The sequence below is a fragment of the Oncorhynchus keta genome, chromosome 23 (assembly GCF_023373465.1).
Source record: "Oncorhynchus keta strain PuntledgeMale-10-30-2019 chromosome 23, Oket_V2, whole genome shotgun sequence".
In the NCBI taxonomy this organism is placed as follows: domain Eukaryota; kingdom Metazoa; phylum Chordata; class Actinopteri; order Salmoniformes; family Salmonidae; genus Oncorhynchus; species Oncorhynchus keta.
In genome coordinates, this window is record NC_068443.1 from 4,485,141 (window position 1) to 4,623,409 (window position 138,269).

Here is a 138,269-nt window from a genome sequence, read left to right on the forward strand (position 1 = left end):
CCCTTGACACTCCCCTTGCTACTCCCCTTGTCACTCCCCTTGCTACTCCCCTTGCCACTCCCCTTGCTACTCCCCTTGCTACTCCCCTTGTCACTCCAATTGTCACTCCCCTTGCTACTCCCTTGTCACTCCCCTTGCTACTCCCCTTGTCAATCCCCTTGCTACTCCCCTTGCTACTCCCCTTGTCAATCCCCTTGCTACTCCCCTTGTCACTCCCTTGTCACTCCCCTTGCTACTCCCCTTGCTACTCCCCTTGCTACTCCCCTTGTCAATCCCCTTGCTACTCCCCTTGCTACTCCCCTTGTCAATCCCCTTGCTACTCCCCTTGTCACTCCCCTTGTCACTCCCCTTGCTACTCCTTGTCACTCCCCTTGCTACTCCCTTGCCACTCCCCTTGTCACTCCCCTTGTCACTCCCCTTGCTACTCACCTTGTCACTCCCCTTGTCACTCCCCTTGTCACTCCCCTTGTCACTCCCCTTGCCACTCCCCTTGCTACTCCCCTTGTCACTCCCCTTGCTACTCCCCTTGTCACTCCCCTTGCTACTCCCCTTGCTACTCCCCTTGCCACTCCCCTTGCCACTCCCCTTGTCACTCCCCTTGCTACTCCCCTTGCTACTCCCCTTGCTACTCCCCTTGTCAATCCCCTTGCTACTCCCCTTGCTACTCCCCTTGTCAATCCCCTTGCTACTCCCCTTGCTACTCGCCTTGTCACTCCCCTTGCTACTCCCTTGTCACTCCCCTTGCTACTCCCCTTGCCACTCCCCTTGTCACTCCCCTTGTCACTCCCCTTGTCACTCCCGTTGCCACTCCCCTTGCCACTCCCCTTGTCACTCCCCTTGCTACTCCCTTGTCACTCCCCTTGCTACTCCCCTTGCCACTCCCCTTGTCACTCCCCTTGTTACTCCCCTTGTCACTCCCCTTGCTACTCCCCTTGTCACTCCCCTTGCTACTCCCCTTGTTACTCCCCTTGTCACTCCCCTTGTCACTCCCCTTGCTACTCCCCTTGCCACTCCCCTTGTCACTCCCCTTGTCACTCCCCTTGCCACTCCCCTTGTCACTCCCCTTGTCACTCCCCTTGTCACTCCCCTTGCTACTCCCCTTGCCACTCCCCTTGTCACTCCCCTTGTCACTCCCCTTGTCACTCCCCTTGCCACTCCCCTTGTCACTCCCCTTGCCACTCCCCTTGCCACTCCCCTTGCCACTCCCCTTGTCACTCCCCTTGTCACTCCCCTTGTCACTCCCCTTGCTACTCCCCTTGTCACTCCCCTTGTCACTCCCCTTGTCACTCCCCTTGCCACTCCCCTTGTCACTCCCCTTGTCACTCCCCTTGTCACTCCCCTTGTCACTCCCCTTGCCACTCCCCTTGTCACTCCCCTTGCCACTCCCCTTGTCACTCCCCTTGTCACTCCCCTTGTCACTCCCCTTGCCACTCCCCTTGTCACTCCCCTTGTCACTCCCCTTGCCACTCCCCTTGCCACTCCCCTTGACACTCCCCTTGCTACTGATATTCTGATGTTCTGTAGTGATAACTCTGCCCCTGTCATCTGTCTCCTGTCCTCCTCAGTTAAGACAGAGCCTGTTAAAGTGAGACTGACTACCGCAGAAGGCAGCACCGGACAGCCATGCAGGCGAAGGAAACACCACAACACAGTTTCAACTTCTCATTTCTCCCTTTAAACCGGAGCCGAACACACATGCTTCACTGTCAGATGTTGGTGTTGTACCAGCCATATTAAAACCAACTCTCACCATGTTTACCATTGCAGACATCTGTTTCACTTCACACCCATACACACCAATACACACCAATACACACCGATACACACCGATACACACCGATGCACACCAATAAACACCGATACACACCAATACACACCAATACACACCGATACACACCGATACACACCAATACACACCAATACACACCGATACACACCGATACACACCGATACACACCGATACACACCAATAAACACCGATACACACCAATACACACCAATACACACCGATACACACCGATACACACCGATTACACCGATACACACCAATACACACCAATACACACCGATACACACCAATACACACCGAACACACCAATACACACCAATACACACCAATACACACCAATACACACCAATACACACCAATACACACCAATACACACCGATACACACCAATAAACACTGATACACACCAATACACACCAATACACACCAATACACACCAATACACACCAATACACACCAATACACACCAATACACACCAATTCACCAATACACACCGATACACACCAATAAACACCGATACACACCAATACACACCAATACACACCGATGTTAACACCGATACACACGATACACACCAATACACACCAATACACACCAATACACACCGATACACACCATACACACCGAGGACACACCAATACACACCAATTCACCAATACACACCAATACACACCGATACACACCGATACACACCGAACACACCAATAAACACCGATACACACCAATAAACACCGATACACACCAATACACACCAATACACACCAATACACACCAATACACACCAATACACACCAATACACACCGATACACACCGATACACACCAATACACACCAATACACACCAATACACACCAATACACACCAATACACACCAATACACACCAATACACACCAATACACACCGATACACACCGATACACACCGATGCACACCAATAAACACCGATACACACCAATACACACCAATACACACCGATACACACCGATACACACCAATACACACCGATACACACCGATACACACCAATACACACCGATACACACCAATACACACCGATACACACCAATACACACCGATACACATACGCTATTCACGTGATGTCATCGTTATTCTCACTCTTGTCACAAAATATGCTTTTACCATATTTATTCAAAATCTACATCAAATGATATTTTATGCAGTGCTGGTGAAATGGACAATCCAACACATCAGCTGTTGCTTCATGGGATAATGACATCGCCATGCAACCTTATATCTTGTGTAATTTGTCCATTCTTTTGAAAGAATGTGAATTGTCCTACATGAAATTCTCTGAAAGATGAGGAAGGAACCCAGCAGGTGTTCCTACAGGAAAATGGCCGCCCTGGAAATCTTGTGGAATTACCTGGAGGATTCTTACCCGCAGGATATCCCACAGGATGTGGGGGCCATTTTGGTGTAGGAAATTTCCTGCAGCTAGTCATTCAGGAAACAATCCTGCAAGATTTATTTGAGGTCTACCTGCAAGATTCCTACATGATTCTGCAGGATTCCTGCAGGAATTGTCCGACTGGAAAGTGGCCACGATAATCCGGTGATATATTCTGCAGGACTTCCTGTATGACTTTTTTGTTAAGGTAAGAACAAACAGAGAGGAGAGTTGGCAGCGGTATGTCTTTGTTACCTTTCCAAAGTCCCGGACATCAAACAGATCGAAGGCCTCGAACAGATCAGTCTTCTTCATCCCAAACACCTCACAGCAGGATGTCAGGAAGGTCCGGATATTCTTCAAGCAGAGGAACTGGGAACAGAAGAACAAAAATAGTTCAAAATAGAACACTAAGACATATTGGTTAGTGTTCTATAACTAATACGTCAGCACAGGTGACAAAGTTAAACGTCAGTATTTAGACATATTCTAATGAGACCGGTTTGCACAATAAGACATTCATAACACATTCATAAGACATACATTAGATGTTAATAAGACATTCATAAGACATACATTAGATGTTAATAAGACATTCATAACACATTCATAAGACATACATTAGATGTTAATAAGACATTCATAACACATTCATAAGACATACATTAGATGTTAATAAGACATTCATAACACATTCATAAGACATACATTAGATGTTAATAAGACATTCATAACACATTCATAAGACATACATTAGATGTTAAGACATTCATAACACATTCATAAGACATACATTAGATGTTAATAAGACATTCATAACACATTCATAAGACATACATTAGATGTTAATAAGACATTCATAACACATTCATAAGACATACATTAGATGTTAAGACATTCATAACACATTCATAAGACATACATTAGATGTTAATAAGACATTCATAACACATTCATAAGACATACATTAGATGTTAATAAGACATTCATAACACATTCATAAGACATACATTAGATGTTAATAAGACATTCATAACACATTCATAAGACATACATTAGATGTTAATAAGACATTCATAACACATTCATAAGACATACATTAGATGTTAATAAGACATTCATAACACATTCATAAGACATACATTAGATGTTAATAAGACATTTATAACACATTCATAAGACATACATTAGATGTTAATAAGACATTCATAAGACATACATTAGATGTTAATAAGACATTCATAACACATTCATAAGACATACATTAGATGTTAATAAGACATTCATAACACATTCATAAGACATACATTAGATGTTAATAAGACATTCATAAGACATACATTAGATGTTAATACATTTATAACACATAATACAGTACATTAATAACCTCCTGGTGAACTCTAACATTTATCTCTGTTCCTATTTCTGAAAATTCATCAAATTTATCAAACAGACTCAAAGAACACACACTGTACTTCAAAGCTTTTGAGGGACTTTTAAGTTCCTACATACTCTTTCTTGAACATTAATGACTGAGAGATGATGACATTAACCATCAATATTTGATTGCTGGAGAAGGTTAAACCTTTAGCAAAGTGGAGTTTTCCAACAAATCTATTCCATTAGGATAAATCAGGACACATCACACTTGTGAACACCAGTCTGAGGGCCAGTCCAGGACAACATCAACACTTGATTTTATGGTTTTTATGACTTTTTAACTTTCAGCTTTCCATTTATTTATTTTAATGTTTTAAAAAAAAAAGATATACTGTAATGGGATTTAATATATACATGTATTCAATCATGGCAATGTGATTGACCGGATAAGAAATGTGGGACTACAGGGGGGGTTATTTGGTTGGGCTTTATACATTTTCACCAATTATCACGCTCAGTTGGGGGTCAGGATATCCAGTCTTATTACAGTGTGGCAGGAAGTTGGAACAGAAATACTACACAATATTCATTCTCAACATGCCCAGAGCTGCTCAGAGCTGGTGACACAGTACAACTAGACATTTAGTTAATAAAGCCCTTTGTGAGTTAAATAGCTGTGACTTTGACTGTTGGGCAGCGCTCTTCCACTTCCTCCACCGACAGAGAGCTAGAGAGAGAGAGAGAGAGAGAGAGAGAGAGAGAGAGAGAGAGAGAGAGAGAGAGAGAGAGAGAGAGAGAGAGAGAGAGAGAGAGAGAGAGAGAGAGAGAGAGAGAGAGAGAGAGAGAGAGAGAGAGAGAGAGAGAGAGAGAGAGAGGGCCCCTGGGGTTAGAGGATAAATCACAGGTATCTTTGTGATCAACTGTTATGATAAGGAGACCCAGGAGGAGACTAGCGACACGTCCTCAGATGTAGAATACGCCAAGACTCTGCCATGTAACAACACTGGGGGGGAATCGATATGTAGGCCTAATCAATTTAGGTACTGTAGACACACTATATTTTTTATTATATTGTACTGTTTTAAAGTGTGTCTGCCTAAAGGTCTCGGTTTTACTCCACAGGATCAATCTGAACGTCACAGCGCAAAGTAATCCACTTTCTCCCTCTCTTCTTTCTTCTTCTCTTTCAAGTCATTCATTTATTTTTCTCGGTCTCTGATTCTCTCGCTCTCTGTATGAATACACTGTTTTTGGTTGAAGAATCAGCTCTGTCAAAGACATGTCTCAACTACTGTGAGTATTCCACATTTAAATGTCAAATATATCAAAATGGTACAATATAGGTTGGCACCAACGTTGATAATGCATATCGTCACCCACACATACACATTCCACTGCCTGCTCCACAAAATGCAGATTTTACACTACGTACCCCTAGATGCAGATTTTACACTACCTACCCCTAGATGCAGATTTTACACTACGTACCCCTAGATGCAGATTTTACACTACCTACCCCTAGATGCAGATTTTACACTACCTACCCCTAGATGCAGATTTTACACTACCTACCCCTAGATGCAGATTTTACACTACCTACCCCTAGATGCAGATTTTACACTACCTACCCCTAGATGCAGATTTTACACTACGTACCCCTAGATGCAGATTTTACACTACCTACCCCTAGATGCAGATTTTACACTACCTACCCCTAGATGCAGATTTTACACTACCTACCCCTAGATGCAGATTTTACACTACCTACCCCTAGATGCAGATTTTACACTACCTACCCCTAGCTGCAGATTTTACACTACCTACCCCTAGATGCAGATTTTACACTACCTACCCCTAGATGCAGATTTTACACTAACTACCCCTAGATGCAGATTTTACACTACCTACCCCTAGATGCAGATTTTACACTACCTACCCCTAGATGCAGATTTTACACTACCTACCCCTAGATGCAGATTTTACACTACCTACCCCTTGATGCAGATTTTACACTACCTACCCCTAGATGCAGATTTTACACTACCTACCCCTAGATGCAGATTTTACACTACCTACCCCTAGCTGCAGATTTTACACTACCTACCCCTAGATGCAGATTTTACACTACCTACCCCTAGATGCAGATTTTACACTACCTACCCCTAGATGCAGATTTTACACTACCTACCCCTAGATGCAGATTTTACACTACCTACCCCTAGATGCAGATTTTACACTACCTACCCCTAGATGCAGATTTTACACTAACTACCCCTAGATGCAGATGTTACACTACCTACCCCTAGATGCAGATTTTACACTACCTACCCCTAGATGCAGATTTTACACTAACTACCCCTAGATGCAGATTTTACACTACCTACCCCTAGATGCAGATTTTACACTACCTACCCCTAGATGCAGATTTTACACTACGTACCCCTAGATGCAGATTTTACACTACCTACCCTAGATGCAGATTTTACACTACCTACCCCTAGATGCAGATTTTACACTACGTACCCCTAGATGCAGATTTTACACTACCTACCCCTAGATGCAGATTTTACACTACCTACCCCTAGATGCAGATTTTACACTACGTACCCCTAGATGCAGATTTTACACTACCTACCCCTAGATGCAGATTTTACACTACCTACCCCTAGATGCAGATTTTACACTACCTACCCCTAGATGCAGATTTTACACTACCTACCCCTAGCTGCAGATTTTACACTACCTACCCCTAGATGCAGATTTTACACTACCTACCCCTAGATGCAGATTTTACACTACCTACCCCTAGATGCAGATTTTACACTACCTACCCCTAGATGCAGATTTTACACTACCTACCCCTAGATGCAGATTTTACACTACCTACCCCTAGATGCAGTACTTGGCTAAAAATAGCAGTTCAGTAGGCTATAACTACTTAATCACAGTACACTGCCCGCTTATCCATCTCTCTCTCCCCATTCCTCCCTCTCTCTCTCTCCATCCCTCCCTCCCCCTCTATCTCTCTCCATCCCTCCCTCCCCCTCTCTCTCTCTCCATCCCTCCCTCCCCCTCTCTCTCTCTCCATCCCTCCCTCCCCCTCTATCTCTCCATCCCTCCCTCCCTTCAATCCATTATGATAGACCTCTGCTTGTATTAAACCACATTGTATGGCTAGAACAGTGGTAGCGCACAATGACAAAGCCATTTCCTATCTGGACTTACTACACAGATGACCTACTACACAGATGACCTACTGCATCAGATGACCTACTGCATCAGATGACCTACTGCATCAGATGACCTACTGCATCAGATGACCTACTGCATCAGATGACCTACTGCATCAGATGACCTACTGCTGTAGGCTACAGCTTTCTGCATTGTCCAGTAAGATATGCCTGGACCGGAGCTCTATTCTATTCTATAGTCCAGAATGGATAAACACACAATGGGAAAAGCTTACAAATCCAATACGAATCCACACAGATCCATGAAACAGCCATGTTGCGAGATAATAGACAACACTGATAATAAATGAATTGATTGTCCATTCAGGGGAAAGATGTAAACGTTGACAATGACGTTGTGACATATTACAGAAACGGAAAGATTAAAACACATCCTAATCTATAGTGGGGTGGTCTGACTGTGGGTGTTTCTGCAGAAATTGTCGGTTGCTCAATGCAGTGACACTCTTGAGCGAAACATACACCTTTAATAAAACCCTGTTATGTTATCCTGTTATCCTGTTATCCTGTTATCCTGTTATCCTGTTATCCTGTTATGGCTGTTATCCTGTTATCCTGTTATCCTGTTATCCTGTTATCCTGTTATGTTATCCTGTTATCCTGTTATCCTGTTATCCTGTTATGTTATCCTGTTATCCTGTTATCCTGTTATCCTGTTACCCTGTTATCCTGTTATCCTGTTATGTTATCCTGTTATCCTGTTATCCTGTTATCCTGTTATGTTATCCTGTTATCCTGTTATCCTGTTATCCTGTTATCCTGTTATCCTGTTATCCTGTTATGGCTGTTATCCTGTTATCCTGTTATCCTGTTATCCTGTTATCCTGTTATCCTGTTATCCTGTTATGTTATCCTGTTATCCTGTTATCCTGTTATGTTATCCTGTTATCCTGTTATCCTGTTATCCTGTTATCCTGTTATGGCTGTTATCCTGTTATGGCTGTTATGTTATCCTGTTATCCTGTTATCCTGTTATGGCTGTTATCCTGTTATCCTGTTATGTTATCCTGTTATCCTGTTATCCTGTTATCCTGTTATGTTATCCTGTTATCCTGTTATCCTGTTATCCTGTTATGGCTGTTATCCTGTTATCCTGTTATCCTGTTATCCTGTTACCCTGTTATCCTGTTATCCTGTTATCCTGTTATGGCTGTGATCCAGGTACAGGGATCAACATCAGGGGACATTTCAGAGTGACTAACTAAAAATACAACGTCGAAACATTAAACATTCTTGAAAATGCAAAGTGTCTTACATCCTTCCAAAAGATTAGGATCAGGATACCATTGCTTTTGTTTGAGAAGAGCAAGCTTTCTCTATGACCAAGGCCACAAGCAGGGCCAGATTCACAGCTAAACGTACACTTTTAAAACAGCTTTCTCTATGACCAAGGCCACAAGCAGGGCCAGATACACAGCTAAACGTACACTTTTAAAACAGCTTTCTCTATGACCAAGGCCACAAGCAGGGCCAGATACACAGCTAAACGTACACTTTTAAAACAGCTTTCTCTATGACCAAGGCCACAAGCAGGGCCAGATTCACAGCTAAACGTACACTTTTAAAACAGCTTTCTCTATGACCAAGGCCACAAGCAGGGCCAGATTCACAGCTAAACGTACACTTTTAAAACAGCTTTCTCTATGACCAAGGCCACAAGCAGGGCCAGATACACAGCTAAACGTACACTTTTAAAACAGCTTTCTCTATGACCAAGGCCACAAGCAGGGCCAGATACACAGCTAAACGTACACTTTTAAAACAGCTTTCTCTATGACCAAGGCCACAGGCAGGGCCAGATTCACAGCTAAACGTACACTTTTAAAACAGCTTTCTCTTTGACCAAGGCCACAAGCCTTTGAACGGGGTATGGTAGTAGGTGCCAGGCGCACCGGTTTGGGTCTTTGAATGGGGTATGGTAGTAGGTGCCAGGCGCACCGGTTTGGGTCTTTGAACGGGGTATGGTAGTAGGTGCCAGGCGCACCGGTTTGGGTCTTTCAACGGGGTATGGTAGTAGGTGCCAGGCGCACCGGTTTGGGTCTTTCAACGGGGTATGGTAGTAGGTGCCAGGCGCACCGGTTTGGGTCTTTGAACGGGGTATGGTAGTAGGTGCCAGGCGCACCGGTTTGGGTCTTTGAACGGGGTATGGTAGTAGGTGCCAGGCGCACCGGTTTGGGTCTTTGAACGGGGTATGGTAGTAGGTGCCAGGCGCACCGGTTTGGGTCTTTGAACGGGGTATGGTAGTAGGTGCCAGGCGCACCGGTTTGGGTCTTTGAACGGGGTATGGTAGTAGGTGCCAGGCGCACCGGTTTGGGTCTTTGAACAGGGTATGGTAGTAGGTGCCAGGCGCACCGGTTTGGGTCTTTGAACAGGGTATGGTAGTAGGTGCCAGGCGCACCGGTTTGGGTCTTTGAACAGGGTATGGTAGTAGGTGCCAGGTGCACCGGTTTGAGTGTGTTAAGAACCGCAACACTGCTGAGTTCTTCACACGCAACAGTTTCCTGTGTGTATCTAGAAAGGTCCAAACCAAAGGACATCCAGCCAATCTTTTGTCTTGCCCATTCACCCTCTGAATAGCACACATACGCAATCCATGTCTCAATTGTCTCAAGGTTTAAAAATCCTTCTTTAACCCGTCTCCTCCCTTTCATCTACACTGATTGAAGTGGATTTAACAAGTGACATCATTAAGGGATCATAGCTTTCACCTGGATTTACCTGGTCAGTCCATGTCATGGAAAGAGCAGGTGTCTTTTATGTTTTGTACACTCACTGTAAATCTGCCATTTTGATTTTAAGAGAATCTGTCAAAAAACTACAAGGCCTAGTGGTCATTTCAATAAAGTCTACAACTAGTAAAAGGCTACTGACAGATGTAGTATAAATCATGCAGCCGACACACATCTGTGTGTGTGTGTGTGTGTGTGTGTGTGTGTGTGTGTGTGTGTGTGTGTGTGTGTGTGTGTGTGTGTGTGTGTGTGTGTGTGTGTGTGTGTGTGTGTGTGTGTGTGTGTCTGTAACTAAAGGGTGGATCAAAGCTGGGATGTTATCTGTCCCCTGGAATGAGTGTTGTGGTGGAGAGGATGGAGGATTCTGGGTAGAGAGCGGCGATCTACCCTATGTCCTATGTAGTGCACTACTTTTGACCAGAGCCCCTATGGTAATAGGGTGCCAGTTGGGATGCACACTCTGGACAGCATTCCTGTGTCCCCATGGGGCTGAAGCTTTTTACAAACTTCCTCAACATGATGAGTAGAAGTAGTTAAGAGGAACCCGAGGTTGAAAACCAACAAGGTTTATAAGACTGTTGGCCAATAGAGTCAACATTATTCATTAATAACAGCTAGGAAATACATGTGTGTATTTGAAGTATTAGTTGTAGCTGGGTAGTATAGACCACTTCATTATGTATAACAAACATGTCCATAAGTAAGTTGAGTATACCGACTGTCATTACTAAGAAGAGCGCTGAGGATTTTAGAATAGCAATTAGCAAACCTACTTGGCTTTGTGTCAACATAATAATATTGTTTGACAAGAAACAGAAATCCATGAGATGGTTTACCTCTCACTGACTCAGGCACCAGTTTCACTAGATGAAATAGGCCTATATGTTTAATATAATTATAGTGGCAGTTGGTATTTATCTGTGATGATGAATAAACTAGCCAAACCCGAAATCGCATAAAATAGTTTAAACTAATGACAATTATTTAAAAGGTGTGTATGACATCAAGGACTATCAATTTCAAATCAATCATGAAATAAATTTATGTATTTCATCATTTACACACAAAAAAATGTTGCTCGCACCAAATAATACTTGAATAAAAATAAATGGTTTGGTCGCCATTGAATTTATCACACTTTTAAGACTTGTCCCTGTAGCTAGCCTACTAGGCTACATACCAAGCAAAATAACAGTTGTCTTTACCTGAGACATCTGTGGTCTAAGGTTAATCTCCTTCAGGTTGATGGTGTGTGGTTTCAAGTTGTTGAGCAGCTGACAGAGCAGCACCCCGTCCCGGAGCGTCTGAGCCAAGTCAAATACCTGGGCACTGTCCCCGGTTACCCGATGGTTCGGAGGAAGCACCTTGCAGTTTATCAGCCACAATGCGCACTGCCGCCAGTACTTCATCTCCGCTTTCCAGAGTCGAAACAAAGTAGAAGAATAACTCAAAATAGTTATGTCTATTCAATAAGTGTTTGAAACGACATTGTAAACGAAGAACTGGACGTTTGAAAGCTGTCACTCTGGTTCTGTTCCTTGTGACGATGAAGAAAGTGACGCTACTTTCTGCTCCACTCCAGCAGAATCGCGAGGTGCGCGGTACTGAACTGGTTGCAGTGTGTTTATGGAGCGTGATACTTTTGCACATGACTTCCTCTTCCGTCTACATGTTTTTTGTATTTGTTGAATTCGTATGACAAATACTAAATGCTTCTCTAAAGAAGTGACATATTTGGACATGTCATTCATTCATTTAAAAAAAAAATGGCAATTGACAAATGGCCAAATATTATTGTGGGAAGTTCACTGAAATGCACGGAGCGAGTGGAATTTAATGGATTACCACACCATAATACACTATATGATACATAATCCCCGAATTACTATGACAATCAATGCGAACGTTTATTGGATCCATTAGAGTGATGTCATTCACTGTACAATATCATTAAGGCATACATACAGATTGTGACAACTGTATTTCTAGAAACACTTCATTGCTATATAAAAAAATAAAAGGTAAAGCAGTGAAACATTGAGAAAGAAGGCACAACCTTGTTTTAAAGCAGACATTCCTTCTGGATTACACTGTAAATGGCTTTACATGGTGCCTGTTCACTTTAAAGTAAGGGATTTGGTGAAAGGAACCAGAAATATATTTTTGTTTCATGAAACTACAGTCTGAGACAATAATGGAATAGGCCTGCTATAAAGAAAAATCACACATTTAAGGACCAGACATGAAATGGGTTTAGAATATTTATTGAGGAGATAGAATGGGTGTTTCGAATGAGGATTCAGTGGGAGAATGAGAATGGGCCGGATGAAGCCAAGGGCTGCAGATGAAGGATCCGGAGAAGTTGAAACTCTAGGTTTTGGCCTTTAGTCTCAGATGGCCTGATAGGGATGTCTATGGTAGTTAAGTTTTATCAATAATCTTCTGTGGGGGATTTCCTTCACCACAGCAGCCTAAGTAATCAAATAAAAAAAAATATGAAAAAAAGAGAAAACCGGGGGAGGAGGGATGTGATGCAAAACAGAGAGAATGAATTACTGTTTGGTCAGGGTTAAGTAGGGAGGTGGTAGTGATTCATGAGAGTGAGAACAGGTGTTGAGGCTGATTAGCAGTTAGTAGCAGCTGGAGCCTGTTTGAGGAGTTACATTCAATGTAACTAGTTAAGTGTTGCAAACAGTAGTGGAGGCTGATTGGCAATGGTTAGCAGCCCGGTGCTTGTTGAGTTGCGTTCAATGTAACTAGTTAAGTGTTGCAAACAGTAGTGGAGGCTAAATGGTTAGCAGCCCCGGTGCTTGTTGAGTTGCGTTCAATGTAACTAGTTAAGTGTTGCAAACAGTAGTGGAGGCTGATTGGAAATGGTTAGCAGCCCGGTGCTTGTTGAGTTGCGTTCAATGTAACTAGTTAAGTGTTGCAAACAGTAGTGGAGGCTAAATGGTTAGCAGCCCCGGTGCTTGTTGAGTTGCGTTCAAGTCTGGTGTTACATTCAAGTCTGTTTTTTTATGAATCCATAACATTGGAGTTTAAGGACCAGACAGCAAATACTTTTAGAATATTTATTGAGGAAATGAAATGGATGTGTGAATGAGGATTCAGTGAGGAAATGAGAATGGACGGATGAAGCCAAGGGCCGCAGATGAAGGATCCTGTCACGACTTCCGCCAAAGTTGGTCCCTCTCCTTGTTCGGGCCTGTCGTTCGGCGGTCGAAGTCACCAACCTTCTAGCCATCATTGATCCACTTTTCATTTTCCATTGGTTTTGTCTTGTCTTCCATCACACCTGGTTCCAATTCCATCAATCACATGTTGTGTATTTAACCCTCTGTCCCCCCCCCCCATGTCTTTGCCGGTAATTGTTTCTTGTACAACGGTGTGCTGGTATTGACCGGGTTCTGTTTGACCCGTTTATTTGTATTGTTCTGTTGACGGTGGTTTATGGATATTAAACGACACCGTTGTAAACCAGTTTCCGCTGCCAGTAGCATCGCATTACAGATAAATAGTTATAACTACCTGGAAACTATAGTTATAACTACCGATAACTACCTGGAAACTATAGTTATAACTACCTATAACTACCTTGAAACTATAGTTATAACTACCTATAACTACCTTGAAACTATAGTTATAACTACCTATAACTACCTGGAAACTATAGTTATAACTACCTATAACTACCTGGAAACTATAGTTATAACTACATATACTAATAACCGCTCTCCTGCGCCTGACTTCTCTGCTGCCAGTAGCATCGCATTACAGATCCAGAGGGGTTGACCCCGTAGGGTTTGACTTGGAGTCTCAGGTAGACATCACTGCCAGGCCGTGGAAGTAAGGGTGCTGTGGTCAATGCGATCCCCCTAAAAGATACCGTCAAGTTAGTCAGAACCTGTAGTGGAAGTAAGGGTGCTGTGGTCAATGCGATCCCCCTAAAAGATACCGTCAAGTTAGTCAGAACCTGTAGTGGAAGTAAGGGTGCTGTGGTCAATGCGATCCCCCTAAAACATAACGTCAAGTTAGTCAGAACCTGGAGTGGAAGTTGGAAGGGTTTTCTTCTGGTGAAAGAGAGGCGGACCAAAATGCAGCGTGGTGGTTATTCATGTTTTTAATATTAGACTACTATACATGAACAGACTATACAAAACAAGAAAAGTGAAAACCTAAACAGTCCTATCTGGTGCAAACACAGAGACAGGAACAATCACCCACAAAACCCAACACAAAACAGGCTACCTAAATATGGTCCCCCCCCCCCCCAAGGTGCGGACTCCGAACGCACAACCTAAACCTATAGGGGAGGGTCTGGGTGGGCATCTGTCCGCGGTGGCGGCACTTGCGCTGGACGTGGACCCCACTCCATAATTGTCTTAGTCCACCTCCTTAGTGTCCCTTGAGTGGCGACCCTCGCCGCTAACCTTGGCCTAGGAAACCTAACAATGGGCCCCACTGGACTGAGGTAGCTCGGGACTGAGGGGAAGCTCGGGACTGAGGTAGCTCAGGACTGAGGGGAAGCTCGGGACCGAGGGGAAGCTCGGGACCGGGAAGCTCGGGGAGGGGAAGCTCAGGAGTGAGGGGAAGCTCAGGAGTGAGAGGAAGCTCAGGAGTGAGAGGAAGCTCAGGCAGGTTGATGGATCTACCAGATCCTGGCTGGCTGGTGGTTCCGGCAGATCCTGGCTGACTGGCAGATCCTGGCGGATCCTGGCAGATCCTGGCTGACTGGCACTTCTGGCGGATCCTGGCTGACTGGTGGATCCTGGCAGACTGGCGGATCCTGGCTGAATGGCGGATCTAACTGATCCTGGCTGACTGGCAGATCCTGGCTGACTGGCAGATCCTGGCCGACTGGCAGATCCTGGCCGACTGGAAGATCCTGGCCGACTGGCAGATCCTGGCCGACTGGCAGATCCTGGCCGACTGGCAAATCCTGGCTGACTGGCAGATCCTGGCCGACTGGCAGTTCTGGCGGATCCTGGCTGACTGGCGGATCATGGCAGACTGGCGGATCCTGGCTGAATGGCAGATCTAACTGATCCTGGCTGACTGGCAGATCCTGGCCGACTGGCGGATCCTGGCTGACTGGCAGATCCTGGCCAACTGGCAGATCCTGGCCGACTGGCAGATCCTGGCCGACTGGCAGATCCTGGCTGACTGGCAGTTCTAGCGGATCCTGGCTGACTGGCGGATCCTGGCAGACCCTGGCTGACTGGCAGATCCTGGCCGACTGGCAGTTCTGGCGGATCCTGGCTGACTGGCGGATCCTGGCAGACTGGCGGATCCTGGCTGACTGGTGTATCCTGGCAGACTGGCGGATCCTGGCTGAATGGCGGATCTAACTGATCCTGGCTGACTGGCAGATCCTGGCCGACTGGCAGATCCTGGCTGACTGGCAGATCCTGGCCGACTGGCAGATCCTGGCCGACTGGCAGTTCTGGCAGATCCTGGCTGACTGGCGGATCCTGGCAGACTGGCGGATCCTGGCTGACTGGTGGATCCTGGCAGACTGGCGGATCCTGGCAGACTGGCGGATCCTGGCAGACTGGCGGATACTGGCTGAATGGCGGATTAACTGATCCTGGCTGACTGGCAGATCCTGGCCGACTGGCGGATCCTGGCAGACTGGCAGTTCCTGGCCGACTGGCAGATCCTGGCCGACTGGCAATTCTGGCGGATCCTGGCCGACTGGCAGATCCTGGCCCACTGGCAGTTCTGGCGGATCCTGGCTGACAGGCGGATCCTGGCAGACTGGCGGATCCTGGCTGACTGGTGGATCCTGGCAGACTCGCGGATCCTGGCAGACTGGCGGATCCTGGCTGAATGGCGGATTAACTGATCCTGGCTGACTGGCAGATCCTGGCCGACTGGCGGATCCTGGCCGACTGGCAGATCCTGGCCGACTGGCAGATCCTGGCCGACTGGCAGTTCTGGCGGATCCTGGCCGACTGGCAGATCCTGGCCGACTGGCAGTTCTGGCGGATCCTGGCCGACTGGCAGATCCCTGGCCGACTGGCAGTTCTGGCGGATCCTGGCTGACTGGCGGATCCTGGCAGACTGGCGGATCCTGGCTGACTGGCAGTTCTGGCGGATCCTGGCTGACTGGCAGTTCTGGCAGATCCTGGCCGACTGGCAGTTCTGGCGGATCCTGGCTGACTGGCGGATCCTGGCTGACTGGCAGATCCTGTCCGACTGGCAGATCCTGGCCGACTGGCAGATCCTGGCAGACTGGCGGATCCTGGCAGACTGGCAGATCCTGGCTGACTGGCAGATCCTGGCCGACTGGCAGTTCTGGCAGATCCTGGCTGACTGGCACTTCTGGCGGATCCTGGCTGACTGGTGGATCCTGGCAGACTGGCGGATCCTGGCTGAATGGTGGATCTAACTGATCCTGGCTGACTGGCAGATCCTGGCTGACTGGAGAAAAAGGCTCTGGCAGCGCTGGACTGAGGAGCACTGGTGCCTCTGGAATGAGGGGCTCTGGCGCCTCTGGCATGGAGAGGAGGAAGGCTCCAGCAGCGCTGGACAGGCGGGACGCACTGTAGGCCTGATGCGTGGTGCTGGCAATGGTATGCCGTGCATACTATGCCAAACCAACAGCTTTCTTTCTACTCTGTCCAATACATCCTCCACACTCTCAGACTCAGCACTCTGCTTCGCCGACAGCTCCAATTCCATCCATGGCTCCTTACGGTAAACAGGGGGAGTTGGCTCAGGTCTGACTCCTGACTCTGCCACACTCTCCCTGTGCCTCCCCCCAATAAATGTTTTGGGGTGCCTCTCGGGCTTCCAGCCGCTCTGCCGTGCTAGCTCCTCATAATGCTGCCTTTCTGTGTTCGCTGCCTCCAGCTCGGCTTTGGGGCGGCAATATTCCCCTGGCTCTGTCAAATCGGAGGGCATGTTGTCCGGTCCTCTGGCAGTCTCTATGGGGGTGCCACAGGGTTCAATTCTCGGGCCGACTCTTTTCTCTGTGTATATCAATGATGTTGCTCTTGCTGTGGGCGATTCCCTGATCCACCTCTGCGCAGACGACACCATTCTATACACTTTCGGCCCGTCATTGGACACTGTGCTATCTAACCTCCAATCGAGCTTCAATTCCATACAACACTCTTTCCGTGGCCTCCAACTGCTCTTAAACGCTAGTAAAACCAAATGCATGCTTTTCAACCGATCGCTGCCTGCACCCGCATGCCCGACTAGCATCACCACACTGGATGGTTCCGACCTTGAATATGTGGACACCTATAAGTACCTAGGTGTCTGGCTAGACTGCAAACTCTCCTTCCAGACCCATATCAAACATCTCCAATCGAAAATCAAATCAAGAGTCGGCTTTCTATTCCGCAACAAAGCCTCCTTCACTCACGCTGCCAAGCTTACCCTAGTAAAACTGACTATCCTACCGATCCTCGACTTCGGCGATGTCATCTACAAAACTGCTTCCAACACTCTTCTCAGCAAACTGGATGCAGTTTATCACAGTGCCATCCGTTTTGTCACTAAAGCACCTTATACTACCCACCACTGCGACTTGTATGCTCTAGTTGGCTGGCCCTCGCTACATATTCGTCGCCAGACCCACTGGCTCCAGGTCATCTACAAGGCCATGCTAGGCAAAGCTCCGCCTTATCTCAGCTCACTGGTCACGATGGCAACACCCATCCGTAGCACGCGCTCCAGCAGGTGTATCTCATTGATCATCCCTAAAGCCAACACCTCATTCGGCCACCTTTCGTTCCAGTACTCTGCTGCCTGTGACTGGAAAGAATTGCAAAAATCGCTGAAGTTGGAGACTTTTATCTCCCTCACCAACTTCAAACATCAGCTATCTGAGCAGCTAACCGATCGCTGCAGCTGTACATAATCTATTGGTAAATAGCCCACCCATTTTCACCTACCTCATCCCCACAGTTTTTATTTATTTACTTTTCTGCTCTTTTGCACACCAATATCTCTACCTGTACATGATCATCTGATCATTTATCACTCCAGTGTTAATCTGCAATATTGTAATTATTCGCCTACCTCCTCATGCCTTTTGCACACATTGTATATAGACTCCCCTTTTTTTCTCTGTGTTATTGACTTGTTAATTGTTTACTCCATGTGTAACTCTCTATTGTCTGTTCACACTGCTATGCTTTATCTTGACCAGGTCGCAGTTGCAAATGAGAACCTGTTCTCAACTAGCCTACCTGGTTAAATAAAGGTGAAATAAAAAATAAAAAATAAAAGGGTCCTTTTCCGTCAAGGATCTCCTCCCAAGTCCATTTATCCAAATAGTGCAGCCTCTCCCACTGCTGCTGCTGCCTCTGTTGCTTCTCCTGCTGCTGCCTTTGCTCCTGCTGCTGTTGCTCCTGCTGCTGCCTTTGCTGCTGCTGCTGTTGCTCCTGCTGCACCTGTCGCTTCTCCTGCTGCTGCTGTTGCTGCTGCCTCTGTTTACCACGCCGCTTGGTCCTTGGTTGGTGGGTGATTCTGTAAGGGTTTTCTTCTGGTGAAAGAGAGGCGGACCAAAATGCAGCGTGGTGGTTATTCATGTTTTTAATAAAGACAACTATACATGAACAGACTATACAAAACAAGAAAAGTGAAAACCTAAACAGTCCTATCTGGTGCAAACACAGAGACAGGAACAATCACCCACAAAACCCAACACAAAACAGGCTACCTAAATATGGTTCCCAATCAGAGACAATGACTAACACCTTCCTCTGATTGAGAACCATATCAGGCCAAACATAGAAATAGACAAACCAGACACACAACATAGAATGCCCACCCAGCTCACGTCCTGACCAACACTAAAACAAGGAAAACACATACGAACGATGGACAGAACGTGACAGAAGTAAGCTGTTCTGGACTGCAGATGCTGAATGGTTGACAATATAGTTGACGTAGTACATTCATATGGACTAAATGCCCAAGGAGTAAACCAACCTTAGACCCCAGAGCGAGCAGAAACGACGGTGTCAAGAAGAAGGAAAACTCCCCTGAAGGAAGAAAACCTTCAGAACCGATTGAATCAGCTGGTTGGGTAGGATAACGGTGCGTGAGGTGGATTGGTGTCCGTGAAATGAGGCAGAGGCTGGAAGACTGTGCCTGAGATAATGCAGTTTGAGAGATGAGCATGTTGTAGGCTGTCCGGATGTTGATGTCAGATTGGATGTAGGAATGATAAACTTGAGAGGACCGGCGGCCGAGGAGTTGTATGGTCAAGTCCAGGATGCCAAGGAGGCAGTGCAGATGCGGAAGGAGTCAATCAATTAAATGTATTTATAAAGCCCTTTTTATAATCAGCCAATGTCACAACGTGCTATACAGAAACGCAGCCTAAAACCCCAAACAGCAAGCAATGCAGATGTAGAAGCACGGTGGCTAGGAAAATCTACTTAGAAAGGCAGGAAACTAGGAAGAAACCTAGAGAGGAAACAGGCTCTGAGGGGTGGCCAGTCCTTTTCTGGCTGTGCCGGGTGGTATTGAACATGTTGGCCATGTACTGTTATAAACATTCATAGATGACAAGCAGGCTCAAATAATAATAATCACAGTGGTTGTAGAGGGTGTAACAGGTCAGCACATCAGGAGTAAATGTCAGTTGGCTTTTCATAGCCGATCATTCAGAGTTAGACAGCAGGTGCAGTAGAGAGAGAGAGAGAGTCAAAAACAGCAGGTCCGGGAAAAGGAAGCACGTTCAGTGAACAGGACAGGGTTCCATAGCTGCAGGCAGAACAGTTGAAACTGGAGCAGCAGCACGACCAGGTGGACTGGGGACAGCAAGGAGTCATCAGGCCAGGTAGTCCTGAGGCATGGTCCTAGAGCTCAGGTCCTCCGAGAGAAGAGAGAAAGAGAGAATTAGAGGGAGCATACTTAAAATTCACACAGGACACCGGATAAGAAAGGAGAAATACTCCAGATAACAGACTGACCCTAGAACAGACTGACCCTAGCCCCCCGACACAAACTATTGCAGCATAAATACTGGAGGCTGAGACCGGAGGGGTTGAGAGACACTGGCCCTGTCTGGCGATACCCCCGGACAGGGCCAACCAGGCAGGATATAACCCCACCCACTTTGCCAAAGCACAGACCCCACACCACTAGAGGGATATCTTCGAACCACCAACTTACTATCCTGAGACAAGGCCGAGTATAGCCCACAAAGATCTCCCCACGGCACGAACCCGATGGGGGCGCCAACCCAGACTGGAAGATCACGTCAGTGACTCAACCCACTCAAGTGACGCACTCCAGAGTCTGTGTCTTTCACATGGGTAGGCAGACCATTCCATAAAAATGGTGCTCTATAGGAGAAATCCTGCCTGGTTGCTGGTTGCTTAGAAATGTTAGGGACAATAAGGAGGCCTGAGTCTTTTGACCATAGCGCACGTGTGTACATGAACGGCAGGACCAATTTGGAAAGATAGGTAGGAGCAAGCTCATGTAATGCTTTGTAGGTTAGCAGTAAAACCTTGAAATCAGCCCTTGCTTTGACAGGAAGCCAGTGTAGGGAGGCTAGCACTGGAGTAATATGATCACATTTTTGGGTACTAGTCAGGATTCTAGCAGCCATATTTAGCACTAACTGAAGTTTATTTAGTGCTTTATCCGGGTAGCTGGAAAGGAGAGCATTGCAGTAGTCTAATCTGGAAGTGACAAAAGCGTGGATACATTTTTCTGCATCATGTTTGGACAGAAAGTATCAGATTTTTGCAATGTTACGTAGATGGAAAACAGCTGTCCTTGAAACAGTCTTGATATGTTTGTCAAAAGAGAGATCAGGGTCCAGAGTAACGCAGAGGTCCTTCACAGTTTTATTTAAGATGACTGTACAACCATCAAGATTAATTATCAGCTCCAACAGATCTAGATCTAGAATCTTAACTAGAACCAAACCACATATTACTCTAGTGCTAGCTTCTCTACACTGGCTTCCTGTTAAGGCTAGGGCTGATTTCAAGGTTTTACTGCTAACCTACAAAGCAATAGATTTCATTGTTTCTTGGGGCCTAAAACTAGCATCTGTTTTGTCTGAGTTTAAAAGTAAAACATTTGCCGCCATACACTTCCTTATGTCTGAAACACAGGCTTCCAGGTCGGTAAATTTTGGATCTTCACCTTGTTTCATCGAAATGTACAGCTGTGTATCATTCGCATAGCAATGAAAGTTAACATTGTGTTTCCGAATGACATCACCAAGAGGTAAAATGCAGCTTTTTCAAACATTTGAGAGGAATGGAAGATTTGATATAGGCAGATTAGTTTTTTAAATATTTGCTGGGTCAAGGTTTGGCTTTATTCCTGTCACTTTTCAGTGAGTTTGGTACATATCCGGTGGATAGGGAGCCGTTTATTATGTTCAACATAGGAGGGCCAAGCACAGGAAGCAGCTCTTTCAGTAGTTTAGTTGGACTAGGGTCCAGTATACAGCTTGAAGGTTTAGAGGCCATGACTATGTTCATCAATGTGTTAATAGATATAATATTGAAAAAACTTGAGTGTCTCCCATGATCCTAGGTCCTGGCAGTGTTGTGCAGACTCAGGACAACTGAGCTTTGGAGAAATGTGCAGATTTAAAAGGAATAATTTGCTTTCTGATGATCATCTTTTCGTCATGGAAGTTCATGAATTTATCACTGCTGAAGTGAAAGCCATCCCGTCTTGGGGAATGCTGCTTTTTAGTTAGCTTTGGAGAATTGGTCAGAAAGACTGGTATATCATTGGTCTCAGATGGGAATGGAACCACAGGAGTGAGGCGATGGAACCAAAATCGTGATGAATACTGGATCGGATGGAGAGACATGTTGAGATTGAGCTGCAGGAAGTAGGTGAGTTGTTCGTAAGGGTAGATGGTAGCCGGAACAGGTAGACTGTGGTTCTGCCAAACTGATCGGTTCTGCTGTGTTTGATGGGGAAGATGAAGGTTTCTTTGTCAAGGATGGTGACGTCTGACACGCTGGGAGGAGATCGAAGGATTTTAGATAGCAGACGAGGATGTAAACACTGAACATAGCAGGAATTCCAAAAGAAACATTGATTCTAGTGTGGAAGACACGGCAATGGGGATGTAGCCAGACTGCAGCATCTCCATGCAGGCAGACAAGATGTTGAGTGTGATAGGCTGGCGGTGAGGGACGGGGGGTGGTGGTGGACTTTGGTTCATTGGATGCCCTTGAGTAGAAGGGAGACTTGCGGGTGAGGGGGAGGAGCGTGGAGACCCAAAAAGCAATTTGATAAAGAAGTTAAAGAAGTGCCCCCCGGAGAGAAGCGGCTACGGCGATTGACTACAACTCGAACAGGGCGGAGGACGGGAGCAACAGGAGAGGGAGGCCAAATCAACAACCGCTGTAGAAACCCCCCGTACCCGATGAAAGGGGCAGCGTCGGTGAACAGTTGTATGTTTTCAGGAGAAGAGACACATTCATCATAGAAAAAGGTGATTCCGTTCTAATGACTGAAGAGAAGGTGCCGAAAGCCTGAGCTCCGAGAGGACGTTGAAGACCACGGTGTGAAGCAGGGTAGGCACAGAGGCAGCCAGGGAGAGGTGGGACAAGAAGGAGCGGTCTTGAGGGATGATCCTGATGGCCTAATTCAGGTGGCCCAGCAGTGAAAGCTACTGACGTTTAGTGCAGTGTTGACATTCAGCAAGATCCAAAGGCTCCGGTACTGAATATTCGAGGAGTGCGATTGCATCCAATTGTCAGGCAGACAGAAGTAGTACCACTCCTCCCAGCAGACTCCGAAAACATTCCAGGTGTCAGGATGGAGGGGCAGCACCATTACAGCGGAGATGATGTCGTCCTTGGCAAGGCTCCACAGCCAGCAAGTTTAATGTGAGTGATGGCATGGTTGATTGTGGCATACTGTAAGGAGAAGTCAGGTTTGGGGATTAGGTTGTTAACATTGGAGACTTAAGATTTGTGGGGTGGGGGGGGTTGAGAAATCGATAAGCTTCTTGCCAATTTTAAGCTTCTTGGCAATTTTGAGGTGGGGAATGGCAGGGAGGGGAAGGGGCCAATCATAAACCCCTGCTTCACCTCCTTGGCCAGGAGGATGGCGGAAGTGCAAGGAGTAGAGATGAGGCCGGGAGAAACAACTCAATTCAGGAGTGGTCAGGGTGAAGATCAGGGCATTGGGTGGAGGATGAGCCAGGGTGGTTGTAGAGAGGGAGCGGTGGGCCAGAGGAGGGCTGGTCTGCAGCCGGGGTGGTTGTAGAGAGGGAGCGGTGGGCCGGAGGAGGGCTGGTCTGCAGCCGGGGTGGTTGTAGAGAGGGAGCGGTGGGCCAGAGGAGGGCTGGTCTGCAGCCGGGGTGGTTGTAGAGAGGGAGCGGTGGGCCGGAGGATGGCTGGTCTGCAGCCGGCAGTGAGGACTTGAACAGAGGTAGTCTTTTCACTGAACTGGGACAGGGTCGTAGCTTGGATGGCTGTGGGCCCATAACTGGCTGAGGAGGTGGAGCTGTGAGAGGTCGTTGGTAGATGGGAGGCCAGAGCGGGCAACCAGATGATGAGTTGCAACGCCGGTGGCAACAGAGAGAGGCGGTCGCTAGCAGAGAAAGTGGGTAAGCCACTGCCGAGGCAACGGTTACAGGGCCAGCGAGGCCGGAGGGAGAAGTAGGAGCAAGAGGGAAGGAAGCTGAGGGGCCAGAGCAGGCGTACAAGGAGTGCAGGCACTGCTGGCAGAGACAAGGGCAGGGAGGGAGGGTTAGAGAGTAGGAAAAGCTGACGATAAGGTAGAGAAGTTAGCGGGAACAGACAGAATTTGAAGGCCCTTGGCAGGGGCAGAGGCATGGCGTCCAGGATGTTTACAGGTTGTGGGCCGCATGTGGAGAGGCTGATTGGCCCGGGAGGCCGACCACCGCATTCCGGTTCTTTGTGAGGCCTGGAACGGTGGTGTTACAGGACTCTTAAAGACTCAACTTTGAGGAGACCTTTTTAGCTAACTCAAGGCTTGTCACGCAGCATGCGACACAAAACAGAGAGAAGGAATGACTGTTTGGTCAGGGTAAAGTAGGGTGGTGGTGGTGGTGGTGGTGGTGAGTAATGAGAGTGAGAACAGGTGTTGAGGCTGATTAGCAGTTAGTATCAGCTGGAGCTTGTCGAGTTGCTTGGGAGCTATGTTCAAGGCAACTAGTTAAGGATAATAAGGTTAATAGGTTAATAGATAAGGGTGGTAAAAGTAGTGGAGGCTCATTGGAAATGGTTAGCAGCCCGGTGCTTGTTGAGTTGCGTTCAATGTAACTAGTTAAGTGTTGCAAACAGTAGTGGAGGCTCATTGGAAATGGTTAGCAGCCCGGTGCTTGTTGAGTTGCGTTCAATGTAACTAGTTAAGTGTTGCAAACAGTAGTGGAGGCTCATTGGAAATGGTTAGCAGCCCGGTGCTTGTTGAGTTGCGTTCAATGTAACTAGTTAAGTGTTGCAAACAGTAGTGGAGGCTGATTGGAAATGGTTAGCAGCCCGGTGCTTGTTGAGTTGCGTTCAATGTAACTAGTTAAGTGTTGCAAACAGTAGTGGAGGCTCATTGGAAATGGTTAGCAGCCCGGTGCTTGTTGAGTTGCGTTCAAGACAACTAGTTAATTAAGTGTTGCGTTCAAGTCTGGTCTGTTCTCCTGAATTTTTGTTCATCCTTAACACCAAACACGTGTTGTCTGGGGGTTGCAAATACTTTTCTGTAGAAACAATAAGCTTCATGTGATTTCCAGTATATTGTTATTAAATTCATAGGAACAGACTGGATTGGGGAATCCTAACAAGTGACATCAATAAGGGATCATAGCTTTCATCTGTATTACCCTGGTCAGTCTATCTATGTAACTGAAAGATCAAGTGTTCATAATGTTTTGTAAGCTCAGTTTACTGTACACATACACACACATGCACAAACAGGAGTTTTGAGTCATGAAATAATTTGCAAGAGCAACAAATGACTGAGAGAGAGAAATAATATCAAATAAGAGCTGTCTGAATGGAGTTCTTTACTTTCACCTGTGTGTGTGTGTGTGTGTGTGTGTGTGTGTGTGTGTGTGTGTGTGTGTGTGTGTGTGTGTGTGTGTGTGTGTGTGTGTGTGTGTGTGTGTGTGTGTGTGCGTGTGTTTTGGTTTTCAATTTGCAATGTAATGTATTTGAAACTGATATGTTTTTTATTTTCTGGCAACAGCCTACGTTAAAAAAAAATGTATATATACAATTCTGGGGGGGGCTACACCCTTTGTCTCGCCCGCCTCCTATAATATCTCTGTCCCGCCTCCACACAGCTGACCAATGAAATCGTTTAGCTCACACAGAAGGACCAATCACTGAATAATGTACTCTGGAATCTGGAGCAATGGCGGTGTAATTCGGGTTTCCTTTTCGCTTCACCGGGTCGTTGTTCTGCTGCGTAAATGTATTAATCTACAAATCATCTAGATAGTCAGACACATGATGATGTTATAATTTGGGCTATGAATTTGTTGTATAGATCAATGAAAGTGTATGCGCCATGCGCGCACTTAATGTAAAGTCTGGAGCCGCATGGCGTAAGGAGGAGCGGCTTTTACGCAAATGTAGATTCTCATTGGGTCTGTCCAATGAGAGAACGACTGAAGTTATTATTTTATAACGTCAGACAGCTGCATGGTGTAAATAGGCCCTGTATCTAGAACAATCTGAAGAGGTTTTCCACGGTAAGACATTTAAAATATATATATATATATATTATATGACAATCAGTGTTGTAGCGCGTCTTCAGCAAACCAAAATGTATCCAGCGACTGTAGCCAGTATCTCGTTCTGCCCCCCTGAATCGTCTGTAGACTGTTGCCTGTATCTATTTCTGCCCCATTGAATCGTCTTTAGCCTAATGGTAGATAGGCTATTATAGCACTGTCACTATTCTAGTCACAGTGCTATAGTAGATCTAAAGTAAATGTCCTACAGGCATAGATTCCAGCGTCATATGTCCAATAGACATGAATAACGCCAGATTGGATTGATCCTGGGTTGACGTGTGTGTGTGTGTCCAGATGGCCATGTCTCTGGCTGACAGAGCTCTAGGAGCCATCATTGGATCAGCTGTAGCCGACGCAGCAGGTAAAACTAATACAAATCGTTGGCGTTACTGTATAAATAGGGAGTTTTTCCTGACCAACTCTAGGTGCTATAGTTTCAGCCTGTAAATAGGGCGCAGTTTTTTGTCATTTTTATTTATTTGATTTTTTTTTTACAGATTTTCTATAATGTTGTTGGAATTTGGTTTATAGAGCTCCCATCACATGGTCTCTTCTCAGAGGCAAACATAGATAAGTGCTCACAAGTATGATTTAGAACATAAAATGGCGTCATTGTATTCAGCATCAGTGTGTATTAATAACTGAAATAATGTTGAAAAACCTGCACCATCCCTTCAATTTTCATTTTAAGGATAAAAAAAAAGAGCATACACATAATAAACAGATATTTACTTTGGCCATCAGCTTCCCCTCATGACATGACGTCAATTTGACTGTCAATCCCATCCCAGCCCAGCCCCTGCACTGGGTGTACGACCTGGATAAACTGGATGGCTTCCTGAATGAGGCCCCGACACCTGAGTTCAGGCCCAAGTCAGCCAACCCTTTCTACCGCCGTGACACGGGTAACCAGAGCTGCTACGGGGACCAGGCCTTCGTGTTGCTGGAATCACTGTCTGAATGTGGAGGTATAGTCTGTTCTATTATAGTGTGGCACAGTATGCAACTGTTTTTAAAAACTAACTGTTCTCTTAAGATTAACCTCAAAACTATTGCTTTAGCTACACAGCATCTTCATAGATTCAGACCTCGTTGTTTTTTTTCTCTCCCATTTGTTCAGGTCTGAACGTCAATGATCTGAGAAAGAGGACGTATAACTTCTTTGGGCCCAGGTCTGAGTATGACACCCCTGTCAATGACCCGTACAGGGATAGGAGTGGTAAGAAAACCTGGTGATGAAGGCTGAAAGGAATTAATACACTCCATTCAGGATCACGTAGTGGATCAATATAGTTGCATCTAAAATAAAACAAACATGACAGGACTGTATATATATTTTTTTTAGGCTGTGGATATATACGACCAGCAGATCCCTAGCCTTAAATTTGACTTTACCCTAACCTCACCCCTTCCTCTATGTCAGGGAAACTGGCCCCCGACCATGCATGTTAATGATTGTCAAAAAGCTGAATGTGTTGTATTGTGTGTCGTGTAAGGACCCAGACCCCAGCTGCCCATTGAGGGACCATGGCGACATGGAAGTATAAAGAGCTTCATGAAAAACATGGACGCAGGCCAGGAAGACACAGGTAAACAATAATAAAAACAACATTATGTGTATACTATACGTACGTGATAGATGTCAAATAAAGCCTTACCAGCTCTAATGTTGCGTAATGTCTCTCTGGTCTTCTTCTAGGATGTGAGACGGACTTTCAGCCGGATGGCATAGCGAAGCTGGCTCCGATCGTGGCGTTGTATGCTGGGAAGCCTGACATGTTGGAGAAGGTAGAGGAGGCTGTCCGAGTCACGCAGAACAATGACGCGTGTGTGGCTGAGACACTGGCAGCAGCAAGGTCAGTTACCTGTATGAAGGAAACATACTGTATAGCATGTACAGGTATCAGGACATGGTGATCACAAGAGCTCTGAGTTCAGGCGGGCCTTCGCGCTTCAGTAAATAAAGGAACGGGTGCTCAACAACAATGACAGAAATCATGTGAAGGACTTACCAAGAAAGACTTCCAAACGGACTAGGTAGAGATAGAAAGGAGTTGGAGTACTCCACACAAACAGCCAAACAGACTAGGTAGAGATAGAAAGGAGTTGGAGTACTCCACACAAACAGCCAAACAGACTAGGTAGAGATAGAAAGGAGTTGGAGTACTCCACACAAACAGCCAAACAGACTAGGTAGAGATAGAAAGGAGTTGGAGTACTCCACACAAACAGCCAAACAGACTAGGTAGAGATAGAAAGGAGTTGGAGTACTCCACACAAACAGCCAAACAGACTAGGTAGAGATAGAAAGGAGTTGGAGTACTCCACACAAACAGCCAAACAGACTAGGTAGAGATAGAAAGGAGTTGGAGTACTCCACACAAACAGCCAAACAGACTAGGTAGAGATAGAAAGGAGTTGGAGTACTCACACAAACAGCCAAACAGACTAGGTAGAGATAGAAAGGAGTTGGGAGTACTCCACACAAACAGCCAAACAGACTAGGTAGAGATAGAAAGGAGTTGGAGTACTCCACACAAACAGCCAAACAGACTAGGTAGAGATAGAAAGGAGTTGGAGTACTCCACACAAACAGCCAAACAGACTAGGTAGAGATAGAAAGGAGTTGGAGTACTCCACACAAACAGCCAAACAGACTAGGTAGAGATAGAAAGGAGTTGGAGTACTCCACACAAACAGCCAAACAGACTAGGTAGAGATAGAAAGGAGTTGGAGTACTCCACACAAACAGCCAAACAGACTAGGTAGAGATAGAAAGGAGTTGGAGTACTCACACAAACAGCCAAACAGACTAGGTAGAGATAGAAAGGAGTTGGAGTACTCCACACAAACAGCCAAACAGACTAGGTAGAGATAGAAAGGAGTTGGAGTACTCCACACAAACAGCCAAACAGACTAGGTAGAGATAGAAAGGAGTTGGAGTACTCCACACAAACAGCCAAACAGACTAGGTAGAGATAGAAAGGAGTTGGAGTACTCCACACAAACAGCCAAACAGACTAGGTAGAGATAGAAAGGAGTTGGAGTACCACACAAACAGCCAAACAGACTAGGTAGAGATAGAAAGGAGTTGGAGTACTCCACACAAACAGCCAAACAGACTAGGTAGAGATAGAAAGGAGTTGGAGTACTCCACACAAACAGCCAAACAGACTAGGTAGAGATAGAAAGGAGTTGGAGTACTCCACACAAACAGCCAAACAGACTAGGTAGAGATAGAAAGGAGTTGGAGTACTCCACACAAACAGCCAAACAGACTAGGTAGAGATAGAAAGGAGTTGGAGTACTCCACACAAACAGCCAAACAGACTAGGTAGAGATAGAAAGGAGTTGGGAGTACTCCACACAAACAGCCAAACAGACTAGGTAGAGATAGAAAGGAGTTGGAGTACTCCACACAAACAGCCAAACAGACTAGGTAGAGATAGAAAGGAGTTGGAGTACTCCACACAAACAGCCAAACAGACTAGGTAGAGATAGAAAGGAGTTGGAGTACTCCACACAAACAGCCAAACAGACTAGGTAGAGATAGAAAGGAGTTGGAGTACTCCACACAAACAGCCAAACAGACTAGGTAGAGATAGAAAGGAGTTGGAGTACTCCACACAAACAGCCAAACAGACTAGGTAGAGATAGAAAGGAGTTGGAGTACTCCACACAAACAGCCAAACAGACTAGGTAGAGATAGAAAGGAGTTGGAGTACTCCACACAAACAGCCAAACAGACTAGGTAGAGATAGAAAGGAGTTGGAGTACTCCACACAAACAGCCAAACAGACTAGGTAGAGATAGAAAGGAGTTGGAGTACTCCATACAAACAGCCAAACAGACTAGGTAGAGATAGAAAGGAGTTGAGTACTCCATACAAACAGCCAAACAGACTAGGTAGAGATAGAAAGGAGTTGGAGTACTCCATACAAACAGCCAAACAGACTAGGTAGAGATAGAAAGGAGTTGGAGTACTCCACACAAACAGCCAAACAGACTAGGTAGAGATAGAAAGGAGTTGGAGTACTCCACACAAACAGCCAAACAGACTAGGTAGAGATAGAAAGGAGTTGGAGTACTCCACACAAACAGCCAAACAGACTAGGTAGAGATAGAAAGGAGTTGGAGTACTCCACACAAACAGCCAAACAGACTAGGTAGAGATAGAAAGGAGTTGGAGTACTCCACACAAACAGCCAAACAGACTAGGTAGAGATAGAAAGGAGTTGGAGTACTCCACACAAACAGCCAAACAGACTAGGTAGAGATAGAAAGGAGTTGGAGTACTCCACACAAACAGCCAAACAGACTAGGTAGAGATAGAAAGGAGTTGGAGTACTCCACACAAACAGCCAAACAGACTAGGTAGAGATAGAAAGGAGTTGGAGTACTCCACACAAACAGCCAAACAGACTAGGTAGAGATAGAAAGGAGTTGGAGTACTCCACACAAACAGCCAAACAGACTAGGTAGAGGTAGAAAGGAGTTGGAGTACTCCACACAAACAGCCAAACAGACTAGGTAGAGGTAGAAAGGAGTTGGAGTACTCCACACAAACAGCCAAACAGACTAGGTAGAGGTAGAAAGGAGTTGGAGTACTCCACACAAACAGCCAAACAGACTAGGTAGAGATAGAAAGGAGTTGGAGTACTCCACACAAACAGCCAAACAGACTAGGTAGAGATAGAAAGGAGTTGGAGTACTCCACACAAAACAGCCAAACGGACTAGGTAGAGATAGAAAGGAGTTGGAGTACTCCACACAAACAGCCAAACAGACTAGGTAGAGATAGAAAGGAGTTGGAGTACTCCACACAAACAGCCAAACAGACTAGGTAGAGATAGAAAGGAGTTGGAGTACTCCACACAAACAGCCAAACAGACTAAATGTTTTGCTCACTTTAATCCATTGTACAGGATGCGAACAGATGACTGACGTTTCAACATTGCAAAACACATCATTACAGACCTAATAACTCTGGTTATACACAGAGCAAAACACATCATTACAGACCTAATAACTCTGGTTATACACAGAGGACAACATTATAGACCTAATAACTCTGGTTATACACAGAGCAAAACACATCATTATAGACCTAATAACTGGTTATACACAGAGCAAACACATCATTACAGACCTAATAACTCTGGTTATACACAGAGCAAAACATAACATTATAGACCTAATAACTCTGGTTATACACAGAGCAAAACATAACATTACAGACCTAATAACTCTGGTTACACACAGAGGACAACATTACAGACCTAATAACTCTGGTTATACACAGAGCAAAACACATCATTATAGACCTAATAACTGGTTATACACAGAGGACAACATTATAGACCTAATAACTCTGGTTATACACAGAGGACAACATTATAGACCTAATAACTGGTTATACACAGAGCAAAACATAACATTACAGACCTAATAACTCTGGTTATACACAGAGCAAAACATAACATTATAGACCTAATAACTCTGGTTATACACAGAGCAAAACACATCATTACAGACCTAATAACTCTGGTTATACACAGAGCAAAACATAACATTATAGACCTAATAACTGGTTATACACAGAGCAAAACACAACATTATAGACCTAATAACTCTGGTTATACACAGAGCAAAACACATCATTACAGACCTAATAACTCTGGTTATACACAGAGGACAACATTATAGACCTAATAACTCTGGTTATACACAGAGCAAAACATAACATTATAGACCTAATAACTCTGGTTATACACAGAGGACAACGTTATAGACCTAATAACTGGTTATACACAGAGCAAAACATAACATTATAGACCTAATAACTCTGGTTATACACAGAGCAAAACACATCATTACAGACCTAATAACTGGTTATACACAGAGCAAAACACATCATTACAGACCTAATAACTCTGGTTATACACAGAGGACAACACATCATTACAGACCTAATAACTCTGGTTATACACAGAGCAAACACATCATTACAGACCTAATAACTCTGGTTATACACAGAGCAAAACATAACATTATAGACCTAATAACTCTGGTTATACACAGAGCAAAACACATCATTATAGACCTAATAACTGGTTATACACAGAGGACAACATTATAGACCTAATAACTGGTTATACACAGAGCAAAACACATCATTACAGACCTAATAACTCTGGTTATACACAGAGCAAAACACATCATTATAGACCTAATAACTGGTTATACACAGAGGACAACATTATAGACCTAATAACTGGTTATACACAGAGCAAAACACATCATTACAGACCTAATAACTCTGGTTATACACAGAGCAAAACACATCATTACAGACCTAATAACTGGTTATACACAGAGCAAAACACATCATTACAGACCTAATAACTCTGGTTATACACAGAGCAAAACATAACATTATAGACCTAATAACTGGTTATACACAGAGCAAAACACAACATTATAGACCTAATAACTCTGGTTATACACAGAGCAAAACACATCATTACAGACCTAATAACTCTGGTTATACACAGAGCAAAACACATCATTATAGACCTAATAACTCTGGTTATACACAGAGCAAAACACATCATTACAGACCTAATAACTCTGGTTATACACAGAGGACAACATTATAGACCTAATAACTCTGGTTATACACAGAGCAAAACATAACATTATAGACCTAATAACTCTGGTTATACACAGAGGACAACATTATAGACCTAATAACTCTGGTTATACACAGAGCAAAACATAACATTATAGACCTAATAACTCTGGTTATCCACAGAGGACAACATTATAGACCTAATAACTGGTTATACACAGAGCAAAACATAACATTATAGACCTAATAACTCTGGTTATACACAGAGCAAAACACATCATTATAGACCTAATAACTGGTTATACACAGAGGACAACACATCATTACAGACCTAATAACTCTAGTTATACACAGAGCAAAACATAACATTATAGACCTAATAACTGGTTATACACAGAGCAAAACACAACATTATAGACCTAATAACTCTGGTTATACACAGAGCAAAACACATCATTACAGACCTAATAACTCTGGCTATACACAGAGCAAAACACATCATTACAGACCTAATAACTCTGGTTATACACAGAGCAAAACATAACATTATAGACCTAATAACTGGTTATACACAGAGGACAACATTATAGACCTAATAACTCTGGTTATACACAGAGCAAAACACATCATTACAGACCTAATAACTCTGGTTATACACAGAGGACAACATTATAGACCTAATAACTCTGGTTATACACAGAGCAAAACGCATCATTACAGACCTAATAACTGGCTATACACAGAGCAAAACACATCATTACAGACCTAATAACTCTGGTTATACACAGAGCAAAACACATCATTATAGACCTAATAACTCTGGTTATACACAGAGCAAAACACAACATTATAGACCTAATAACTGGCTATACACAGAGCAAAACACATCATTATAGACCTAATAACTCTGGTTATACACAGAGCAAAACACAACATTATAGACCTAATAACTGGTTATACACAGAGCAAAACACAACATTATAGACCTAATAACTCTGGTTATACACAGAGCAAAACACATCATTATAGACCTAATAACTGGCTATACCACAGAGCAAAACACAACATTATAGACCTAATAACTCTGGTTATACACAGAGCAAAACACAACATTATAGACCTAATAACTGGCTATACACAGAGCAAAAAAACGCATCATTATAGACCTAATAACTCTGGTTATACACAGAGCAAAACACATCATTACAGACCTAATAACTCTGGTTATACACAGAGGACAACATTATAGACCTAATAACTGGCTATACACAGAGCAAAACATAACATTACAGACCTAATAACTCTGGTTATACACAGAGCAAAACACAACATTATAGACCTAATAACTCTGGTTATACACAGAGCAAAACACATCATTACAGACCTAATAACTCTGGTTATACACAGAGGACAACATTATAGACCTAATAACTCTGGTTATACACAGAGCAAAACACATCATTATAGACCTAATAACTGGTTATACACAGAGGATAACATTATAGACCTAATAACTGGTTATACACAGAGCAAAACACATCATTACAGACCTAATAACTCTGGTTATACACAGAGCAAAACACATCATTACAGACCTAATAACTCTGGTTATACACAGAGGACAACATTATAGACCTAATAACTCTGGTTATACACAGAGCAAAACACATCATTATAGACCTAATAACTGGTTATACACAGAGGACAACATTATAGACCTAATAACTCTGGTTATACACAGAGGACAACATTATAGACCTAATAACTCTGGTTATACACAGAGGACAACATTATAGACCTAATAACTCTGGTTATACACAGAGCAAAACACATCATTATAGACCTAATAACTGGTTATACACAGAGGACAACATTATAGACCTAATAACTCTGGTTATACACAGAGGACAACATTATAGACCTAATAACTCTGGTTATACACAGAGCAAAACACATCATTATAGACCTAATAACTCTGGTTATACACAGAGCAAAACACATCATTACAGACCTAATAACTCTGGTTATACACAGAGGACAACATTACAGACCTAATAACTCTGGTTATACACAGAGGACAACATTATAGACCTAATAACTCTGGTTATACACAGAGGACAACATTATAGACCTAATAACTCTGGTTATACACAGAGCAAAACACATCATTATAGACCTAATAACGCTGGTTATACACAGAGCAAACACATCATTACAGACCTAATAACTCTGGTTATGCACAGAGCAAAACACAACATTATAGACCTAATAACTCTGGTTATACACAGAGCAAAACACATCATTATAGACCTAATAACTCTGGTTATACACAGAGCAAAACACATCATTACAGACCTAATAACTCTGGTTATACACAGAGGACAACATTATAGACCTAATAACTCTGGTTATACACAGAGCAAAACATAACATTATAGACCTAATAACTCTGGTTATACACAGAGGACAACATTATAGACCTAATAACTCTGGTTATACACAGAGCAAAACATAACATTATAGACCTAATAACTCTGGTTATACACAGAGGACAACATTATAGACCTAATAACTGGTTATACACAGAGCAAAACATAACATTATAGACCTAATAACTCTGGTTATACACAGAGCAAAACACATCATTATAGACCTAATAACTGGTTATACACAGAGGACAACACATCATTACAGACCTAATAACTCTAGTTATACACAGAGCAAAACATAACATTATAGACCTAATAACTGGTTATACACAGAGCAAAACACAACATTATAGACCTAATAACTCTGGTTATACACAGAGCAAAACACATCATTACAGACCTAATAACTCTGGCTATACACAGAGCAAAACACATCATTACAGACCTAATAACTCTGGTTATACACAGAGCAAAACATAACATTATAGACCTAATAACTGGTTATACACAGAGGACAACATTATAGACCTAATAACTCTGGTTATACACAGAGCAAAACACATCATTACAGACCTAATAACTCTGGTTATACACAGAGGACAACATTATAGACCTAATAACTCTGGTTATACACAGAGCAAAACACAACATTATAGACCTAATAACTGGCTATACACAGAGCAAAACACATCATTACAGACCTAATAACTCTGGTTATACACAGAGCAAAACACATCATTATAGACCTAATAACTCTGGTTATACACAGAGCAAAACACAACATTATAGACCTAATAACTGGCTATACACAGAGCAAAACACATCATTATAGACCTAATAACTCTGGTTATACACAGAGCAAAACACAACATTATAGACCTAATAACTGGTTATACACAGAGCAAAACACAACATTATAGACCTAATAACTCTGGTTATACACAGAGCAAAACACATCATTATAGACCTAATAACTGGCTATACCACAGAGCAAAACACAACATTATAGACCTAATAACTCTGGTTATACACAGAGCAAAACACAACATTATAGACCTAATAACTGGCTATACACAGAGCAAAACGCATCATTATAGACCTAATAACTCTGGTTATACACAGAGCAAAACACATCATTACAGACCTAATAACTCTGGTTATACACAGAGGACAACATTATAGACCTAATAACTGGCTATACACAGAGCAAAACATAACATTACAGACCTAATAACTCTGGTTATACACAGAGCAAAACACAACATTATAGACCTAATAACTCTGGTTATACACAGAGCAAAACACATCATTACAGACCTAATAACTCTGGTTATACACAGAGGACAACATTATAGACCTAATAACTCTGGTTATACACAGAGCAAAACGCATCATTACAGACCTAATAACTGGCTATACACAGAGCACATCATTATAGACCTAATAACTGGTTATACACAGAGCACATCATTACAGACCTAATAACTCTGGTTATACACAGAGCAAAACACATCATTACAGACCTAATAACTCTGGTTATACACAGAGGACAACATTATAGACCTAATAACTCTGGTTATACACAGAGCAAAACACATCATTATAGACCTAATAACTCTGGTTATACACAGAGGACAACATTATAGACCTAATAACTGGTTATACACAGAGGACAACATTATAGACCTAATAACTCTGGTTATACACAGAGGACAACATTATAGACCTAATAACTCTGGTTATACACAGAGCAAAACACATCATTATAGACCTAATAACTGGTTATACACAGAGGACAACATTATAGACCTAATAACTGGTTATACACAGAGGACAACATTATAGACCTAATAACTCTGGTTATACACAGAGCAAAACACATCATTATAGACCTAATAACTCTGGTTATACACAGAGCAAAACACATCATTACAGACCTAATAACTCTGGTTATACACAGAGGACAACATTACAGACCTAATAACTCTGGTTATACACAGAGGACAACATTATAGACCTAATAACTCTGGTTATACACAGAGGACAACATTATAGACCTAATAACTCTGGTTATACACAGAGCAAAACACATCATTATAGACCTAATAACTGGTTATACACAGAGGACAACATTATAGACCTAATAACTGGTTATACACAGAGCAAAACACATCATTACAGACCTAATAACTCTGGTTATACACAGAGCAAAACACATCATTATAGACCTAATAACTGGTTATACACAGAGGACAACATTATAGACCTAATAACTGGTTATACACAAAGCAAAACACAACACGTTCATTTATTTATTCATTTAAAACCCAAATGCTTTTTCCTTCTTTATGTTCCAGGATCCTAGAGCATTTCATCCTGAATGGTCCTTCTTTCTGTTCCAGGATCCTAGAGCATTTCATCCTGAATGGTCCTTCTTTCTGTTCCAGGATCCTAGAGCATTTCATCCTGAATGGTCCTTCTTTATGTTCCAGGATCCTAGAGCATTTCATCCTGAATGGTCCTTCTTTCTGTTCCAGGATCCTAGAGCATTTCATCCTGAATGGTCCTTCTTTCTGTTCCAGGATCCTAGAGCATTTCATCCTGAATGGTCCTTCTTTCTGTTCCAGGATCCTAGAGCATTTCATCCTGAATGGTCCTTCTTTCTGTTCCAGGATCCTAGAGCATTTCATCCTGAATGGTCCTTCTTTCTGTTCCAGGATCCTAGAGCATTTCATCCTGAATGGTCCTTCTTTCTGTTCCAGGATCCTAGAGCATTTCATCCTGAATGGTCCTTCTTTCTGTTCCAGGATCCTAGAGCATTTCATCCTGAATGGTCCTGATGAGAAGGTCCTGGATTCTGTGCTTGATCAGCTCACTGACCCGAACAGGAAACAGCCACAGGACTTGGACAAAGCTGTGGTTGGTATGTGACTCACTGACTGGGAGGCCCACCCTGGCCTGTGTCCCAATAATCTGTACTTTCTCTTAAAGTGTGCAATATGTAATGGTCTAACACATTTCTTATCAATTCTACTCTGTTTTAGGCCACATTTACCAGGTGAGGGAGAATCTGTCCAAGGCTCACCAGGATCTGATCCCCAGTGTGTTCCCCAACAGCTGTGGTCAGCTATGTCGTTTAACACTCAATCACTTTTAATTTAACCTGTTTGATGTTACTTTTTTGTGGGGATATGAAATATAAACAGAATTAAATTATGGTTGTCCGTCCTCGTCTTGGTCTCAGTCTGTCAGTTGTGTTTGAGTGGGTTTTAAGTATGGTCTCGATCTCTTAGGTTTGCCTGGTTCATTCCAAGCGGCGCTGCATGGGGTCCTGACGGCTAAGGAGTTTGATCAAGCTATCAGGGACACCATGGTGTGCGGAGGATGCACATGCAGCAGGAGCTCATTCATCGGTGCTTGTCTAGGGGCTCAGGTACCATGGACACTTAACACTAGTCTTTTCTTATTTACCACTGACTTTGCTAATAGTTACTTACCGAAGAAAATGCTTAGTTTCTTTTTTAAGATGAATGCCCAACGTGTACGTCGCTCTGGGCAAGAGCATCTGCTAAATGACTACAATGTAAAAATGTATCAGGGCTCTGGTATGGAACACTGCATAACTAGGACCGAACTAGGACCTAACTAGGACCTAACTAGGACCTAACTAGGACCGAACTAGGACCTAACTAGGACCTAACTAGGACCTAACTAGGACCGAACTAGGACCTAACTAGGACCGAACTAGGACCTAACTAGGACCTAACTAGGACCTAACTAGGACCGAACTAGGACCTAACTAGGACCGAACTAGGACCGAACTAGGACCTAACTAGGACCGAACTAGGACCTAACTAGGACCTAACTAGGACCGAACTAGGACCGAACTAGGACCTAACTAGGACCGAACTAGGACCTAACTAGGACGGAACTAGGACCTAACTAGGACTAGGACCTAACGAACTAGGACCGAACTAGGACCGAACTAGGACCTAACTAGGGGACCGAACTAGGACCTAACTAGGACCGAACTAGGACCTAACTAGGACACTATCAAACTAGGACCTAACTAGGACCTAACTAGGGGACCAGGTAACTAGGACCTATCAAACTAGGACCTAACTAGGTCAGGAACTAGGGACACTATCAAACTAGGACCTAACTAGGACGGAACTAGGACCTAACTAGGACCTAACTAGGACCGAACTAACTGTGGATCTCTTCTGGATGTTCTGGTGACTCGGGTAACTATGGACACTATCAAACAGGGCTTTACTTGGTCAGGTAACTATGGACACTATCAAACAGGGCTGTACCTGGTCAGGTAACTATGGACACTATCAAACAGGGCTGTACCTGGTCAGGTAACTATGGACACTATCAAACAGGGCTGTACCTGGTCAGGTAACTATGGACACTATCAAACAGGGCTTTAGCTGGTCAGGTAACTATGGACACTATCAAACAGGGCTGTACCTGGTCAGGTAACTATGGACACTATCAAACAGGGCTGTACCTGGTCAGGTAACTATGGACACTATCAAACAGGGCTGTACCTGGTCAGGTAACTATGGACACTATCAAACAGGGCTTTAGCTGGTCAGGTAACTATGGACACTATCAAACAGGGCTGTACCTGGTCAGGTAACTATGGACACTATCAAACAGGGCTGTACCTGGTCAGGTAACTATGGACACTATCAAACAGGGCTGTACCTGGTCAGGTAACTATGGACACTATCAAACAGGGCTGTACCTGGTCAGGTAACTATGGACACTATCAAACAGGGCTGTAGCTGGTCAGGTAACTATGGACACTATCAAACAGGGCTTTAGCTGGTCAGGTAACTATGGACACTATCAAACAGGGCTGTACCTTGTCAACTCGGGGACATACCTGTAGTGGATCTCTTCTGTATAATCTGATGTTCTAGGGTCAGCAGTTTCCTGGCCATGTTTATGACTTGGCTGGGAAAGACTACTACTAAGGCTGTTCAAGTCACGTATGGTCATGAAAAACTCGGGTCTCCATATTAAATACATATTTCATTATGGTTAGATGTTTTTTTATTTTTTTATTTTATGAACTCAAAAAATAATATTACTAACGTTTTTATTCAATGTTTTTATCCGTACAGATTGGGCTTCAAGGCATCCCTAACTCATGGAAGACCAAGACACTACGGTACAACTCTCTCCTGGAACTCGGCAAAAAAGTGACTGAACGTTATCACCAAATGTAATCCAACTACTTCTGACCGTTTATTATTCACATTCTAGATGACCACGTATGTAATGTAACCTTATTACCACCCGTTCCCACTATCTTCACTGACTGGTGCACTTTGACAGAACATTAAATGAAGGGCCCGGCCTAAACTAGTGGGTTGGAACTGGATGCTCTTGATTCTGTTGACTCGTAGCATGTTGTATGAAGATGTTTCTACTTGTTATTTTCAATGAAGGCATTTCTATAATAAAGCCATCCTTATAAACACTTCCTCTGTGACTTGATGTTTGTAAAGCCCACCATGGCTAGGAGATATGCTCCTGGTGTAATGTGAAGATGACACAGATGCCTAAAGAAAGATCTGGTAAAAGTGGGTTTAACGTGAGGTGAAATGTAGGTTAAAATGCCCCCTCCATTAGATATGCACTGGCCTAAAGCCCAGTCTGTTCAGTCAAGTCTATGACCACAACTTCTTACCACAGGATTACACTGTAGTCTGTCTGAGATTAAACCATGTTCTTTTTCCTAATGTTTAGAGAACATTCCCAGAACATTCCTACATTTCTTGAACAAGAACATATTGGCCAGAACCACCCTTCCTGGACCCTGTCCATTCCAATCTCTGAACTCGTACACACAAGTTGAACTTGCGAACACGCGTGGTTGCACGCACGCTCACACACACACACACACACACACACACACACACACACACACACACACAGCCAAAGGTTAAATAAAAAATATTTAAAATAAAAACACCATTGCAATGATATGAGTTCCCCAATGAACTGCAGAAAGAGTATGGCATGTTCTCATGTCATTTAATGTATTTTATTCAACATGGGATTATATTATTTTTCTCCCGCCGAAGACCCTCTCTGACCACATCTGACACAGAAAAGCGTTTTCATTCATTCATTTTCTCCCCAATCGATTATGGAAATGCAGAATTTAGGGGTCAAATTATAGCTCATCTAAAACCGTGTTCAACAATTCTCCTCGTCTACGAATCCCTAAATGGAATTGAACCTGCCTATCTGTCAGACCTACTCTCCCCCTATGAACCTCCACCCACGCTATGTTCAACTCAGGTCAAACTGCTCCATGGCCCCAGGACCTGGCTCCTCCCACGCACCACACAGTTGGAACTCCCTTCCTGACAAACTCAGGGCTGTTCAGACGGTTGGGGCTTTAAAATAGGCCTTGAGACTCAGGCGGTTGGGGCTTTTAAAGCAGGCCTTGAGACTCAGACGGTTGGGGCTTTTATTAAAGCAGGCCTTGAGACTCAGACGGTTGGGGCTTTTATTAAAGCAGGCCTTGAGACTCAGACGGTTGGGGCTTTTATTAAAGCAGGCCTTGAGACTCAGACGGTTGGGGCTTTTATTAAAGCAGGCCTTGAGACTCAGACGGTTGGGGCTTTTATTAAAGCAGGCCTTGAGACTCAGACGGTTGGGGCTTTTATTAAAGCAGGCCTTGAGACTCAGACGGTTGGGGCTTTTATTAAAGCAGGCCTTGAGACTCAGACGGTTGGGGCTTTTATTAAAGCAGGCCTTGAGACTCAGAGGCCGGACTCAGATGGTTGGGGCTTTTATTAAAGCAGGCCTTGAGACTCAGACGGTTGGGGCTTTTATTAAAGCAGGCCTTGAGACTCAGACGGTTGGGGCTTTTATTAAAGCAGGCCTTGAGACTCAGACGGTTGGGGCTTTTATTAAAGCAGGCCTTGAGACTCAGACGGTTGGGGCTTTTATTAAAGCAGGCCTTGAGACTCAGACGGTTGGGGCTTTTTTAAAGCAGGCCTTGAGACTCAGACGGTTGGGGCTTTTATTAAAGCAGGCCTTGAGAATCAGACGGTTGGGGCTTTTATTAAAGCAGGCCTTGAGACTCAGACGGTTGGGGCTTTTATTAAAGCAGGCCTTGAGACTCAGACGGTTGGGGTTTTTAAAGCAGGATTTTTTGTCAGGCCAACCCTTCCTCCTAGACCTTTATTTTTCTCCTAGATCTTTTATTTTATGCACTTTGAGATTATTCTTGTATAATTAAAAGCACTTTACAAATGTTATTATCTCTGTAATAAGTATGAATTATTGTGACTGATTTGATTTCAGGAAAAGTATTTTGTATTAATTTACCATTTTCTCCCCCGGCAGAACTACAAGGCCACAGTGAAAAGGTAAGTGATCTGCCTCCTGTCTCTCTTGTCTCTCTTTTGAACCCAACCCCCACAGCAGCACTGACTTGACTCTGTGGTTCTGAATCCAAACCCCCACAGCAGCACTGACTTGACTCTGTGGTTCTGAACCCAACCCCCACAGCAGCACTGACTTGACTCTGTGGTTCTGAACCCAACCCCCACAGCAGCACTGACTTGACTCTGTGGTTCTGAACCCAACCCCCACAGCAGCACTGACTTGACTCTGTGGTTCTGAACCCAACCCCCACAGCAGCACTGAACCCCCACAGCAGCACTGACTTGACTCTGTGGTTCTGAACCCAACCCCCACAGCAGCACTGACTTGACCCTGTGGTTCTGAACCCAACCCCCACAGCAGCACTGACTTGACTCTGTGGTTCTGAACCCAACCCCCACAGCAGCACTGACTCCTTAATGTTTTTTTCAGAGCCCATTTCACACTGCCGGATCCACAGCTGGTCTCAGGATTGTGTAATACAGCGAGTCATTTTACTTACAAAGATGAACAATTTCCTTTATTTATCTACTTAACACAACAGTTGTGGCGGTAGTGTAGCCTAGTGGTTAGAGTGTTGGACTAATAACCAGCAGGTAGCCTAGTGGTTAGTGTTGGACTAATAACCACAAGGTTGCAAGTTCAAATCACCCGAGCTGACAAGGTACAAATCTGTCGTTCTGCCCCTGAACAAGGCAGTTAACCCACTGTTCCTAGGCCGTCATTGAAAATAAGAATTTCTTCTTAACTGACTTGCCTAGTAAAATAAAGGTAAAATAAAAATAAATAAAATGTAATTCATGGTAATGAAACAATCGAACACAAAACACTAAAAAAACGTAATTCAATCTTATTCATAACTTTCTCTCTCTCATTATTCTCTCATTTCTTCTCAATTCAGCCATTTTACTGTTTTAAGCCGTCCCCCTTTTGTTGCACGCTGGGAACCTTTTCATGACATCATCTGTGAAGGGCAACCAATAGAAGATAAAGCACACACAGTACCTACTCGTTAACAAAATGAAGGAAGTTTCCGTTAAAATGATTCATACATATTATCCTGCCAATCACTAAATGAAGAAGTTTAAGAAAAATAGCAAACTTAAATTGTGCCTTTTGTAATGACCACCCAGAAACGTGTGTTGCATATTTTTTGGGGCATTGTATTCATGTAAGGAAACTGTGGCAAGACATCAGTAAATGTATAATTAAACACGTTTAGGAGGATTTTACACTATTGTGGAGAGATGTACTGCTTGGATTCTTTACCTATGATAGAAATAAGTTGAACATTTTTTATTTAATTAATTTCATTATTATTTTCCATTATTCTTGCCTAGACTTTCTAAGCAAACAGCTGGAGGCAGGGCTTTCTCCTATAGAGCTCAGTTTTTATGGAATGGTCTGCCTACCCATGTGATAGACGCAGACTCGGTCTGAACCTTTAAGTCTTTATTGAAGACTAATCTCTTCAGTAGGTCCTATGATTGAGTGTAGTCTGGCCCAGGAGTGTGAAGGTGAATGGAAAAGCACTGGAGCAACGAACCGCCCTTGATGTCTCTGCCTGGCCGGTTCCCCTCTCTCCACTGGAATTCTTTGCCTCTAACCCTATTTACAGGGGCTGAGTCACTGGCTTACTGGTGCTCTTCCATGCCGTCCCTAGCAGGGGTGCGTCACTTGAGTGGGTTGAGTCACTGACGTGATCTTCCTGTCGTGGTGGTAGTGTTGGTATGTGATCCACTCCAAACTGGCAATGCATAAATCATGAATCAAAATGGTGTCTATTGCAAGAAAATATTGGCCTTTCACATAACCATACCACAAGGTAGCTACTCTACCTGCTTCATTCATGACGAGAAAACTAACTTGAATAAACTAGCTAGACAACTTAGTTAGCCAAGTTGCTAATTAAGTTAGCAAGCTAGTTTATATCAACCAGTAATACAAAATACGCTTAAAAGTTTTAAAACATTAACTTAGCTGTCACCTTAAGGCTTGATAGCAGGTAAAAACAAAATTACCCTGAAGGGGAAGTCATTTCATTATTTATTAGATAGCTTCTTGATTCTAGATACTAAAATAAATAAAACATCTCAAATTAGCTACTTACTTTAGCGTTAACTTCTTTGAGGTATTTTCAGAACAGATTCTAATTTTGTTGTTTCTCAAGATGTCAGTTCGACCATTTTACACACTCAGTTGGAACGAGGCTAGTCTACCAGTTACAGTGCTTTGAGCTTATGGCCTCTATAACTGATGTCTGACAGAATGATATGAATTTAATATTCTTCAAATGATTGAACATGTCCTCAAAACTCAAATAATTATCTAGCACATCAAAAAGATATATATGTGAAGAGACAGACACACACACAGGCACACATACACACGATAAGACACGCACCCTACACACACGTTCACGTGGATTTTGTATTGTAGATACATGATAGAGTAGTGGCTTAAGGGAACACACCGGATGTGTTGTGAAAATAGTTTTGTGTTGTGAAAAGAATGCCAAGAGTGTGCAAAGCTGTCATCAAGGTCAAAGGTTGGCTATTTATAAAAGAATCTCAAATATAAAATATATCTTGATTTGATTTGATTTTACACTTTTTTGGTTACGACATGATTCCAGATGTGTTATTTATTAGTTTTGATGTCTTCATTGTTACTCTACGATGTAGAAAATAGTACAATAATAAAGAAAAACCCTCGAATTACTAGGTGTTCTAAAACTTTTGACCGGTAGTGTATATATATCTAAAAGACAGTATATGGATATGATGTGTAACGGATGTGAAACGGCTAGCTAGTTAAATAGCGTTTCAATCGGTGACGTCACTTGCTCTGAGACCTTGAAGTAGTGGTTACGCAACTTTTGTGGAGCGATGGGTAACGATGCTTGGTGGGTGACTGTTGTTGATGTGTGCAGAGGGTCCCTGGTTCGTGCCCGGGAATGCGCGAGGGAACGGTCTAAAGTTATACTGTTACAGATGCATATCCACAAAACTCCAAAGATGCATTGGAAATGGTGGGTATAGCCTAAACACTGGTTTAGAATATCAAACACTTGTCATGTAAAGATATCCCCTGATATGGTCCCTTTTCACCCAGAGTGTAGGCTATACAATTTGTTTTATTTTTATAACACCATCCAAAAGGACACTAGGGAGTTAATTTTTTTATTTTTTTTATGATGAAACGAAACGGAATAGAGCTGAGCACAGTCAACATCCTAGAGGAAAACCTGGTTCAGACTGCTTTCCAACACACACTGGGGAGAACAATTCACCTTTCAACAAGACAAGGTCAAATAATACTATACACAAAAATATATATTTACCAAGGTGACAACGGGTATGAATACAAATTGAAGGCGCTGTATATTTCTCTAATATGCGTGGGAATACTTTAGAACATATTTACAACATTAAAATCACGTGGAGCTCATTTGCTGGTGTTTGTACAGTCGTTTATGTCCAACAAATGATTTACTATTGTTTTTTAAATACTTCGTTGGGGAACCCTGTCATGGTCTGCCCACAATATATTATTGTGTGCATAATCTGTAACAAAATGAGCCAGGTTTTCATCCAATTGGCAATACATTTTCATGGTAATATTCAAAAAAATATTCATAAAAACATCATGCGCATTTTCCCACCAGAGATGTTTACATCAAATTGAGTTGTTGCGGTGGGGAAAATATGTGCGTGATGAGGTAGTGCACATAAAAATACCTTTTGCGGTTAAAACATGGGTTTCCCTTGCATTTTCAACCCCGCTGGATGTTCTCTCACAGAAAATGTAGCATTATATAGCGTGTGAACACCTGCGCTCCAGCCAACAGCTCGCAGATACAGTGTGGGTATAGCCTACATCAGTGGTTCCCCGACCTTTTCGGTTACTGTACCACCAGTACCCCGGAAGTGCCTCCTTATGTACATTTTACTGTTAGGCCTATGGTCTCACGAGTCTTCCAAAGTACCCCTGGTTGGGAACCACTGGCCTAAATGATGAGACTAGTATGGACAAAAGAGCGAGATTCTTTGTATTTGTCAAATGGCAGCCAAGCATCGGAAAGGAGCATCAAGCTTCATCACTTTGCACTTTTACCACCCTGTGAATTTTGATCATCATTTATATCATCTGTAGCCTAATAAACTGCACGCTTTCCCGAAAGTTCGCACCACATGTCAACGAGTGATTCCAACATTTCTCGCATAATTAATTTTACTGACACAAAAAGATCCCACCATATCTATCATATTTAGCTTGGTCTACATTTGAAAAAAAAATGTGTTTCCATCCTGCCTTACATGACATTTTCTTATCCGACATGTACTTTACTCGCATAAAAAGGTTGAATGAAATCTGGCCATGGGAAAAATGCAAAAATCCGGTCTGTTGTTTCCTGAGAACTTTGTTCTGAAAATTCTCACATTCTCCAAAGTGTTCCATGTCAATTGCTATCATGGTTATGCATATGTGTAGTGGGTTATTTGCGGTATAACTCAAAGTAAATGATATTCAGGTGATATATTTTCTTATTTTGCTGGTCTGGGTATATTCATTCCTTCACGGTCAGGCGTGTTATGCAGTAGATTGAATTACAATAAGGAGTCAGGACACAAGAGGGCGCTCTTACTATTTTGTTGGACTAGCGATCAAGGCAAATTACTTTTGAACTGTCACTTGATGTAGTTGAATCATTCTCATGTGCTTACTTTTCCCACTGCGTTTCAGGTAAAGATTCCTTTATTTGTCCAAACCGAGAGTGTTGAGAATTTATAAGGAACACGGTGTGACATTCTTTAAGATGTTTATCGGTAACAAATGAATACATTTGACCAGAATGCAATGAAGCTAATAAGCTCTGGAGCTAAGATATCTAGCTATCAAGAGGGACTGCTAGCTAGTTTTAGAGGGGTGCCACCAGTGAATATCGGGTATGCGTGTCCATATTCAAACAACTATTTTGTAATACACATTGCAGTCAATGTATCAGACTGTATAATTGTATAAAAGGGAGAATATGTTATCTCATGTTTTAAAGGGAGATGCAGAATGTAGTTGTGCTGGTTTTACTGTAAATCACTGTCATGGTTCTATTATAAACCCTTTGAACTGGTGTCGTGCTGATTCTGTCGTCATGAAATGAAGGGTCTTTTTATACTAGACTGGAACATTATGTGAATGTTCTTAGTGTGTTCATGGATGAGATTGAAATACTGAATTTAGTTGTATTTGGTAGTGTTTCTGTTATTTAGTGAATATCATTCAGAGATTCATTTCCTATGTATGTAAAGTTATTTCATATATGGGTTGGGGCGATGTCAACCTTTGTCCTATCATGATTATTGTGATATGATGGTATCGCCCCCTATTGGCCAATAATAATAAATAAAAACAGCGAACTAGAACGCTACAGCTGGACGAATCATGACGAAATGTGATGTTGTTAAAAGCCTGGCCAGAGGCTGGGTTCAGGCAAATATTTCTAGTACTCCTATCTGGTGGAGGGGCTTTATGGAACAGAGTTGTGTGTGTGTGCAATGTGTTTTTATTTTAAATATTCTTTGTGTGTGTGTGTGTGTGTGTGTGTGTGTGTGTGTGTGTGTGTGTGTGTGTGTGTGTGTGTGTGTGTGTGTGTGTGTGTGTTGTGTGTGTGTTTGTGTGTATGAGAGGGACGCGAGAAGTATGCCATTGAGATTCTCCCAATGCCTGTGTGGCGTACACACGATGGATCAGTGACAGTGATGAGAAACGGTCTGACAGCAGTGAATAAAAGGACCGCTGCATGGTCAATCTGACATCTCCATTGGCCCGTGCAGGGTAGCCTAGTGGTTAGAGCGTTAGACTTGTAACCAAAAGGTTGCAAGTTCAAGTTCCTGAGCTGACAAGGTACAAATCTGTCATTTTGCCCCTGAACAGGCAGTTAACCCACTGTTCCTAGGCCGTTGTTGAAAATAAGAATTTGTTCTTAACTGACTTGCCTAGTAAAATAAATTTATGGTGATACGGCCTCTGCAGAAGTCAGGACATTCATACATATTGTGCTTCGCGGAGCAACGCAGAGCTGTTGTGAAGGAAGTTGTCAAGGAAGTGTGTTAGTGTTTATACAGGACCTGTCGTCCCAGCTACCGTCAACCAATCACGTCAATGCGGAGCTTTACAGAGCCCTTCTGCATTGTTAAAAAATGTGGGAGTCGCAAGGTGATGCGGTATGGAGCACATTTTGACCTCTGCATACATCCGGAGGCTCTGCAATTGCATCACACCCTCCATATAAGAGCCTCCAACCCCATTTTCTGATCAAGTATAAATTGGCCTTTAGGTTATACAACATGGGCTGGATAGAAGCAGTCTACCGTCCTCAGAGATGGATAATAGCACTTTAGGATAGCACCTAGAACATTTGGGAAGTAAGCTACTGTTCATAACTTTAAATGTTCACTTTACCTTTAAAGGTATTATATGTAACAATTCAACAACAGACCACGTCTTTTTGTCAAATTGACTGGGACCAGCAAATCTGTGGTCAAATTGACTCAAATATGTTGTTGTCAAATTGACTGGGACCAGCAAATCTGTTGTTGTCAAATTGACTGGGACCAGCAAATCTGTTGTTGTCAAATTGACTGGGACCTGCAAATATGTTGTTGTCAAATTGACTGGGACCAGCAAATCTGTTGTTGTCAAATTGACTGGGACCAGCAAATATGTTGTTGTCAAATTGACTGGGACCAGCAAATCTGTTGTCAAATGAACTGGGACCAGCAAATCTGTTGTCAAATGAACTGGGGCCAGCAAATCTGTTGTTGAATGAACTGGGACCAGCAAATCTGTTGTTGAATGAACTGGGACCAGCAAATCTGTTGTTGAATGAACTGGGGCCAGCAAATCTGTTGTCAAATGAACTGGGGCCAGCAAATCTGTTGTTGAATGAACTGGGACCAGCAAATCTGTTGTTGAATGAACTGGGACCAGCAAATCTGTTGTTGAATGAACTGGGACCAGCAAATCTGTTGTTGAATGAACTGGGACCAGCAAATCTGTTGTTGAATGAACTGGGGCCAGCAAATCTGTTGTTGAATGAACTGGGACCAGCAAATCTGTTGTTGAATGAACTGGGGCCAGCAAATCTGTTGTTGAATGAACTGGGGCCAGCAAATCTGTTGTTGAATGAACTGGGACCAGCAAATCTGTTGTTGAATGAACTGGGGCCAGCAAATCTGTTGTTGAATGAGCTGGGGCAGAGCGGTTTTTACATGTTTGATGCTTACCCTTTGCTCACCCCAGTCAATTGGAGAAGTATTTTGTTGACCAATAAGAAGACTGCACCATTAGAATGCAATTTTGTGTGGAAACAAATATTGTGAACCTATCATTCCACTATTACTGTAGATATATTAAGGAACATTTCTGAAATTACAATGCAAAAATATTACATATAACTCCTTTAACTTCTCTTAAAGCTTTTATGATTGGCCTAGTAGGAGGATCGGTTATTGGTTCTCTATCGAATAGAGAGAGAAGGGAATATAGATAGATATACAAGATAGTTAAGGTGTGTCCGTTATGAAAAATATAGTCTAAGGCCCATGCATTCGACAGAGACAGAAACCATGGTTACTACCTGGACATTTAGCTCTGCTTTGGTGGAATTCTCCGGCTCCGTCTGGCCCACATTCCTCTTGCGTTCTGTATTTTACATATTTATTGAAGTAGGCTATAGCAAATAGGAATAGGGAAATTACTCTCACTGTCAAACAATCATTTAGATTTATGGATCGTAAGTCCTTTAATCCATAGCTGTCTATGAATTTGAAAGTGGTTGCATTTCTCCAGCCTCATCCCACAGCTGTTTGCTCCTCTAATTAAAGTACAGTATCGTTATGGTGTGAACAAACTGTGTGCTGCTTTAATTAAAGTACAGTATTGTTATGGTGTGAACAAACTGTGTGCTGCTTTAATTAAAGTACAGTATTGTTATGGTATGAACAAACTGTGTGCTCCTCTAATTAAAGTACAGTATTGTTATGGTATGAACAAACTGTGTGCTGCTTTAATTAAAACAGTATTGTTATGGTGTGAACAAACTGTGTGCTGCTTTAATTAAAGTACAGTATTGTTATGGTGTGAACAAACTGTGTGCTGCTTTAATTAAAGTACAGTATTGTTATGGTGTGAACAAACTGTGTGCTGCTTTAAACAGTATTGTTATGGTATGAACAAACTGTGTGCTGCTTTAATTAAAGTACAGTATCGTTATGGTGTGAACAAACTGTGTGCTGCTTTAATTAAAGTACAGTATTGTTATGGTGTGAACAAACTGTGTGCTGCTTTAATTAAAGTACAGTATTGTTATGGTATGAACAAACTGTGTGCTCCTCTAATTAAAGTACAGTATTGTTATGGTATGAACAAACTGTGTGCTCCTCTAATTAAAGTACAGTATTGTTATGGTGTGAACAAACTGTGTGCTGCTTTAATTAAAGTACAGTATTTTTATGGTATGAACAAACTGTGTGCTGAGTAATAAGTCCAGAGTCACAAGGGGTATGTAGGCCTACATGTTTTTAATCAACGATCATTTTCACCATGGAAATCATATTTTATGCAACACAGGAAAATGATATAAGACTTCGGTCTTGTTTATTCAGCCATTTCTTTTCCCTGTAAGAAGAAAGAAAAGAATGGATCAGTATTAACAATGAACATGCAATATATACTTTATATATTCAAAAGTATGTGGACACATCCATTTCATGAAGCTCACGACGAACAGTTCTTGTTCTGACATTTCTTCCAGAGGCAGTTTGGAACTTGGTAGTGAGTGTTGCAACCCGAAGACAGAATATTTTTTACACGCTACGTGTGAGCTTGTGGCCTACCACTTCGCGGCTGAGCCGTTGTTGCTCTTAGACGTTTCCACTTCACAATAACAGCACTTACAGTTGACCGGGCAGCTCTAGCAGGGCAGACATTTTAGAAATGACTTGTTGGAAAAGTGGCATCCTATGACGGTGCCACGTTGAAAGTCACTGAGCTCCTCAGTTTTGCCAATATTTGTCTATGGAGATTGCATGGCTTTGTGCACGGATTCTATACACCTGGCAGCAACTGGTGTGGCAACTGGTGTGGCTGAATAAACAAATCCACTATTTTGAAGGGGTGTCCACATACTTTTGTGTATATAGTGTATCTTAAATATGTTTTATTGAGTGTAAGAGGATTTATTGACTTCTGTGAAGCCCGAATCATAGGTGGTGTTGATGTGGTCATATCTGAGCATGAGTCAGATGTAGAATTAGTAGCAGCTCTGTACCTTTCCAGTGTCGCGGGTCTTGGCTCTGAGCTTGTTGACTTGAGTCTCAGCGATGTCAGCCCGCTCTTCAGCCTCCTCCAGTTCATGCTGAACCTTCCGGAACTTAGACATGTGGCCGTTGGCTTGTTCCTCCTGTGTGAGGAACAGAGAGGGAGAGCACAACATCAGCATTCAAAGTTTGAAGCTTCAGGTAGCAAATTATAATTATAATATTTTTTTTAAGGTATTTTAATTTTATTTTTATTGACAGATTTAGGGTTGCACTGTATATAGGGAGATAGATGATACAGTAGAGAAAGTGGGTGTCGTAAATGTGCATCCAACCACTGCCTCCAGTGCCTATTGTAAGTATTCGCCCCTCTTCACATTTTGTGTTACAAAGTGGTATTAAAATGGTTTTAAAATTTAAAAATTGTCAACGAGCTACACATAATTGTCTGGAACATATGCAAAACTATATGGAGTATGTTTTTTTTTTCAGTTGAACTGGTAACATTTTGATTTGTTTTCATTATGTGGTATGATTTCTCATTACATTATTTATGGAGAAATATTCTTCAAACTGTCTTGGAAGGGATCATCACGCAAAGTGTTAATCAATTGTACATAAAACTGGCAAATATATGAATTATTGTTGATGATGAACTAAGCAATGTTATCCATTCCAAATGAATGACACAATTGCGTTTTGGGGTATATTTTGTAAATGAACTTGTGATTATATATTTTATTATGTATGTGATGGAACATCTTTTAAGAATTATTGAAAAATAAAACACTATATCTTGACTAGATAAGTATTCCCCACTCCCCTGAGTCAACACATGCTATAAACAAATTAATTTAGCAACAATTACAATTAGTATTTGTTGGCCATCCTAAGTCTATAGGAGCGTTTGCACATCTGAATGGTGCAATACTTGCCTATTATTCTTCAAAAAATTATTCAAGCTCAGTCAATTTGGTTGTTGATCATCGCTAGACAGCCATTTTCTAGTCTCACAATATATGTCTAAGCAATTATATGTCAAAACTGTAACTAGGCCACTCAGGAATGTTTACTGTCTTCTTGGTAAGTGACTGCAGTGTAGATTTGACCTTGCGTTTTAGGTTGTCTTGCTGAAAGGTAAATTCATCTCCCAGTGTCTGGTGGAAAGCAGGACTGAATCAGGTTTTCCCTCTATGATTGTGCCTGTGCTCAGCTCCATTCCATTTTTCCCCCCTGAAAAACTCCCTCGCCCTTGTCGATGACAAGCATACCAGTAACATGATGCAGCCACCATCATGCTTGAAAATATGGAGAGTGGTACTCAGGGATGTGTTGGGTTTGATTTGCCCCAAACCTAACACTTTCTATTCTGGAAAAAACGGTTATTCCTTTGTCACATTTTTTGCAGTTTTACTTTAGTGCCTTTGTTGCAAACAGGATGCATGTTTAGGAATATTCTGTACAGGCTTCCTTCTTTTCACTCTGTCAATTAGATTAGTATTGTGGAGTAACTACAATGTTGTTAATCCATCCTCAGTTTTCTCCTATCACAGCCATTAAACTCTGTAACTGTTTTAAAGTCACCATTGGCCTCATGGTGAAATCCTTGAGCAGTTTCCTTCCTCTCTGGCAACTGAGTTAAGAAGGATGCCTTTATCCTTGTATTGACTGGGTGTATTGATACACCACACAAATTCTATAATAGTTTGTAAGCTTTCCAATGATATCAAACTCAACCGTTTATCTTTTCCAATGAGGAAAATATGGCTGTCTCATGGTAGTGAGGTCAAAATAGGTCAACTTTTAATACCCCTATCTTCATAATGTTTTGACATTCAGTTCCAAAAAGTAACTTTCTGACCACTTCTACCATGGGCAAATATGTATGGCAAGTTATGTTCAAATCAAAAGGTGATTCAAATCAAGTGGAACGACCCAGGAAGAACTGTGCAGATATGAAATGTAACAGATTAAAACCTTTTGGACATTTTACTGTAATTCTCATACCAAACTTTGCATCTGCACAGTTTTTCCAGTAAATGTGTAATTTAAAAATAATAATAATAATTGTGTAAATTGTTAAAAATAGTAATTGTGCATAGAGTTGGTTGCTATGTTAAAATGTATAAATCAATGTTTTTTTGTTTGGCATTTTAAAGTTTAAAAAAAAATCGGGCTCAGCTCAATTACATCTTTTCCTTTCACTTTGACATTATGTAGAGTTTGTGACCTCCCCTAAAAAAAATAACTGTTTCAAATCCCCTAAAAAAAATAACTGTTTCAAATCCCACTTTGTAACACAACAAAATGTGAAAAGAATCCAATGGGTGTGAATTCTTATAGAAGCTGTATGTGATCGACCACTAGACTAGTCCCCCTCCTTCAAGTTGGTCAAATGTAGACATGGGAGTAACTCAAAACATGTATGTGATCCAGCTCGACCACTAGACTAGTCCCCCTCCTTCAAGTTGGTCAAATGTAGACATGGGAGTAACTCAAAACATGTATGTGATCCAGCTCGACCACTAGACTAGTCCCCCTCCTTCAAGTTGGTCAAATGTAGACATGGGAGTAACTCAAAACATGTATGTGATCCAGCTCGACCACTAGACTAGTCCCCCTCCTTCAAGTTGGTCAAATGTAGACATGGGAGTAACTCAAAACATGTATGTGATCCAGCTCGACCACTAGACTAGTCCCCCTCCTTCAAGTTGGTCAAATGTAGACATGGGAGTAACTCAAAACATGTATGTGATCCAGCTCGACCACTAGACTAGTCCCCTCCTTCAAGTTGGTCAAATGTAGACATGGGAGTAACTCAAAACATGTATGTGATCCAGCTCGACCACTAGACTAGTCCCCCTCCTTCAAGTTGGTCAAATGTAGACATGGGAGTAACTCAAAACATGTATGTGATCCAGCTCTAGAGTCCCCCTCCTTCCACTGGGAGACTCCAGTCCCCTCCTTCAAGTTGGTCAAATGTAAACATGGGAGTAACTCAAAACATGTATGTGATCCAGCTCGACCACTAGACTAGTCCCCTCCTTCAAGTTGGTCAAATGTAGACATGGGAGTAGTTGGTCAAATGTAGACATGGAGTACTCAAAACATGTATGTGATCCAGCTCGACCACTAGACTAGTCCCCCTCCTTCAAGTTGGTCAAATGTAAACATGGGAGGAACTCAAAACATGTGCATCATCTCTTCAGCAATTATTTGCACTATCAATTGAGTCATTGGTGGCTGATGTGCAGTAGCAACACTTACTTCAACTTGTAATGTCTCCTAGGGAAGAAATATGTTTTTGAATGTATGCTTTCAGAGTATTTGACTAATGAAGGCTGCTCACCGCTTCCTCAGCCTGTCTCTTGTAGGCCTTCACTTTCATCTGCAGCTTATCTACCAAGTCCTGAAGTCTGCCAACGTTCTTCTTATCCTCCTCAGTCTGTGGGAGAAGATCAAAGAATCAAAGCCCAGTAGATTCATACACAAACCTGTCTGTGTTTGCATCAACCCACTGGGCAAAGGCATCAATTCAACATCTATTTCACATTGGTTCAATGTATTTTCATTGAAATGACGTGGAAACGATGTTGATTTAACCAGTGTGCTCAGTGGGAAGTGTTTGAAGAAGGTGCTTTCTCTTACCTGGTAAGTGAGCTCCTTGACTCTGCGCTCATACTTGCGGACTCCCTTGACTGCGTCTGCACCTCTTCTCTGCTCAGCCTCCACCTCAGTCTCGAGCTCACGAACCTTTGTGAAATAGATGAACGTAGGCATTTGTTTGAGGGGGTGAAATCAGACATAGCAAATCTTTGTTAAACCAATGTATATTCTTCTACTCAGTCAAGGAGGCAAAATTGTTGTCTGTTCCTATATACTTTTGCAATTTTAATTGAAGGGGTCTGTATTGATAAAAGCTTTTCATTATGTAGTTTGGTTATTGACAGAAAAAGTCATTACGCAATGCTCCTGTGTATTGTTACAGTGCATTCAGAAAGTATTCAGACCCTTTCCCCTTTTCCACATTTAGTTACATTACAGCCTTATTTTCTCCTCATCAATCTGACATCACAATACCCCATAATGACATCACAATACCCCATAATGACATCACAATACCCCATAATGACATCACAATACCCCATAATGACATCACAATACCCCATAATGACATCACAATACCCCATAATGACATCACAATACCCCATAATGACATCACAATACCCCATAATGACATCACAATACCCCAAAATGACATCACAATACCCCATAATGACATTACAATACCCCAAAATGACATTACAATACCCCATAATGACATTACAATACCCCATAATGACATTACAATACCCCATAATGACATCACAATACCCCATAATGACATTACAATACCCCATAATGACATCACAATACCCGATAATGACAAAGCGAAAACATTTTTTTTATGTTCGCAAATGTATTATAAAACTAAACACAAATACCTTATTTACATAAGTATTCAGACCCTTTGCTATGAGCTAAGTTGTATCCTCTTTCCATTGATCATCCTTGAGATGTTTCTACATCTTGATTGGAATCCACCTGTGGTAAAATCAATTGATTGGACATGATTTGGAAAGTCATACACCTGTCTATATAAGGTCCCAAAGTTGGCAGTGCCATGAGATTCTCTAGTCTGGAGAAACCAAGATTGAACTCATTGGCCTGAATGCCAAGCGTAACATCTGGAGGAAACCTGGCACCATCCCTACGGTGAAGCATGGTGGTGGAAGCATCATGATGTGGAGAGGTTTTTCAGCTGCAGGGAGACTACTCAGGGAAAGATGAAGGGAGCAAAGTACAGAGAGATCCTTGATGAAAACCTTCTCCAGAGCACTCAGGATTTCCAAAAGGACAACAACCCTAAGCACACAGCCAAGACAATGCAGGAGTGGCTTCGGGACAAGTCTCTGAATGTCCTTGAGTGGCCCAGCCAGAGCACGGACTTGAACCTGATCGAACATCTCTGGAGAGACCTGAAAATAGCTGTGCAGCAATGCTCCCCATCCAACCTGACAGAGCTTGAGAGGATCTGCAGAGAAGAATTTGAGAAACTCCCCAAATACACATTTGCCAAGCTTGTAGCGTCATACCCAAGAAGACTCGAGGCTGTAATTGCTGCCAAAGGTGCTTCAACAAAGTACTGAGTAAAGGTTCTGAATAATTATGTAAATGTGATATTTCAACTTTTTTATTTATAATAAATTAGCAAACATTTCTGAAAACCTGTTTTTTCTTTGTCATTATGGGGTATCGTGTGTAGATTGATGATTATTTTTTTTGTTGAAGTAAAGGGATCTGAAAAACTTTCCCGAATGCACTGTATATAATCAAATACATTTCCAGCAATCAGTCCACCTCATTGAGAACCAGACTTCCTGAATCGGAAGCCTGATGAAAATGGCATGAATTTGCTATAAAGAAAAAGGGTGTAAATCTGGTGTAAATCATTGACGCCTCACAACACACCAAAACAATCAAATGACTTGTTTGGGCAGAGAGTGTCCAAAGGAGTTGTAATGCCTTCATCTGGGGGGGTTCTGGAAATGTAACATCCAATAAAAATGGAGCTTCCAGCGGACCATTCTAGGCGTTTCGGCTAATACAAAATTATCCAGACCTCCAAAGGAGGTGTGGCGACGATGTGATTTCGAAGTATGGACATAGACATAATTCACGCTAACACACCCTGCTGTTAACTCACCCTGGACTCCAGTTTCTGGAGCTGCTTCTTGCCTCCCTTCATGGCCAGATTCTCAGCCTCATCCAGTCGGTGCTGCAGGTCCTTGACTGTGACCTCCAGGTTCTTCTTCATCCTCTCCAGGTGAGAGCTGGTGTCCTGCTCCTTCTTCAGCTCCTCAGCCATCATGGCCGCCTGGAATGGTAGTTTGTTTAATTTATGCACCAATTGGCACCAATCATAACGTCCCTCTGAGATCTTTGTTGTTGTAAACCAGCTCAGCTACCATTGGCCCTTGGTGACAAATCATGTGGATGTAATTCAATAGATCATAAGGACTCACGTCAGTGATGGCCTTCTTGGCCTTCTCCTCTGCGTTCCTGGCCTCCTGGACAATGTCCTCCACCTCTCCCTGCACCTGCACCAGGTCAGTCTCCAGCTTCTTCTTGGTGTTCAGAAGGCTGGTGTTCTGGAAGATGAAACAAAACCATTTGTTTGAATCTCAAGAGAACTTACAAGGCAGAAAAGGTATGCTTGGTTGAGTTTATTGAGAAATGGCTTAGAGCCGCACCTGGGAGTGCAGGAGTCCAACGCGCTCGCTGGCATCTACCAGCTCAGTCTCAGCCACTTTGCGGCCTCTCTCAGTCTGCTCCAGAGCAACTCTCAGCTCCTCAATTTCAGCCACCATCAGACCGTTCCTGCGCTCCACCATGGCTACCTGCTCCTTCATGTCCTCTGAGGCACGGACAGCGTCATCAAGGTGCAATTGGGCATCCTGGGGTTCAAAATGACATAGGTTCATTAGGACTTGTGGAAGTAGAGGCGATAGGATTTGTGATAGAACTGTTCATTGGTAAGAATTTCCCCAATATCCCTACCTTTCTACAGTATATTAGTCAACACAGTCAATTCCTCTGTTCCAATCTTTTCTACAGATTCACAAACAAATCCCTCCCCATGTTCAGATGTTTGAGCCTGATATCCCAGTCCCTTTACCTTGAGCAGTCCCTGGACGTTCCTCAGCTGTTTCTGGGCCTCAGCGGCCTGCCTGTTGGAGTGGCTCAGCTGGATCTCCATCTCATTCAGATCTCCCTCCATCTTCTTCTTCACCCTCAGGGCGTCATTCCTGCTCCTGACCTCAGAGTCTAGGGTGCTCTGCATGGAGTCAACCATCCTCTGGCTGCTCCTCTTGATCTGCTCCATCTCCTCGTCCTTCTCAGCCAGCTTCCTGTCCACCTCACCCTTGATCTGGTTCAGCTCCAGCTGCACACGCAGAATCTTGGATTCCTCGTGCTCCAATGTTCCCTGGATAAGGAGAAGGTCCGGTAAATTGTGTTCAATACATGGATTGGATGTGCATTGGATGTACATTGGATGTGTATAACACAAGGAATTAAATATGTATAACTACAATAAACACAAATACAGGGAGCATTGAACTGTAGCTGGCACTGGCTATTGTTACACTGCTTTTCCCATCAAACAGCTGCAGTTTGTACCTCAGCCTCCTCCAGAGCGGTCTGGATCTCAGACTTCTCTGTCTCCACGGTCTTCTTGGCCTTCTCCAACTCATGGATGCTCTTGCCAGTCTCTCCGATCTGCTCAGTCAGATCAGAGATCTCCTCTGCACACACAAGCACAGGAGCAGTTTAGACTTGGTGGAGATTTTCGGTGGATATCTCCAGTGCACTCAAGTTGACATTGAATCATAATGATTAATTCATTATTTACTCAGTAGTTCATATGGTCTTGCAAATCTAATTGCTCCTGCTTCCTTGGGTTTTTCAAAGGAATTACAAGTTCAAAAAAGGATATTTTATACCGTTCTAAAATGGTGTTATCAAAATGTTAATGGTTACAGTTTTCTCCATCTTCAATACCCCAGTCAAACATGAGCCAAGTAAAACTGCTGTCAAATGCTCACGTTGCAGGTTCTTGTTCTCTCTCTTCAGAGTCTCCAGATGATCCAGAGCCTCCTCGTAGGAGTTCTTCATCTTGAAGAGTTCAGTGCTCATAGAGCGAGCCTCCTTCTGAGCTCCTTCCAGCTCAGCCTGGCTCTCCTCATATTTCTGCTTCCACTCTGCCAGGACCTAGGGCGAATCCATGGGATTTTCAGTAGAAGGGATTGAATGCTACAATTACACTACAATTAATCATATAGCAGAACCTAGGGTAAGTTTATTTATTTTCACCTTGTCAAAGTTCCGCTGCTTCTTGTCCAAGTTGGCGGCCATTGCGTTGGCTCTCTCAACGTCAATCATGAGGTCCTCCACCTCTCCCTGCAGCCTCTGCTTGGTCTTCTCCAGAGAGGCGCACTTGGAGTTGGTCGCCTCAATGGTCTCCTCAGCGTCCTGCAGACGCTGGGCCAGCTTCTTCCTGTTTGACGACAGAAGGTGTAGGAATGTTACAATACATATGGAACCTCACCATCCACACCCTATATTTGAGTTGTTGCTGTTGCGTGTGACTCACTTGGCCTCCTCCAGCTCCTCTGTGCGCTGGATGGCATCAGTTTCATACTTAGTCCTCCACTGAGCCACCTCACTGTTCGCTTTGGACATGCCGCGCTGCAGCTCTGCCTTGGCCTCCTGCTCCTCCTCAAACTGCTCTCTCAGGAGGTCACAGTCATGGCGGGCAGACTGGACACCGTGGGCCAGGGCGTTTTTAGCCTGTGAAAGAGAACGACAAAGAGATATTAGAGAGATAGTACAGCAAATGACAGTAGAAGTCTGAGGATGGCGTCACCATCTATCTATATGAAGATATGGCTATTAACTCTGTGGTCGGTAGTGTCCGTTTTATGTCCCTTACCTTGACCTCCTCCTCAATCTGCCTCTTCAGCTCCTCAACCTGTTGGATGAAGGCCTGTTTTCCTCTGGTCAGCTGAGACACCAGGGCTTCCTTCTCCTCCAGCTGGCGTCCAAACTCACCTGCAGGGATAGAGGGATACCTTGTTAATGGGGTCTCTGACCTCCTAAGATTGAAAATGTATTGTTAGGTATTGTAGGGCATTGTGATGTGGTGAATAGCACACTATAAACTATTGTGGACTGGACTATCAGGATATAGCCCCCAATACATGTTCTTGTGTTTTACTGAAGGAAACCATTTGCTTGTTGTTCATTGTTGATGATGGTACCATTTTCTGTCAGGAGTCTGGCCCTCTGTCCACTGATGTCGTTGATCTGGCGAGAATTCTCATCATTCTTAGTCTTGAGCTCACTCAGCTGGTCCTCAAGAGTACGGCACATCTTCTCCAGATTGCCCTGTTAGTGAAACATGTTCCATCATTACTTTATATATGGGACTCCTGTCAGCTGCAGTTCTCTTGAATGGTAATGTATTTTAACCCTCCTCAACGCTGCTTGATCAAAATATCACTACTCACCTTAGCCTTGGCGACGGCCTCCATGTTGCTGGAGAGGTCATCAATCTCCATCTTGTACTCGCTCTTCTCCTTCTCTAGCTTCTGCTTGACACGCTGCAGGTTGTCGATCTGCTCCCCGAGCTCAGCCACACTGTCGGCCTGCTTCTTGCGCAGAGCGGCGGCTGTGGCCTCATGCTGCAAAGTGGACTCTTCAAGATCACGACGCAGCTTCTGGAACTCAGCCTCACGCTTTTTGTTCATCTCAATCTGAGCAGCAGTGGCGCCACCGGCCTCCTCCAGCCTCTCGCTGATCTCCTCAAGTTCCCTGGAGAGATCGGCCCTCTGCTTCTCAACCTTAGCCCTGGCAGCACGCTCAGCCTCAATTTCCTCCTCCAGCTCCTCAATACGGGCCTAGAACAGGGGCAGGACCAGGAGGAATGAACACTACAATGCAGTTGAAACAATTGAATGTGTTCACACAAAGCCAGTTCCACTAATAATATATAATAATATATAATATATAATAATATATGCCACTAATATATTCTGTAGAAACTTTCCCATGCAGGAACCAAAACCACAATGGTAAAAAGCACCATCTTTACAATGGTAAGAAGGACCAGTAAGAAGCACCATCTTCCATCCTACTGAGCCATCAGAAGCCACCAGGAAAAATGTGTGCTGCCAGATTAATTGTTTTCAGGAAATGAAGGAAATGATTCAGGTGTTGGCTTTCCTGTACTGGAGCTGAGATTCTGTACTGTACCTGGAGTTCCTTGATCTTCTTCTGCAACTGAGCTCCCAGAGACTGTTCATCCTCAACCTTGCTGAGGAGCTGGCTGGTCTCAAACTCCTTTCTAAGAAACACAAACACGTAGATTGCAGAGTTTTGGTTCGATATTGTAAAGAGAGAGTATCATACCATTCAGTTTTCTTTCAAGAATCACATGCAAATGGTAATTCATAATTACAAGGATTAGTCAAGAACAACCATTATTTTGATCATTATGGCAGGTAGGACTGTGTGTTTACTTCTTGATTTTCTCATCGGCTTGCTGCTTGTCATTCTCCAGGTCCATTATGGACTCCTGGGCCAGTTTCAGATCTCCCTCCAGCTTTCTCTTGGCTCTCAAGGTCCATACGGAGCTTCTTCTCTTGCTCCAGAGAACCCTCAAGCTATAAGATATAACCACAATGTTCAAATCTTAACAACTGAAGATTATATCATCTCACATACTATAATGGCCAAAATGTCAAACTCCTCTCACGTCGTCCACTTGCTGTTCCAGCTTGGTCTTGGCCTTGGTCAGAGTGTTGACTTTGTCCTCCTCTGACTGCAGGTCGTCCAGTGTCTGCTGGTGGGCCTCTTGGAGGGCTTTCTTCTCCTTGGTCAGCTTGGCAACACTCTCATCCATAGACGCCATCTCCTCTGTCAGGTTTTTAACCTGAAAACCGCCACAACAAAATTTGTCTTTGATCTCTTCACCATGAAGGGGACATTTACAGTGGTTTGATGTACAGGTAACTGCCCAAAAACACAAAACACCAACATAGTGTGTTTGGCCACCACGAGCTGCCAAATCAGTTTCAATGCTCTTTGACAGATTCTACAAGTGTCTATAAATCTATTGGAGGGATGTAACAACATTCTTCCACAAGAAATTTGGTGTTTTGTTGATGGTTGTGGAAAATGTCTCAGGCGCAGCATCTCCTGTAAGTGTTCTATCCGGTCACTGAGACCCTTTAAAACTCCTTTGAGACTCTTTCAAAGTCACTGAGATCTCCTCTAACCGTGGTAGACAAAATAATTCACTCCTGGTCATTTTTATACATGACACTAAGCATGATGGAATGTTAATTGCTTCATTTTGTTTTCATGAACCAACCGTGTTGAAGCACCTGCTTTCAATAAACTTTTGTATCCCTCATTCACTCAAGTGTTTTATTTAGTTAATTACCTGCATTAGTTTCATTCAGAAATGTCAACAACTACTGTACTTATATATTCAACCGGTGTACAACACCATGCCAGTGTACTGAATGGAACTCATAAAGAAGGGGGGAACGTGCAATGAGTGTGGGAAGTACTCCGCAACTTAAATTCTACTATTTTTTCATTTTTCCTGCACCCACAATGCGACTTTAATTCCATTTCTGTTAAGCTATGTTTTGAGTTGATTATTGTTTGGTGGTTAGACTGTCTCTGGTAAAAACACGAGACCTTGTTTTCAGTGGCGTGCTTCTCCTTCTCCACTTTGGCTAGGGTGAGCTCCAGGTCATCAATGTCCTTCTTCAGCTCAGAGCACTCATCCTCCAGCTTCCTCTTCTTGGCAGTCAACTCAGCATTCATCTCCTCCTCATCCTCCAGCCTCTCAGTCGTCTCTTTGAGTTTGGCCTCCAGCTGGATCTTGCTCTTGATGAGCCCCTCGCACCTTTCCTCAGCATCGTTCAGATTCTCTGATTCCTGTTTTCAGAACAGGAGAAAAAAAATCAGAGGCCTCACTTTGTTTATTAAAATATAGACATAATTTAGTTATAGATCAGAGCAAATTAATATAAATGGATTAAATATATTCATGGGCTATTAAAATGTGTGAGTTAGCCACATACTTCTTTCACAGTGTGTGTGTTTGTAAATGTTCCCTTTGAGGATTGTTGCTCACTCACAGATGTGACTTGGAGTGCCAGGTCATTTTTCTCTTGCAACAGGGACACCATCTTCTCCTCCAACTCCTTCTTCTTGGCCAGAGCCTTGGCCAGGTCTGTCTTCATCTTCTCATAGTTCTCCTTCATGTTGGCCAGCTCCTTCTCAGTCTCAGCACTCTTCAGCAGGGGCTTGATCTTGAAGTACAACTTCATCCATGGCCAGGTTTTCACATTCATGAATGAGCGGATGTTGTACTGGATGGAGAAGATGGCCTCTCTGGTCGACAGAAAGGATAGAGTGGCATTTTGAATGACATGGTGAGTGACATGGTGAGTGACATGCTTAATAAACCTACATTCTGGGAATCAAATAATAACAATTTGGAGCCCTGTCCCACTTTTGGTATACAGTTGTAACCAGGCATGATAATGAAAGGTTTTTCACTTTAAAATATTGACTAAACAAAAACCATTGGTTTCAAAGTTGAACAAACCATACAACTCTATGCACAAGGACACATTTTACAAAAACACTTTCACAGGAAGAACTGTGCAAATACAAAGTTTGTTAACAGTATCAATCGAAAGGAGATTTTACCATAATTCTATTACCGAAATTTCAAAGGCACAGTTTTTCCAGCACATTTGACATTTTATATTTTGTATTTGCTGTATTTACATTCTTGAAAGCATTGTGACATCATTGTGCTTAGATTTGTATGGCTTGTTAAATTTTGAGAACGTTTCTTTGTTTGGCATACATTTTAAAGTGAAAAGTCGGGAGTTTCCGTTTCCATGGAATTGCCCAACCCCCTTCGTAAATTCATAGACAGCGTTCTTGATGCAAGGACTGAAAGGAAAACTGAACAGCTTTCCAAACTTACTTTCTCATTATGATCAACTCACATCATATACAGTATATAATCATGATGAATTACATACAGGTGGTTCACAGAAAGCTTTGCCAAGATGTCTACTCTTCCTCACCTCCTCTCCATCATCTTGGTGAACTCTTTCCTCATGAGGAATCCACGGCTGAGAGCCTGGACCATGCCGACCAGAGCTGCTAGCTTCTCATCTCTCATCTCCTCCAGGACACCCAGCAGACCGGCTTTGAAGAACACCTGACACAGGTTAACATGGTCAATGGAAGCACAGTGGTAACACATAGAAAGGGTTGAATCAAAAGAGGGGAACAACACCAGTAGACTGATTTAGTTTATCTTCTATATTATTAGTAATGTTTGACTTTGAAAAACAAAACAAAAACAGTACAATGTTTTTCCACCTTTATACCCCATTAGTTACATTGTGGTTAACATTTTTGTAGTTGTGTTTTGTTGTCAGCCATGGCTGGGTTGTATTTGACTGACCTTGGTGTGTCCAAATTTATAATCCTCGTGATTTATATCAATGGACCCAAGTAGCTTCTCAGAAGCCTTCTTGTTGTCCATGAACTGGCCCTCGGGGATGACACTGGCATTCAGTACTTTATACCTGAATGAGGAGACATTTTTAACATATGCCAAGTTGCAATAGCTTGGTTAAATTACGTAAAAGGTAAGCCTCAGGGCACTTGTCCGGGGCAAATACATTTTTGGGGGGACAAGCAGATTATAGATTTAAGTTGTCAGAATGGAGAATTTAAAAAGATCACAATATCAAGCATTCAGAAGAATTAGATTGAAGTGTCCTCCGGGTTCTGGATAAGTTGCTAAAAAGTTATGTCAATCCCTGAGCCTATTCTGATGCCGGGAAACCCTTGGAGCAGAAATTCTGTGTGTACATTAGTGTTTATAAGCATGTACCTCTGCTTGAAGTCAGCATAGATGATTCTGCTGGGGAAGCCCTTTCTGCAGATCCTGATACCCTCCAGAACACCATTACACCTGAGCTGGTGGATAACCAGGAAGTTCTCCATCAGACCTGGAAACACAAACCAAGTCTCATTTAATACTCATAAACAGGTTAAAGATTCAGATGGTTAAGGTTAGTGATACTGTACTGATAAGATGTCCTATTTAACTCAATATACACCTGGAGTCTTTGACTCGTTGGGGATCAGGCAGCGCACAAAGTGAGGATGAGTGCTCCTCAAGTTGGTCATCAGCTTGCCCAAGTTCTCCTGTAAGAGGGTTACAAACCATTTTCTCAGAAATAATTTATCATCGTCAAGGCACCTTTTGAAGGACTGAATAGACACATTTCAGAAGCTCACCCTGAACTGGGACGACACAGTCTGCATGGAACCACCCTTCTTCTTGCCTCCTTTCTTGGTTGTATCTGTTCAAATGAGGGGAAAGTAAAAGATAACTATAAACTCGATAAACACTCTTATCTGAATAACCCTGAGAAATAGTGATACATTCAAAGTCAAATCAAATTGTATTTGTCACATGCTTCTTAAACAGCAGTTGTAGACCAACAGTGAACCCTTCCCAACAATGCAGAGAGAAAAATATCGAAAAAAATAGAGTGTAAAAATACACAATGAGTAACAATAACTTGGCTATATACACGGGGTTCCAGTACTGAGTCCATTTGCAGGGGTACAAGGTCATTGAGGTAGATATGCACATATAGTCAGTCAATATAAACGTAATAATACTGAATTCCCCCTCGACCACACCCACAAATTGTGGAGATTTAAAAAAAAAAAAAATCCCATTGATCCCCGGTGTAAAATCTTTTATTATACAGAAATAACAAAACATCCCCAAAAGCTTCCCGTGTTGTAACCAGGTCAAAAATCCAGACCCGGTTCACAATGCTCCCACAGAAGAGAGCATTGTGAACCCTGCAAGAAGAGCCTTGTGGTTTCTGGCTGTACGGAAATGTGGGGACCTGGTGTCCAATCAGGCTACACATAGCATTTATGTGTGGAAAACATTTCATCACCCATAAGACATTTCACTGGTTTAGTAAAGTCTGTTTTGTATTTCTACTCACTACCAGAGGCTGTATAGTCTGTTTGTATTGTTGGTCTAGGTTGATAGCTAACTAGCATCCACTCACTACCAGAGGCTGTATAGTCTGTTTGTATTGTTGGTCTAGGTTGATAGCTAACTAGCATCCACTCACTACCAGAGGCTGTATAGTCTGTTTGTATTGTTGGTCTAGGTTGATAGCTAACTAGCATCCACTCACTACCAGAGGCTGTATAGTCTGTTTGTATTGTTGGTCTAGGTTGATAGCTAACTAGCATCCACTCACTCATGTGGCTGCTAGCAACGTCATGAAAAGGGGCATGAGGGAAGCCCTACAATATTATATTATTTTAAGTAGTGAGAATACTCTGGAGTAGGCAATGTTGAAAATAAATCTTTACACATGTACTTTGCATAAATGTCGTTTTGTAATTGACTATAACAAGCAGACAAAAAGTAAATTTTGTTTGAAAAAGGCCAAGTATTTACTTTGAGCCAATGGGGTAACCTAGGTAACCATATGTTGTTTTCCCCACAGGCGGATAGGGTGGTGGCGTTCTATCTAATACCGTCTGGGTCTATAGTTATGGTGGCTAGGCAGCAGGATAGATAATAAACATAACTAACTTCCTTCTTACTGGACACAGAGACATAGAAATGTTATCCACAAGTTTATCTGACTTTGGGGAAGTATATAAAGGGTATCATTGCCAAAATCCTGAAATATTCCTTTATGGAAAATGTGGGTCTGAGTTTTAACTGGTGCTTAGTTAAATCTTTTGACGTGATGCTAGTCTTACCCTCAGGTGGGGCAGCAGGGTACAGGGCAGCCAACAGTTTGACTGAGGCCTTCCCGTACATCAGAAGAACGGATTCGTTCAGGGGGTCCTTGTTCTTCTCCAGCCAGCCAGTGATGTTGTAGTCCACAGTGCCGGCGTAGTGTACCAGAGAGAAGTGGGCCTCTGCCTTGCCTTTGGCAGGCTTGGGTTTCTCATACGCCTTGGTTTTGCCAAGATGCTGGTCGTTCAACTTGTTCTTGAAGGTAGTGTCTGAAGCCTTGGGGAACATGCACTCCTCTTCAAGGATGGAGAAGATGCCCAATGGCTTTAAGAAAAGAGGTTTAAGAAGCATTTATTCCTTTAGTAAACATGCTATTATAGGATTCAATTATTTTAGGGTCACATATATTGAGACATATTGAGTTCTCAACCGTCAGATACATTGTACCTCTGTGATAATATATCACACATCACTCGCTATGAGCTTTGCTGTTGTGGTCCATTATAATCTTCACAGACAGTTTACCTTCTCAATAAGCTCAATGCAGGCAGCCAAGTCCATGCCGAAGTCAATGAAGGCCCAGACAATTCCCTCCTTCTTGTACTCCTCTTGCTCCAGGACGAACATTGTGTGGTTGAAAAACTGTTGCAGTTTCTCATTGGTGAAGTTGATGCACAGTTGCTCCATACTGTTGTACTGTTGAAGCAATTTCAAAAGGGATCATTTCATTGTACAAGGCTGTAATCCCTCTCAATCACAACTAATTGTCTTGTTATGGTCTAGTACTCACATCAAAGATCTCAAATCCGGCAATGTCGAGCACACCGATATAGAACTGCCTTGGATTCTTGGTGTCCAACATCTCGTTGATACGGATGACCATCCACAAGAACATCCTCTCATAGATGGACTTGGCCAGAGCCATGACTGCATTATAAACCTGCAAAGATAATACCTCAAATGAATACAGGAGATATTGACCATGACTCGTGGTTAAGTGATAAGTGTTTGGAAAAACAAAAGTACTGTAAAACAAAAAAGCTATGCACTCGTCCCCAACAGAATTACGGTGCTCAGAAAGTGTTTGACGCTGGTTTGACCACCTTACCTGAGGCACAGTCTGTCCCTTGGTCACATACTCGTTGCCAACCTTCACTCTGGGGTAGCACAGACATTTCAGCAACTCCGCTGAGTTCAGGCCCAGCAGGTAGCCGATTTTATCAGCCACTGGAGAGAGAACCAACATCAACAGACTCAGGCACTCAAGATCGCTTGTTTCTGATGTTACACTGACAACATAGTTTATCAAACTCTTTTGTGGGATAAGTTTTGAATTTCATCCTCAACCATTGCTTCAAATCATTTGTGGAGGTTGGGATTTAGTCTGCATCGTTTATCTCCTAACTGACTTTCATGTGGTACTGTCTGTCTTACCGTTTCTATTTCCAAATACATTTAAACTCAGTTTTTCACATTTCTGTTTTAGGTCAGTTAGGATCACCACTTTATTTTCAGAATGTGAAATGTCAGAATAATAGTAGAGAGAATTATTTATTTCAGCTCTTAATTCCTTCATCACATTCCCAGTGGGTCAGAAGTTTACATACACTCAATTAGTATTTGGTAGCATTGCCTTTAAATTGTTTAACTTGGGTCAAATGTTTCAGGTAGCCTTCCAAATGCTTCCCACAATAAGTAGCCTAACACAACCTTGGGTGAATTCTGGCCCATTCCTCCTGACAGAGCTGATGTAACTGAGTCAGATTTGTAGGCCTCCTTGCTAGAACATGCTTTTTCAGTTCTGCCAATATATTTTCTATTGGATTGAGGTCAGGGCTTTGTGATGGCCACTCCAATACCTTGACTTCATTGCCCTTAAGCCATTTTGCCACAACTTGGAAGTATGCTTGGGGTCATTGTCCATTTAGAAGACCCATTTGCGACCAAGCTTTAACTTCCTGACTGATGTCTTGAGATGTTGCTTCAATATATCCACATAATTTTCCGTCCTCACGATGCTATCTATTTTGTGAAGTGCACAAGTCCCTCCTGCAGCAAAGCACCCCCACAACATGATGCTGCCACCCCCATGCTTCACAGCTGGGATGGTGTTCTTCGGCTTGCAAGCCTCCCCCTTTTCCTCCAAACATAACGATGGTCATTATGGCCAAACAGTTTTATTTCTGTTTCATCAGACCAGAGGACATTTCTCTAAAAAGTTTGATCTTTGTCCCTATGTGCAGTTGCAAACCGTAGTCTGGCTTTTTTATGGCGGTTTTGGAGCAGTGCCTTCTTCCTTGCTGAGCGGCCTTTCAGGTTATGTCGATATAAGACTTGTTTTACTGTGGATATAGATACTTTTGTACCTGTTTCCTTCAGAATTTTCACAAGGTCATTTGTTATTGTTCTGGGATTGATTTGCACTTTTCGCACCAAAGTACGTTCATCTCTAGGAGACAGAAAGCGTCTCCTTGCTGAGCGGTATGACGGCTACGTGGTCCCATGGTGTTAATACCCGTTATTGTTTGATCAGATGAACGTGGTACCTTCAGGCATTTGGAAATTGCTCCCAAGGATAAACCAGACTTGTGGAGGTCTACATTTTTTTCAGAGGCTTTGGCTGAGTTTGAAGGTAGGCCTTGAAATACATCCACAGGTACAACTCCGATTGACTCAAATTATGTCAATTTGCCAATAAGAAGCTTCTAAAGCCATGACATCATGTTCTGGAATTTTCCAAGCTGTTTAAAGGCACAGTCAACTTAGTGTATGTAAACTTCTGACCCACTGGAATTTAATACAGTGAATTATAAGTGAAATACTCTGTCTCTAAACAATTGTTGGGAAAATGACTTGTGTCATGCACAAAGTAGATGTCCTAACCGACTTGCCAAAACTATAATTTGTTAACAAGAAATGTGTGGATTGGTTGAAAAACAGGTTTTAATGACTCCCCTCCTAAGTGTATGTAAACTTCCAACTTCAACTAATAAAATCAAATCAAACTGTATATCTATGAGTGCGACTCACCCTCTGTGCCGTCTGGCTCGGCCTGCTCCTCACGCTGCTTCTGCTTGAATTTCAAGTTGCCATGATGCATTACAGCACCTGTCAACTTGTAGATGGACATCTTCTCATCATTAGTGAAGCCCAGGATCGTAATGGCATCCTGGAATTAGAGAGGAAGTGCAACAGTGATGAACTCAACAGTAGGTTGGTCTGTTACAGAACACTACAGTTCTGTGTTCAATCCAGAACAAACAGGATGGATAGAATTGACTGGCTTCTCTGTTTCACATGATTACTTTTGGCCAACACTAAGTGTTGGTGAAGTGCGGAGTCATGACAAGTGGTTTGAGACAAATGTCAACTAACTCAAAGGTGCCCATCTGTCACCAAGTTGGAATTGCACAATGTTCCTACCCGTTCCATGTCTAGAGTTTGGTTAGCCCTTTGTATAACTCACGTCTGTGGCATCCAGCTCTTCCTTGTCGTTGATGCTGGCCACAGTGATCTGACCCTGGCTGATCATGGGATAGTCGTAGGGGTTTGTGGTGATGAGCGTCATTTCTGTGCACAACGGAAAACGGTTTCTCAGTTAAATCTCGTAGAATTCCACTGTCCCACCTTTACAGTATCTCACCCTCCTTTAGTCAGTAGATGGACTCAAAGATATATGTTGTATATAATAAATAGCATCAAAAGACTGGACTCAAGCTCCTAGAGTAGTGCATCACAGTCTTTCCCATGAAAGATCTATAAAGACCAGACACGTGTCTAGATGCCTTGTTATCTTGGATGTTCTCATTGTAATAGTATTAATAGATGGACTATGATTATTTTAATACAAATGTCTAAAATATTCATCATCTCAGTATCTTCCTTCCTCATCATCTCAACATAAAATAAAGCATCACCCCAACATCAACAAAAATGAAATTGCCGTGTTTGTTTTGTAGTTAAAAAGGAGGAAGACTAGTGTCTCCGATGACATCATCGATGTGCATCAAGTGATTTGAATCTACTAGTTGGCTACTAATTGGTTGATGATGTCATTGGAAACACGTCCTCTATATTTTTTACTACAAAACACAGAAATGCACCATTTTCACATAATGTTGATGTTGGGGTGATGCTGGAGAAGATTTCCAAGATGGAGATGGTTTCCCCCTAACCTCTACTTTTCCTTACCAACTAGCTCAGGTTTGTGGCCTGTCATCATCTGGTAGAAGATGTGGTAGCCTCTCTCATCGGGCAGCTGGAAGGACACTCTGGACTTCTCCAGCAGGTCTGAGAGACAAAGAGAGAGACAGAGCGCGAGAGAGAGAGAGAGAACATGAGAACATTACATACGATGACATGATCTCCCAAAAATATTCTGTGTGAATTAAAGAAAGCATTGAGAAACAATAAAATCCAACTCACAGGTCTCAATATCAGCTTTAGCCAGTTTGCCTGCTTGGAAGTGAATCCTGATGAATTTACCCTGTAGTAGAGCATGGGGGTTAGAAATAGGTATTTGATAGAACCCCTTGACATGTTAGTTTGTTGGACTGTTATAACTATTAGGAACTACTGACATGTTTTTTTTATTCCAAATATAATGTCACTTCCACAGTATGTCCTTCAAACTTACAAAGCGAGACGAGTTGTCGTTCCTCACTGTCTTGGCATTACCGTAAGACTCCAGCAGAGGGTTAGCTGCAATGATCTGATCCTCAAGAGACCCCTGATTGAGACAAACACACAAGTTGCTTAGAAACTGGTAAACCCTTTCTTGAAACAAGATTCACCGCTGGAGAAAAACGTTTACACCAAACTGAAATGTGTTAAAAAGGCACAACCTACCTGCATTTTGCTGGGGTCGACTTCCTTCTTGGCACCAGATACCGCAATGGTGGCGAAGTACTGGATGACACGCTTAGTGTTGACAGTCTTTCCTGCACCGGATTCTCCACTGGTTAATATGACAGAGAAAGAGGGGTTTTAGTCACAAATTGCGTCAGATTGGCTTTCACTAAGAAATAGCTTTAGAATATACACTGTTGACCTGTTTTCTAACAGAAGTAAATAATTAACAAATATTCCCACTCATTAATGTATTATTGCACATTGATGCACATTGATCCAGGGGTCATTCTTAATGTCATGTATTTTATAAAAACTTACGTAATCAGGACAGACTGGTTCTCCTTATCTGTAACCAAAAAAAAACATTTTGCTTAACATTATGGGTACATTATTGCATTCATAGTAGAGGTCGGCCGATTAATCGGAATGGCTGTTTAATTAGGGCCGATTTCAAGTTTTCATATTAACTGGTAATTGCCATTTTTGGACACCGATTGTGGCAGATTTTTATTTATTCATCATTATTTATTTTGTTTACCTTTATTTAACAAGGCAAGTCAGTTAAGAACAAATTCTTATTTTCAATGTCGGCCTAGGAACAGTGGGTTAACTGCCTTGTTCAGGGGCAGAACGACAGAGTTTTACCTTGTCAGCTCGGGGATTCGATCTTGCAACCTTCCGGCTACTAGTCCAACGCTCTAACCAGCTGCCTTACATTGCACTCCATGAGGAGCCTGCGTGGCAGGCCGACTACCTGTTACGCTAGTGCAGCAAGAATCCAAGGTAAGTTGCTAGCTAGCATAAAACGTATCTTATAAAAAACAATCAACCTTAACATAATCACTAGTAAACTACACACGGTTGATGATATTACTAGTTTATCTAGCGTGACCTGCGTTGCATATAATCGATGGGGTGCTTGTTGATTTCTCATCGAATCACAGCCTACTTCTCGAAAACGGGTGATGATTTAACAACCACGTTCGCGAAATGCACTGTCATTGCACCGATGTGTACCTAACCATAAACATCAATGCCTTTTTTTATTTTTATTATTTTTTAAATTGTACCTTTATTTAACCAGGCAAGTCAGTTAAGAACACATTCTTATTTTCAATGACGGCCTGGGAACAGTGGGTTAACTGCCTGTTCAGGGGCAGAACGACAGATTTGTACCTTGTCGGCTCGGGGGTTTGAACTAGCAACCTTGCGGTTACTAGTCTGCTAAATGGCATATATTATATATATTACTAGTCCAACGCTCTAGCCACTAGGCTACGCTGCCGCCCTTTCTTTAAAATCAATACAGAATATATTTTTAAACCTGTATATTCAGTTAATATTTCCTGCTAACATGACTTTCTTTTAACGAGTGAAATTTTGTCACTTGCGTTCCGTGCAATCAGTATATGTAGCAGTTTGGGCCGCCCGGCTCGTTGCGAACTGTGTGAAGACCATTTCTTCCTAACAAAGACCGTAATTCATTTGCCAGAATTGTACATAATTATGACATAACATTGAAGGTTGTACAATGTAACAGCAATATTTTACAATTGGAGACTAATGAAACTAACATACATGAGAAAACAGTAGATTCCCTCCCTACCCCCATCTGTCCATCCATCCATCCACCCATCCATCCATCCATCCATCCATCCATCCATCCATCCATCCATCCATCCATCCATCCATCCACCCATCCATCCATCCATCCATCCATCCACCCATCCATCCATCCATCCATCCATCCATCCATCCATCCATCCATCCATCCATCCATCCATCCATCCATCCATCCATCCATCCATGAGAGCTCTTACCAATCATCATGAACTGAAAGGCGTTGTCAGAGACGGAGAAGATATGGGGTGGAGCCTCCATCCTCTTCTTCCCTCTGTAGGCGTTGACGACCTCTTCGTCGTACACGGGGAGCCACTTGTAGGGGTTCACCGTGGCACAGAAGAGTCCAGAGTAGGTCTGGATGAAAGGGATTCATTTGAATTCGGGGATTAGTAAATCAGAATTACTTTTACCTGGATTCATGTGAGGATGTGGGTGTACTTTGGTATACTTATGTTGGTCTACTGTATTCTACCATTTAATTTACAGTTCCAAAAGTATTGGGACAGTGACAAATATTTTGTTATTTTGTCTCTGTACTCCAGCACTTTTTGATTTGAAATGATACAAATGACAATGAGGTTAAAGAGCAGACTGTCAATTTATCATACCCCCAAGACATGCTAACCCCTCACCATTACAATAACAGGGGAGGTTAGCATACCCCCAAGACATGCTAACCCCTCACCATTACAATAACAGGGGAGGTTAGCATACCCCCAAGACATGCTAACCCCTCACCATTACAATAACAGGGGAGGTTAGCATACCCCCAAGACATGCTAACCCCTCACCATTACAATAACAGGCGAGGTTAGCATGCCCCCAAGACATGCTAACCCCTCACCATTACAATAACAGGGGAGGTTAGCATACCCCCAAGACATGCTAACCCCTCACCATTACAATAACAGGGGAGGTTAGCATACCCCCAAGACATGCTAACCCCTCACCATTACAATAACAGGGGAGGTTAGCATACCCCCAAGACATGCTAACCCCTCACCATTACAATAACAGGGGAGGTTAGCATACCCCCAAGACATGCTAACCCCTCACCATTACAATAACAGGGGAGATTAGCATACCCCCAAGACATGCTAACCCCTCACCATTACAATAACAGGGGAGGTTAGCATACCCCCAAGACATGCTAACCCCTCACCATTACAATAACAGGGGAGGTTAGCATACCCCAAAGACATGCTAACCCCTCACCATTACAATAACAGGGGAGGTTAGCATACCCCAAAGACATGCTAACCCCTCACCATTACAATAACAGGGGAGGTTAGCATACCCCCAATACATGCTAAACTCTCACCATTACAGTAACAGGGGAGGTTAGCATTTGTTAGGTTTTTTTTTTTTTTTTGGGGGGGGTGATATTTGTTTGTAACTTTCTCACTCATCATTATTCACGATTTATTCAAGATCATCTGTAATTATAGTAGGAGCCACGTTAATGTAGAAGTATTTAGAAACATATTAAAATCTTATTTTCAATAGGTGACTCCAAAATGATTCTTGGGCCACTAAATAATCTGAAACATAACCAAAACAAACAGCAAATGCATCCAACCACAATGTTGATTTAATCATAGCACGCTAAGAATATGGGACCAAAGACTTTAACTTTTTACTACTTTAATATACATAAGTGTCCCAATACTTTTGGTCCACTAAAATGGGACTATGTACATAAAGTGCTGTAATTTCCAAACGGTTCACCCGATATTCATGAAAATACCCTCAGATTAAAGAGGATAGTCTGCACTTTTAACGTCATAGTCATTGTATAATTTCAAATCCCCAAAATCTGTCACTGTCCCAATACTTTTGGAGCTCACTGTATGTGTAGTACTGTGTGTGTATTTCTTATGTTGACGTATGTGTGTGTGTGTGTTTACACCTCTTTAAGGAATACCTAGGATAGGATAAAGTAATCCTTCTCACCCCCCTTAAAAGATTTAGATGCACTATTGTAAAGTGGCTGTTCCACTGGATGTCATAAGGTGAATGCACCAATTTGTAAGTCGCTCTGGATAAGAGCGTCTGCTAAATGACTTAAATGTATTCAGGTTTCTTACATAGATCATCCATGCTGCATAACGCTCTTTGAGGTTATACAACACAGAGGCTTCATTCAGGTAGGTCATCATGGCCATGTCCTCAATCTTGTCGTACTTAGGGGGGTTCATCTGATAGATGTCTGCTTCTTTGAACTCTTTTCCTTCCTGAAACAGTCAGAAATCTACATTACACACAGATCAAACTGGACATGACTGAATGCTTTTTGCTCCTGAATTAGTTAAAAAAAATTAAACTGCCATTTAATCCAACTACTCTGTTGTCACCCGTTGACACATACATGGTTATTCTTGACTAATCAATATCAATAATTCATGCCATTTTTAATTAGCAGTAAGAGAAATGGTGTGCTTGAAGGTTATATTCTGTTTATACCAAAACTAATCTGTCTTTTGTTACTGATTTTTATATTGTTTTTTTTTTTATCATTTTAATGATTTTTTTTCTTCAAGAAATAGAGTAATTGCACAAACTTCAACTTGAATACTTTTCAGATCAGACTTACCTCCTTAGTCCCATCAGGTTTGGTGACTGTCACAGTACACTTGCCATTGGCCCTGGCAGTGACCAAACCCTTTAGGTACAGCTCCTTGACATCTGTCACATAGCAGGCGTTCTTTGAATCAAAAGGTGCGGCTTGTGCCTCCATCCTCTCCCTCTCAGGCTTACGAAGGTACAAGGCAGCCTTGCCGTAGATTTGCATCTCCGCGTCCGTACTCATGGTGACGGATTACTAGGAAAGAGATGAAACAAGGAAACTAGAATGACTCTGTGGTGCTTCCTCCACAGTCAACAGAGTTAGATGAGCGATATCCCTCACAGTATATTTTCATCGTTTTTATATGAAGACTCAAACAATGTCTCACCTTCGTTTTCCCCTCCTACAGATGAAGTTGTACTTCTTGGATGAGCCTGTGAAACATTAGGGTGTTGTGAATTCTGAAGCCTTGTCATTTAGTCCCCCGAAAGGCTAGAAAACAATTTGAATGCCAACATTCAACCCAAATCATTACAGCCATGTCCAATTCAACTACAGGTTCAACTGGTAACTTTTTAATTGATTATTATTATTTTTTTAGCAACTTACGTTACTAGACATTCGGTCAAGAATTTAAATAAATACCTCTGAAAACCCAGTTACATTTGAGACCACCCTCTCAATTTACAAACAAGAGCAGAAGCACCACGTTTGACTGTGAATTAAAGTACCAGATTTTAAGTAAAAACAAATATTTTTTTACATTTTAAATCAATGCCACTTCATTGCATTTTGTCAATATTACAAGAGACAGGCAAAATATTTCTTTATGTAAAACTCAATTCAGACAATGCAGTTAGCTACTACCTCAGACGCTGAGCGCAAAGATGAGACAAATAAACAAATCTTAGGAGGTTGAGAGAGTCTTACCACAGAAGAAGAAGGTATCTGACTTATGGATGCTGGGTCCTCAGCTTCCTTATATCTGGTTGAAAGTGCCAACCAAGCAAAAGTTAATTATGGACCACCCTGGTGAAGGAAATGGATTGGATGAGAGACCTCTGTGTGTCTGTGTTTCACTAGCCCCTCCCACGTCAAGGAGCATCACACTCCTTATTCTTTTACTGTTGATATGTTCTAGGCTATTCTGAGACATACATTAAGGAGCATCAGGTAACCTACTGCAGGAATGTCCACAAATGGCATGTCTTTTTGCGCGCAATTACACTGGTCATTCGAAACGTCTGTAAAGTATCAATAGCCCTCACTTTAGGTTATGCAAAAAATACTTAACTAATGATTAGTAAATTATTTTATAAGGACCTATATTAAACATCTTATGAATCATTATGACATACTGTAAAAGTTAAGTGTTTATAAAAGCGTGAACAAGTAGCTTATTAACATGTACAAATGTGGGAGTAATGATTAATAAATGATGAGTAAACTAGTTATAATCCATTATAAGTGCTTTATTATAAGGTGTTATTGTAAAATGATACCCAATAATGTTATCCACTCATATTGCTGACCTCAAACTTTTATTACACTCATAGCAGCTGAGCTGGCTTCAATAAAAACTGATGTAACATTTATACGGAATAGTTACAATAAAGTCATTTATTCCTATTAATTTACCTTTCATGTCAATTCATCCTTTACTAAAGCCTCTATCCATAGGGTTGGGGTAGTAATGCTAGTCTCCGGTAAGTTTAATTAACACGTTACAATAGCAGCATCAAATTGCTCAGGTGCCTTCCACACCTGGGTTCAAATCGAATTTGCTTGAACCTGCCTTGAGTGTCAGACGGGTTGGGTTTGCACTTTTGGGACTATTCCATTGGTTTTCATTGCGTCTCGAAAGTGAAATCAAGCTAATCTAGCTCAAAAATGTGAAATGTACAATTTAAACCTCGGTCGACCTTGAGCAAGGGATTTAACCCCTGACGTGCTACAGCAGTAAAGCGCTGTGACTGACCCTCTGCTGCTGTACGTACTAAACTTCTACACATATTAATTTACATGAATAGAATACAGAGATTAAGTTTAGAACATGGCCTACCGCTTGTATGTAAATATTAGACTGGGAAGAATTGACATTCGATCTCCCGCTATCAACAAGCGTGGCCAACGGCAATACGTCGTATTGGCATGCAAATTCAACCAAGCGATCATAAACATTAGATTACTGAATTGGCATGAACACCCCTGTTACACTGCCCACTAGCCTTTTGAGTGAACAGTGTGTCAGGGTGCTTAGGGATTGCGACAGTAAAAATACACATTTTCATTGTGAAATTGATAAATATGAATGATGTTGAAAAGGTGTTTTGAATACTGCTGTGAATGGTACTAACAACACTTGTTTAAATTGTTTCACCAAGGTGTTGTCGAAGCTTCATGTGTAACCCTTTCAAATGATACCAAAAGAAACCACCAATCCTGTGGCCAAAACAATTCATTTGTTTTTACAAATTGGAGATCTGAGATTTATCCTTAAGATTTGATATATGTAGTTGTTAAGAGATGTGTTTGTTCATGGTATAATTTTTCTTTTCTTTTTTAAATGTTTAAGTCAATAATTTCACAACTTTTAATATCCAGTGAATATTTTCTGTCAAACTTCTGCAATCAGCTGTTGTTTAATAAAAGGGAGTTATTTCCTTTTTTATTTTTTTTATTAGCTAAATTAATGTGCCATTCTGTTTATGTTAGATGTCTCATCCTATCCCCTACTAGTAAACTGATGTTGTAACAACATTCTCCAAACCTGTGCAACGATGTGACAATGTCATAATGTGACAATGTCACAATGTAACAATGTAACAATGTCACAATGTAACAATGTCACAATGTCACAATGTCACAAAAAAAAGATTTAGATGCAAGTGGCTGTTCCACTGGATGTCATAATGTCACAATGTCACAATTTAACAATGTCACTCTGGATAAGAATGTCACAATGTAAAATGACTTAAATGAAATGTAATAAAGTTGGCAACTCCATTGGGGGCGTTGCAGGAGACAAATGTTGAGTAGGCAAGGCAAACAATCTTTACATTTCTTGGGCTATGCTATTCTCATCTCTGCATTCAAGGCTTATTGTTTAACACCTTTGAAGTGATTATCAGCCAACACTTGCACACAGCTAAGTCTGGCCACTGATGCCACACAGAGACACAACATATTTTCTTGGACTCGTTTGTGGATAGAGAGAGCCTTCGCACTTGAAGATGATTTCAATGGAGTTCATGACATTAAAGATATTTGAATGGGAAGAGATGTAGCATACTTGATGTTTGACACCTGAGGGGCATGTTTCTCTAAGATAAACAGTTGGTTCGAAGCTTCCCTTAATATCAGTTTACCAAATCTTCAATTTAACCATTACAGGTGGAGGGGGATTTACAAAGATCAATGTAAAAGTAATTATATACCTTTCACTCCAAGCCAGAGGGCACACCTGTACAGTAGGCCACAAAGGTCAAAACTGACTTCACAGCCAAGGGAGGACTCTCATCATGGAATGAGCAGTGTAAAGGAGTGTTAAAACGGTACCTGTACAGGAAGGAGTAAAGGTGTGCTGACGATGAATGCCCTGGACAGGAAGGGGTAAAGGTGTGCTGATGATGAATGCCCTGGACAGGAAGGGGTAAAGGTGTGCTGACGATGAATGCTGTGGACTGGAAGGGGTAAAGGTGTGCTGACGATGAATGCTGTGGACAGGAAGGGGTAAAGGTGTGCTGACGATGAATGCCCTGGACAGGAAGGGGTAAAGGTGTGCTGACAATGAATGCTGTGGACAGGAAGGGGTAAAGGTGTGCTGACGATGAATGCTGTGGACAGGAAGGGGTAAAGGTGTGCTGACGATGAATGCTGTCGACTGGAAGGGGTAAAGGTGTGCTGACGATGAATGCCCTGGACAGGAAGAGGTAAAGGTGTGCTGACGATGAATGCTGTGGACTGGAAGGGGTAAAGGTGTGCTGACGATGAATGCCCTGGACAGGAAGGGGTAAAGGTGTGCTGACGATGAATGCTGTGGACAGGAAGGGGTAAAGGTGTGCTGACGATGAATGCTGTGGACAGGAAGGGGTAAAGGTGTGCTGACGATGAATGCTGTGGACTGGAAGGGGTAAAGGTGTGCCGACGATGAATGCCCTGGACAGGAAGGGGTAAAGGTGTGCTGACGATGAATGCTGTGGACAGGAAGGGGTAAAGGTGTGCTGACGATGAATGCTGTGGACCAAAGCCCTGGACAGGAAAGGGAAAGGTGGATACCTAGTCAGCTGTACAACTGAATGCATTCAACTGAAATGTGTCTTCCGCATAAAAAAAAAGAAAGAAGAATTAAATCGGAGAGATGCGGCGGGGGGCTGCCTTAATCGACATCCACGTCATCGTTAACTGCCTTGCTCAGGGGAAGAACAACAGATTTTGACCTTGATTCGATCCACCTGACTGGAGAGCTGCTGTGCACATGCTTTATTAAACCAGACCCAGCATTAACACACCTGACTGGAGAGCTGCTGTGCACATGCTTTATTAAACCAGACCCAGCATTAACACACCTGACTGGAGAGCTGCTGTGCACATGCTTTATTAAACCAGACCCAGCATTAACACACCTGACTGGAGAGCTGCTGTGCACATGCTTTATTAAACCAGACCCAACATTAACACACCTGACTGGAGAGCTGCTGTGCACATGCTTTATTAAACCAGACCCAGCATTAACACACCTGACTGGAGAGCTGCTGTGCACATGCTTTATTAAACCAGACCCAGCATTAACACACCTGGCTCATCTAAATGAAAACTATGAGCTGTGATCAACCCACTATCACAGATTATTGTGAAAAACATCCAAATTATTTATTGGAAATTCGTTTTTTTTTGTGTGTGTGTACAGTACACTAATATACAGTGCATTTCAATCAGATAAAGACAGTAGGTTACTTAAGACAGAAACAATAGGAGGGCGGTGGTCAGGACGGATAACGCAAAGGTCGAGCACATGATTGACAACTTTAGCTAATTAGCAACTGTGCAACTACTTACTACTTAGCTAGCATGTTAACTAAACCCTAACCTTAACATGCTAGCAAATGGTTATTTTAGCCTAGCTATCGTTAGCCACAGAGTTGACCTAGCTTATTTTAGCCACAACAAATTGGAATTCGTAAGAAAATGGTGTAATGTACACGACTATGTTATGAAAAACATGGTGTAATACACAACGAACAATGAATTTCGAATAAGTAGGCTAATTTGTCTATTTCGCAATAAGCTGTGATAGGGTGTTGCTGGGATACAGCTGGGATGGAACATAAGTCTGCACACCTTGCAGCTGTCAGAACCATTGCCAAACCCCGATGGTATTGTTGACCATCAGCTGTCGATAAGTATGCAAAACTGTCATTACTGTCATTCTAAAAGTCTGATCTTTTTTGACTGCGGAGCCTTTATGTGGTTGCTAAGTAAACTCTTGATCCAGTACACTTTAATGGTGTTTTAAACTACATCTACACTCACAAAGTAGTTTTCATTACAACAGGCATGAGCCGTTGGCTCACAACAGCGGAATTTTTTTTTTAACATGATTTAATCCATAACAATGTCCCCACGGTAAAGGGTCTATTCTGGGATGTGTAATGTCACATGTGGTGGCAGGGATCCACATAACACCTCTGGTCCCCTTTGAAAGACTTGGAGAGGCCAGTGCAAGGCTCAGCTCATTCAGAGCTTGTTTTTTTCCAGGCCATATCTCCGTGGTAAAATCTATTACAGTACCCAATGTCAACAATGTGAAGACAGGGTCTACTAATATGGTCAAAACATTGTGCTGTCCTGCACCGGATCCCTCTGCTCTACAGTGTAGGTTGTCCTTGGCTTTACTTTTACAGTCTGAAATGTATAATTAAACATATTTCTTAAAAGTATAAATAAATGAATCCAAAGGTGAGTTATTGTGTCTTTTAGCAAGATTTGCATCCCCCATAACCACCCAGTCAAACAGATCTGTTAAACCTTTGGACTTATTAATAAGGTTGAATGTCAGGAAGTCAAAGACAGAGGTACACACAGTAGACCAAAACAGGATTATTTACAAGCCTTATCAATGACCTTGTCTCCAATATGTTCACAAACTGGGTGTTAGAAGTAAATGCAGCCACCAATATCACGATGGCTTTATTACCCCCCCATAGCACGATGGCTTTATTACCCCCCATATCACGATGGCTTTATTACCCCCCATATCACGATGGCTTTATTACCCCCCATAGCACGATGGCTTTATTACCCCCCATAGCACGATGGCTTTATTACCCCCATAGCACGATGGCTTTATTACCCCCTATATCACGATGGCTTTATTACCCCCATAGCACGATGGCTTTATTACCCCCATATCACGATGGCTTTATTACCCCCATATCACGATGGCTTTATTACCCCCATATCACGATGGCTTTATTACCCCCATATCACGATGGCTTTATTACCCCCATAGCACGATGGCTTTATTACCCCCATATCACGATGGCTTTATTTATGATGGCCCCCATATCACGATGGCTTTATTACCCCCATATCACGATGGCTTTATTACCCCCATATACGATGGCTTTATTACCCCCATAGCACGATGGCTTTATTACCCCCATAGCTGATGGCTTTATTACCCCCATAGCACGATGGCTGCCCCCATATTATTACCCCCGATGGTATTGTTGACCATATCACGATGGCTTTATTACCCCCATATCACGATGGCTTTATTGCCCCCCATATCACGATGGCTTTATGTACCCCCATATCACGATGGCTTTATTACCCCCATATCACGATGGCTTTATTACCCCCATATCACGATGGCTTTATTACCCCCCATATCACGATGGCTTTATTACCCCCCATATCACGATGGCTTTATTACCCCCATGTCACATGGCTTTATTACCCCCATAGTCACGATTTTTATTACCCCCCATGCACGATGGCTTTATTACCCCCATAGCACGATGGCTTTATTACCCCCATTGATGGCTTTATTACCCCCATTCACGATGGCTTTTTACCCCCATATCACATGGCTTTATTACCCCCATATCAGATGGCTTTATTACCCCCATATCACGATGGCTTTAGCCCCCATATCACGATGGCTTTATTACCCCCATAACATGGCTTTATTACCCCCATATCACAATGGCTTTATTACCCCCATATCACGATGGCTTTATTACCCCCATATCACGATGGCTTTATTACCCCCATATCACGATGGCTTTATTACCCCCATATCACGATGGCTTTATTACCCCCATAGCACGATGGCTTTATTATTACCCCCATAGCACGATGGCTTTATTACCCCCATATCACGATGGCTTTATTACCCCCATAGCACGATGGCTTTATTACCCCCATAGCACGATGGCTTTATTACCCCCATAGCACGATGGCTTTATTAATAGCAAAACGATGGCTTTATTACCCCCATAGCACGATGGCTTTATTACCCCCATAGCACGATGGCTTTATTACCCCCATAGCACGATGGCTTTTACCCCCATAGCAAATGGCTTTATTACCCCCATATCACGATGGCTTTATTACCCCCATATACGATGGCTTTGACCCCCATAGCACGATGGCTTTATTACCCCCATAGCACGATGGCTTTATTACCCCCATAGCACGATGGCTTTATTACCCCCATATCACGATGGCTTTATTACCCCCATATCACGATGGCTTTATTACCCCCATATCACGATGGCTTTATTACCCCCATTCACAATGGCTTTATTACCCCATATCACGATGGCTTTATTACCCCCATATCACGATGGCTTTATTACCCCCCATATCACAATGGCTTTATTACCCCATATCACGATGGCTTTATTACCCCCATATCACGATGGCTTTATTACCCCCATATCACGATGGCTTTATTACCCCCATAGCACGATGGCTTTATTTCCCCATATGCACCCCCATAGCACGATGGCTTTATTACCCCCATAGCACGATGGCTTTATTACCCCCATAGCACGATGGCTTTATTACCCCCATATCACGATGGCTTTATTACCCCCATATCACGATGGCTTTATTACCCCCCATAGCACGATGGCTTTATTACCCCCATAGCACGATGGCTTTATTACCCCCATAGCACGATGGCTTTATTACCCCCATAGCACGATGGCTTTATTACCCCCATAGCACGATGGCTTTATTACCCCCATAGCACGATGGCTTTATTACCCCCATAGCACGATGGCTTTATTACCCCCCATATCACGATGGCTTTATTACCCCCATATCACGATGGCTTTATTACCCCCATATCACGATGGCTTTATTACCCCCATATCACGATGGCTTTATTACCCCCATATCACGATGGCTTTATTACCCCCATAGCACGATGGCTTTATTACCCCCATATCACGATGGCTTTATTACCCCCCCATAGCACGATGGCTTTATTACCCCCCATAGCACGATGGCTTTATTACCCCCATAGCACAATGGCTTTATTACCCCCATAGCACGATGGCTTTATTACCCCCCATATCACGATGGCTTTATTACCCCCATATCACGATGGCTTTATTACCCCCCATAGCACGATGGCTTTATTACCCCCCATATCACGATGGCTTTATTACCCCCCCATAGCACGATGGCTTTATTACCCCCCATAGCACGATGGCTTTATTACCCCCCATAGCACGATGGCTTTATTACCCCCCATATCACGATGGCTTTATTACCCCCCATATCACGATGGCTTTATTACCCCCCCATAGCACGATGGCTTTATTACCCCCCATAGCACGATGGCTTTATTACCCCCCATATCACGATGGCTTTATTACCCCCATAGCACGATGGCTTTATTACCCCCCCCATAGCACGATGGCTTTATTACCCCCATATCACGATGGCTTTATTACCCCCATAGCACGATGGCTTTATTACCCCCATAGCACGATGGCTTTATTACCCCCCATAGCACGATGGCTTTATTACCCCCATAGCACGATGGCTTTATTACCCCCATAGCACGATGGCTTTATTACCCCCATATCACAATGGCTTTATTACCCCCATATCACGATGGCTTTATTACCCCCATAGCACGATGGCTTTATTACCCCCATAGCACGATGGCTTTATTACCCCCATAGCACGATGGCTTTATTACCCCCATAGCACGATGGCTTTATTACCCCCATAGCACGATGGCTTTATTACCCCCATAGCACGATGGCTTTATTACCCCCATAGCACGATGGCTTTATTACCCCCATAGCACGATGGCTTTATTACCCCCATAGCACGATGGCTTTATTACCCCCATAGCACGATGGCTTTATTACCCCCATAGCACGATGGCTTTATTACCCCCATAGCACGATGGCTTTATTACCCCCCATAGCACGATGGCTTTATTACCCCCATAGCACGATGGCTTTATTACCCCCATAGCACGATGGCTTTATTACCCCCCATAGCACGATGGCTTTATTACCCCCATATCACGATGGCTTTATTACCCCCATAGCACGATGGCTTTATTACCCCCATAGCACGATGGCTTTATTACCCCCATAGCACGATGGCTTTATTACCCCCCCCGCCATAGTAATGAGTATCAAACCACATCTGCTGAAATTTGAGCTGCGCTCCAGCGTGATATGGCCAAATACAGACCAGACAAAGCCAAATACAGACCAGTGTGAAATACAAAAGAGAACATTGATGAAAGCGGTAATCCCATCCCCTCCCTTCCTTTAAGGTCGCTTGTCCTGCAGCTGTTGGCAGAACAAGCATCTTGGGTAGCAGGGGCGACTCGTCCAGACCAGCCTTAGGAAAGAGTGACATCACAGTCCTCTAGAGTATAGCCTCTTGTGACAGACCGTTAACATAAATGTTCATGTCTGTAGTCTATCTCTGCTTTGCTGTGTTGCAGATATACTGTCAGTCGGGTCCAAAATTATTGGCACCCTTTGATAAAGATGAGCAGAAAAGACTGTATAAAATAAATTATACAAATACTGAGCTACATTTCCAGCCACTCACACCAGTAGAGGGTTTGGCGTCGAAAAATGGATGCATATGCAGAAACGAACCTCGTACCTACTGTAAAATACGGTGGTGGATCTTTAATGTTACGGGACTATTCTGATTCCACTGGTCCTGGGGCCCTTGTTAAGCTCAACGGCATCATGAACATTTTTGCAATGGCCATCTCAGTCTCTGGACTTGAATCCCAATGAAATCATGTGGTTTGAATTGATGAGAGTAGTCCACAAGCGCAGACAAAGGATGTCAAGGATCTGGGAAAGATTCTGTATGGAGGAATTGTCTAAGATCCTTTCCAATGTGTTCTCCCATCTCAGAAAACATTTTATAAAAAGGCTCAGCGCCGTTATCCTCGCAAGGGGAGGGTGCTGGAGCATTGAAACTAGGCCTGGGTGGTATAGCGTATTTTACAATATACCGGTATTGATGCACAGACCAGTTTGTGTTTTACTTTACCTTTCATAACGGGTATTTGAATGTTTGGTTTGTTGAATGTGATATGCCGTTTGTAACGTGGACCAGGGACTAGAGAGCAGGGGTCCAGTCAGCTCTAAGGGTTAGGGTTTAGAGGAGCAGGGGTCCAGTCTGCTCTAAGGGTTAGGGTTTAGAGGAGCAGGGGTCCAGTCTGCTCTAAGGGTTAGGGTTTAGAGGAGCAGGGGTCCAGTCTGCTCTAAGGGTTAGGGTTTAGAGGAGCTGGGGTCCAGTCTGCTCTAAGGGTTAGGGTTTAGAGAAGCAGGGGTCCAGTCTGCTCTAAGGGTTAGGGTTTAGAGGAGCAGGGGTCCAGTCTGCTCTAAGGGTTAGGGTTTAGAGGAGCAGGGGTCCAGTCTGCTCTAAGGGTTAGGGTTTAGAGGAGCAGGGGTCCAGTCTGCTCTAAGGGTTAGGGTTTAGAGGAGCAGGGGTCCAGTCTGCTCTAAGGGTTAGGGTTTAGAGGAGCAGGGGTCCAGTCTGCTCTAAGGGTTAGGGTTTAGAGGAGCTGGGGTCCAGTCTGCTCTAAGGGTTAGGGTTTAGAGAAGCAGGGGTCCAGTCTGCTCTAAGGGTTAGGGTTTAGAGGAGCAGGGGTCCAGTCTGGTCTAAGGGTTAGGGTTTAGATGAGCTGGGGTCCAGTCTGCTCTAAGGGTTAGGGTTTAGAGGAGCAGGGGTCCAGTCTGCTATAAGGGTTAGGGTTTAGAGGAGCAGGGGTCCAGTCTGCTCTAAGGGTTAGGGTTTAGAGGAGCTGGGGTCGTCTGCTCTAAGGGTTAGGGTTTAGAGGAGCAGGGGTCCAGTCTGCTCTAAGGGTTAGGGTTTAGAGGAGCAGGGGTCCAGTCTGCTCTAAGGGTTAGGGTTTAGAGGAGCTGGGGTCCAGTCTGCTCTAAGGGTTAGGGTTTAGAGAAGCAGGGGTCCAGTCTGCTCTAAGGGTTAGGGTTTAGAGGAGCAGGGGTCCAGTCTGGTCTAAGGGTTAGGGTTTAGAGGAGCTGGGGTCCAGTCTGCTCTAAGGGTTAGGGTTTAGAGGAGCTGGGGTCCAGTCTGCTCTAAGGGTTAGGGTTTAGAAGAACAGGGACTAGAGGAGCAGGGGTCCAGTCAGCTCTGAGCGTTAGGGTTTAGAGGGCAAGGGACTAGAGGAGCAGGGGTCCAGTCAGCTCTAAGGGTTAGGGTTTAGAGGAGCAGGGGTCCAGGCTGCTCTAAGGGTTAGGGTTTAGAGGAGCAGGGGTCCAGTCTGCTCTAAGGGTTAGGGTTTAGAGGAGCTGGGGTCCGGTCTGCTCTAAGGGTTAGGGTTTAGAGGGCAAGGGACTAGAGGAGCAGGGGTCCAGTCAGCTCTGAGCGTTAGGGTTTAGAGGGCAAGGGACGAGAGGAGCAGGGGTCCAGTGAGCTCTACGGGTTAGGGTTTAGAGGGCAAGGTACTAGAGGAGCAGGGGTCCAGTGAGCTCTAAGGGTTAGGGTTTAGAGGGCAAGGGACTAGAGGAGCAGGGGTCCAGTCTGCTCCAAGGGTTAGGGTTTAGAAGAACAGGGCTTAGAGGAGCAGGGGTCCAGTCTGCTCTAAGGGTTAGGGTTTAAAAGAGCAGGTGTCCAGTCAGCTCTAAGGGTTAGGGTTTAGAGGGCAAGGGACTAGAGGAGCAGGGGTCCAGTCAGCTCTAAGGGTTAGGGTTTAGAGGGCAAGGGACTAGAGGACCAAGGGTCCAGTGAGCTCTAAGGGTTAGGGTTTAGAGGACCAGGGATAGAGGAGCAGGGGTCCAGTCTGATATAAGGGTAAGGGTTTAGAGGAGCAGGGGACCAGTAGGTTCTAAGTGGGGCGGCAGGGTAGCCTAGTGGTTAGAGCGTTGGACTAGTAACCGAAAGGTTGCAAGTTCAAACCCCCGAGTTGACAAGGTACAAATCTGTCGTTCTGCCCCTGAACAGGCAGTTAACCCACTGTTCCCAGGCCGTAATTGAAAATAAGAATTTGTTCTTAACTGACTTGCCTGGTTAAATAAAGGTTAAAAAAAAAAGTGTTAGGATTAGGGTTTAGAGGACCAGGGACTAGAGGAGCAGGGTCCTGTCATCTCTAAGGGTTAGGGTTATGGTTTGCAGTAACAAGGACAAGACTGATTGGGTTCCAGTCTGTGCATGGTTGGGAAAATAAAGGTCCCTGACTGTTTAGTGTCTGAGCAGGGGTCCAGTCTGATCTAAAGGCAGGTTTAGAGGACCAGTAACTAGTGGAGCAGGGGTCCAGTCTGACTAAGAAGACGTGACAGAAAGTCCATTAATCTTGCCTTCACCCCAACAGTGACATATGACTGATTGTGTTCCTGTCTGTGCATGAATGGGAAAATAAAGTTGTCCCTGGCTGTTTAGTGTCTGTAGCACTTGCTTCATAGCCTTGACCTCTATGGCAGCTGTTGTTTCTGTTGGACACTGAGGATAGCAGTCTGACTGAAGACGTGATGAAAGGATCTATCTGGCCCTGACATTCACCCCATGAACAGTGACATATTCTGAGAGACTCACTGCAATATCTGTCAAAACTGTCATAATATCCGTCAACGTAATTTAGTGATCATCTTAATAATGCTGTATGGAATTGACTGTGAAATTGAAGTAATGTTCATTTTGTTGGGTTGGAATCAGATTTGCTATTATTTTATTGGCATCATTATAGGTTGTTATAGTGTAGCAGCTATAATACTGTGGGTTACAATGCACTATGACTATCTACATCCTTTGTTAAGCAGTTCAAGTTATCGATTATATACTTCCTTTCTTTTTTAAATGTATATCATTTTTTTTACCTCATATTTCCAAGCCGAACACTCCATATTAGCTGAATCTGAAAATATGACAACACAGTTTTTCAAACACTTGAAGCTGACGTGTAATGTATTATGAAGTGGTTGTAATGAAGTGGTTATATGCATTATGATATGGTTATAACACCTTGTCAATCAAATTGGATGATATTTGTATGAAACCATTTAAAAGTGCTGTGGGGTGACCCAGGTATGAAAAATGACTTTAGCTGCTACATAGATCAAGTTTGATCATAAAGTTAGTGGTGAACCTCCCCCATGTGGATTCAGGAGGAAGTCATTACCAAGGATTTACTTCCTGGTTTAAGCAATGTCACATAAAGCCAGAAATGTTATACACCAACGGTAGCGTTTTATCATTTTAATTAATTGAAATATGAACCACCTTAAAACCATCGTCACATGTGTGCCTACGACCAAAGACACTGGTAACCTTTCATCTGTGGTTTGACTGTTAGCTAGCAAGCTACTTACCAGCATGCCGGCAAAAGCACACTGTGTTGTGACTGGATGTCATAGTGTAATATTAACTTTACACTATTTTACGAAGAATGAAGACATCTGACAGAAGTGTCTGCTTCTCATTTTGGGTGGACAGGGTGCACCCGAAAGGTGTGCAGTGTGCAGAGCACATTTCAAGTGAAGTTGCTTTGTCAATTAGGGAGAACATTCGATGGGTGTTGCCAGGAACCTGATCCTGAATAAGGATGATGTACCATCATTGACAGTGGGTTAGTGGATCTTGTAAATGCCGACCATAGGAGGTCAGAGACCAAGCAGTGTGGTGCCAGGACAACAACCTCTCCCTCAACATGATCAAGACAAAGGAGCTAATCGTGGACTACAGGAAAAGGAGGGCCGAGCACATCACCATTCACATCAACAGGGCTGTAGTGGAGCAATTTGAGAGCTTCAAGTTCCTCGGTGTCCACATCACCAACAAACTATCATGGTCCAAACACACCAAAACATTCATGAAGAGGGCACGATAACGCCTAATCCCCCCAGGAGACTGAAAATATTTGGCATGGGTACTCAGATCCTCAAAAAGTCCTATTGATGCACCATCGAGAGCATCGTGACTGGTTGTATCGCCGCCTGGTATGGCAACTGCTCGGCGTTTGACCGCAAGGCACGAGAGAGGGTAGTGCGTATGGCCCAGTACATCACTGCGGTCAAGCTTCCTGCCACCCAGGACCTCTGTACCAAGCGGTGTCAGAGGAAGTCCCTAAAAATTGTCAACGACTCCAGCAATCCTAACAACTGTTCTGTCTGCTACCGCATGGCAAGTGGTACCGGAGCACCAAGTCTAGGTCCAGGAGGCTCCCCCAACTGTTCTGTCTGCTACCGCATGGCAAATGGTACCGGAGCACCAAGTCTAGGTCCAGAAGGCTCCCCCCAACTGTTCTGTCTGCTACCGCATGGCAAATGGTACCGGTGCACCAAGTCTAGGTCCAGAAGGCTCCCCCAACTGTTCTGTCTGCTACTGCATGGCAAATGGTACCGGTGCACCATGTCTTGGTCCAGAAGGCTCCACCCAACTGTTCTGTCTGCTACCGCATGGCAAATGGTACCGGTGCACCAAGTCTAGGTCCAGAAGGCTCCCCCCAACTGTTCTGTCTGCTACCGCATGGCAAATGGTACCGGTGCACCAAGTCTAGGTCCAGATACCCCCAAAAAACTACTTAAGTAGTACTTTAAAGTATTTTTACTTAAGTACTTTACATCACTGATATTAGACATGACGTCTCATCATTATTTCTCACCTTTATGTCTCTTGAGTGTTCATGCTGATAACTACTATTGTAAATGATCAAATAAATCCTGAACATATTGTCATTCATTAGGTTAATGCAGCGACACCAATCAATTCTCCAGTAGACTTATTGTATGCTGTTTACATGTACAGTCCCTTACGTCTAAGCTTCAAAGGTCTCTTGGGCCTTACTAATTATTGTGAAGAAGAAGTATATCAGCAAACTGTATTCTGTAATTATACTGAATAAAAATATAAACACAACATGTAAAGTGTTGGTCCCATGCTTCATGATATTAAATAAAATATCCCCAAAATGTTCCATATTGTCATGCCTTGGTCTTAGTATTTTGTGTTTTCTTTATTTATTTGGTCAGGCCAGGGTGTGACATGGGTTATTGTGGTGTGTTTTTTGTCTTGGGGTTTTGTGGGGTGTCTAATTAGTCTATGGCTGCCTGAGGCGGTTCTCAATCAGAGTCAGGTGATTATCGTTGTCTCTGATTGGGAGCCATATTTAGGCAGCCATATTCTGTGAGTGTTTCGTGGGTGATTGTTCCTGTCTTTGTGTTTGCACCAGATAGGGCTGTTTCGGTTTTCACTTTTCATTATTTTGTAGTTTCCGTTTGTATTGTTTTTTCCTTCATTAAAATATTATCAGGAATCATCTTCACGCTGCATTTTGGTCCGATCCTTGTTCTACCTCTTCGTCAGAGGAGAGCCGTTACAGAATCACCCACCACACCCGGACCAAGTAGCGTGGAAACAGGCAACAGTGGCAGCAGGAGCAGCGCGACAAGAATTTCTGGACTTGGGAGGAAACGGGAGAGGACCCTGGGCTAAACCAGGGGAGTGTAGCCGCACCAAGGTGCAGCGAGAGAGGGACTGGACATGGGAGGACGAAATGGACGGTGAAGGACCTTGGGCTCAGCCTGGAGAATATCGCCGCCCCAAGGAAGAACTGGAGGCGGCGAAAGCGGAGAGGCACTGGTATAAGGAGGCAGCACGACGACGCGGATGGAAGCCTGAGAGTCAGCCCCAAAAATGTCTTGGGGGGCGGCTCACAGGGAGTATGGCTATGCCAGGTAGGAGACCTGCACAAACTCCCTGTGCTTACCGGGGGGCTAGAGGGACCGGGCAGGCACCGTGTTATGCTATGGAGCGCACTGTGTTTCCAGTGCGGGTGCATAGCCCGGTGCGGTTCATACCAGCTCTTCGTATTGGCCGGGCTAGAGTGGGCATCGAGCCAGGTAAGGTTGGGCAGGCTTGGTGCTCAAGAGCTCCAGTGCGCCTGCATGGTCCGGTCTATCCAGAGCCACCTCCACACACCAGTCCTCCGGTGGCAGCTCCCCACACCAGGCTTCCTGTGCGTGTTCTCTATCCAGCTTCACCAGTGCCAGCACCACGCATCAGGCCTACAGTGCGCCTCACCTCTCCAGCGCTGCCGGAGTCTCCCGCCTGTTCAGCGCGGTCTGAGCCTTTCTCCTCTCCTGTGCTGCCGGAGTCTCCCGCCTGTTTAGCGCAGCCAGAGCCTTCCTTCTCTCCAGCGCTGCCGGAGTCTCCTGCCTGTTCAGCGCAGCCAGAGCTGCCAGTCTGCATGGAGCAGCCAGAGTTGCCAGTCTGCATGGAGCAGCCAGAGCTGTCAGGTTGCATGGAGCAGCCAGAGCTGCCAGGTTGCATGGAGCAGCCAGAGCTGCCAGTCTGCATAGAGCAGCCAGAGCTGTCAGTCTGCATGGAGCAGCCAGAGCTGCCAGTCTGCATGGAGCAGCCAGAGCAGCTAGATCCGCCAGTCAGCCAGACTCTTCCAGATCTGCCAGTCAGCCAGACTCTTCCAGATCTGCCAGTCAACCAGACTCTTCCAGATCTGCCAGTCAACCAGACTCTTCTAGATCTGCCAGTCAACCAGACTCTTCCAGATCCGCCAGCCAGCCAGGATCTGCAAGAGCCAACTACCTGCCTGAGCTTCCTCTCAGTGCTGAGCTTCCTCTCAGTGCTGGGTTTCCCCTCTGTCCCGAGCTTCCCCTCAGTCCCGAGCTTCCTCTCAATCCCGAGCTTCCCCTCAGTCCCGAGCTGCCCCTCAGTCCCGAGCTGCCCCTCAGTCCCGAGCTGCCCCTCAGTCACGAGCCGCCACTCAGTTCAGTGGGGTTCTGGGTGAGGACTACTAGGCCATGGTCGGTGGCGAGGGTGGACTATCCCAGGACGCGAGGGGGAGGAACGAAGACATTTATGGAGTGGGGTCCACGTCCCGAGCCGGAGCCGCCACCATGGACAGACGCCCACCCGGACCCTCCCTATGGTTTTGAGGTGCGTCCGGGAGTCCGCACCTTAGGGGGGGTTCTGTCACGCCTTGGTCTTAGTATTTTGTGTTTTCTTTATTTATTTGGTCAGGCCAGGGTGTGACATGGGTTATTGTGGTGTGTTTTTTGTCTTGGGGTTTTGTGGGGTGTCTAATTAGTCTATGGCTGCCTGAGGCGGTTCTCAATCAGAGTCAGGTGATTATCATTGTCTCTGATTGGGAGCCATATTGCGGCAGCCATATTCTGTGAGTGTTTCGTGGGTGATTGTTCCTGTCTTTGTGTTTGCACCAGATAGGGCTGTTTCGGTTTTCACTTTTCATTATTTTGTAGTTTCCGCTTGTATTGTTTTTTCCTTCATTAAAATATTATCAGGAATCATCATCACGCTGCATTTTGGTCCGATCCTTGTTCTACCTCTTCGTCAGAGGAGGAGATAGAAGAGAGCCGTTACCCATATGCACAAAAAGCTTATTTCACTCAAATGTTGTGCACACATTTGTTTACATCCCTGTTAGTAAGCATTTCTCCTTTGCCAAGATAGTCCATCTGACAGGTGTGGCATATCAAGAAGCTGATTAAACAGCATGATCATTACACAGGTGCACCTTGTGCTGTGGACAATGAAGGCCACTCTAAAATGTGCAGTTTTTTCACACAACACAATGCCACGGATGTCTCAAGTTTTGATGGAGCATGCAATTGGCATGCTGACTGCAGGATTTTCCACCAGAGCTGTTGCCAGATAACTGCATGTTAATTTCTCTACCATAAGCCGCCTCCAATGTCGTTTTAGAGAATTTGACAGTAGTTGTATGGTGTCGTGTGGGTGAGCGGTTTGCTGATGTCAACGTTGTGAACAGAGTGACCCATGGTGGCGGTGGGCTTATGGTATGGGCAGGCATAAGCTACGGACAACAAACACAATTGCATTTTATCGATGGCAATTTGAATGCACAGAGATTCATCCGCCACCATTACCTCATGTTTCAGCATGATAATGCTCGGCCCCATGTCGTATTGATCTGTACACAATTCCTGGAAGCTGTAAATGTCCCGGTTCTTCCATGACCTGCATACCTACCAGATATTTCACCCATTGTTTGGGATGCTCTGGATCGACATGTACGACAGCGTGTTCCAGTTCCAACCAAAATATCCAGCAACTTCACACAGCCATTGAAGAGGAGTGAGACAACATTCCACAGGCCACAAGCAACAGCCCAGTCAACTCTATGCGAAGGAGATGTGTCGCGCCGCATGAGGTAATTGGTGGTCACACCAGATACTGACTGGTTTTCTGATCCACGCCCCTACTTTAAAAAAAAGGTATCTGTGACCATCCCAGTCGTGATATCCATAGATTAGGGCCTAATGAATTGATTTAAATCGACTGATTTCCTTATGAACTGTAACTTAGTAAACTCTTTTAAATGGTTACATGTTGCGTTTATGTTTTTGTTCATTATAGTTACAAAACAATAGAAAATTAAGTTGTGTATTGCTGCTGTTTGTCTGATATCCAACAGTTCATGATCAACTCTGTTGGCCATGAGAGCATTTTGCAGACAAAATTGGCTCGAGGCATAATATTTAGGCTCAGAATAACATATTACCTTGTCATCAATGACAAGTGGCCAATTGTTTACTTTGTTACCTGGCAAAGGCCACAAGGACGTTTCAAAGAAGTGTTAATTAAGGCGGGCTCATGAATATAAGCTCCCCGCCCACACAGAGTATTCTTTCAAGCTTTCTGATAGATAGAGATGAGAGAAAAAGGTACCATTTCTTAAACTCTGAGCATTTAAAATTAATAGCGTAAAAATATTATGAGTGATGTTTTGGTCATTCAAAGGCTATTTTTACTTAGGAAATAGGATGACTGTGTGGGACCGTTAAGTAATGTCTTACTGACTACACTTCTAATTCATAATAGACCAATTCCTTAGATAGATTTGTATACCTTGTCAGCTTGGGGATTCGATCAAGCAACCTTTCGGTTACTGGTCCCTTAATCAGGACCTTCTCGAATCCTCTTTGATCTCCAGGATCATTATTTTTTTGGAGTTTACAGGTTTATCTAAGAACCATTGTTCTCACACAAACAATTTAAACTGTGGTTAACTATAAAACAACAACCTTCAAATCCCATAACTGTGTTATTTAAATGTAACTGTCTGCTTGGCCTTGAAGCCAACCTTTCCCACCAAACTGGATTCTATGTTTTGCTGTCCCATAAATGCCTGAGGCCTGCACTATGTATTTGGCATGATAGATATAGTGGAGATCTAAGATCAGACCATTTTGATGTAATACCTGCTTACAAAGATCTACAAGACTCGGCTCATTGCAACTTGAAGCCCCTGGTATGTGGATAAGTGTAACACTACTGAATACATTACTTGCTTTTATCTTGGTCTTAAACAGGTTGGTTCAGCTTGGTTCAAGTAAACCCTGACAGCATTAACCATCATTTTATCATTTACAATATCGAGGAGAGTGGAAGGCAAGTTGATGAATACATTTGATGGGATAATTGAGAGTAAAATGTATTGTAGTATCACAAACCAATTGTGTTGATACTAGATTGCACTGGTCATGCTGTTCCTAAAGAGTGCATCCACACAGGCACATTCTCTCTCCCACAGCCAGGCACACACACTGGTAGACCAAGAATGTAAAGTATTAGGCAAAGCCATGCCAGCATGCTGACTATTTCAGTGATCCCTTGTTTCCTAAAGAGCGCACACACACTCTGGCTGAAAAAGATGCTGGCAGGTCTGGTGAGGGAGCCACCTGGGACTCTGTCTAAAATGTTTGCTTGGGCCTCAGGTCCAGGCCAAGCATGCCTGTGAGGGAAGCAGGCAATGTTGGGACCTGTTCCGGCCTTGGCGTGTGAAGAGATGCATCGGTTTTGGTGGCAGCGCTGGCTCCAACTCTGCTGGCTTTTGTGCGGGCTGGCACTCTAGGGGGGCAGATTAAGTACTCTATTATTAAGTGCTTGTTAAATTGTGAATGAGAGACTGATGAAGTGTGTGCACCCTGCCCAAGATAGCATAGTGCATGCCTTTCATGCAACTTTTTTCATATCATCATTAGAGACACATCATGCAGCCTTTGTAAGGATCGACACTGGAGACAAGAAGCAGGTACAGGGAGTGAACATTTAATGAAACACAGACATTAAACAGAACAGGAACAGCGTCTGGACACGGGAAAATTAACTAAATCAATGCTGACACAGGGAACAAACTGAGGAGCAGACAGAAATCGGGAAGTCAATCAACAAAGTGAGTCCAGGTGAGTCCCATATTGAGTCCAGGTGAATCCCATATTGAGTCCAGGTGAGTCCCATATTGCACAGCTGCACATAATGATGGTGACAGGTGTGCTTAATAAAGGGTAGCCTGGCGCCCTCGCGTGCCAGAGAGCGGGAGCAGGTGTGACAGCCTTAGAATGTATTAGAAATCAGAACACAGTGCCTTCAGATAGTATTCAGACCCCTTGACCTTTTCCACATGTTACGTTAAAGCCTTACTCTAAAATGGATCAATTTTTTTTATTTCCTCATCAATCTACACACAATACCCCATAATGACAAGACAAAAACAGGTTTTTAGAAATGTTTGCAAATGTATAAAAATAAAAATAAACGTAAATATCACATTTACATAAGTATTCTTTACTCTTTACTCTGTACTTTGTTGAAGAACCTTAAGCAGCGATTACAACCTTGAGTCTTCTTGGGTATGACGCTACACGCTCGGCACACCTGTATTTGGGGAGTTTCTCCCATTCTTCTCTGTAGATCCTCTCAAGCTTTGTCAGGTTGGATGGGGAGCGTCGCTGCACAGCTATTTTCAGGTTAGTCCAGAGATGTTCGATTGTGTTCAAGTCCGGGCTCTGCCTGGGCCACTCAAGAACATTCAGAGACTTGTCCCGAAGCCACTCCTGCATTGTCTTGGCTGTGTGCTTAGGGTTGTTGTCCTTTTGGAAATCCTGAGTGCTCTGGAGAAGGTTTTCATCAAGGATCTCTCTGTACTTTGCTCCCTTCATCTTTCCCTGACTAGTCTCCCTGCAGCTGAAAAACCTCTCCACATCATGATGCTTCCACCACCATGCTTCACCGTAGGGATGGTGCCAGGTTTCCTCCAGATGTTACGCTTGGCATTCAGGCCATAGAGTTCAATCTTGGTTTCATCAGACCAGAGAATCTTGTTTTCTCATGGTCTGAGAGTCTTTTTGGTGCCTCTTGGCAAACTCCAAGTGGACTTTCATGTGCTTTTTACTTAGAAGTTGCTTCCATCTGGCCACTCTACCATAAAGGCCTGATTGGTGGACTGCTTCAGAGATTACCTTCTGGAATTTTCTCCCATCTCCACAGAGAAATCTGGAGGTCTGCCAGTGACCATCGGGTTCTTGGTCACCTCCCTGACCAAGGCCCTTACTCTAGGAAGAGTCTTGGTGGTTCCAAACTTCTATTTTTTAGAATGATGGAGACCACTGTATTCTTGTGCAGATATTTTTTGGTAACCTTCTCTTCACTTGTGCCTCGACACAATCCTGTCTCAGAGCTCTAGGGACAATTCCTCGACCTCGTAGCTTAGATTTTGCTCTGACATGCACTGTCAACTGTGGGACCTAATATAGACAGGTATGTCCCTTTCCAAATCATGTCAAATCAATTTAATTTACAACAGGTGGACTCCAATCAAGATGTAGAAACGTCTCAAGGATGATCAATGGAAACAGGATGCACCTGAGCTCAATTTCAAGTCTCATAGCAAAGGGACTGATTACTTATGTAAATAATGTTATTGCTGTTTTTTATGTTTAAAAAATTTGCTAAAATTTCTAGAAACCTGTTTTCGATTGATCATTGTGAGGTATTGTGATGTCATTATGAGGTATTGTGATGTCATTGTGATGTCATTGTGGGGTATTGTGATGTCATTGTGGGGTATTGTGTGTAAATTGATGAGGAAAATGTTTTATTTCATCCATTTTAGAATAAGGCGTTGACTTAACAAAATGTGGAAAAAGGGAAGGGGTCGGAATACTTTCCGAATGCACTGTGTAGCCTAAGAATTGTATCACAACTAAAGTTGCATAAATAACTCTAAATGAAGCATATAGGATATGTTTCAATCATCACTTTGCTAACCCCCTTGGAAATCATTTGGGGAAAATGATCCTTTCTATTTTATTCAGCTGTCTTTTATTGTTTATTATTCTTCTTCTTACTATAAAATAATATAAAATAATGGCAAATATAAGCAAATCTTATCTGCTAAATGATCTAGTTTAGCCACAGCCATAAGCATTAGACGATCAGGGCCTGACTTAAGGACGACTCTTTAATACCTTGTAAGTGAATTTGTCAAAATACTTATGAGTTTTACACATCTAATATCAGTGGCATCAGTGCCAGAATAAGACTGTTTGGAAAATGTTGGCAGATATACCAAACAATAAACCTTGGCTGCCATGAACACGAGAGCAACAGTCCAAGAAATGCAAAGGCCTTGATGGGGTCCTTCCAGATGGTCAGCCCAGCATCCTTCAAGATGGTCAGCCCAGCATCCTTCCAGATGGTCAGCCCAGCATCCTTCCAGATGGTCAGCCCAGCATCCTTCCAGATGGTCAGCCCAGCATCCTTCCAGATGGTCAGCCCAGCCTCCTTCCAGATGGTCAGCCCAGCATCCTTCCAGATGGTCAGCCCAGCATCCTTCCAGATGGTCAGCCCAGCCTCCTTCCAGATGGTCAGTCCAGCCTCCTGCTCAACTACTGCATCCAGCTGGGCTGCATTCAATTACATGCGTCAATATTTCAACAAATGTCTCTACTGATGGTGGCTCCTACACAAGTTGCTAGATCTGTCTTTTAGAAAGACATAACAACTGTAATGTAAAGGATTAAATGACATGTAATGTAAAAGGAAATGTACTTGTATTGTAACTATTCACTATTAATTTTATATTTTTAAAGCCAGCTCAGCTGAAAAGCAATTTACTTCAGAGTGTAATAAATAGCTATATCGTGGTAAGCAATATAGGGCGGCAGGTAGGCTAGTGTTTTAGAGCGTTGGGCCAGTAACCAATACAACACTACCTCAATACAACACTGCCTCAATACAATACAACACTACCTCAATACAACACTACCTCAATACAACACTACCTCAATACAACGCTGCCTCAATACAACACTACCTCAATACAACGCTGCCTCAATACAACACTACCTCAATACAACACTACCTCAATACAACACTGCCTCAATAGAACGCTACCTCAATAGAACACTACCTCAAAACAATGCTACCTCAATACAACGCTGCCTGAATACAACACAACCTCAATACAACACTACCTCAATACAACACTACCTCAATAGAACACTACCTCAATACAATGCTGCCTCAATACAACACTACCTCAATACAACGCTACCTCAATAGAACACTACCTCAAAACAATGCTACCTCAATACAACGCTGCCTGAATACAATGCTGCCTCAATACAACACAACCTCATTACAACACTACCTCAATACAACACTACCTCAATAGAACACTACCTCAATACAATGCTGCCTCAATACAACACTACCTCAATACAACGCTGCCTCAATACAACACAACCTCAATACAACACTACCTCAATACAACACTACCTCAATACAACACTGCCTCAATAGAACACTACCTCAATACAAAGCTGCTTCAATACAACACTACCTCAATACAACACTACCTCAATACAACACTGCCTCAATAGAACGCTACCTCAATAGAACACTACCTCAATACAACACTACCTCAATACAACACTGCCTCAATAGAACACTACCTCAATACAATGCTGCCTCAATACAGCACGTACTGAATGAAGCTGCTCCTTTGAAAACCCGCCTGGTGTCTTTCTCCAAATCTTCTACCTGGTACACTGAGACGCTACACTCTCTCAGAGAAAGTGGCGGTCGTCTAGAACAACAGCATAGGTGTTAACCGTTAGTATCTCCACCAAGCAATCTGTCTTAGCCTTACTTCTGATTCTGTGTGTTGTTGTGGTAGTGGTGCTGATTGTGGACAAACAGAGCATCTATTAGGACAAGGATTCTGATGAGGACTAGGCAGCATCTATCTCCCTGTGGTGAGGTGTTGGTGGGGGTTAGATATCACTATGATCTCAGACAGGCTATAACAGAGACGTGGTTGGGATACCTCAGGGAACACACATCCTAACTACACTGGGTGCAGGTGAAGTTTATTATTGGGAAACATGGCTGTTACATTCCAAAGAGGATCCCTAATCATGTTCCCTCCTGAACCTCACAGACCCACATCCCACAGCTCAGTTGCTGTGAACGCTACTATCTGTCCTGGGATCCTGCCAGATTCCATGTAAAGAGAGAGACACGGAAACTCAGCTAGCCAAGCTGGGTCGGCAGTCTCAAATGGAGGTCGCTATTGAACGTTTTCAATGCTGCAGGAGCTGTGTATATTTTGCTTTATTCTGGGGACAATGTGGACCGCCCGGACTTTCAATGTAGCAACTGTTTGCTTGCAGAGGACGGCATGGGTGAAGCGGCTACTCTTAGCAAACAAGTGGCGAACCTACACAAGCTACTGGGGAATCCACGCCCACCTACGTTTTCATTTTCTTCTACCCCAGAAGTCGGACGCCACTCTGGTCTGCTGGAAGTGTTGCCGCCGTGTCAGCTCACCACAGCCAACTGGCCGGGACCTGCAGGGATTCTTCCCCGAAGGGATCTCCCCCTTCCCTGGAGAACGGAGCTAGTAGAATGCTCCTGGATGACTTAGGGGATGTTCCTGTTCTCGACCCAACCAACCAGCCATGGAGATATGACATTCGCCGTGGAAGTCAAAGAAAGTGTCCTCTGGCAACGTGGACCTCCTTGGGGTCGTTAAGCACGGATCGGACACAGACCAAAAACGGTTTTGCCGCACTGGATCCAGAAATTCTGGCGCCTTCTTCCCTAGGGGCTTCCGATTCGAGATCGGATCCGGAGTACATTACATTAGCTGCTTCTGACTGTTCTACGACAGATGCCGGTAGCTGACACTGTCGTAGTCCATGTGGGGTCAAACGACATCAGGAGGGCTAGCTCGGAACTTCTGAAAATGTATTTTAAAGAACGGATTCTATCACTGAAAGATTACAAAAAAAATTGGCCAATGATTTCAGGTCCGGTACCATCGTTGGGCCGCGGATGTGAAAGATTCAGCTACTATAGCTCTGTTGGAATCACTTTTATAGATAACTTGGCAATCTTCTGGAAACAGACGATACCCTACAGGAATGATGGAGTCCATCCAAATCATCTTGGCTCCTGCATTTCAAGGCTGCGTTGAGACAATGACTTATCAAGGACCCAAGATCAGTTAATCCCTACCATTATGTCACTGAGTTGTCATAATACTGAATCAAATGTACATTATCCCCGGGGCGTTGGCAGACACAATGTAAGTCACTTAATTTATGTCTCCCTAACTGCCCTGAAAACCTCTGTTGATCCTGCAGCTATTCTATGCAGTCATCATGTGCCTATGAACCAGTGTTACACTGTGCCCTAGTTGGAAGTTGGAATGCCACTGTGTGCAGCTCAACATGCACTATTAGCTCCAAAATAAATAACATGAGCAAGTCTACTTATGATAAGCTTCCCAGTAAAGCATTAAAAATAATTAAGCATCCCAGAAAAGTACTAAAAATAACCCATGTTAACATATGTAGCCTAAGAATCAAGGTTCATGAAGTCAATAACTTCCATTCATATGCTGACTATCTTGTGGGGGCTGTTTTGTTAGACTTCAATGCGGCTTTTGACATTATCGATCATAGTCTGCTGCTGGTAAAATGTATGTGTTTTGGATTTCCACCTGCTGCTGTAATGTGGATAAAAAGTTACACGTGGGGGTGTTCTTTAATGGAAGTCTCTCCAACATAATCCAGGTAGAATCAGGAATTCCCCAGGGCAGTTGTTTAGGCCCCTGTCTTTATCCATCTTTACTAATGACATGCCACTTGCTTTGACTAAATCCAGTTTTTCTATGTATGCGGATGACTAAACACTATACAGTCAGCTACTACAACAACTGAAATGACTGCAACGCTTAACAAAGAGCTTCAGAATGGGTGGCAAGGAATAAGTTAGTCATAAATATTTCAACATTTTTAATCATTGTTTTTGGGACACATCATTCACCAAACCCTGAACCTCAACTAAATATTGTAATGAATCATGTGGAAATTGAGCACGTTGAGGTGACTAAACTGCTTGGAGTAACCCTGGATCGTAAATTGCCATGGTCAAAACATATTGGAAGAACAGTAGCTAAGATGGGGAGAAGTCTGTACATAATAAAGTGTAGCTCGTGCCTTCTTAACAACACTATCAGCAAGGCAGGTCCAACAGACCCTAGTTTTGTTGCACCTGGACTACCGTTCAATCATGTGGCCAGGTGCCACAATGATTAATGATATACATGTCAATCTCTTTATGGCTCAATGTGGAACAGAGATTGACTATCATCACTACTTGTTTTTGTTAGAAGTGTTGACATGCTGAATGTGCCATGCTGTCTGTTTGAACTACTAGCACACAGCTAGGACACCCGTGCATACCCCACAAGACATGCCACCAGAGGTCTTTTCACAATCCAGTCCAGAACAAACCATGGGAGGCGCACAGTACTACATAGAGCCATGACTACATGGAACTATATTCCACATCAGTAGAATCAGATAATAAAAAAAAAACTGGTAAAAAATACACCTTATGGAACAATGGGGACTGTGAAGAGACGCACACAAGTACATACACACGCATATGCACACAATCTCTAGCACTCTACACACACCTACATTGTAATATTGTTGTACTGTGGTGTTAGAAATGTTGTATTGTAGAAATGTAGTGGTGTAATAATGTTATATGATTATCTTTTGTTTTATATGTAATGTAAGTGCCTTAATGTGTTTGGACCCCAGAATGAGTAGCTGCTGCCTTGGCAGGGACAAATGGGGATCCATAATAAACACCAGGAAGAGTAGCTGCTGCCTTGGCAGGAACTAATGGGGATCCATAATAAACCCCAGCAAGAGTAGCTGCTGCCTTGGCTGGAAAGGAAAGAATGAATGGGGCCATGTATCGTGAGATTTTGAGTGAAAACCTCTTTCCATCAGCAAGGGCATTGAAGATGAAATGTGGCTGGGTCTTTCAGCATGACAATGATCCCAATCACACCGCCCATGCAAAGAAGGAGTGGCTTCGTAAGAAGCATTTCAAGGTCCTGGAGTGGCCTAGCCAGTCTCCAGATCTCAACCCCATAGAAAATCTTTGGAGGGAGTTGAAAGTCCGTGTTTCCCAGCAACAGCCCCAAAACATCACTGCTCTGGAGGAGATCTGCATGGAGGAATGGGCCAAAATAACAGCAACAGTGTGTGAAAACCTTGTGAAGACTTACAGAAAACGTTTGACCTCTGTCATTGCCAACAAAGGGTATATAACAAAGTATTGAGATAAACTTTTGTTATTGACCAACTACTTATTTTCCACCATAATTTGCAAATAAATTCATTAAAAATCCTAACGTAATTTTCTGGATTTTTTCTTCTAATTTTGTCTGTCATAGTTGAAGTGTACCTATGATGAAAATTACAGGCCTCTCTCATCTATTTAAGTGGGAGAACTTGCACAATTGGTGGCTGACTAAATACTTTTTTGCCCCACTGTATATTCTGAAGTAAAATCATCATGATCATACTTTACAAACATACCATTTTTGTTCTGTAGGTCTCAAAATATGTAAATAGTACACAAAGCAGTTAAAAATGTATAGGTTTACCAAACTGTTAAGTGGTTATCAATTAAGAGAAGTAGGATTAAGTAATAGTACAAATGTATTTTAACAAATCAGATGACAATCACATCAAAAGTAAAGTGAACATTGCATTGTGAAAAGCAAGTGCTGTGTGAAACATGTATTTCTAGATTAAACACCGATTAAGTATGGTGAAAAGGTGACTGTGTGATTATGTGTGAGTCAATTGAAAATGTGCTTAGAGTTTTGAAACAACAGCCTTTTTGATGATCTGTTTTGACTTTTGTACTAAAGAGTTGTGAAAATATACCACAGACTTGAAAAAAACGGTAACTTGAAATATCAACCACTCTACAACGCAGGTCTTCTGCTCTACGGATTGAATCGAGCCCTTGGTCTGTGCTCGCAAAGACGTTTTATCACCACAGACAAGAGTTTGCCTGAGACACCCCAACCCCTTGGCTCTCGTCAGCATTTTCTTTTACATGATTCAATCCATTAAAATGTCACAGGTATGTAAAAATCTAAATCTGGATGTGAAATGTCACATGCTGTGGCATGGATCCACAAAACAACTGAGCTGGTTGTTTTTTACCCCCTGTCAGTGACCTTCTCTGCAGCCAATGGCCATGTTCTGAAACTGAGTGTCAGAAATACATGCAGCCTAAAGTTGTTTAGGATTGTTCTATGACCCTCCGTCATAGAGATGGTATCAAACCACAGCTGCTGAGCTGTTCTTCAAACTCCATCTTGATCCCATACAGTCGATGGCAGAGATACAGGAAGTACACCAAAGCAACAGATCATTTACAAGCGCAATATGGCCATGTGTCAGAAATACATCCAGCTTCCACAGTAATATATCTAAAGTCATTTGGCGTAGCTTTATTGTCATTTGAGCCGTGCACCAGAAGACATGACCATATACAAAGCAGACTTATACTTGACATGGCCATCATACGGACCAGTCAAATATCTGCTTCTTTTTGGACAGCTTTATTTTTAGATGTTCAAATGTCAAGACAAGACAGATTGTAGGAAGACACAGTCAAGGACAAGAAAAGTAAAGTCCATAACTAAGAACATCAATAAAACTGGGAATCCCACACCCTCCTTTCAGCTGCAGCTGTTGGAACAAAAGCGTCTGGGGGAGCAGGGGACTCATCCTAGCCAAGATTTTGGAAGAGCCAAGACAAATGGCAGCCCAATCCACTCGACGGCCCAACTAATGATCAATGGTAAGAAGTGAAACACATCACATCCAGTCACACTATTGAAAGACATTTAAATCATGGGGGGGATGTTGAATAGAAGGTGTTAACAATGACTCAATAACCCTGCCTTCTGGGAATGTTATACAGTCTAAAAGTTATGGGCGGAGTTAGAAAGCTGGTTGTCAGAAGTATTACAATGTAAACATACTTTGAATCTGTCTGTCTGCATATTTCAAGACATGTCATATGAGGTGCAGTGAGAAACCTGATGGGTTGGAAGATACTTTTCTCATCAATCATCTTGAAAAAACATATACTTAAAAACTGGGAATCAACTAATCCTACATCATAAACACAACGGAAAGGTCAAAGGCTTTATTATCTAAATGTTGAACGTGCGTGAGTGGCGGGGGCGCTGGAGATGGGATGGGGGAGCTGGAGATGGGATGGGGGAGCTGGAAATGGGATGGGGTAGCTGGAGATGGGATGGGGGGGCTGGAGATGGGGTGGGGGAGCTGGAGATGATGGGATGGGGGCGATGGATGGGGGAGCTGGAGATGGGATGGGGGAGCTGGAGATGGGATGGGGGCGCTGGAGATGGGATGGGGGCGCTGGAGATGGGATGGGGGGGCGCTGGAGATGGGATGGGGGAGCTGGAGATGGGATGGAGATGGGATGGGGAGCTGGAGATGGGATGGGGGAGCTGGAGATGGGATGGGGGAGCTGGAGATGGGATGGGGGGGAGCTGGAGATGGGATGGGGGAGCTGGAGATGGGATGGGGGCGCTGGAGATGTGGATGGGGGGGCGCTGGAGATGTGGATGGGGGGGGAGCTGGAGATGGGATGGAGGGGATGGGGGAGCTGGAGATGGGATGGGGGCGCTGGAGATGGGATGGGGGGGAGCTGGAGATGGGGATGGGGGAGCTGGAGATGGGATGGGGGAGCTGGAGATGCTGGATGGGGGTGCTGGAGATGGGATGGGGGAGCTGGAGATGGGATGGGGGCGCTGGAGATGGGATGGGGGAGCTGGAGATGGGATGGGGGAGCTGGAGATGTGGATGGGGGAGCTGGAGATGGGATGGGGGCGCTGGAGATGGGATGGGGGCGCTGGAGATGGGAGAGGGGAGCTGGAGATGGGATGGGGGCGCTGGAGATGGGATGGGGGCGCTGGAGATGGGATGGGGGCGCTGGAGATGGGATGGGGGCGCTGGAGATGGGATGGAGATGGGGAGCTGGAGATGGGATGGGGGCGCTGGAGATGGGATGGGGGAGCTGGAGATGGGATGGGGAGCTGGAGATGGGATGGGGGGGGAGCTGGAGATGGGATGGGGCGCTGGGAGATGGGATGGGGGCGCTGGAGATGGGATGGGGGAGCTGGAGATGGGATGGGGGCGCTGGAGATGTGGATGAGGATTTGCTGGAGAAAGGATGGGGGCGCTGGAGATGGGATGGGGTTTCTGGAGAAAGGATGGGGGTGCTGGAGATGTGGATGGGGTTTCTGGAGAAAGGATGGGGGTGCTGGAGATGTGGATGGGGTTTCTGGAGAAAGGATGGGGGTGCTGGAGATGTGGATGGGGTTTCTGGAGAAAGGATGGGGGCGCTGGAGAAAGGATGGGGGCGCTGGAGATGTGGATGGGGTTTCTGGAGAAAGGATGGGGGCGCTGGAGATGTGGATGGGGTTTCTGGAGAAAGGATGGGGGTGATCACAATATGCAGGACCAATATATGTGTGTTGTGTTGCTGACTAGAACGGTCTTGGAATCTCATACCTTGGCAGTGAACTCATGGGTCACATAAAATGTCAAAGCTGGTATTGTAATGATTGGGAACCATATTTAGGCATCCATATTCTATGGGTACTTTGTGGGTGGTTGTTTTCTGTCTTTGTGTCTATGCACCAGATAGGACTGGTTTGGGTTTTTTCACATTTTGTATTTTGTAGTGTTCATGTTTATTGTCCTTATTAAACATGTTGAATACTAAACCACGCTGCATTTTGGTCCTCTCCTTCAACGGAAGAAAACCATTACAACATCAGTCTGGCTGAACGATATTGAATTCAAATAATAATAAAATACAAAGTAAGAACCTTTTTTGTTGTACGTGTGCATCAGTGGGCACATTTTGGCGTGTTCATCTCTTCATTGACTGCAAGACTTTTTGGGGATGTACCGCAGCTCACGTACAGCTTCATCTACATTTGTTCTGCTTGGTTTAGGGACATTGACCTCCATATATCTTGTCAATCTGAATGTTTAACACACGTTTCTCTTTCCTCCTCCCACTGTTTCTGTTTTGAGGAGCAGCGGTTGAACCCTAAAGTGGAAGTGGACGTATCTTTTGTTCTTCTACATCGACCCCGAGTTTGACGAGGACACACTTATGTTCCATGTTGACACCATCACCTTTTTCGAAGCCAAGGAAGGACAGAAAGTGCCCCTCTCCAGAAGTGTATATCTGATAACTCTATTGGAAATGCAAAATGGCTAATGATAAATCATTATCATGTTTGTCATTTCTTTTACCATTTGTGGGCATAATCTCGGTTAACCCAGAACTAAAATCTCACATAATTTGGTCAGATGTTTATTAGCCATTTATCCAGTGGTATAAAGTAGCTAAATAAACATATTTTCGGGGGGGTATCTGTTCTTTACTAGTTATATTTCTGACAACTTTTACTTTTACTCCAATATATTTCTAAAAAAAAATATATACATTTTATCTGACACTCAATTCATGACATTTGATTTCTTAGCAGGACAGTAAAATGGTCCAATACATCTATAGAACACATGGTCCTCCCTTCTGCCTCTGATAAGGCGGACTCAATAAACACAACAGTAAATGATGCCTGAGTGTTGGAATGTGATCGTGGCTATCGGTAAATGAAACTGAAAAAACAAGAAAAATGTGCCGTCTGGTCAGCGTTATATAAGGAATTTGAAATGATTTCTTATATTGAAAACCAGAGAAGTTGACTTTTACTCAATTTGTAATTTACTGGGTGACTTTTATTTGAGTCATTTTTTATGAAGTGCGGTGTACCGCAGTTTAGCCACCCAGGGGAGAGTCATCGAGGCCTCGTGACAGAAGGAGATGCCTGAGTGTTGGAATGTGATCGTCGACAGCACGCGGCGATGTCTCCCTCTGCTGAACGTGCCAGGTCTCGACGGGCTCCCCGGAGAGGAATAATTGAGGATGATTATGGTTGGTGAGTAATCAAAGGGCTAATCGCTCACCAGCTTGACGAGGCCCATAAAGCTGCCAGAACGGCAGCACATGGGGGTGGTAACTGGGGAAGAGAGGTTACTCCTGTATAGTTGTGGGCAGTACCAGAGATAACGGAGGGAGTTGGGTTTTGTTCCCCACTGGAGACAGCAGGAGCCCAGAGAACAGTTTCCCAGAGAAGTCCTTTTTGTTTCTTATTTAAATAAACACCCTTGAAACTGAGCTAATGCAATTCTGTCTGTATCTGATATGTGTAAACATCTCGACCAAACCCCCTGGTCTTTCACAGAAGGTATCTTCATTTTTTTGTCAAGTATGACAATTGGGTTATTTTTCCACCACCACATTTACAGCATGTTTACGTAGTCTGATCACCAGAGATGATGTGTAATCCAGTCTGTTTCCTGAGAACATTGTTCTGAGAATTTCACCATAATCTCCAGTGTTCCCTTTCAATTGCTACCACGGTTATGCGTCAGCTTCTCTCTTTATTTATTTTATGAAATGCTTCAATTTGGGCCTTTCCATATACTGTAGGTCAATATATCCCCTCCAAGTGTAAAGGGTTCATTTGAGGTTTTAGGCATCCATAGCTCAGTCTATGAATTTCAGATTGTTTGCATTTCTCCAACCCCATCACTCATCTGTTTACCAAAATATGTGACATTTGTTGTTGGAATCCCAGAATACAATATGGTACAAATTACAATATTTTTATGGTGTGAACAAACTGTGTGCTGAGTAATAAGTCCACCGTCACAAGGGGTATGTAGGCCTACATGTTTTTAATCAACAATCATTTTCACCATGAAAATCATATTTTATGCAACACAGGAAAATGATATAAGATCTTTGTCTTGTTTATTCAGCAACTTCTTATCTTGTTTATTCAGCAACTTCTTTGCCCTGTAAAAAAAAAAAACAAAGAAAATAACAAATCTGTATTCATGAGTGTGTTTACACTTGAAAAGAGTATAATGTGTCCAGCATTTAAGGATCAGCCTTAATCTAGTTTTTTTTTTTTTGCGCTACATGAAATGTGCTTATTAGCCGTCTGAAATACCTCCATGATAGTGAGTGTTAAAGGTCAATATTGATTTCTGTGAAGACTGAATCATAGGTGGTGTTGATGTGGTCATATCTGAGCATGAGTCAGATGTAGAATTAGTAGCAGCTCTGTACCTTTCCAGTGCTGCGAGATTTGGCTCTGAGCTTGTTGACTTGAGTCTCAGCGATGTCAGCCCGCTCTTCAGCCTCCTCCAGTTCATGCTGAACCTTCCGGAACTTAGACATGTGGCCGTTGGCTTGTTCCTCCTGTGTGAGGAACAGAGAGGGAGAGCACAACATCAGCATTCAAAGATTGACGCTTCAGGTAGCAAATTAATATGATTGTTTTATAAGTATTTTAAGTTTTTATTTTTATTTTTACATGACAGATTTAGGATTGCAAAGTATGTAGGGAGAAATATGATACAGTAGAGAAAGTGATTGGTGGGATGGGGGATCAAACCACTCCCTCCAGGGACGTAAAAACTCCCCTTTGTTTACGTCACATTTTATAGTCTTACAAATTAGGATTTAAATGGATTGAAATGTTATTTTTTGTCAACGATCTACATAAACAGCTCTGGAATGACAAACTGGATTCCAAAACATTTAAAAAAGAATGAAAAATAGAACAATGTCTTTGTCTATGGCGATTGCATTACTGTGTGCTCGATTTTATACACCTGTCAGCAACGGATGTGGCTGAAATATTTGAAGGGGTGTCCACATACTTTTGCATGTGTATACATGTATATATAAAAATATATATATATATGTAGCCCCCGAGTCAATATAATAATAATAATAATAATAATAATAATATATGCCATGTCATGTGTTCTGGGTCAGTCTCTGAGAGCTTAGCACACCTGGACCTTTCAATATTAGCCAATTATTACTTTCAAAATTCTTCATGCACTGTCAATTTGGATGTTAATCACTGCTAGATATACATATTTAAGTCTCACCATAGACTTTCAAGCAGATTTAAGTCAAAACTGTAACTTGGCCAATCAGGAACATTCCTTGTCTTCCTGGTAAGCAAATCCAGTGTAGACTTGGCCTTGTGTTATGGGTTATTGTCTTGCTGAAAGGTGAATTCATCTCCTAATGTCTGGTGAAAAGCAGTCTCAACCAAGTTTTTCCTCTAGGATTTTGTCTTTCCCGAGCTCATGCTGTTTCTTTTGTACTGAAAAACTCCCCAGTCCTTGCCGATGACAAGCATACCCATAACATGCTATGCTTTTTTTACGGTATTACTTTAGTGCCTTCCTGATGGGCAAAAAATGGTTGAATCAATGTTGTTTATACAACCCCAAAAAAGTGATGATGTTGACTCAACATGGAAAACTGATTGGATTTGCAACAAGTAATCAACGTAACGGCTTTTTGTCTTTTTTTCAACCAAGATTTTACCTTAATTCATAGAAGTGGTGACATTTGTTGTTGATTTCACGTTGAATTCAGTTAGTTGACAACTAAATTCAAAACTAGACCAAGAAATGTCTGTGCCCTGTGGGTTGTTGCAAAAAGCATACATGTTTTGGGATATTTTTTATACTGGACAGGCTTCCTTTTCACTCTGTCATTTAGGTTAGTAAAGTAACTACAATGTTGCTGATCCTTCCTCAGTTTTCTCCTATCACAGCCATTAAACTCTGTAACCGTTTTAAACTCGCCAATGCCCTCAGGATAAAATGACTGATCGGTTTCCTTCCTCCCCGGCTACTCTGTCAGGAAGGATATCTGTATCTTTGTAGTGACTGGGTATATTGATACAACATTGAAAGCCTTATTAAAAACTTCACCATGCTCAAAGGGTTACTCAGCGTCAGCTTTCTTCAGCTTACCAATCAGTGCCCTTCTTTGCGAAGCATTTGAAAAGCATAAACTAAAATGTTGTAATGTCTCCTAGGGAAGAAATATGTTTTTGAATGTATGCTTTCAGAGTATTTGACTAATGAAGGCTGCTCACCGCTTCCTCAGCATGTCTCTTGTAGGCCTTCACTTTCATCTGCAGCTTATCTACCAGGTCCTGAAGTCTGCCAACGTTCTTCCTATCCTCCTCAGTCTGTGGGAGAAGATCAAAGAATCAAAGCCCAGTAGATTCATACACAAACCTGTCTGTGTTTGCATCAACCCACTGGGCAAAGGCATCAATTCAACATCTATTTCACATTGGTTCAACGTATTTTCAATGAAATGACATGGAAACGATGATGATTTAACCAGTGTGCTCAGTGGGAAGTGTTTGAAGAAGGTGCTTTCTCTTACCTGGTAAGTGAGCTCCTTGACTCTGCGCTCATACTTGCGGACTCCCTTGACTGCATCTGCACCTCTTCTCTGCTCAGCCTCCACCTCAGTCTCGAGCTCACGAACCTTGTTTGGAAGAAATTAACATAGGCATTTGTTCGAGGGGGTGAAATCAGACGTAACAAATCTTTGTAAAACAGAGATATATTGTTCTACTCAGTCAAGGAGGCAAAATTGTTGTCTAATTGAAGGGTCTGTAATGATAACAGCTGTTCATTATCTTGGTGGGTTATTGAGAGAAAAGTCATTACACAATGGTCCTGAGTATGTTATCAAATACATTTCCAGAAATCAGTCTTTCAATATGTCCTAATCCACCCTGCTGGTAACTCACCCTGGACTCCAGTTTCTGGAGCTGCTTCTTGCCTCCCTTCATGGCCAGATTCTCAGCCTCATCCAGTCGGTGCTGCAGGTCCTTGACTGTGATCTCCAGGTTCTTCTTCATCCTCTCCAGGTGAGAGCTGGTGTCCTGCTCCTTCTTCAGCTCCTCAGCCATCATGGCCGCCTGGAATGGTAGTTTGTTTAATGTTTGCACCATTTAGCACCAATCATAACACCCAACTGAGATCTTTGTTGTGGTAAACCAATCTTGGTGACAAATCAAGTGGATGTAATTCAATAGATCATAAGGACTCACGTCAGTGATGGCCTTCTTGGCCTTCTCCTCTGCATTTCTAGCCTCCTGGACAATGTCGTCCACCTCTCCCTGCACCTGCACCAGGTCAGTCTCCAGCTTCTTCTTGGTGTTCAGAAGGCTGGTGTTCTGGAGGATGAAACAAAACCATTTGTTTGAATCTCAAGAGAACTTACAAGTCACAAGGCAGGAAAGGTATGCTTGGTTGAGTTTATTGAGAAATGGCTTAGAGCCGCACCTGGGAGTGCAGCAGTCCAACGCGCTCGCTGGCATCTACCAGTTCAGTCTCAGCCACTTTGCGGCCTCTCTCAGTCTGCTCCAGAGCAACTCTCAGCTCCTCAATTTCAGCCACCATCAGACCGTTCCTGCGCTCCACCATGGCTACCTGCTCCTTCATGTCCTCTGAGGCACGGACAGCGTCATCAAGGTGCAATTGGGCATCCTGGGGTTCAAAATGACATAGGTTCATTAGGACTTGTGGAAGTAGAGGCGATAGGATTTGTGATAGAACTGTTCATTGGTAAGAATTTCCCCAATATCCCTACCTTTCTACAGTATATTAGTCAACACTATTACATTTCTCTGTTCTATTCTTTTCTACAGATTCACAAACAAATCCCTCCCCATGTTCAGATGTTTGAGCCTGATATCCCGGTCCCTTTACCTTGAGCAGTCCCTGGACGTTCCTCAGCTGTTTCTGGGCCTCAGCGGCCTGCCTGTTGGAGTGGCTCAGCTGGATCTCCATCTCATTCAGATCTCCCTCCATCTTCTTCTTCACCCTCAGGGCGTCATTCCTGCTCCTGACCTCAGAGTCCAGGGTGCTCTGCATGGAGTCAATCATCCTCTGGCTGTTCCTCTTGATCTGCTCCATCTCCTCGTCCTTCTCAGCCAGCTTCCTGTCCACCTCACCCTTGATCTGGTTCAGCTCCAGCTGCACACGCAGAATCTTGGATTCCTCGTGCTCCAGTGTTCCCTGGACAAGGAGAAGGTCGGGTAAATTGTGTTCAACGCATTTGGATGTGAATAACACAAGGAATTAAATATATATAACTACAATAAACACAAATAAGGGGAGCATTGAACTGTAGCTGGCCCTGGTTATTGTTACACTGCTTTTCCCATCAAACAGCTGCAGTTTGTACCTCAGCCTCCTCCAGAGCGGTCTGGATCTCAGACTTCTCTGTCTCCACGGTCTTCTTGGCCTTCTCCAACTCATGGATGCTCTTGCCAGTCTCTCCGATCTGCTCAGTCAGGTCAGAGATCTCCTCTGCACACACAAACACAGGAGCAGTTCAGACTTGGGAGATTTTCAGTGGATATCTCCAATGCGCTGAAGTTGACATTGAGGGTGCGTTCGTAAATTCACTCTGGCTACCTACTCTGATTTCAGAGCACTCTCGTCTGCGTGTGCCAGAGCACAGAATAATTGATGAATTTATGAATGCTCAACACCCTTTGAATATGGTCGATGTCAGTAAACGTCGGCAATAAAGCGTATTTAAATAGTTGCCAACAGCACAGATACAGTCACCAACGCTCTGGATAACAGGAAAACAGCCTAACCAGCTCTGCTAGGGTGAGTAACATGGTCAGAGTGAGGTCTTCTCTCATTTGTGTCTGGAAGTAGCTAGCCAACGTTAGCCAGTTAGCTTGGGTGCTTGACTGCTGTTGTGAGGTCAGAACGCTCGGATCAAAACTACTCGTAGGCCAGTGTCCAGTGTGTGCTCTGAACTCTCCGAGAGCAATAAGCTATGAATTTACAAACGGACAATCTGACAACGCTCTGAATTTACAAACGCCCAGAGCGCACTCTGGCACTCCAGATGGAATTTACGATTACAAGTTAAGTTTTTATTTTATTTTAGACTGTTTTAAAATTGTGTAATATACATTTTGATGGTTACAGTTTTCCCCGTCTTCAATACCCCAGTCAAACATGAGCCAAGTAAAACTGCTGTCAAATGCTCACGTTGCAGGTTCTTGTTCTCTCTCTTCAGAGTCTCCAGATGATCCAGAGCCTCCTCGTAGGAGTTCTTCAACTTGAAGAGTTCAGTGCTCATAGAGCGAGCCTCCTTCTGAGCTCCTTCCAGCTCAGCCTGACCCTCCTCATACTTCTGCTTCCACTCTGCCAGGACCTAGGGCGAATCCATGGGATTTTCATTACAAGTAATTGATGAAGAGTTTTAACTCAGAAAAATGCTACAATTATACCACAATTGATCATATAGCAGACAGAAAATGTCAACCTAGCGTGAGGTTTATTTATTTTCACCTTATCAAAGTTACGCTGCTTCTTGTCTAGGTTGGCGGCCATGGCGTTGGCTCTCTCAACGTCAATCATGAGGTCCTCCACCTCTCCCTGCAACCTCTGCTTGGTCTTCTCCAGGGAGGAGCACTTGGAGTTGGTTGCCTCAATGGTCTCCTCAGCGTCCTGCAGACGCTGGGCCAGCTTCTTCCTGTTTGACGACAGAGGGTGTAGGAATGTTACAATACATATGGACCCTCACCATCCACCTCTATATTTGAGTTGTTGCTGTTGCGTGTGACTCACTTGGCCTCCTCCAGCTCCTCTGTGCGCTGGATGGCATCAGTTTCATACTTAGTCCTCCACTGAGCCACCTCACTGTTCGCTTTGGACATGCCGCGCTGCAGCTCTGCCTTGGCCTCCTGCTCCTCCTCAAACTGCTCTCTCAGGAGGTCACAGTCATGGCGGGCAGACTGGACACCGTGGGCCAGGGCGTTTTTAGCCTGTGAAAGAGAACGACAAAGAGATATTAGAGAGATAGTACAGCAAATGACAGTAGAAGTCTCTGAGGGTGGCGTAGTCACCATCTATCTATATGAAGATATGGCTATTAACTCTGTGGTCGGTAGTGTCCGTTTTATGTCCCTTACCTTGACCTCCTCCTCAATCTGCCTCTTCAGCTCCTCCACCTGCTGGGTGAAGGCCTGTTTTCCTCTGGTCAGCTGAGACACCAGGGCTTCCTTCTCCTCCAGCTGGCGTCCAAACTCACCTGCAGGGATAGAGGGATACCTTGTTAATGGGGTCTCTGACCTCCTAAGATTGAAAATGTATTTTTAGGTATTGTAGGTCATTGTGATGTGGTGATTAGTACTCTAGAAACTATTGTGGACTGGACTATCAGGAAATAGCCCCCAATACATGTTATTGTGTTTTACTGAAAGAAAGCATCAGTTTGTTGTTCATTGTTGATGATGGTACCATTTTCTGTCAGGAGTCTGGCCCTCTGTCCACTGATGTCATTGACCTGGCGAACATTCTCATCATTCTTAGTCTTGAGCTCACTCAGCTGGTCCTCAAGAGTACGGCACATCTTCTCCAGATTGCCCTGTTAGTGAAACATGTTCCATCAGTACTTTATATATGGGACTCCTGTCACCTTCAGTTCTCCTAATTGGCAATGTACCCTTCTCAACGCTGCTTGATCAAAATATCACTACTCACCTTAGCCTTGGCGACGGCCTCCATGTTGCTGGAGAGGTCATCAATCTCCATCTTGTACTCGCTCTTCTCCTTCTCTAGCTTCTGCTTGACGCGTTGCAGGTTGTCGATCTGCTCCCCGAGCTCAGCCACACTATCGGCCTGCTTCTTGCGCAGAGCGGCGGCTGTGGCCTCATGCTGCAAAGTGGACTCTTCAAGATCACGACGCAGCTTCTGGAACTCAGCCTCACGCTTCTTGTTCATATCAATCTGAGCAGAAGTGGCGCCACCGGCCTCCTCCAGCCTCTCGCTGATCTCCTCAAGTTCCCTGGAGAGATCGGCCCTTTGCTTCTCAACCTTAGCCCTGGCAGCACGCTCAGCCTCAATTTCCTCCTCCAGCTCCTCAATACGGGCCTAGAACAGGGGGCAGGACCAGGAGGAATGAACACTACAATGCAGTTGAAACAATTACATTTGTGCAAACTAAGCCAGTTCCACTAATATATTCTGTATTAACTTGCCCACGCAGGAACCAAAACCACAATGGTAAAAAGCAGCATCTTTACAATGGTAAGAAGGACCAGTAAGAAGCACCATCTTCCATCCTACTGAGAAGCCACCAGGAAAAATGTGTGCTGCCAGATTAATTGTTTTCAGGAAATGAAGGAAATTATTCAAGTGTTGGCTTTCCTGTATTGGAGCTGAGATTCTGTACTGTACCTGGAGTTCCTTGATCTTCTTCTGCAACTGAGCTCCCAGAGACTGTTCATCCTCAACCTTGCTGAGGAGCTGGCTGGTCTCAAACTCCTTTCTAAGAAACACAAACACGTAGATTGCAGAGTTTTGGTTTGATATTGTAAAGAGAGAGTATCTTTCAAGAATCACATGCAAATGGTAATTCATAATTACAAGGATTAGTCAAGAACAGCTATTGTTTTGATCAATATGGCAGGTAGGACTGTGTGTTTACTTCTTGATTTTCTCATCGGCTTGCTGCTTGTCATTCTCCAGGTCCATTATGGACTCCTGGGCCAGTTTCAGATCTCCCTCCAGCTTTCTCTTGGCTCTCTCAAGGTCCATACGGAGCTTCTTCTCTTGCTCCAGAGAACCCTCAAGCTATAAGATATAACCACAATGTTCAAATCTTAACAACTGAAGATAATATCATCTCACATACTATCATGGCCAAAATGTCAAACTCCTCTCACGTCGTCCACTTGCTGTTCCAGCTTGGTCTTGGCCTTGGTCAGAGTGTTGACTTTGTCCTCTTCTGCCTGCAGGTCGTCCAGTGTCTGCTGGTGGGCCTCTTGGAGGGCTTTCTTCTCCTTGGTCAGCTTGGCAACACTCTCATCCAAAGACGCCATCTCTTCTGTCAGGTTTTTAACCTGAAAACCGCCAAACAAAATTTAAAGGAGAGATTTAGTTTGATATATATTGCATTAATTTAAATTATATTAGAAATGGGTCACCAAGTACAGTACCATATATTCAACACTAGATGGAAGTGTACACCATGCCAGTGTACTGAATGGAATTCATAAACGAGGGGGAACATGCAATGAGTGTGAGGGGGTACTCCGCAACTGAAAATCAACTTTTTTCTTCTTTTTTCCTGCACCCACAATACGACTTTAATTCCATTTCTGTTAAGCTATGTTTTGAGTTGATTATTGTTTGGTGGTTAGACTGTCACTGGTAAAAACACGAGACCTTGTTTTCAGTGGCGTGCTTCTCCTTCTCCACTTTGGCTAGGGTGAGCTCCAGGTCATCAATGTCCTTCTTCAGCTCAGAGCACTCATCCTCCAGCTTCCTCTTCTTGGCAGTCAACTCAGCATTCATCTCCTCCTCATCCTCCAGCCTCTCAGTCATCTCTTTGAGTTTGGCCTCCAGCTGGATCTTGCTCTTGATGAGCCCCTCACACCTTTCCTCAGCATCGTTCAGACTCTCACCTTCCTGGTTTCAGAACAGGAGAAAAAACTCAGAGGCCTCACTTTCTGTTTCAAAAAATAGACTTAATTTAGTCAGAGATCAGAGCAAATCAATATAAATTCATGAAATATATTTTTAACATGGGCTACAAGAATGTGGGAGTTAGCCACATACTTCACAGTGTGTGTGTGTGTATTGATGTGTGTGTCAATATGCCTTTATGAGGGTCGTTGGTCACTCACAGATGCGACTTGGAGAGCCAGGTCTGCCCTCTCCTGCACCAGGGCCACTAACTTCTCCTCCAAATGCTTCTTGGTGGCCAGAGCCTTGGCCAGGTCTGTCTTCATCTTCTCATAGTTCTCCTTCATGTTGGCCAGCTCCTTCTCAGTCTCAGCGCTCTGCAGCAGGGGCTTGATCTTGAAGTACAACTTCATCCATGGCCAAGTTTTCACATTCATGAATGAGCGGATGTTGTACTGGATGGAGAAGATGGACTCTCTGGTGGACAGAAAGGATAGAGTGGCATGCTTATTTAAAAACAAATCTTTATTCAACTAGGCAAGTCAGTTAAGAACAATTTCATATTTTCAATGACGGCCTAGGAACAGTGGGCTGCCTTGTTCAGGGGCAGAACGACACATTTGAACCTTGTCAGCTCGGGGATTTGATCTTGCTACCTTTTGTTTGCTATTCCAATGCTCTAACCACTAGGCTACCTGCCACCCCACTACATTCTGGTATACAGTTGAGGAATTGGGCTTGAGAAATGTAACAGGCATGATAATGGAAGACACTTTCAAATATTTACCAAACAAAAAAACATTTATTTCAAAGTTTAACAAACCATACAACTCTATTCATGAGGACAATTTTACAAAAACACTTTCACAGGAGGGAACTGTGCAGATAAACAGTTATTTAACAGAACGAAACTAAAGGAGATTTTACTGTAATTCTACTAACAAACTTTACAAAGGCACAGTTTTTCCAGTATATGTTATTTTTGTTCTGTCTAAATTGAAATGTAACCTCTATTAACTTCATCGACAGCTCTCTCGGTCACAAGACTGACAGGTTCTGAGCTCATGAGGCATTTTGTATTCTTAAGAAATGAATATGTTAATATCCCAAATGTAAATAACCTATTGAACAGCTTGCCAGTTTCCCAAACTGCAGCGTTAGTAGAGCATTAGAAGACGTCCTTTCTCCTTCTGATCAACTCACATCACATACAGTATGTAATAATAATGCATTACATACCGGGGGGTTGACAGAACGCTTTGCCAAGATGTCTACTATTTCTCACCTCCTCTCCATCATCTTGGAGAACTCTCTCCTCATGAGGAATCCACGGCTGAGAGCCTGGACCATGCCGACCAGAGCTGCTAGCTTCTCATCTCTCATCTCCTCCAGGACACCCAGCAGACCGGCTTTGAAGAACACCTGAAACAGGTTAACGTTGTCAATGGAACCACAGTCAGATGGGGACAGATATAAATGGTTGACTCCAAAGAGGGGAACAACACCACTAGACTGCATTGAACAACATAACCATGGGATAGGTTGTTTATAAGTTGTTAGTTATTGTACAGTTGTAGATGAATAATGTCTACTGATATAACTGCAGCCATACCACTCTAACACAATGCACATGATAATGAGTTGAGTTTCTCTGACGTTTGAATATGATGGAGAAAAAAAAGGTACATTGTTAATCCACCTTTTCAATGAGTTAAATGAAGAAGAAAGAAGAATATCATGGATATATCAACTGGAGAGATGTTGAATGGTTGAGGTTTATATTATCATTGGAGTTGTGTTTTGTTGTCAGCCATGGCTGGGTTGTATTTGACTGACCTTGGTGTGTCCAAACTTATAATCCTCGTGATTTACATCAATGGACCCAAGCAGCTTCTCAGAAGCCTTCTTGTTGTCCATGAACTGGCCCTCTGGGATGACACTGGCATTCAGTACTTTGTACCTGAATGAGGAGACATTTTTAACATGTGTCAAGTTGTAACAGGTTGGTCAAATTACATAAAAGGTAAGCCTATGCTGATGCTGGGAAAACGCTTAACGCAGGTGTGTGTGTGTGTGTGTGTGTGTGTGTGTGTGTGTGTGTGTGTGTGTGTGTGTGTGTGTGTGTGTGTGTGTGTGTGTGTGTGTGTGTGTGTGTGTGTGTGTGTGTGTGTGTGTGTGTGTGTGTGTGTGTGTGTGTGTGTGTGTGTGTGTGTGTGCGGTGACTGTGCGCATTAGTATTTGTCTGCATGTACCTCTGCTTGAAGTCAGCATAGATGATTCTGCTGGGGAAGCCCTTTCTGCAGATCCTGATACCCTCCAGAACACCATTACACCTGAGCTGGTGGATAACCAGGAAGTTCTCCATCAGACCTGGAAACACAAACCAAGTCTCTTTTAATACTCATAAACAGGTTAGAGATTCAGATGGTTAAGGGTAGTGATACTGTACTGATAAGATGTCCTATTTAACTCAATATACACCTGGAGTCTTTGACTCGTTGGGGATCAGGCAGCGCACAAAGTGAGGATGAGTGCTCCTCAAGTTGGTCATCAGCTTGTGTAAGTTCTCCTGTAAGAGGGTTACAAACCATTTTCTCACAAATCATTTATCATCATCATTGCACCTTTTGAAGGTCTGAATAGATACATTTCAGAAGCTCACCCTGAACTGGGACGACACAGTCTGCATGGAACCACCCTTCTTCTTGCCTCCTTTCTTGGCTTTATCTGTTAAAATGAGGGGAAAGGCAAGAGATAATTAGAAGTACATTTCCTAGAGCAGAATAAGTAGAATAATACCAAGATGTAAGATATCTTTAGTGGTGGTGTCTTCAGCAAGCACACTAATTATAAACCAGATCATGTCGGGATATCTTCACACTTATCTCAATGCAATCGGTATCGATGAGATGGTGTAAATGAACACATATTGTAGGAGGAAATGAACCCAGTGAATAATCCTGAGACATTGTAATTACGTTCAATGACAAGAACAATTGAAATTGTCACGTGCTTCGTAAACAACAGTTGTAGATCAACAGTGAAATGCTGACTTCCCTACAATTTAGAGTGAAATATATAGATGAACAATAATAACATGTGGATAAATACACAGAGAGCAACAATATCTTGGCTATAGATACACAGGGTACCAGTACGAGTCAATGTGCAGGAGGACCAGGTCATTGAGGTAGATATGTGATGCTAGTCTTACCCTCAGGTGGGGCAGCAGGGTACAGGGTAGCCAACAGTTTGACTGAGGCCTTCCCGTACATCAGAAGAACTGATTCGTTCAGGGGGTCCTTGTTCTTATCCAGCCAGCCAGTGATGTTGTAGTCCACAGTGCCGGCATAGTGTACGAGAGAGAAGTGGGCCTCTGGCTTGCCTTTGGCAGGCTTGGGCTTCTCAAACGCCTTGGTTTTGCCAAGATGCTGGTCGTTCAACTTGTTCTTGAAGGTTGTGTCTGAAGCCTTGGGGAACATGCACTCCTCTTCAAGGATGGAGAAGATGCCCAATGGCTTTAAGAAAAGAGGTTTAAGAAACATTTATTCCTTTAGTAAACATGCTATTATATGATTCAATTATTTTAGGGTCACATATATGGAGACATATTTAGTTCTCAACCGTCAGATACATTGTACCTCTGTGATAATATATCACACATCACTCGCTATGAGCTTTGCTGTTGTGGTCCAGTATAATCCTCACAGACAGTTTACCTTCTCAATAAGCTCAATGCAGGCAGCCAAGTCCATGCCGAAGTCAATGAATTCCCAGACAATTCCCTCCTTCTTGTACTCCTCTTGCTCCAGGACGAACATGGTGTGGTTGAAAAACTGTTGCAGTTTCTCATTGGTGAAGTTGATGCACAGTTGCTCCATACTGTTGTACTGTTGAAGCAATTTCAAAAGGGATCATTTCATCGTACAAGGCTGTAATCCCTCTCAATCACAACTAATTGTCTTGTTCTGGTCTCGTACTCACATCAAAGATCTCAAACCCGGCAATGTCGAGCACACCGATATAGAACTGCCTTGGATTCTTGGTGTCCAACATCTCGTTGATACGGATGACCATCCACAAGAACATCCTCTCATAGATGGACTTGGCCAGAGCCATGACTGCATTATAAACCTGCAAAGATAATACCTCAAATGAATACAGGAGATATTGACCATATCTAGCCATAAGGTGATAAGGGCTTGGAAAAACAACATTAGACCTACTATTGAAAAAAAAGGCAATGTTCTCATCCCCGAAAGAATTCCGATGCTCAGAAAATGTTAGACGCTGTGTTTCACTTTACCTGAGCCACAGTCTGTCCCTTGGTCACATACTCGTTGCCGACCTTCACTCTGGGGTAGCACAGACATTTCAGCAACTCCGCTGAGTTCAGGCCCAGCAGGTAGCCGATTTTATCAGCCACTGGAGAGAGAACCAACATCAACAGACTCAGGCACTCAACATCGCTTGTTTCTGATGTTACACTGGACAGGTTTTGATTTTCATCCTCATCCTCTTGTTTCAAATCTTTGTGGAGGTTGGAATTTAGTCTCCATCATGTATCTCCTACCTGACCTTGATGTGGTACTGTCTGTCTTACCGTTTCTATTTCTATGTTGGTGAATGGGACTAACGCTCTACATGTTGTATATCTATGAGTGGGACTCACCCTCTGTGCCGTCTGGCTCGGCCTGCTCCTCACGCTGCTTCTGCTTGAATTTCAAGTTGCCGTGGTGCGTTACAGCTCCTGTCAGCTTGTAGATGGACATCTTCTCATCATTAGTGAAGCCCAGGATCGTAATGGCATCCTGGAATTAGAGAGGAAGTACAACAGTGATGAACTCAACAGTAGGTTGGTCTGTTACAGAACACTACAGTTCTGTGTTCAATCCAGAACAAACAGGATGGATAGAATTGACTGGCTTCTCTGTTTCACATGATTACTTTTGGCCAACACTATTATGTGGCAGCACAAGAGCAGTTTTACACAGTTTCCGCAGGACATTTAGTGGCACTCTCTTGTCTTACATGTACTTAAAGGTGAAGTGTGGAGGCGTGGCAAGTGGTTTGAGACAAATGTCAACTAACTCAAAGGTCACCAAGTTGGAATTGCACAATGTTCCTACCCGTTCCATGTCTAGAGTTTGGTTAGCACTTTGTATAACTCACGTCTGTGGCATCCAGCTCTTCCTTGTCGTTGATGCTGGGCACAGCGATATGACCCTGGCTGATCATGGGGAAGTCGTAGGGGTTTGTGGTGAGGAGCGTCATTTCTGTGGACAACGGAGAATGGCTTCTCAGTTAAATCTGGAATTCCCCTGTCCCACCTTTACAGTATCTCACCCTCCTTTACTCAGTAGATGGACTCAAGGATAAACTCAGCAAAAAAAAGAAACGTCCCCTTTTCAGGACCCTGTCTTTCAAAGATAATTCGTAAAAATCCAAATCACTTCACAGATCTTCATTGTAAATGGTTTAAACACTGTTTCCTATGCTTGTTCAATGAACCGTAAACAATTAATGAACGTGCACCTGTGGGACGGTCATTAAGACACTAACATTTTTAGATAAACTATGATTATTTTATTTTTTAAAGTTCCACAGATGGAGGTGTGAATCATTTCACATCAACCTCTACTTTTCCTTACCAACTAGTTCAGATTTGTGGCCTGTCATTAACTGGTAGAAGATGTGGTAGCCTCTCTCATCGGGCAGCTGGAAGGCCACTCTGGACTTCTCTAGCAGGTCTGAGAGAGAGAGAGAGACAATTACATGTGATGAATGTATCTCCTAAAATATTCCGTGTGAATTATGGAAAGCATTGAGAAACAATCAAATCCAACTCACAGGTCTCAATGTCAGCTTTAGCCAGTTTTCCTGCTTGGAAGTGAATCCTGATGAATTTACCCTGTAGTAGAGCATGGGGGTTAGAAATAGGTATTTGATAGAACCCCTTGACATGTTAGTTTGTTGGACTGTTATAACTATAAGGAACTACTGACATGTTTTTTTTCTTCCAAATATAATGTCACTTCCACAGTATGTCCTTCAAACTTACAAAGCGAGACGAGTTGTCGTTCCTCACTGTCTTGGCATTACCGTAAGACTCCAGCAGAGGGTTAGCTGCAATGATCTGATCCTCAAGAGACCCCTGATTGAGGAAAACACACAAGTTGCTTAGAAACCGGTAAACCCTTTCTTGAAACAAGATTCACCGCTGGAGAAAAACGTTTACACCAAACTGAAATGTGTTAAAAAGGCTCAACCTACCTGCATTTTGCTGGGGTCGACTTCCTTCTTGGAACCAGATACCGCAATGGTGGCGAAGTACTGGATGACACGCTTGGTGTTGACAGTCTTTCCTGCACCGGATTCTCCACTGGTTAATATGACAGAGAAAGAGGGGCTTTAGTCACAGATTGCGTCAGATTGGCTTTCACTAAGAAATAGCTTTAGAATATACACTGTTGACCTGTTTTCTAACAGAAGTAAATAGTTAACAAATATTCCCACTCATTGATGTATTATTGCACATAGCCTAGTCCAAAATAATCCCAAATACATTAAAGCAGATGTTGTTTTGTTTCTGAGGAGGGGGCCGGAACATAATTGTAAATAATTTGTGCAAATTGACTGCAAGAAACCCAAACAGATTGAACAAAAACATCATAATTTCAAACCTGGATTACATTGGGATATGATCACATATGTCTCTCTATTTATGTGTGGGAATACTTTGAGAACAGATGTCCTACATTATAATCACTTGGATCTGATTTCCATTTATACCTTTTTTTACAGTCTTTTATGTCCAACTATGATATCTCAATAAAATATATGTTGAGTGTACCACACAGTACGAACACGTTCTCTTTCCATGACATCGATTGACCAGGTGAATCCAGGTGAAAACTACGCTCCCTTATTGATGTCACCTGTTAAATCCACTTCAATCAGTGTCGATGAAGGGGAGGAGACGGGTTAAAGAAGGATTCTTAGGCCTTGAGACAATTGAGACATGGACTATGTATGTGTGCTATTCAGAGGGTGAATGGGTGAGACAAAAGATTGCAGTGCCATTGAACGGGGTATGGTGGTAGGTGCCAGGAACACCAGTTTGAGTGTGTTAACTACAATGACTATAATCCATTGTGCGCCTACACAGAGAGGGAGAGAAGAGACAGAAGACGTGCGATGGAGAGGGATATAGAGATGTTGCTTCACAAGGTATCTCTACCTGAAAATATATGATCTAAGTGATGGATAGTTGGTATTCAGCAGTCATAAAAGTATGCCTTATTTACTTTGAAGAACTACTATAACAGTGATTCTGTCAGACAACATAGGCAGCAGCTCTCTAGAAAATTGGTGAATGCACCAATTTGTAAGTCGCTCTGGATAAGAGCGTCTGCTAAATGACTTAAATGTAAATGTAAATGTAAAATAGATGATGACTTGGAATTAAATAATAAAGTCACCACATTAAACAAATGTGAGGCCTCCCGGGTGGCGCAGTGGTTAAGGGCGCTGTACTGCAGCGCCAGCTGTGCCACCAGAGACTCTGGGTTCTGTACTGCAACTGAAATATTAAACTAAAGTAATGTGACTAAATGATGAAGCTGTACTAGCGCCAGAGGGGGAATGGTATAATGCATTTAGTTGTGCAACTGACCAGGTATCCCCTTTCCCTGTTATTAACATTTTGGTTAATATGCTCAGCACAAACAAACGTAATCAGGATGGACTGGTTCTCCTTATCTGGAAACAAAAAACATCATGTTTATTATACTTAAGCAACATTATGGGTATATTATGAATTTCATTTTGGAACATTTTCTAAGGCTAATGAAATCAGATATTCAAAACAAAATGTTCAAACTTACATGAGAAACAGTAGATTCCCTCCCTCCCTCTATCCATCCACCCACCCATCCCACCCACCCATCCATCCATCCCTCCATTCATCCATCCATCCATCCATCCATCCATCCATCCATCCATCCATCCATCCATCCATCCATCCATCCATCCCTCCATTCACCTATGGGTATCCATCCATCCATCCATCCATTTTCCATCCATCCAGGATGGACTGGTTCTCCTTATCTGGAAACAAAAAACCTTTCATCCATCCCATCCATCCATCAGATATATCCAAAACATCCATCTAATATCCATCCATTTCCATCCATTTTCAGGTTAATGAAATCCCTCCCCCATCTATCCATCCATCCACCCTTCCATCCATCCATCCATCCATCCATCCCATCCATCCATCCATCCATCCATCCATCCATCCATCCATCCATCCATCCATCCATCCATCCTCCATTCACCCATCCATCCATCCATCCATCCTCCACCCATCCATCCCACCCATCCATCCATCCATCCATCCATCCATCCATCCATCCACCCATCCATCCATCCATCCATCCATCCAGCCTTACCCATCCATCCATCCATCCATCCATCCATCCATCCATCCATCCATCCATCCATCCCATCCATCCCTCCCCCCATCCATCCATCCATCCATCCATTCACCCATCCATCCATCCATCCATCCAGACCCATCCATCCATCCATCCATCCATCCATCCATCCATCCATCCATCCATCCATCCATCCATCCATCCATCCATCCAGCCACCCATCCATCCATCCATCCATCCATCCATCCATCCATCCATCCATCCATCCATCCATCCATCCATCCATCACCCATCCATCCATCCATCCATCCATCCATCCATCCATCCATCCATCCATCCATCCATCCATCCATCCATCCATCCATCCATCCATCCATCCATCCATCCATCCATCCATCCATCCATCCATCCATCCATCCATGAGAGCTCTTACCAATCATCATGAACTGAAAGGCGTTGTCAGAGACGGAGAAGATATGGGGTGGAGCCTCCATCCTCTTCTTCCCTCTGTAGGCGTTGACGACCTCTTCGTCGTACACGGGGAGCCACTTGTAGGGGTTCACCGTGGCACAGAAGAGCCCAGAGTAGGTCTGGATGAAAGAGATTCAATCAAATTGGATAAATGTACTTGTTTTCTTGTTGGTCTACTGCAGTGGTATGTCTTGGTTTATACCGTTCATGTATGTGTAGTATTGGAAGTGTGTATTTATTATGTTGATGTATGTGTAGTACTGTATGAGTGTATTTCTTATGTTGATGTATGTGTAGTACTGAAGTGTGTATTTCTTATGTTGATGTATGTGTAGTACTGGAAGTGTGTATTTCTTATGTTGATGTATGTGTAGTACTGGAAGTGTGTATTTCTTATGTTGATGTATGTGTAGTACTGTATGTGTGTATTTCTTATGTTGATGTATGTGTAGTACTGTGTGTGTATTTCTTATGTTGATGTATGTGTGTGTGTGTGTGTTTATTCAGGTTTCTTACATAGATCATCCATGCTGCATAACGCTCTTTGAGGTTATACAACACAGAGGCTTCATTCAGGTAGGTCATCATGGCCATGTCCTCAATCTTGTCGTACTTAGGGGGGTTCATCTGATAGATGTCTGCTTCTTTGAACTCTTTTCCTTCCTGAAACAGTCAGAAATCTACATTACACACAGATCAAACTGGACATGACTGAATGCGTTTTGCCCATTATTTAGTTCAATCTTTTTTTTAAATGCATAACCCAGTTGAATCCAACTACTCTGTTATCGCCCATTGACACATGCATGGATATTCTGGACTAATAAATAACAATAATTCATTCCATTGTTCAAGGTTAGACTCTGCTTACAAAAAAAACAATCTTTTATTACTGATTTCATATGGCCTTATAGGCATTTTGTTTAATTCATTTGGATGATTTTTCAAGAAATAGACTCATGGCACAAAGTTGAACTTGAATACTTTTCAGATCAGACTTACCTCCTTAGTCCCATCAGGTTTGGTGACTGTCACAGTACACTTCCCGTCGGCCCTGGCAGTGACCAAACCCTTTAGGTACAGCTCCACCTTGTCCGTCACATAGCAGGCGTTCTTTGAATCAAAAGGTGCGGCTTGTGCCTCCATCCTCTCCCTCTCAGGCTTACGAAGGTACAAGGCAGCCTTGCCGTAGATTTGCATCTCCGCGTCCGTACTCATGGTGACGGATTACTAGGAAAGAGATGAAACAAGGAAACTAGAATGACTCTGTGGTGCTTCCTCCACAGTCAACAGAGTTAGATGAGCAGTATCTCTTACACAATATTTTCATTGTTTTTACATGAAGACTCAAACAATGTCTCACCTTCGTTTTCCCCTCCTACAGATGAAGTTGTACTTCTTGGATGAGCCTGTGAAACATTAGGGTGTTGTGAATTCTGAAGCCTTGTCATTTAGTCCCCCGAAAGGCTAGAAAACAATTTGAATGCCAACATTCAACCCAAATCATTACAGCCATGTCCAATTCAACTACAAGGTGCAACTGGAAACGTTCATTTTACTGGTGGCAACTTAGATGACTAGACATTCGGTCAAGAATTTAAATAAATACCTCTGAAAACCCAGTTACATTTGAGAGCACCCTCTCAATTTACAAAGTGCAGGAGCACCACTTTTGACTGTGAATTAAAGTTATAGATTTTTAGTGATAACACCTTTAATGTTAAAATAATAATAATAAAAATTGTTTTATTCAATGCCACTTGATTGCATATTGTAAAATCGTATAAGAGACGTGCACAAAGAAAATGCAGAACTCAATTCAAACGTTGCATTTAGCTACTACCTGAGTGAATGTAAAAATCTAAGGAGGTGGAGAGAGTCTTACCACAGAGGAAGAAGGTATCTGACTTATGAATGCTGGGTCCTCAGCCTCCTTATATCTGGTTGAAAGTGCCAACCAAGCAAAAGTTAATTCTGGACCACCCTGGTGAAGGAAATGGATTGGATGAGAGACCTCTGTATTTCTGTGTCTCACTATCCCCACCCACTCCAGGGAGCATCCCACACACTCCCGTTACATTACTTTGTAATATCATATTTGTCTCTCAATGGAATTTCACAGAATATACGTAAATTAGATGTATTTTAATCATTAGGACAACGTCATCATTTTTTAAATCACTGATGAATGATCTTGAGACTGATTCCCCTGACCTGTCAATGTTTTTATTTAGCTGTTTTTGATTTTGTTTTAGTCTTGTGAATTCAATGGTTTCTACTAGTTTACTTGTAGTTTTTCATGTTGTTTGTGTGTAATTTTTGTAATGACTTGGTGCTGCCTAGCTTGGCCAGGACGCTCTTGAAAAAGAGATTTTAAATCTCAATGAGCCCTTCCTGGTTAAATAAAGGTTCAAATAAAAATGACTCGTTTATTTATCAAATGTGTTCCAATATTACAACCACGGCCCTCAAGTACTGTAATGGAGTCAGTCCATGCTGCCCCAATACCATTAAAATAGTTTTCATAAAATATCATCCGAGAATATTTAGTTACATTTTTGTGGTATTATTCCTTATCAACAACTTTATATATATTTTCACAATTGTTTTAGTGTCATTTTGTATTTGGTTTTCAATAATCGCTCATTATTAAACTGTTGAATGAAATGTGTATTTATTAATCTAGAATATGATATTTTTAAGATGATCGAGGCACTTTGATTTGTCTCACATTTCAGTTGTCTAAAACGGTCAGCACACTATTTCAATGTTCGGTATAACACTTTCAAATACCACATTGTTTTAACACTGTTTATTTGGCCACAAAGACCTCAACTGTCTTTACAGGTCTTCTCACAATGTACTGAGCACTGTACTGAGATCAGGGCTGGTGTCATTTCAAATCCTTTCAAGTCAATTCAGGAAGTGAACTTTTATTTCTCATTTTAAAAAAGTCATTGTGCACAGTTTACTTCCTGAATGACCTGATTTTGTATTTCTTCCACTGCAGCACTAACGTACTGAACCTGATTTCAGTACTAAATTGAAGATTATGATCAGACGATTTAGCTGAAGACGTTGTGTTAATGCTGGGGTGGAATAAACGTTGGACCACCATGTGGATGGCTGTCCAGAACAGAAGTTGAATACCCCTGATACACTATTAATAACTGGCATTAGTAAACTGGCATAATAAAACTGGCATTGTACATATTTGACGTATTTTGGCAGGGCCGGGAGGATTCCGAATGGAAGTCTTGATCCAATACATTTTAAGGGGCGTGACCCAGGGCTCCATTCAATCCGTAGCGTGGAAGATCTGCATTGTAGTGCGACTGACATTTAAAGGCAATGTCGCCGGAGACTGAATTCACGGTAAACGCTGCATATGTCGGCTCAATAGGAAATGTCCCTTTTAGATGTCAACCCGTGGTACAACGCAGATCTTCTGGTTGGATTGAATCGAGCCCCTAGTCTGTAGTTTCATCACCACAGACAGGAGTTTGCCTGAGACACCCCAACACCTTGGCTCATGTCAGCATTTTTTTTACATGATTTCATCCATTAAAATGTCACAGCCAGTAAAAATCTATATCTGGAAATGAAATGTCACAAGCTGTGGCATGGATCCACAAGACAACTGAGCTGGGCTCGGTTCACTCACATCTTATTTTCCAGGACCCATATTTTGCTCTAAATCTATTACAGTGGCCAATAAAGGCAACGTGAGGATCTCATGATGGACTAATATGGTGAAAATAATGTGCTGGTCTGCATCGGATCTCCGTGTGTTCCACAGTATAGGTCAGGGGTACTCAAATTATATTTTAAATGGTCCAGTCATACAAATGCCCCCCCCACACACACACACACACACATAAGACCCCACATAAGGCGTGACATTTAGTCACGTCTTGTGTTTTTTCATGTGATGTCTGAGAGTCTCAACAACAAAATCGATGGCCTTCAAAACGTTAGCTGACGTGGGCTTACTGATCAACTGTCATAAATATCTCTCTTTAATCAACTGTCATAAATACCTCCCTTTGACTGACACAACAAGAGGAAAAACTGCAAATTATGAAATTGCAGCTTGTGCATTCCACAATTAAAAACTTCAAGGGTAAGTTGAAAGCCTGACTGAGTTCCTTAAAAAACAAATTAATATATACTATAATTTGTTTTGTCGGGACCTGTTGTCCATAATGACCCCGTTCTGGGTGTGGATGGGGACCGCAGTCCACCTGTTGAGGATGGCTGGTATAGGTTATGAGGTTTTCACTTTTCAGCATGCAGTATGACGTCAATGGAGGGACCAAATGTAATATTAAGGTCATGCATACAAGAAGTAGTCAACCCAGTCTGTGACCTTCTCCGCAGCCAATGGCCATGTTCTGAAACTGAGTGTCAGAAATACATGCAGCCTAAAGTTGTTTAGGATTGTTCTATGACCCTCCGTCATAGAGATGGTATCAAACCACAGCTGCTGAGCTGTTCTTTAAACTCCATCTTGATCCCATACAGTCGATGGCAGAGATACAGGAAGTACACCAAAGCAACAGATCATTTACAAGTGCAATATGGCCATGTGTCAGAAATACATCCAGCTTCCACAGTAATATATCTAAAGTCATTTGGCGTAGCTTTATTGTCATTTGAGCCGTGCACCAGAAGACATGACCATATACAAAGCAGACTTATACTTGACATGGCCATCATACGGACCAGTCAAATAGCTGCTTCTTTTTGGACAGCTTTATATTTAGATGTTCAAATGTCAAGACAAGACAGTTTGTAGGAAGACACAGTCAAGGACAAGAAAAGTAAAGTCCATAACTAAGAACATCAATAAAACTTGGGAATCCCACACCCTCCTTTCAGCTGCAGCTGTTGGAACAAAAGTGTCTGGGAGAGCAGGGGACTGCTCCAAGACAAAATGGCAGCCCAATCCACTCGACGGCCCAACCAATGATCAATGGTAAGAAGTGAAACACATCACATCCAGTCACACTATTGAAAGACATTTAAATCATGGGGGAAATGTTGAATAGAAGGTGTTAACAATGACTCAATAACCCTGCCTTCTGGGAATGTTATACAGTCTAAAAGTTATGGGCGGAGTTAGAAAGCTGGTTGTCAGAAGTATTACAATGTAAACATACTTTGAATCTGTCTGTCTGCATATTTCAAGACATGTCATATGAGGTGCAGTGAGAAACCTGATGGGTTGGAAGATACTTTTCTCATCAATCATCTTGAAAAAACATATATTTAACTGGAAATCTACCAATCCTCCATCATTAACATGGAAAGGTCAAACTCTTTAATATCTAAATTTTGAAAGTGCGTGAGTGATGGGGGTGCTGGAGGTGGGATGGAGGCGCTGGAGATGGGATGGGGGAGCTGGAGATGGGATGGGGCACTGGAGACGCGATGGGGCGCTGGAGATGGGATGGGGGCGCTGGAGATGGGATGGAGATGGGATGGGGAGCTGGAGATGGGATGGGGCGCTGGAGATGGGATGGGGCGCTGGAGATGGGATGGGGGAGCTGGAGATGGGATGGGGGCGCTGGAGATGGGATGGGGGCGCTGGAGATGGGATGGGGGCGCTGGAGATGGGATGGGGGAGCTGGAGATGGGATGGGGGCGCTGGAGATGGGATGGGGGAGCTGGAGATGGGATGGGGTGCTGGAGATGTGGATGGGGGCGCTGGAGATGGGATGGGGGTGCTGGAGATGTGGATGGGGCGCTGGAGATGGGATGGGGAGCTGGAGATGGGATGGGGGAGCTGGAGATGGGATGGGGGCGCTGGAGATGGGATGGGGAGCTGGAGATGTGGATGGGGAGCTGGAGATGGGATGGGGGCACTGGAGATGTGGATGGGGAGCTGGAGATGTGGATGGGGGAGCTGGAGATGGGATGGGGGCGCTGGAGATGGGATGGGGAGCTGGAGATGGGATGGGGAGCTGGAGATGGGATGGGGGGCTGGAGATGGGATGGGGAGCTGGAGATGGGATGGGGGCTGGAGATGTGGATGGGGGCTGGAGATGGGATGGGGGAGCTGGAGATGGGATGGGGGCTGGAGCTGGAGATGGGATGGGGAGCTGGAGATGTGGATGGGGGCGAGCTGGAGATGGGATGGGGGAACTGGAGATGGGATGGGGAGCTGGAGATGTGGATGGGGGGGATGGGATGGGGGAACTGGAGATGGGATGGGGAGCTGGAGATGGGATGGGGGAGCTGGAGATGGGATGGGGGAGCTGGAGATGTGGATGGGGGCGCTGGAGATGGGATGGGGGAGCTGGAGATGGGATGGGGGAGCTGGAGATGGGATGGGGGAGCTGGAGATGGGATGGGGGAGCTGGAGATGTGGATGGGGGCGCTGGAGATGGGATGGGGGAGCTGGAGATGTGGATGGGGAGCTGGAGATGTGGATGGGGGCGCTGGAGATGTGGATGGGGCGTTGGAGATGGGATGGGGGAGCTGGAGATGTGGATGGGGGAGCTGGAGATGTGGATGGGGGAGCTGAGATGGGATGGGGAGCTGGAGATGGGATGGGGGAGCTGGAGATGTGGATGGGGGCACTGGAGATGGGGGAGCTGAGATGTGGATGGGGGATGGGGGCTGGAGATGGGATGGGGGGGGGAGCTGGAGATGTGGATGGGGAGCTGGAGATGTGGATGGGGCGCTGGAGATGTGGATGGGGCTGGAGATGGGATGGGGGGGACTGGAGATGGGATGGGGAGCTGGAGATGTGGGGAGCTGGAGATGGGATGGGGAGCTGGAGATGTGGATGGGGGAGCTGGAGATGGGATGGGGAGCTGGAGATGGGATGGGGGGAGCTGGAGATGGGATGGGGGAGCTGGAGATGTGGATGGGGGGCTGGAGATGGGATGGGGAGCTGGAGATGTGGATGGGGAGCTGGAGATGTGGGATGGGGAGCTGGAGATGGGATGGGGGCTGGAGATGTGGATGGGGGCGCTGGAGATGTGGATGGGGGCGCTGGAGATGGATGGGGGAGCTGGGGATGTGGATGGGGGAGCTGGAGATGTGGATGAGGTAGATGGGATGGGATGGGGGGAGCTGGAGATGGGGCGCTGGAGATGTGGAGGGGGGATGCTGGAGATGGGGAGCTGGAGGTGGATGGGGGAGCTGGAGATGGGATGGGGAGCTGGAGATGTGGATGGGGGACTGAGGATGGGGGAGCTGGAGATGTGGATGGGGAGCTGGAGATGGGGCGCTGGAGATGTGGATGGGGAAACTGGGGGATGGGGAGCTGGAGATGTGGATGGGGGAGCTGGAGATGGGATGGGGATGGGATGTGGATGGGGGAACTGGAGATGTGGATGGGGGAGCTGGAGATGTGGATGGGGAAACTGGAGATGTGGATGGGGAGCTGGAGATGTGGATGGGGGAGCTGGAGATGGGATGGGGAGCTGGAGATGTGGATGGGGGAGCTGGAGATGGGATGGGGGAGCTGGAGATGTGGATGGGGGCGATGGAGATGTGGATGGGGGAGCTGGAGATGTGGATGGGGGCGCTGGAGATGTGGATGGGGGCGCTGGAGATGTGGATGGGGAGCTGGAGATGAGCTGGATGGGTGCTGGAGATGTGGATGGGGGCGCTGGAGATGGGATGGGGAGCTGGAGATGTGGATGGGGGGGCGCGATGGGGTGCTGGAGATGTGGATGGGGAGCTGGAGATGTGGATGGGGGCGCTGGAGATGTGGATGGGGGAGCTGGAGATGTGGATGGGGAGCTGGAGATGGGATGGGGGCACTGGAGATGTGGATGGGGGAGCTGGAGATGTGGATGGGGGCGCTGGAGATGTGGATGGGGGAGCTGGAGATGTGGATGGGGGAGCTGGAGATGTGGATGGGGCGCTGGAGATGTGGATGGGGGGATGGGGATGGATGGGGGAGCTGGAGATGTGGATGGGGCGCTGGAGATGTGGATGGGGCGATGGAGATGGGATGGGGGAGCTGGAGATGTGGATGGGGCACTGGAGACGTGGATGGGATGGGGCACTGGATGGATGGGGGCGCTGGAGATGTGGATGGGGGAGCTGGAGATGTGGATGGGGGAGCTGGAGATGTGGATGGGGGCGCTGGAGATGGGATGGGGGAGCTGGAGATGTGGATGGGGGGCTGGAGATGTGGATGGGGGCTGGAGATGGGATGGGGAGCTGGAGATGTGGATGGGGCGTTGGAGAGATGGGGTGCTGGAGATGTGGATGGGGAGCTGGAGATGTGGATGGGGGCGCTGGAGATGTGGATGGGGAGCTGGAGGGGATGGGATGGGGGAGCTGGAGATGGGATGGGGGAGCTGGAGATGTGGATGGGGAGCTGGAGATGTGGATGGGGGAGCTGGAGATGTGGATGGGGGCGCTGGAGATGTGGATGGGGGAGCTGGAGATGTGGATGGGGAGCTGGAGATGGGGGGATGGGGGACTGTGGAGATGTGGATGGGGGAGCTGGAGATGTGGATGGGGAGCTGGAGATGTGGATGGGGGCTGGAGATGGGATGGGGGAGCTGGAGATGTGGATGGGGCGCTGGAGATGTGGATGGGGGAGATGGAGATGGGATGGGGGAGCTGGAGATGTGGATGGGGCGATGGAGATGGGATGGGGGAGCTGGAGATGGGATGGGGGAGCTGGAGATGTGGATGGGGGGCTGGAGATGGGATGGGGAACTGGAGACGCGATGGGGAGCTGGAGATGGGATGGGGCGCTGGAGATGTGGATGGGGGAGCTGGAGATGTGGATGGGGGCGCTGGAGATGTGGATGGGGGAGCTGGAGATGGGATGGGGAGCTGGAGATGTGGATGGGGAGCTGGAGATGTGGATGGGGAGCTGGAGATGTGGATGGGGGCGCTGGAGATGTGGATGGGGGCGCTGGAGATGTGGATGGGGCGCTGAGATGTGGATGGGGAGCTGGAGATGTGGATGGGGGCGCTGGAGATGTGGATGGGGCGCTGGAGATGTGGATGGGGAGCTGGAGATGTGGATGGGGAGCTGGAGATGTGGATGGGGGAGCTGGAGATGGGGAGCTGGAGATGGATGGGGGAGCTGGAGAAGTGGATGGGGGCACTGGAGACGTGGATGGGGGAGCTGGAGATGTGGATGGAGGGGCTGGAGATGGGATGGGGGGAACTGGAGACGCTGGAGATGTGGATGGGGAGCTGGAGATGTGGATGGGGGAGCTGGAGATGTGGATGGGGGCGCTGGAGATGTGGATGGGGCGATGGAGATGGGATGGGGGAACTGGAGATGGGATGGGGGAGCTGGAGATGTGGATGGAGGGGCTGGAGATGGGATGGGGAACTGGAGACGTGGATGGGGGAGCTGGAGATGTGGATGGGGGCGATGGAGATGGGATGGGGGAACTGGAGATGGGATGGGGAGCTGGAGATGTGGATGGAGGGGCTGGAGATGGGATGGGGAACTGGAGACGTGGATGGGGGAGCTGGAGATGTGGATGGGGAGCTGGAGATGTGGATGGGGCGCTGGAAATGTGGATGGGGGCGCTGGAGATGTGGATGGGGGCGCTGGAGATGTGGATGGGGAGCTGGGGATGTGGATGGGGAGCTGGAGATGTGGATGAGGTAGATGGAGATGGATGGGGGAGCTGGAGATGGGGGCGCTGGAGATGTGGATGGGGAAAGTGGAGACGCGATGGGGAGCTGGAGATGTGGATGGGGGAGCTGGAGATGGGATGGGGAGCTGGAGATGTGGATGGGGGAACTGGAGACGTGATGGGGGAGCTGGAGATGTGGATGGGGAGCTGGAGATGGGGCGCTGGAGATGTGGATGGGGAAACTGGAGACGCGATGGGGAGCTGGAGATGTGGATGGGGAGCTGGAGATGGGATGGGGAGCTGGAGATGTGGATGGGGGAACTGGAGACGTGATGGGGAGCTGGAGATGTGGATGGGGAAACTGGAGACGCGATGGGGAGCTGGAGATGTGGATGGGGAGCTGGAGATGGGATGGGGAGCTGGAGATGTGGATGGGGGAACTGGAGACGCGATGGGGGAGCTGGAGATGTGGATGGGGGCGATGGAGATGTGGATGGGGGAGCTGGAGATGTGGATGGGGGAGCTGGAGATGTGGATGGGGGCGCTGGAGATGTGGATGGGGAGCTGGAGATGTGGATGGGGTGCTGGAGATGTGGATGGGGCGATGGAGATGGGATGGGGAGCTGGAGATGTGGATGGGGCGTTGGAGATGGGATGGGGAGCTGGAGATGTGGATGGGGGAGCTGGAGATGTGGATGGGGGCGCTGGAGATGTGGATGGGGGAGCTGGAGATGTGGATGGGGAGCTGGAGATGGGATGGGGGAGCTGGAGATGTGGATGGGGGAGCTGGAGATGTGGATGGGGGCGCTGGAGATGGGATGGGGGAGCTGGAGATGTGGATGGGGAGCTGGAGATGGGATGGGGGAGCTGTAGATGTGGATGGGGGAGCTGGAGATGTGGATGGGGAGCTGGAGATGTGGATGGGGGCGATGGAGATGGGATGGGGGAGCTGGAGATGTGGATGGGGCGCTGGAGATGTGGATGGGGGCGATGGAGATGGGATGGGGGAGCTGGAGATGTGGATGGGGCGATGGAGATGGGGATGGGGGAGCTGGAGATGTGGATGGGGGAGCTGGAGATGTGGATGGGGGCGATGGAGATGGGATGGGGGAACTGGAGACGTGGATGGGGAGCTGGAGAT

At 44.0% G+C, this 138,269-nt stretch overlaps 3 protein-coding genes, 4 long non-coding RNA genes and 1 pseudogene across 15 annotated transcripts in view; 2 read left to right on the plus strand and 6 right to left on the minus strand.

Annotated features, from left to right (window-relative positions):
- vav3b (vav 3 guanine nucleotide exchange factor b) overlaps positions 1–12,162 on the minus strand; it is a 120,269-nt gene extending 108,107 nt beyond the window's left edge. For all 3 annotated transcript variants that reach the window (XM_052475979.1, XM_052475978.1, XM_052475980.1), the window contains exons 1-2: positions 11,762–12,162; positions 3,452–3,568 (exon numbers count right to left, since the gene is read on the minus strand). In XM_052475979.1, the coding sequence (XP_052331939.1) occupies positions 3,452–3,568; positions 11,762–11,965 (321 nt within the window). In that variant the 5' untranslated portion in view covers positions 11,966–12,162. The remainder of the gene's footprint in view (positions 1–3,451; positions 3,569–11,761) is intronic.
- Positions 12,163–25,904: 13,742 nt separating this feature from the next.
- On the plus strand, positions 25,905–40,828 carry LOC118401740 (crystallin J1A-like). 4 transcript variants are annotated; one of them, XM_052475988.1, is made up of 10 exons: positions 25,905–26,226; positions 26,480–26,632; positions 27,063–27,239; positions 27,392–27,490; positions 27,768–27,860; positions 27,971–28,127; positions 38,049–38,254; positions 38,376–38,453; positions 38,625–38,764; positions 40,470–40,828. In XM_052475988.1, exons 2-10 carry the CDS (start codon positions 26,566–26,568, stop codon positions 40,572–40,574), a joined length of 1,122 nt encoding a protein of 373 aa, XP_052331948.1. In that variant the 5' UTR covers positions 25,905–26,226; positions 26,480–26,565; the 3' UTR covers positions 40,575–40,828. The 4 variants fall into 4 exon arrangements, with proteins under 4 accessions (XP_052331948.1, XP_052331947.1, XP_035655209.1 ...); XM_052475987.1 differs by having other exon boundaries at positions 25,907–26,226; positions 26,566–26,632; XM_035799316.2 differs by having other exon boundaries at positions 25,908–26,226; positions 26,566–26,632; positions 38,094–38,254.
- On the minus strand, positions 31,808–37,590 carry LOC127910897 (uncharacterized). Its single transcript, XR_008076692.1, has 6 exons — positions 37,269–37,590; positions 36,855–36,979; positions 35,468–35,510; positions 34,914–35,078; positions 32,196–32,240; positions 31,808–31,979 (listed from the first exon to the last, which is right to left on the minus strand). It is a non-coding gene; the product is annotated as an uncharacterized LOC127910897 (long non-coding RNA).
- LOC127910898 (uncharacterized) lies at positions 38,771–39,255 on the minus strand. Its single transcript, XR_008076693.1, has 3 exons — positions 39,204–39,255; positions 39,138–39,159; positions 38,771–39,082 (listed from the first exon to the last, which is right to left on the minus strand). It is a non-coding gene; the product is annotated as an uncharacterized LOC127910898 (long non-coding RNA).
- On the plus strand, positions 39,489–40,454 carry LOC127910896 (uncharacterized). 4 transcript variants are annotated; one of them, XR_008076691.1, is made up of 4 exons: positions 39,489–39,735; positions 39,776–39,895; positions 39,936–40,095; positions 40,136–40,454. It is a non-coding gene; the product is annotated as an uncharacterized LOC127910896 (long non-coding RNA). The 4 variants fall into 4 exon arrangements; XR_008076689.1 differs by having other exon boundaries at positions 39,489–39,895; XR_008076688.1 differs by having other exon boundaries at positions 39,776–40,095.
- Positions 40,829–51,315: 10,487 nt separating the features above from the next.
- On the minus strand, positions 51,316–77,520 carry LOC118401741 (myosin heavy chain, fast skeletal muscle-like; annotated as a pseudogene).
- On the minus strand, positions 52,227–55,396 carry LOC127910900 (uncharacterized). The gene is made up of 3 exons (XR_008076695.1): positions 55,201–55,396; positions 54,917–54,991; positions 52,227–54,830 (listed from the first exon to the last, which is right to left on the minus strand). It is a non-coding gene; the product is annotated as an uncharacterized LOC127910900 (long non-coding RNA).
- Positions 77,521–110,026: 32,506 nt separating the features above from the next.
- LOC127910899 (myosin heavy chain, fast skeletal muscle-like) lies at positions 110,027–129,515 on the minus strand. The gene is made up of 41 exons (XM_052475989.1): positions 129,439–129,515; positions 128,917–128,962; positions 128,556–128,783; positions 128,070–128,216; positions 127,516–127,672; positions 126,378–126,405; positions 124,918–125,026; positions 124,706–124,798; positions 124,495–124,555; positions 124,296–124,394; positions 123,817–123,920; positions 123,317–123,455; positions 122,951–123,069; positions 122,629–122,778; positions 122,364–122,534; positions 121,859–122,162; positions 121,307–121,371; positions 121,126–121,213; positions 120,897–121,014; positions 120,481–120,604; positions 119,930–120,066; positions 118,866–119,121; positions 118,405–118,647; positions 117,903–118,079; positions 117,665–117,810; positions 117,415–117,505; positions 116,719–117,108; positions 116,476–116,602; positions 116,148–116,266; positions 115,804–116,000; positions 115,525–115,708; positions 115,222–115,387; positions 114,395–114,519; positions 113,917–114,225; positions 113,491–113,694; positions 113,256–113,381; positions 112,953–113,123; positions 112,580–112,684; positions 112,281–112,376; positions 110,441–110,572; positions 110,027–110,164 (listed from the first exon to the last, which is right to left on the minus strand). Exons 3-41 carry the CDS (start codon positions 128,769–128,771, stop codon positions 110,144–110,146), a joined length of 5,814 nt encoding a protein of 1,937 aa, XP_052331949.1. The 5' UTR covers positions 128,772–128,783; positions 128,917–128,962; positions 129,439–129,515; the 3' UTR covers positions 110,027–110,143.
- Positions 129,516–138,269: the final 8,754 nt, after the last annotated feature.

Coding starts and splice junctions, on each gene's coding strand:
- LOC118401740 (XM_052475988.1), top strand. CDS start 26,566: ATGGCCATGTCTCTGGCTGACAGAGCTCTAGGAGCCATCATTGGATCA. Junction 38,255..38,375: donor CTTGGACAAAGCTGTGGTTG/GTATGTGACTCA, acceptor ACTCTGTTTTAG/GCCACATTTACCAGGTGAGG. Junction 38,454..38,624: donor TGTGTTCCCCAACAGCTGTG/GTCAGCTATGTC, acceptor TCGATCTCTTAG/GTTTGCCTGGTTCATTCCAA.
- LOC127910899 (XM_052475989.1), bottom strand. CDS start 128,771: ATGAGTACGGACGCGGAGATGCAAATCTACGGCAAGGCTGCCTTGTAC. Junction 124,395..124,494: donor TAAAGCTGACATTGAGACCT/GTGAGTTGGATT, acceptor TCTCTCTCTCAG/ACCTGCTAGAGAAGTCCAGA. Junction 122,535..122,628: donor CCGGGTTTGAGATCTTTGAT/GTGAGTACGAGA, acceptor TTGCTTCAACAG/TACAACAGTATGGAGCAACT.